The sequence below is a fragment of the Podarcis liolepis genome (assembly GCF_965112155.1).
Source record: "Podarcis liolepis genome assembly, chromosome: 3".
In the NCBI taxonomy this organism is placed as follows: domain Eukaryota; kingdom Metazoa; phylum Chordata; class Lepidosauria; order Squamata; family Lacertidae; genus Podarcis; species Podarcis liolepis.
Window position 1 is genome coordinate 51,035,258 of NC_139557.1, and position 144,179 is coordinate 51,179,436.

Sequence of the window (144,179 nt, forward strand, 5' to 3'; positions counted from 1 at the left end):
AATAGTGTGCCAACGATACTGTACTAGATGGATCAATGGTCTGCGGCAACTAAGGCAAATTCTTATCTTCTGAGAAAAGGCCTGAAGTACCAACTCAGCCAAGAGAAGCAGAGGCTCTTCCAGTTGCATTGCTACTCAATTTGCAGCACCTCCTTTTAATTGTAACAGCCCAGAGATTATAGCTAACAAGACTGGTTAAAAATAGATGTTAAAAGGAAAGAGGTGTGAGTGTATTGCACTGTGCGAAACAACGCAACTGCGTACTGATTCAAAGCAGTGCTGCATAAAAGCCAGACCTTTAAAAGAACTGACACACAACCTGAAATTACTCCGCATTTGTAATATAGTTATTTTATTGGAGAGGCATTGGCAATAATCCCAACACTCGTCGTGGCTGTAAAGAAAATACGAGTTGACAGTCTATACTGGAACAGTACTTACATTTAATTACGAGAGCGTTGGGTATGTTTACAAGGAGAAAAACCACATTAAAACCTTTTCACCACCAACACCTTTGACTTTTAAGAATTCACGTTAACAGCGTCATCTGCAATCTGCCTAATTATCCAAACATGCTATTTAAAAGGTATGACTGGAACTAAAATGAAGAGCCAAGAGTAAACACTGAACAGAAGCAGAAGAGAGACAGAGTTCATGGGAAGCTGGGCGTGGCAGTTCTTAAATGTAAGTACTACACCAAGTGCTCCTGTATAGTTTTAAAAGGTTGTTCAAGCCCTTGATTTAACTGAGACAGTAACGGCCTATTCTATCCATTCAAGATTTAGGCATCTTGCTATAAAGGCAAACATGTCAGATGCTTCCTCTATAACTTTGGCGGTGGGCTTCCCAGCCCCGTGGCCAGCCTTGGTGTCCACGTGAATTAGTAGTGGGTTGGTCTGCTTGGGGCTTCGGCCTACGACATATTGTAGAGTTGCAATAAACTTCAGGGAGTGAAGAGGCACCACACGGTCATCATGATCGGCTGTTAGAAGTAAGGTGGCAGGATACTGAACTCCTTCTCCTTCCGGAATCTTGATATTGTGGAGTGGAGAATACCTGTTAGAGGGACACATATTTGTTGGAGATTTGATAAAATGCTGCCAATTGGCAGGAAAGTGGGAAAAGAATAAGGAATCCTAGGGGCTGGGAACATGACTGACTTATTCAAGACATTTCTACACCGCCTAATTATTTGCATTTGTAAGTGGTGTAAAACATAAAAACAAACCACAAAAAAATGAGACAATAGGACAATTATCACAAAACTGAATGCTATCTTAAAATGAGGAGGGAAGGAAGGGGAGCAATGGATCCTCTGCTCGCGACTGCAGCGGGATCCCACCATCGTCGTCTGTAGGCATTCACTCCGTAAGACGCACAGACGTTTCCCCTTACTTTTTAGGAGGCAAAAAATGTGTCTTATGGAGCGAAAAATACGGTAAGTCTTAAGCACCTGCATAAAGTTGAGCAAGGAGGATGGTGACTAATCTCAGCTGGGGAGGTTTTCCACTGGCCTGGGCCCATCACACTATATGAACGACTTCTAGATTGAGCTGTGCGCATCTGAGCCATGGGGGACCACCAGCAGAGATTTCCCCAAAGATCTCAGTGATTTGGCCAAGATATAATGGCTAAGGCAGCCCTTAAGATATCCTGGAGCCATGTTGTTAGGCTCCTTGTAAATTAATGCAAGAACCTTGAACCTGGCCTTGGTGACGCATGGGCAGCTAGTGCAAATGTTTAAGCACCCAAGTTATGTGCTGGTGCTCTGAGAATTAGTTCTTGTTGAGGAATGGGATGTCTGGATCTAGAAAAGGAAGGTACATGTGGCCTACTGACATAAACTCATTCCAATCCAAGAGTTGGCAGGAAAGGCTGAAAGGAAAGGGGCTCCTTAAATTTTATGGTAGTTTCCGCCTCCTCCCTTTTGTGTGTGTATATGGCTGAGAACAAGAGGAGGATGTAAGAGTACACAGGGCAGTTAACTTGGGGGTTAAAGTGGCAAATTTTATTCCAGGGATTGCTAGGAAACGACACTGGAAATAAAAACTGCCATTATTGTAGGGCCCTATGGCAAGACCACATTTCAAAAACTGTTCCGTTCTGATCACCACATCTCAAAAGGGGAAACTGCTTATGATCACCAGCTGTTCAGAACACTTTGTTGGCTTTCATAGCTGATTAAAGGTTGTAGCCGTAAAACACACCCCCATGGTAAAACTAAGTGGAGTTAAAATGTTAGCTGCATTTCTAACATATTGGGAATACCTTTCATATTTATTTTGAAGTAATTTCTGCTGATCATACAGAGTTTATCTCCAGGTCAATGTACTCAGAATTGCAAGCTAAGCTGTCTGCATGTGAGAAATTTACTGAACTCAAGAGATAACGTATAAATGAATGCATCCTGGATTTATGATGTCACTTAATGATGTGATTTTCAATTATTGAGAGAATATAAGGGGCGGGTGGGAAACAAGCAGCTTCTATATTATTGTTATTCAAGAAGGCGGTGGTGAATATAAACTAGGAAAAAGAAAACAAAACTTTACTTACTTGTATAGCCAGGCAAACTGTTCTTTATAATCAGAGCAGCCAAAGTCTGTTGTCCAAGCATGACCAATGGTGAATTTGTGGAATTTTAACATGTCCATCACTCCTACTTGAGCAATAACACAGCCAAATAGATCAGGACGCTGATTGGCACAAGCAGCTGGAGAGTGGAGGAAAACACACCCAACCCAAATTGAATCTAATGTTTAAAGCAGCTAGCAGTGCTAATATCTACAAGTAGCAGTTATAAAGATAGCAATCAGAGGATGTCAACATTTGAAACATGTATGGGCAAAGCTGCATAGGAACAGATCAGTTTGTTGATTTAGCACTAAGGCAGAAGTTTATTAGGGGGGAAAGAGGATGAGATGCAGGAACACCTGCTTCCATTCTGTGGGGAAGTGGAATCCATGAAGCTGGCTTTATGACAAAAACAAATCTGCATCTTTTAGAACGGGGCCACTGCTGAACTTAAAGGAAGGAAGGGCAATTTCATGCAGACAAGGAGCAACTGGGGGATGGTGCAAACTCTTCCTCCATCTGTTCCAAGGATGGGGACCCTGTGGCCTTCCAGATGTTGTCAAACTTCATGTGTTTGGCCATCCAGTTGTTACCCTATTAACTTTAGTGGCAAAGTTCTGTGGAGTCGGTCCAAAGCAGTGCCGATAATCAGTGCTGCCTTTTGTGTGCTGAGCTCAACAAGTGAAGCATTGACACTGAACAGCCATTTGAAAAGCCTATTATTAAATAGAGTTTGTCCTTGTGTTTCCCAAGGACTTGAAGAGGAAGAACTTGAAACAGAAACAAAAGATTAAGGAAACGCAGCATTTTTAGAGCAGCAAGTCTAGTGAGAAGAGAGGGGTTACGGGCCTTCCAAGATTTCAGACATTTTCAATGGCTGGTAAATTAACTGGAACCATATGCTCAGGTTCTGGGGAACTGATATGCCCAAATATTGGAGAGTGTCAGAGCAGATCTAAATACCCACAAGCTATTTTGCAGGCCAAGAATTCATGAAGTAAACATGCCAGTACACAGACTCTGCTTTACTGAAATTAAAACAAAAACCTGAGACAGTCCCAGATTGGTTAATTTTCTCAAAATGGGATGGAATGCCGGGGTGGTCAGGAAGAAAAACACACTTGTGTGAGCAGTGGGTTTCCTATGGGCATCTGGGTGGCCACTGTGAAAACAAGCTGCTGGACTAGATGGGCCATTGACCCGATCCAACAGGATCTTCTTATGAATCAGTCCCTAGTTATACACAGCTCCAGGGAAGCATTCATGCCTTATATCACAAAGAATATTATACACTTTAACAGTATGGATGTCTCAGGTGGAAGGGGAACAGATTTCTTGGTACCATCAACATGGTTTTGGGAAGGAGACGGACTTGGCAAAAGATGACTGTTTTGAGATAAGGCTCTTGTATCAAGAGATTTTTCACACTAATTTTGGAACTGTTTTCTAAATGAAGCCCTAAAAATTCTGCCGTAGGCTTAAAAATGGTGAGGTTGTGTGGATTTGGGGTATATGCTACAGTCACATTTCAAATGTAATTCCATGACTATGCAGTTAGACCCATAAGAAATAAAGAAAAACTGAGAATGGAACTCAAAACTGTAATGCTTAAACCCAATTAGTGCCTGTTGTGTGTGTGTGCTGCTCTAGCAAAGATCCACTTGTTGTTGTGGTGTTTTTTCAAGAACACAGTGTTCCACTGTGCATGAAAAGGGGAACAGGTGATAATCTACCACTGCCGTATCAAGGCTTTGGTCCTAGATAAACATAAGGACAAAATACTTCAAAATAGGAGAGTGTGGGCTGAAACAGAGTTAGTGGCAACTAGTGATGCAAAAATCAGCTCTGACTAGCTATTTTTTGATATGAATTTGCTCTTTCCTTCCCTAACTAAAATAAGTGTTTTGTATGAAGCCAGTTCTACCCTACAGGAAGAAAAAGACAGATGCCTCAGTGCAGTAATTATGTGTGCAGCTCATAAAGGCAGATGTTTTCTTAAATGGCTAATTGGTATTCTGCAAGCTTAGACAATATTTGGGTATTGCACTAATTACTCCAGTTTGTTAACAAATGGTGCAATGTCCAACTTGTGTGGGGAGGGAAACGTCCTTCCAGAGCTTATCCTCTGAGTTCTCCATTTACTTGACATTAAATTCACTTAGCTTTGTCATTTAAAAAAAAAGGAAAAGGAAGCAGACAGCCTCTTACCCACTAAGAGACCCCCATTTGAACCTCCATTGATAGTCAGTTTCTTTGGAGAAGTATACCCCTCTTTGATAAGATACTCAGCTGCACACTGAAAGTCATCAAAGCAGTTTTGCTTATTGGCCAGGATACCACCTAAATGGAAACAAAGAAAACAAGCTAGTTAACCCTTTGAAAACACACAGATACGCACTATTGATATTGCCGATTCAGAACATGTACTCTAGGGTGTATGTACACACAAGAAGAACTGCTTGGATTGAATTTTTCAGTTCCACAAGTATTTTAATAATGTATGCAGTTGAGGAACACAAAAAACATAATGAATATCATGTGCAACAGAGACTTCAGAAAATGGTCTTGCCAGTACCTTTAATGCTTTCAGAAGGCTTGAATAATACATACCTATGCTAAAGACTTGGGAGGGGGGGGAGAAGGAAGGAAAGCACAGACCAGGTAATGTTCCTAATAACTGATCGCTGTAGACTGCAGACAAAACGGTCACGTGCATTTCTGACTGAGGTTTGTCTTAATGGGAAATCGACAGCATCCAGCTCGTTTATGGTATTTTAAGCTTATGGGCTTATAAAATTAATAGTTCCAAAAAAGAGGTAAATGAGCGCTTTTCTTAAAAACAACAAATCTTTCATTCATGTGGTAATCAGGGCTAGAGAAATATATCTTCCTTTTGAGATCTAGCATTTATCTACCGCAGATCAACACAGAACTTGAGGTGCACAGCTAAAGGTATCAAAACAAAGAAAAGCACAACACTATCACAGACACAATTGTATAGGAATGAAGAGATGTTTAAGAGCTAGTGTGCTTTTTTTTGCCATGCAGCAAGATTTGTTTTCTTGCCTACCCTCCTGCCTTTCCTTGTTCCAAATCTAGCAAACATTTTATTCCCTCCTTTCCATTCAATAGATTTTTTTTTATTAACTTGAAAAAAAACCTAAGAGTACATAAGCCTGCGGAAAGTTCTCATAATGGTAATTTATTATAATATCCTAACATAGTCAGTAAATTTTCTGGATCATAGCCACAAAAACAATTACTGTGGCTCGATCAAGGAAAATTTCTACAATTTATAGTGGTTAATATAAGTTAGGGTTGCCATATTTCAAAAAGTGAAAATCTGGACACAAAGGTTGTTTTTTTTTAAGGAAATTCAGACAGGGGTTGCCATACCTCTGGAGTTTCCTTGACATTCCAGGTGAAACTCAGGCCACAGTGCCAAGCTCCATGAATATCAGTAATAGCTGCCCATGACACTTAAGAAACAACAGACTTCAACCTAATGCCAACACACAGTCTTGTGTGCAAAAGGAACAGAAAAACCAGAGCCCTCCCACATAAAGGTTAACTTAATTAAGAACTCGTTAAAGGTCTACAGCTAATTTCCTGTTATTGAAGGGCACTTTGTTTTGGGGCAGTAATACAGCGTTTTCTCTTTCTGAAAACCCCAATTACTGGGAAACACTCCAGACTACAGAAGTAATTAAAATAATAATGAGGAACAAAACTGATGCAGTAATGGAGAAAATTATTTTGTAAATTAAGAAATATGGACATTTTCAAATAAATCTGTGATGGTGTTCCGGAGTCAAATTAAGGTAATAAAACGAAAACAAAACCAGACCTCTGCAATGGTTTAGCATGGAGACATGCAAACAATTGACCTGTGGAAACACAATCACAGTGCAACCCTTTACATGACTACACTCAGAAGCGAGTTCTGCTGAGAGTTGTATGTGTCCAGGATTGCAGACTGTTATTGAATAAAGCACTTTACGTATGTTCTTGCACCAAGGAACTCTTACCTTTGTGCCAGGTCTCTCCATATTCACCACCTCCTCTGATATTAGCCACAGCTAGAATGCCACCCAGGTGTCTTACAAAAATGAGTCTTGATACACTGCAAAGACAATTAATTGGTAAATATTTTCAGTGCTTGGTCTATGATGCTCAAAATGTAGCTGGAGGAGGAATATGTTTCCATTCATAGAATCAAAGAAATGGAAGGGACTCTGGGAGTCAACTAGATCAACTACCTGCGATACAGGAATCTCAACAAGATCATGCATGGTAGATGGCCATCCAACCTCTGTTTAAGAACCTCCAGGGAAGGAGAGCTCACCATCTCTCATGGAAGGAAAGAAAAATGAGAGATGTAGGAACATAGGAAGCTGCCTTATTCTACAGGTCCATCTAGCTCAAAATTGTCCACAGTGACTGGCAACAGCTCTCCAGCATTTTAGACCAGGTTCTCTCCTAAATCCTACCTTGGAGATGCTGGGGATTGAACCTGGGGCTTCCTGCATGCAAAGGCAGGTGATCTGCCACTGAGCAGCAATGCCTCCATTTAGACAAGCAGCTGGATTAGAACCAAGCCACTTCCTGTTCTTCCTACAGCATATTCTACGACGTCAGTGGCTCTGATGTATGGCCCAGGGTGCCAGAGATTTTTGCAGTTGTGAGGAAGGAAGACACAATACCTCCCATGGGCCCTTGGACACTATCCAAGGGGTCACAGGAATGCAGTCTTAAATGCTATTCAGTCCGGCTAGTTTTCCAAAAAAGACACGCCAGGTTAATTAAAAAAGCCAAAAGATGAGTGATATTTAGGGAACAGAACCTCTAATGCCATTTTAATACTCAGGATACTGCCTGCCAGTTAATAATCCCTTTTTGGCAGGAGGTATTTAGATGTTTTAGCTCGACTCTAGGAAACTGATCTCAGTTTCTTCTTTTTCACCCAACTAATGTTTGGATAGTTTCCTGCAACTTGGGCACAGTCAGTCCAACAGGAAGCTTGGCAGCACAAGATGTGTTTCTTTTTGGTGGTTATGAACACCATACAAGCCAATTGGGGGCAGCGGTAGAGGGTGGGAGGAAGCCCTGTGACACTAGCAGAAGTCCTTGCATAAGCTTCTGCTGATGTAGCTGGTTAGATGAATCTGGTCCAGAGTCTTTTTTTTTAAAAAAAAAGTGTGCATATTACTGTATATGTATGTTTATGTATTCCTGGCAACCTAGCAGTTCGAAAGCACGTCAAAGTGCAAGTAGATAAATAGGTACCGCTCTGGTGGGAAGGTGGGAAGGTAAACGGCATTTCCGTGCGTTGCTTTGGTTCACCAGAAGCAGCTTAGTCATGCTGGCCACATGACCCAGAAGCTGTACGCCGGCTTCCTCGGCCAATAAAGCGAGATGAGCGCCGCAACCCCAGAGTCGGCCACGACTGGACCTAATGGTCCGGGGTCCCTTTACCTTTCCCTTTATGTATATGTATGGCCCTCAAAACAAAGGCTAGGGTGCCTTTTTGATGTTCTTGTTTTCCATTGGCCAGCAGCTCTACTTCCACACTGGCTTCCAGCCCTTAGACCAGTTACGGGGAACGTTTGTTCGTCCAGATGTTGCTGAGATACAACTCCCATCAGCTCCAAGTGAGCATGGTCAAAGGCCAAGCTTCCCAGACTGCATTCTGGTCAAACACACCACCTCCATTTGCCAGCATTCTACATCTACACTGAGCCAACCTGGTAGCACTAAGACTGAAAGGTACAGGTGAGCTGCTAGTTAATGCTTCATGTGCCCAAAGTGACTATGATCTTTGACTTTACAAACGTGGCTGCAAATAGTCTGCGACACAGTGATGCACACGAGAGACACTTACACACATGCTGCACACACTGCTTGTTATGTGTACTAAGATCACTGTGTGCACCAAGATGATTTTTGATTCTAAAGCTGAGCTCAGTGATAAAATGGGAAAGGTTTGAACCTTATATATTATGGAAGTGTTTTTGTTTTTGTTTTTTTAAAGTCCATTTAAGCAGGCATTTTTGGTTCTCTGCTTCTGGACTTATGACTCATTCATTTGGGCTTTATTGTCAGGTCACATCTGCAAGGTACATAGCTGAGTGACTGGCTGCTGAATAAAAGACATGACAGCAAAATATGGAGAAAGCCCTTGAGATGTTGAGAGGATAGTTTTCCCCTGGTCACCTGTTCTTGGAATCTTGCAAAGAGCGTGTTTTTATTTCAAGTGTTCTCTTCCATGGTATTGAGTACCTATGAGCCATCTGCTAGAAAACAGCCCCTTCTTCAAAGGCTGACCTCTTTTTCTAGCTGCTAAGTGAACACAAGGATCTGGTGGGGGAACACTCAAGGCCTGAAAACTTGAACTTTTGCATTAAAAAAATGTCCAAATTCTTTACAAAGGGAACTTCATATCTGAACTTAGAATAAAACAAGTTAACTATAATAAGGCTTAAAAAAAAGAATCAGAATTGTGTACAAACGCTGAAAATAGCAAAGCTTTAGGAGTAAATGGAAGTGAAATAAAGGGAAGAGAAGGGTAAGAATAACTGGCAAGTAGTAGTTGTGCATAGACGTAACAATGGCTCTTAATTCAAGTCAGCAGAGCAAGAGATTGTCTTTGCTAAACATCATTGACTGAGGGCATGGATCTTAAGGCATGGAAGGATTCAATAATTTCAACTTAATGTCACCCCCATGGGAGATGTGTAAGAACCTATTTGTGACATTTACAGCACTGTTCTGCTGGCCTCCTGGAAATTTAAGTGAAGCTTTTCTCCATTTATTTATTTTTATTTTCGAAATGTATACTTGATCTATGGCTCAAAGCAGTTCTCAGGGCAGTGTAGAGGTACTACTTAGGGCACAGCAGGGTTGACACCCTCTGCGTTTGTCAGATTATCTCTCCTAAACACACAAAGATCATCTATGTGAGAAAAGGAGTGTGACTTGTAGTTTGGTCATGACTTTCAAGCTAGCACAGAAACTCTGCCAGATGAAAAATAAGAACTATAGGCATGTTAAAGGAGACAACAAAAGGTGGTCAACAAAAATCTGAAAGCAGAAAAGAGCCAGTAAGAGGTGACAAAGCAGGTTGCTTAATTAGCAAATGATCACTCATGTTTTGGGAACTCCCTTGACCTGGGTATTTCCACTGGGTTTAAGTTTCAGTATCAGTATCCATTAGCTGCAAATTCAGGCTATATAACACACTGCACAACTTCTTAATATAAAATTACTGGCACTATTACTATTCTGACAAATATTCATAAACACCCCATCTCTGCTTACCTGTAGCTTGGTGTGATTGATATGTTGAAGCCACCATAACCATAAAGGAAAGCAGGATGAGACCCATCTAATTTGATTCCTTTTTTGTGGACAACAAACATTGGAATCTTAGTACCATCTTTGCTGGGGTAGAAAACCTGGGACAGAGAAAAATATATATGTGTATCACTGGTACAGTCAGTCTGCTTGGATGGCAATCATTCTAATTTATAAAGGAAAAGTATGGGAAATAGAAATAAATAACATTTTTATTGTTAGGAAGAGCACAAGAATTATAACACAAGACAAGCACTGCTAAATCAGACCACTGAGTCAAGTATTCTGTCCAACCAGATGCCCTCAGCAATTTTTAAGTCACCCATTGGGGAAAAACACTGCTGTAAGCCACTTTGGACACTGTTCAAAAAAGTAGATATAAATCAATTAAATGAATGAATGGAGCAGAGTGGGGGATGATAGTTTTCAGATTATATTCCAAAAGCTTGCTTGGACAAGTGTTTCTCTGAAATCCAAAACAAATGAGAACAAGGGCGGCAGGCTTCACTAGAGAACTGAGGCTCCCACTGTAAAGAGCCTGTTCCTAGTTTATGATAGTATTAGTTTATAGCAGGGGTGGGGAACCTATGACCAGATATTATTGGATAGCAACTTCCATCATTCTATACCATTGGTTGTGCTGGTTGGGAGTGATAGCAGTTGGAGTCCAATGACATTTGGGGGGCGGGCACAGATTCCGCTCCCCTGCTTTACAGGGAACTGATACCTAGACTAGAGGCTTCCCTGCTTATATTAATGAGCAATAGGATCACACATAGGAAGAAGTACTTCCTAAACCAGCACCTTGAATTGCTAACTAAAATTTCCCAGCAATTAAGGAACAGAATGCAATATTCTTCTTCTTTTTTTAATGCTTTATATAAACACACACAGACAGCTTTGCTGAAATAAGCCACGCAGAAAACTAGGGGAGAGCTATTTTTGTAGCTAGCAGACAACTTCAAGAGGAATACGATCCCTCTCTCCCACATGATATTTAGTGAGTATATTTATCACTGTGCCCACGGTTGGTAAAATCAAACACCACTACAGTGTCTTAAATTAGCTCCTGCTCAATCACAGCTACACCGGGGGGGGGGGTGCTTTCAAAAGATTGGAGTGGGGGCGGAGAATGCAAAGGGGGGGACGGCGGGAAGTGGAACAAGGTTTCCAAAGCATCTATTATTTAGTTACACTGCATGCAACAGGTGACGACAAATTCTTCCAGCCCTGAAAGCAGCCTGCTTTAACATGTCTTTCACAAGAATAAACACTTCCATAAATCAGTATCAAAGGCTTGCACAGAGTAACAGCCTCCATGCATGCCTGTGATAGGAGCTATTAAATAAAACTGAGCCAGGGTTGGCTGCAGTACCAGAAAGTGGACATGGAGAAAGAGGAGGAATAAATCAACCGGTAGCCTCTAAGCAAAGCATTTTTTCACAATCATGTAATTCTTCACACAGTACAACTTGGCTGGCTCTGAAACGGGATTAGGCAAAATTACGGAGGAGAAGGCTACTAGCCATGATAACTATCATCTGCCTCCACAGTCAGAGACAGTGATGCTTCAGAGGACCAGTTGCTGGAAGCCTCAGGAGGGGAGACTGGTGCTTAAATCCTGCTTGTGGGTTTTCTACAGGCACCTGGGTGGCCACTGTGAGAACAGGATGCTGGACTAGATGGGCCATTGGCCTGATCCAGCAGGCTCTTCTTAGATCCTTAAAACCACCTTCCATGGCAAAAAATAGCAGCTCTGTCCCCTATTAAGGATGCATCTTGTCTCCATTCAATATGGGATAATCTTAGTTTCCTTGCACTGATCTGAATATGATAGCACCAGGGGAAAAGGGGTGTGAATTCAGTTCAAGTCAATGCTTTATACCTATCCTGTAGAACTCAGGTATATTGGATACCCATTTGACCAACTGATCACAACGGACCCCCAAGGACTGTTTTACTGCTTTATCCCAATGAAAGAACAGCTGACCTAATGTTGCCAGCCTTGGTGCCAAACCTGCAGGTAAATAAAGGCTTCTGTCAAGGGAGGCATATACCTAGATATGGTCAGAAAAGCTGTTACAGAAAATAGCAGAAGAATTATAAATAATCAAGGAAGACTCCAGGTAAGTTTCTTTCACCAGCCACCCAAAGGGACATGAAGCAGCAGTGTCATGCTGGTAAAAGAAAAGTGCCAGGAGTCTTTTCTTTTTCTTTTTTAGCCCTTGTTAGTGAGCCTTGCAGTCGAGTAGCAAATGGTTGCTGGACAGAAACTCCCCAGGTGGCAGGAGAGAGGGGAAAAAGAGGTGCGGAAGAAAATATATTTTTCAAAAAAAATAATCTGACAGAAATCCTGCAGCGAAGGCATAGAATAAAGGTTTTTTTCATTGTTGCTTAACCAAGTAAGGAAAATAGTTTAATTCCCTCCACACAAATATCAAATGTCAAAAAGGTTTGATGCAAAGTGGGTTAATCAAAAGCTTTTGAAGGCAGTCCTTTTATTGCACTTCTATTCTTTTTGAGTTTTTGCAGAGCACACTGAAGATCAGTGAGCATTCCTTATACTTTTTGAAAAGGTGTCTCATTGAATGCATTACTAGGAAACCTGAGAAATTAAAGTCAGATCCCTTTCATTAAAGTAGCCCTTAATGCCAGAGCACAACGTGATGCAGGCAATTATTGAAACAACAGTCGATAGCAAAGGGGAAAGTGTCAAAGGAGAACGATATAACTGACACACACAGAAGTCTTTGCAATATAAATAATGGATGTTGTTTAAACTGTGGCTTGGAATCTTGATCCCCTTCTTCCTCCCCACCCCAGTATCTTCTCACCTCTGACACTGAGTGCTCTTAACAGTTTCCCAGTTGGAAGCTACAACAATTGAATGAATGTGCTAATACCTTTTAGCATCTTCTCTGTATCACAAGAGACCAACCAGCCCAGTAGTGTCAACCTTGGCTGCCAGTGACACTCCAAAGCCTCTTATGCAGAGATAATTCCTACCCTTCCTGCCCGAAACATTTTACCTTATACTGTATAGTTTCCATTCTTAGCTGTGGATCAGATATAAGCAAGTCAACTTGCCAAAAAGGATACAGTGAAGGTGCAAGCCAGATGTCAATAGGCAGGGGGTTTCCAAGTGTGCTGTCACACTAAAAGATCTACAGCGGTACCTTGGGTTAAGAACTTAATTTGTTCTGGAGGGCCGTTCTTAACCTGAAACTGTTCTTAACCTGAGGTACCACTTTAGCTAATGGAACCTCTTGCTGCTGCCGCCGCACCACTGGCACGCGATTTCTGTTCTCATCCTGAAGCAAAGTTCTTAACCCGAGGTACTATTTCTGGGTTAGTGGAGTCTGTAACCTGAAGCATCTGTAACCTGAGGTACCACTGTATTTCATACAAGCACGGAGCAAGTTAGTATGGGGCATCTGCAGCAGTGCCAGTTCCTCAGGTCTAAGTGGTTGAGTGGGCATGCATGGGGTAAAGATGTGATCACAAGCAAACTGGTCCCAAGGTGTTAAGGGCTTTATATACCAGTAGTAACACCTTGAACTTGGCCCAGGAGCAGACTGGCAACCAATGCAGGTATCTGAGCAGGGGTGTTAAATGCTGACAGGGTTTCACTCCTGTTAACAATCATGCTGCAGCATTGTGTACTAACAGAAACTTCCAGATCAAGCACATCCAGTTGTGGTTTCAGCTCTCCAGGATCTTCTCCTTTAATTAGTTATGCTTAAAAAAAAAAGTCTCTTTAAATCACTCTTTGTTTCAAGAACCATCACAATCTTTTTCTTGAAAAAGTGATTTTGTTGTTAGCCTATTTATTAGATTGTATAGTAGCTGCTGCCAAGAAGAACATCAGTCTATGACAATGGAGGCCACCTATGGCTTATGATCATTAATCTTAGGAGTGGGAAAGGGAAATAGGAGTTGTGTTGAGATTAATAACGACTTTTTTCTGCAGTCACCCTACTTTGTAAGTTTCATGAGAGATGCTTCAAGGACAAAGGAGTAACAATTAGTCTGAGAAAGGTGACTGACTTTGAATAACTCATAGGCACATTTCTCACAGCTCAAGTTAGTAAATTCCCCAGGTGAAACTGAAAGCAAACATCCCTATAATAAAATTGCCCAGTGCTTTATACTAAAAACAACGTCAGGCTGTAAGAAATGACAGGACAACAATAAAAAGGACAACTTCCACCCTAGATCAAAGCTAATTCTACAGCAAAGTTACAAAACTCACCCCATTTCATTTAATTTTTCATGCTGAGAGTAGAAACACTGGATGGTATCAAAAAAAGCTGTCCCATTTACAAAAGTACTTCTGCTGGTGCCATAGAACCTCCCCTCCTTCTCTCCATTTATCGCCAAATAAGCTCTGGATGGTTGTGGGGGAAGCCCAGAACAACTGTGGGGGGAGGAAGTTCCATTGTGTAAATGGAAATCCTTGTAGGAACAGGACGATTTCACAGGATACAAACCACTGGCAACACCATGAAATCTCTACACATTTTAAACATGTAGCTACAACTGAATGGGAGATCATCACAGTTACATGTAAGAGGTGTTTTTGCAAAGAAATAACCTTTGAGTCCTGTAAGGTTTTATTTTATACGCTATGCATTCTACCATCTATATGAAGTCATTGGGTTATGTCATTCTGGGATCTGAAGCGAGGTCATCAGTATGCAGATGACATCCAGCTCTTATTTCTCCTTGTCATCAGTGTCAGGCAAAGCTGTGGTTTTTGCTGAATCAATGCCTGGATTTGGTTAGAGGCTGGATGAGCCAATAAACTTAAGCTGAATCCTGACAAGATGGAGGAGGTGCCCTGCTTAGTTCCAGAAAGCACTAAACACAGCCTTCCCCAACCTGAGGTTTTGGACTACAATTCCCATCAGCCTAAGAGAGAAGGCAGGTGGTACTCAAGATTCCTTAATTACAACATGGCGTCATTATTGTTTTACATTTTTTGTGAACCATGTAGAGAACATAGTTGTCTATAGATGCCTACCCATAAATTGAAGGCATTCTTAAGACATTCAATAAACTGTTTATGCACAGTACGATATAAGCATAAATAGAACTCTTTCAAGTGCAGGATTATATTAACTATGCAGGGAACTGACATCTATAAACACTTTGTAAGCAGCTGGGACAAATGATTGGAACTTGAGTTGCTCTGCTAAACAAAGACTGTTACTTTCCAATTAAGATCTAATTTCAAAACCCAAAAAGCTTTTAATTTACTTTAACAGGCATAAATAACCCTTCTGAGCATATCACCTTTCTTTATTAAAGAAGTACTGTTACGCTAGATTCTAACGCTAATTTAATACTACTTGTTGGACTGGCATAACACTACTGAACTCAGTTCAGAGAAGCCAATCTATAATTTATCTTCTCTTAAAGAAAGATCTCTAATGGGATTTGCAACGTAATACATTACTTCTCCCATCCAGAATGGAACCACACACCTTAACCCCAACCAAGACAAAGACCTTTCTGTTGACCAAATTATAATTGAGGACCCCATTTCTGCGCTGCTCAGAGGTGTAGCTGTCCCAAGATGGCTCTTTCTGTCCCTCAAACTAGGGAAGAAGGTTATCTTTCCCTGGCTCCACATTTCCTAAAACTACTTTTGGATGGATTTTGATAATGTGTGTTACTTTAAATGTGGTATCCAAATTGTGAAAACCAATTCAAAAGAAACCCCTACAGTATATCACTCAGACACACCATACTGTCGAGGTGAAACTTTTTCCTCTAAAATTGAGAACCAAGATGATATTCTAGCTACATTTACACCGATATGTTTTTGGCACTGGTTTCAGAACAGTCTGGATTCACCCTCCTTCAATTCACATGGACTAAAGTGAACTCACAATGATGCGCTCAAGTTTTCAACTACTGAATTCTAATTCTAATTCCAAGTACAAACTACTAATCATGTTCATAATACTCAATAACATTATAATTCTAGCATCGTTTTTTCAAGAGTTCTTTTCTGGCTCAGATTTTAATCCATGCTCACTCTACCCATCTCATTCCTGAATGCTGTCATGTCAGAATCCCAGGTACCTGGGAGCCTCACATACAATTTCCAGGGTTCCTTTGAAGGCTTATTGTCCTTAGGATGCAGTTAATCCTTTGGATCTGGCTTGCAGGGGAAGTGGAGGAGGAAGGGAGTCTAATTCTGAAATGAGGTGTATACACCCTCAGAGCGGATCCTCAGAGTAAGCAACAAGGCTTTCATTCCAGTTTATATAAAAAGACATCATAGGGCAGGAATTGGCAATATACTCCAAAACATCTGGAGGGTATCACAACTCCCATTAGCCTCAGCGGGCATAGTCAATTGTCAGGGATTATGGGAGTTGTAGACCAAAATATATGGAGAGCACCACATGAGTTATCCTATGCCTAGAGCAATATTCCTAATTACCCAGATGCCCATCAGCAAGTGTTTTGTTCTGCCACTTTTATGAAACATTTTGAACTGTCAAACAAAATAAATTGAGATCCACTTGCTAATGTAAGAGGAAGTAATTCTTCTCTATCTTGGAATATGTGAAATAATGTGTTGATTGTTAACTCACAAAGGCAAGATCAATCTGTATTCCTAGATCAATGTTTGTGTTAGCTGCAAAACTACAATTAAAAAGGATGAAAGTTTTACCCATGCTCCATTTCAGAAATGATACTGGAGGGGGAAGAAAGGACAAATAGACTTTATCCTTCCCATGAGTAAAGATGAACTCAATTACTTACAGTAAAAGTCAAAATACATCTTTATTCAGAGTACTTTAAAGACTGGAAAAGCTTTCATTTAAATTGCCTGCGTAGTAAGCAATTTGTAGAGCAATAGGATCAATGGGTATGGATTGAAGCAGATCTTCTTTCAGGACGGTCTTTTAACAAGCGGCATCTGAAGGTTTGGAATGAAGCCTCAGATTGCAACGTCCTCATCCATCAGTCAATATCTCCACTACTCACTGGAAACAAGTGGGAAATTGGAAATACTACCCAAACTATCACAACATATTGCATGCAGGTATGCAGCCCAACATTACCTGTTCACAAAAGTGCTCTGACATCTCATCTGCAATGCAGGATAAGCAGATTCATACTTTTAAAGCAGCACAGAAGAGTGACGTTTGGTGGGTACAACTCCTTATGCAACAATAAGAGAAGCTGCACATGCTGATATTACCTGTATCCTCCATTTTATCTGGGCACCCCAGGCCTCAAGATGTTTGAAAAGAAAACCACGTTCAACAACAATTCATGAAGAGACCAGTCCTTCCTTACTTTCAATTTGGGCTGCAAGCCTCCAGGGGTTTTTACTGGTATTTGTTTTAAAACAATGGTCTTATTTGTACATAAGGGCAAGGAATGGTCCAAAACAAACCCACACGTTGCTGCTCAACTGCATCCCTCTCTTCTCCCTGTTCTGCACTGGGAAGAAGCAAACCAGTCATCTTCTTTTGCATTATGTGCAGACGAGTGTTTATGCTTTGATATTCTCCAAACAAACCATGAATGAAAGCCAAAGTGTATTGTTTGCTTTATTGCTTGTGGTTTGAAGGAAACAAACCGCAAATGCCATTTGCCAAACCAGCACTCTGGTTCCTTTCCTACTGGCCTGGCAGTTGGCGCAGGGAGGAGAGGGGCGGGCACCAAGGAACAGCATGCATCAGTAAACTGTATGCTTAAGAGTAAACCATCCATTTATGACTTACCATGCTTTATGGCTTATTGCTATGTGTGAACCAGTTCCCTAGCGCAGACTTGGAAGTCGTAGCACTGCTTGAAGAAATATGAATAGGAAAACTATGTTCACAGGTCTTGTCTATGATCACAGGTCTTCCCCAGAAAAAGAAACAGGCAACGGAAAGAAAAGAGTAGGCTAAGAAGCACATAGATGCCAGAATTGGGGAAGAAGAGGGGGGAAAAACAACCAACCTATAAATTTTCTTCTAGAAAAAACTTATTTCTTGTTCCTGTGCTAGCTAGCAAAACACTCAGCACACACTAAGAGGCAAAGGCTTCTGTATTTTTCACCAAGGCCAACAAGAGAAGATAACATGTTTAGGGAAGCTTTTAATGTTTGATGTATTACAGTATTTTAATATTTTTTTGGAAGCCGCCCAGAGTGGCTGGGGAAGCCCAGCCAGATGGGCGGGGTATAAATAATAAATTATTATTTATTATTTATTATTTGTTATTATTATCATTATCATCATCATCATCATCATCCCAACTGTTCCCAAATGGATGGAAGTAGCACTACGCTGAAAGTAGTCTTTTTTTTTTTTGCTGAAAAGCATGCCTTCCTCTAGTGACTTGCATTATTTTAGATTGCCCTCAGTTTCACTTGCCCCCCTCAGTGATGTCATCACATAGCTAAATCTAATAGGCCGCACAGCATTATTAGAGCGCATAATCTCCAATGGATAGGATCATCCATAGGACTAATTAAGGCTGATTGGAGCAGCAGTAACAGCTGGGGGGAAAATTCTCTGAAGAAGTAGCTGAACTGGAGATACGATAGGCCAAACAGGATTGAGAGGAGGGAAAGAGGTGAATTTTGGCAGAGAAAAATGTTTCACATCATAACATTTAATTTCTACTTGAACACTAGCGTATTTGGCAGAGCTCCAGAGAGCAGGCCTGAGCATACAGGGCGGCATCCTAAACCTGCATTCATAATAACTATTACTAGAATTTGAGACATATCTCAATGGTAGAGCAGCTGCTTTGCATGCAGAAGGTGAAGGTTCAAACACTAGCATTCTCCAGGCAGGGTGGGGAAGAACCATGTCTGAAATCTTTGTGAGCCACTTGCAGTCAATGTAGACAACGTAGGAGACACATCAGTATAAGGCAGCTTCTTATGTAAAACCAGACCACTTGTTTGAGGGGACAACCAGTAAGTTGAAACACCAACAAAAAGCATAATAATAATAATAATAATAATAATAATAATAATAATAATAATAATAATAATTTTATTATTTGTATTCATGCCCCAGCCACTCTGGGCAGCTCCCAACAGAATATTCACTTCCTAAAGAACAGAGCAAGGCACAGCTCTTCTGAAATACGAATATTTTCAGTCATCTTAAGGGTGATGCTCATTAGCAAGATTGCAGAGCCACTGAACATTTTGAATCCCAGTGGACCACTTATTTGGAAAGATACTAGGAAAAAGAACCTTCAATATATTCTCCCATAAAAATTGTGATCTGAATCTCTTATTATCCCCCCATAAGGGCAATCAGGAACTTGGTTAGTACATTTTTTTAATGGAAAAAAGACTTTCATTTAAAAAAAGTTTGCACATTTAATACTCACAAAGTGTCACACCAGTAAGGATAGCATGATCCAAGAATGGTGTGGGAAGACAATTGTGAAGAAATTTCTCTTACAAACTGCCAATTAAATTCAGTTCTGACTCATCCTCAACCTTGTCGAGATTACCACATCTGTATCTAATACAGGCAATTCTGTGTAAGGGGCAAAGATTATTTTAATCTCGTTTCTACTCCTGAATAAACAAATATTCCAGTCTACATTGTTAAATGTAGTAAGAAAGGAGCTATACTAAATTCACTATACAACCCAGACCTTTCAGAGGGTTTTCCACAGACATCTGGTTTACCACTGTGAGAACAGAACGCTAGATCAGATGGGCCTTTGGTCTGATCTAGCAGGTCTCTGATATTCTTATATTTTCACAATATGACCCTTAATCTATGCTATTCCTTAGAATACACTGTTATCCTTAACCAGTCATGCAACTTTCCTTTAAATAGACGTTCACAACTGCCCAGACAATTCCTGGAGCCTGTCATTTTGTATCTGTTTAACTGGCATTAAGAGCAATTGAACTAGTCTCAACCACACTGTTTCAGCACCTGTAATCTTGGCCTGCCAAAATAAATGTACTGAATTCGGAACTGGAACAGCTGGAGGTGTAATCTATGATGAAATATCACTCTAGGGCTCATCACAAGGGCTGAAAATGCATAGCTTTTACCTAAAGAAACATATGAATGATTTACAATACCAAACAGGAAAGCTCAATTAAACAGAACTGTGCGAACTTGTCTCTGTCCCTACATAAACTTAAGGAGGAAAACAGTGTTAATAATGGGGAGTAGGGGACCAGTATTCAAAGGCCTGGCTGGCTTGTCTCTTTAAGCCACATTTAAGCTTAACTACTGTTAAAAGGAGAACATGGTTTGGCTTAGCATTACAGCTGAACTCAAACTGTCCCGTCCCCCCACAACTGGCAATGCATGCAAAATCTTCTGCAAAACACTTTGCAGGATCCAACGATCAGAACAGCCCCTTGCAAAGAGAGGCCAAAACATCAACTAACTCGGATCTTGCAAAGTGATTTGTAAGGGGCATTACAAGACCCAAATGTCAGTTCATTGTCGGTGCTTTGAATGCTGGTTGGATTTGTGACATAAAGTGATTGACAGGTGGATGGACACACCCAACAGTCAAATCTGGTTTACTGGGGATGCTCCACTGTTTATATCTAGCTCCCCATCCCTGCCACAGCAGGTAAAGCCAAACAGTTGTCTCAGTTGCTTTCTTCTACACAGATGAAAGAACAAAAACATCAACAACAAACCAACCACCCAGCCACAAAATCCAATCATATTTGAGAATAATTTGTTCAAATTATACATTTGTGTTTAATCTACTCTCAGTCCTTTATGGAACAGTGATGCCAGTTCTGTACACTCATACACATATTCAAAGATTTTCTGAGCGTTCACATAACAGACATCAACATAAAACAGAATCACAGTACATCTTTTAATCTTCACTAATATATGCCATGCTAGCAATGATGGGATTAATTGTGCTTATCAGAAATACTATGTCTCAATAATACTGTGTGTTCTAGCAACATGAGTATATTGTTAGTCCTATTAGAGATACCTAGTTTAATGTACTGAAAACAGCCTAGCCATAAAAATGTTGACATTGCACATCAGTGATGACTTTAAAGCTTCAGTCAAAAAGACAGAACTATTGGTTCCTTTTTAAAAACAAATCTCAAAGAACTGATGTTGAATTCTTCAAACGTTTGCATGGTTTTAACACTGGAACTTGAGGCAAGTACAGAAATGATTTTAGATTCTACAAACATTTTCCACCTAAAATTCCCATTAGCTTTTCCTCCCACTGAAACACTTTAATTACACGGGTATTTGAATTCAATTACTGTCATCTCACTGAATGTAGGAACACTGTATACTTATTAAGGTTACACACCCATGTCCTTTTTACAAAAACACAAGATGGGTCACAAAAGTGCATGTACACAGTACGCTTGCATTAAGGAACAATGGTGGCACCTTTGATAATCTCTCTTGCCCATCTGTCTGCAGTGGAATCATAAGATGGGTGGCTGCAGTCTGTCCGTCCCTGACCTAGTCCAGCACCCCATTCTCACAGTACCCAACCAGGTGCTTCCAGACAAGCTCACAAATAGACATGGAGGCAACGCCCTCTCCCCACTGTCTCCTTTCTCCCCTCCAGCAAGGAGCAGTCAATGGCGTGTGGCATCATGAAGGTTCTTTTCAGCCATCATGGCTGAGAGCCACTGACAAGTGGAACTTGCATGAAAATGTTGCTATGGATTCTCATTCTAACATAATTTCACCTATGCAAGGATTCAGCCAGTAAGCCTTCTCCTAAGAGCTGAAGAAGGAACTGTGGGGCGCAGAGAAAGATGGGCAGCCTAATTTCCCTGGGTGGGCAATTGACTCCAATTGGGGAGGGGGATAGTGAGAATTTCAGGTGGAGGGCAACAGAAGGATGTTAATAACCGAAAAAAGAGGGGATGGTACCCATACTGTTATGTTAGCGCAATGACTTTTCAGCTACACCATGTAACTTCCTGACCTCCTTCTCTCCCTGCAGGCCTTATGTCTCTGCCCCATCTACTCCAGAGAGTTGGGGAAGCTCCTAGAGCAGATTTAGGGGTGTCACAGGAAGAGTGAGGAAGTTACACTGCACAGCTTAAAAGCTGCTGCAGCAGCCTAACTGTTCAGTTGGATACTGCCCTGTGTCAGGAAGGGAACAGAAGGAAGGAGCTGTCCAAGCTGCTGGGGAAGGTGGAAACGGAAAGTAGACTCAGGGTCCCTCTGGCACTGGCACTGTTGAAATTCCAAGTAAATGCTTCAAATTCAGTACTTGTTCTCAAGGAGTCTCAGCAGATTCCCTTTTAAGTCACTATAATTGGCTAGGGACACTTGAGATTAAACTCTTAGGATAGTAAAGCATGACTCATAGCAAACACCAGCTACTGTTCTTAACACCACAGAATCACAAAGTATGGACTTTAGGGTGTCTGCCCAGGTGGCACATTCATTTTCACAGGGTACTGTCACCATCAGCATGAGATCAAAATGTCCTGTCAATTAATGGGCTCCATCCTGTAACTACACTTGTAAGGGTGCAAAATCGACCAAAAGGTAAATTCAAATCAATTGTAACCAACAGCAACTCTTGCCAGCCTTTTACAGCAGTTGATTAGAATCTGTAAGAAAGGATCACTGCTCTTTACTCACCTGCACTGTTTGGTAAGCTGAAGGATCAAATCCTTTCACTGTGACCTCTCGGAAAACTCTTGGCTCCAGTTCTTCTTTGGTCAGATCACAGTGGTAGATAATACCTGAAAATGTGATTCAAGTTGGTCACTTACTGATTCAGTGCCTCTTCAATGAACAGAATTCACAAGAGTCTGCAGCTATTATTGGTATACCAATGAACAGGCTGTATAAGCAACCAAGCATCACCTACAATACTCACGTGTGTGTGTTTGCGCGCGCGCGCGCGCGCACACACACACACACACACACACACACACGAAGCTTTGAAAATACAAATGAATAATAATTTATCAAGGCTCAACTTTTTAGCTGATGCAAAGTCTTTCCCTGTGGATCTAGTTGATGAATTCTGCTAGAATTCTTGCATTTCAAAAAGTAGCTCAAATTTTCCTTTCTTTCTTTATAATTAAATGGTAGTTGAAACACTCGTCTCCCCTCTAGAAAGCCCCAAGGCGTTTTGGCTTTTGCATAAGAGGCACTTAGGAATCAACACTTTGTATCCTCACCATCAAGTAATATCACCTTTAATCTTCCTTGGCCTCATATAACGAAAGGCTTTGAAATGGGATATGTTTTTAATGACATACCCTGCAAAAAGTGAGTAGAGCACACCTTTGAAATTTCCTGATATGCCATTAAATGCACACTCAATTGTGACCTTTCATCTTGCTGTAGAATTCTCAGGTGACTTATCTTTCCTTGCTCAGCCCTCCAAACTAAGTCAACGTTTTCCTATTTCCTACAACATAGTGAAGCATTAGCTATGGTTTAATGTGGCCTGTGAACACAGCTGGTACCTACTCTTTGTGTTTAATTGCCCGAACAGTGATATGTCACATAGTGAATAAGCTGCCTTTTTATTTTTATTTTGTTCTTAACACAAAACTGGGCAGAGTGTATTGTGCTACAAGTATGACAGAATTGCTCATCAAAATAGTATCTGACACACAGTCTTTCAGCTCCGATTCAGCAGGCTTTTCAATTGCCAAAGTTTAACAGTAAGTTCAAAGGGATCCAGCAAAGACACAGATTGTTAGGGATCAAAAATGTCTTGCTATATTTTTGCATACTTGGGGGGGGATTATCCTGGGCTCCTATTCTTCCTTTTTTAGTAATTACTAAACTTCCTGTACATGGACATTTCTCCTTGAAATAAATTCCATTTGCTTACAAGGCTCTCACAGTCGAATGTACTTAATACTTGTCTATATAAAGCGAATTTTACATGAAGAAAGAATGATAAAAAATACTCTTTTAAAGTCAGGCCAATTTTGTAATTGCTTTCCTTATTAATGGCCCTTCCTTAAATCACAAACAAATGAAGAGTAAACTAACCATTTCAACAAGAGCGTTCTACCATTTACAATGGTTAGAGTGTTGGACTGTAGTTTGGGAGAACAGGGTTTGAATCCCCACTCAGCCATGAAGCTCACTGGGTGGCTTTGGGCCAGTCACCATCTCTTAGTCTAAGCTACCGTACAGTATTGTTGTGAGGATGAAATGGGGAGGAAGAGAACCATGTACACTACCTTGAGATCCTTGGAATATAAAGGTGGTAAATAAAAATAAATAAACGAATTGAGATTCATAACCCACATTTCCTGAGGGGCCTGAGGAGGGCATCCCTACAAGCAATAAACCAACCACCCCAGACCTACTTCATCTAGCTTCTCCAGTCTGTAGCTCTGCAAACTGTCCTGGAAACAGGATGGATGGGTGGGTGGCATTAAAAAATACTTCCATTCTCATACAACTGATTTCCCCTTAGCAGAGCTGAGGTCAACAGCAGAGGTTTTTGGCACAGACACAAGTGATGGGCATTCCTGCTTAGAACATGTTGCCTCACTCTGCTTTTGTCCTCTTTTTTTATTGTATGCTGGGCTTGCATTTAGTCATCTGCCCAGTTGAGGAGGGAAGGGTCACAGACAGTGGGAAACAAGAGAACAACTAACTTAGGACATTACTAGGTGCAGCATACTCAATGGCTGTTTCAGTTTCCATCTTGGAGAGGAAAGAATGGGAGTGCTGATAGTTGGGAGGGATAGACAGCCAACAATGAATTATTATGTGAAATCAGTTGTGTTGTTAGAGTCCTAGATCACCTCCCCCTGCACCTTTCTCCCTTTAACATCACAATATAACATACTTTTTACTTTCTTTATAGGGTGTGCTGCAAGGTATGATCCCAGGGTAGACCCCAACCACTTTCTCCCAAGGGAATGTGGCCCTAGACCCTGAAATGGGCACCCACCTTTGTCTAAAAGACCATAATTAAGGAAAACTGGCTTTCAACTAATATCTTGTTGCTAATACAGTTCTTTTCTTGCAGTTACATTTCTCACTGCTGCAGTGATTTTCACACAGCCTCATTTGTGTGTTGATGCATTTTGATTTTACAATGCTTCCTTAACTCTGAGGATTTTGCTAGCTTCTGTCTGGCTTTCTGGGGGGGAGGGAGGGCTGAGTATCAAGGGGTGATAAGGAACAAGAGCTCTTCACAGTTAACAAGAGCTGCTGGTGGTCAGTATCTTGCAAGACACCAGGCTGGAACCAGAATGTCAGAGTTCCGGCTCTGCAAACGTTCAAGGCAGTTTACTAACTTAAAATAAAAATGTTCAAGAATACAACATTGGCAGCACAAGCCATCATTCTATAAAACAACAGAAGACACCGTAACGCTTCTGCAAGTGTTGAAACACACAGCTGCAAGAAGTGCAAAGCAGAAACTGAGTGCAAGAAAGATAATGATGCTATTAAATGTTGCTGGCACAACTGCACTCAGCTAAGAGCAGCTTCCTGACTTCTTTCCTCTCTTTTCCTTCCCACCCCCTATCTGAAGGAGACCAGAAAGGAACCACAACTTGAGGCTATCAACAGGAAACAAATTTGTTGTCCAACCAATTCAGGAGAATGAAGAAGAATGCAATTTTCAAGCTTGTCTGCTCAGATCCCCTTGGCACAAGAACTAATCTGTAAATTAGTGTTAAAAGAACAAAGTCCATGCACTGATCCTACTACTGGGCTTTGAAAACACAAAGTAAGCTTTCTTGCTAAAAAGCCATGGTCCTTTAAAAACTATGCTGATAAAGCCACATGAGAACAGACTGCATGCTGGACTAGATGGGTCACTGGGGCTTTTCTTATGTCAACATCTTCCAGCTTATTAATGTGGCCACTGCCATGATTGTTTACAAAAGCCTAGTGCAAGGTATTATGGCTACTTATGAAGTGAATACTGGAGAAACAGCCCCTTTATCCATTTATGTAGCATCTTTTGTGTAGGCAGTAGTTTCACAATAACTGCCCTCAGAGCCATTTGGAGACAGCCGCTTACTTCTTTACAAATGGACAACCATTTATATAGTGAGCAGCATGGTGTTGTATCTGAAATGTACTCCTTCAAGCTGCTCGTCTGAATGGTGGGAAACTGCATGTTTAAATTGTTCTATGTGCACACACGAAGGTCTCCCTGCATATAGAAAGTATAACAGCGGGAGGAAATATTGAACCCTTCTCCATGGCATGCTATGTGCAGAGAGGCTTGCTATTTTTTTAGCTGAGGAGCCATTTGAACTTGGAATATCCCACCCACAGGAAGAAACAGTATTGTCTAAAAATCAAAACCTCATCTTATTATTTGACTGACTTTATAAACAAGCCATACCACTCTGTCCAATGACCACATCACTTACTTACATCAAAATACCTCCTTCTTCACAAAATGTAAATAAGCAGGTTTTAGAATAGGTTAAGTTCCCTCACTACCTTTTGCTTTTCTCTATATTGAAAACTAATATGGTAAACTAATTACAGGATTTAAAAAGAAGCATTAATTAATCACCATGAATAAAGCTTTTCAGAAAGCTATGAAAAATAAAGATTGCACAAGGCACTAATTGGCAAACTATTTATGAAGATGGTAACTGGTCCCCAATAAACACCGAGCACAAATCATTGGTGGTTTAGACTTTATAGACAGTCATCCTTGATGCAACACTCAAGAGGCACACGAACTGTTTCCATTGTCATCATTCTATTGTCAAACTTGTTATTTTACAAAAGCCAGATTTCTATATGGTCGAATAAGAATCTTACAGTTGAATATGGGATTGATTTAATCTGCACAATAGATTGAATGAGAGCACTATTTAAGTACAGGTCCTTTCAATATATCATTCAGTCTTAGTAAAAAGCAGGGTTATTTGCCACACAGACATGATTCAATTCTGCAAGATCTTTGGGTATTGCAAACACTCCATGCTCTGTATGTACACAGTGACAACCTGCTGCCATGCTCCACCAAGCATGTGAAACAAGTTGTTCCAAAATAAGAGACTTGTGAAATATGTGCTTGCAAAAAGAATTTCCCTAGACTTGACTAACATTTGTGTATGGGAAGTGTCATGTGTGAAGCTGCCCAGAACATAATGCAAAGGCAAAACAGACTTACCAGGTGATAAGAAGGAAGTAAACTGATAAAATATTTCACTGTCTTTCTTTTGGCCACTATATCCCACAATGCTGCCAACGTCCAGCGGGAGTGTCTTGAGATGAGCTCCAGTTGTAAGGTCATGAAGCTGCAGGACGTTCTTCACATCATGGAGGTAACACAAGACTAGGAAGTTGGATCTGACACAAGCTGCCCATTCTGCCCACAGGAAGGGAAAGAGTCCATTTCAGAATAAGCAGTAAACATCACCATAACAGAACACAGCTAAAGTCACTTTGTTTAAAAATGCACAACAGTTATATAGATTTCCTTATCTCTTAAATCCAAGGGCCAAACACTTTAAACCTCATGCACAAGATCATTTGTTTTAATCTGATTACAGGCATGGAGGACCCAACTGAGCAGCATCACAATGCAGGGGGAGGGGTTTAGCCCCCCCCCACAAAAAACCCCTGCACATTTCTGATGCTTAGGTCACACCCACACCTTACATTTAAAACGCTCTGATGCTTCCGTCCAAAGAATCCTGGGGACGGTGGGAATTGTTGTTAAGGGTGCTGGGAACTGTAGCTCTGTTAGGGGTGAACTATAGTTCCCAGAATTCTTCTGGGGCAAGCTATGATAGTTGTAGTAGTATAAATGTGCTTTAATGTAAGGCCTGGCTGTGACTTTAGAGCAAAGGTTCCAGCAGGCGCCAAAGCTTTGTAGCCACACTGGGGAGGGGCTGTAGCTGAGGAAGGAAGGAATAAACTTCCCTTCCTTGCGCATCATGATCCTGATAACTGTGGGGGTGGGGGGGCATGCCTGTATTTAAGAAGAAAAAGAGAAAGCTGTCTACTGTGCATTAAGTGTAGCATGTAGCTTGGCCCTAAGCAAAAACACAAGTTCAATTAGATTCTGAAAGCTTTCCAGACCCGTAAATGTAGTTGTTTTACGTACTGTAAGCAAGAACATGAAATGTTGGCTTGTAAGCAAGCATATGGCAGACTGTCTGTATGTATTCTACATTGTTATTAATGAAACTTTCAGATAACCCATCTGGGTCTGGCAAAGTTAATAATTTGTGGGAATACTCAGCATGTAGAAAGAGCCTACATCTGTTCTCTCATAAAACAACTGAAGCAAAGATGCACTGTGATCTGCATTACTGATATCACAGAGGGATTACATAATACATACCTAGCACTCTTGGTGCTTACTCATGGCAGAGAGTGAAGGAGTGCAAGGTAAGCCAAAATATTTTCCCCACAACCCTCAACCACAGTTGGCCTCTTACATCAATAGGGATTTGCACTAACCAGGGTTCACTCTTAAAGAGGATTTATTGACATTAAGCAATATTAATGTCAGTGCACTTCACATGGCTAACCATGGCTATGGATAGTGAGGGCACCACATCTCTCAGACAGGAAGCACACACTGTCATGGCCCAAATCTGATCCCTTCAGGATTTGGTAGCATTAATTCTCCAGCGAACCTTAACAACTTTAATTCTTTTAAAATTTATATACTATCCACTCAACATCAAGACTCTGTAGGCAGCTAAATCAGATTATTAATTTAAGAATGTTAGATTGAAGGGAGACAGACAGAGACCACTGAAAAACATAACCACATCTTATTTACTCAAAGACTGCTACTGCTGAAGCAAGTTATCCCATTTTCTTGTCAACCAATTCCATAAATAACTTATCATACAAAACATTTTGCAGTAATTTCTGGCTTAGTTCAACTAGCATTCTTTGCCCACCAGACCAACCAAAAGAAAAAGAAAAAAGAATTACAAAACAAAAACACAGGCTGTTTTATAATGACAAAATGGGGGAAAGGAAATAATTGCTTCTTTTTATAGTAAGCTCTAAACACAGGACATCACTGCAACGGCTGTGCCCATATCTCTCCTTACTTACAGCAGGAGAACCTGCCTAAAGGCAATTTTATTTATCGCAGGGAGACAGACAAATAACTAAGTTGACTTGGCACAGGATGCAGTACAAGAACAAGGGGTTGTCTGAATTCAGGGACTCCTCATTTTCAGAGAGTTCCAGTTTCATGGGCATGGAAATCCTGAATGGCAAGTGGAAGGATACAGATACACCTGCCAAAAATATGTGCTTTAATCTCTAGCCACAAATTGTATTGATAAAAGCGACTCGCAAATAAAAATTATGCTGCAGAACAAGAAAACACTGCCTATTCAGGCAGAGCCTTCTCTAACAGCTTCTGTTAGTATTAATGTGTTTAGATAAAAAAGCAAGGTTGAAAAATATCTGAAAATAATGCCAATCATCTTAAAAAAAAAAAAGCTCTCTAAAAGGAACAAATATTCTGACCTTCATGAATTTTAGATATCCTGGAGCTGCCTTTCAAAATCTATGGTTCCCCCTGCTTCTCAATTCACAGAATTGCATTCTAAATTTATCTCAACTCTGTGTGAAACCTCTCCTTATAACCCAACTCTTGTTTTGTGCTTTGGGGTAGGAAAAAAATAACAACGTGTCAGCTGAAAGAGAAAACTGGCATATCTTTTTGCCGTTTCTACACTTTCATCAATAAGAGCAGTTTTTGCCTAAACATTATGCTGTTCAGCAGCAGCAGCTACTACAAAGCATAACAACAGTGTATTGTTATCTAAGCAACACTATTTGGGGGGGGGGAAGGAGGATTGGGAAGGTAATACTTCTGCGTTGATGCTGATGGCAGCCCAGCCTACATCACTGGAGATGATGATGCAAAGCTAGATTTCTCAAGTAGTAGTTAAAGGAATCAAGACCACTACAAGACTGACAGTATACCTGCCCCATTGGAACATGGCAATGTACACTTAATAGAAAACTCTCACCAAGGGCTAGTTCACAGAAGGCGTATCCTTTACATGCAAACACTTCCCCAAATCCTCAGGTATGAGGACAGTATCTTGTGTCAGCCATCCTGTAGTCAGCAGAACTCCCCACAATGAAAAAAGCTGGAGAAGTGCCCTCCATGATCAGGGCAAAGACTATATGGATCAGTGGCAAAGCATTTGGCTTACATGAAGTAAGTCCCAATTCCTGGCACTCCTAGCTTAAATGTTCAGAGAGCAGGAGATGGGAAAGACCTCTCCTGGAGATCATGGAGAGACAGAGTGGACAATACTGGGACAGATGGGAGAAATGGCCTGACCTGGCTTACAGCCACTTTCTATGAACTGATGTTGCTGGCTGGAGCTGCAACTTTCCAGTTCACATGCAGTGTGTGCCCACATGAGCATACCAAAGACTGATCCAGTAGGGAGCAAAACATCTTAGTGTGAATCAGTCTTAAAACCCATTTTTAGCAAAGACCAAAACTTCATTCCTAAACATACTAAGGAGTAAGTCCCAACAATGGATACGGTGGATTTGTCTGAGCTACACAGCTACAACTACTAATGGCATCAGACATCAGTTCCACTGTTTTAAATAGGATTTGGCCACTATTAACTTTGGCTTGGTTAGGGGCCTAGGTCTGCCATCAGTTGGCTCTGTTTCTGAGTACACATGTTTAGGATTGGATTGCAGATTGGAAGGCCTTCCATTCGTATGTACTTTGCATTTATTTTGCCTGAGATGTGGGAAAGGTTTCACAAAATAAAACACCCAAGGCACTTCCAAATAGTGGCACAGGAGTAGTTTTCATGTTTCTTAACAACAACAACAACAACAACAACAATAACAATAATTTTTTTATATCCTGCCCATCTGGCTGGGTTTCCCCAGCTACTCTGGACGGCTTCCAACAGAATATTAAAATACAATAACCTATTAAACATCAAAAGCTTCCCTAAACAGGGCTGCCTTCAGTTGTCTCCTAAAAGTGCTAAACCAGAAAAAAGAAGCCTTAGTTTGTGTGCTTAAATAAACATAGAAAAGGGCTAAAGAAGAATGTTTACAACCATTGTGCTATCTAGAATTTGAGAGCAGTGGTGTCAAGTGCTGATTAAGCCACGGCAATGAATCACTTCATGCTAAGTAACCATTTAACCTTTGAATTCTTACACATCTTGTTTTTGCAGAAGGCACTTCATTAATATGTCATCTTTATCAGGTAAAATCAAAAATTAACTTGACTGCAAAGCCTTCAGAGTGATAAATTATTAACTGCCTTCTGATATAATTATTTCTTTCCAAGGCAAATCTGGGAAGAGACTAAAGCAATGTGACACAACGGCAGCTTGGCCTGTTAGCATCAGGACAAGTTGCTCTTTAGGAATAAAGCGCTCTCACACAATTTGAGTATTATAATTTCTGCAGCTCTGGTATACAGGAATCTAGCAATTGGGTGGGAGAAGATTTCCCCCCACAGTGCCTAAAAGAGTATTAGCTGGTTGTGCGGTGCTGTAAGGACACCTTCCCAACACCAGCATTGCTGCTGCTTACCTGAATGGGATTATGAAGGCACAAAGGACTGGCTCTCTTGGTGCACCCAGATCACTTCAGCCTCACCACTGCCCCATCTTTGCACCATCCAGATAAGCCATACTCTGAGCACACTGATTTCCATGGGCCTACCCTAAGTATTACTTAGTCAGATACAAATTAAAACAACTATTCTGTTGTTGCTACTTGTTTGTGGTTCATATGCCATGGTTGTAGAACTGCTGTTAAAAGACAACCTGCAATCCCGCCTCACAACATTTCTTAAACTTTAGAGACTGTGGGTGCAAGTCCTTCTGAGTTATTACAAAATTTAGTGCGTGGCCTCTCTTTCTCCTTTGTAACTTAATATTCTTACCCAGAACATCTCTTCCATGTTCAGGAACCAGCACTTTCCACTTGGATTCCTCAGGGTCACTAAAATCAATGTTAATTAGTCGATAATTTGGAGCATGACGGTTTGTCTTGAAGGTGAACACAGTTCCCTCATTGGTGACATATTCATATTCTGCATCGAAGTTGTCTATCAGTTTCACCCAGTGCAGAAGACCTACATTAAGAGAAAAAGGAAAGCACTTACAACTGTAAAACCAAGTATACGGGATGAGGATATTTAATAGCAATGGGATGCATTCAACTAACTTTAACTCAGAGTAGGGCAATAAGTTAATGACCATGAGTAACTTGGTTGACTACCACTCAGTGTTCTTCTGATCCTACAAGATTCTTTTTTCTGCAAGCATCATAGCTTGTTGGGTCTAAAGAAAGGAGGACTTGCATTATGGATGTCCTGTTCATTCTAATATTTAACCACACATTCAATCACACATCCAGACCTGATGTCTTGCAAAATCCTCAGTCGTCATCATCATCTATCCCCACCTTTCCTCACAAGAGTCCAGGGCAATTGAAAAAGTAACAAAGTAAAATGTTATTTTGACAGCAACAGGACGATACGGAAAACCTTACAAGGATTAGAATTATGTTATAGAAATTAATTATGTTAATGCTCTTTTGCTCCAGAAACAATAATTGTGTTCCTTTTCAGAAGCATATGTGTCCATAATCTGTATGGCACAGAAATGTCAAGTATAACTCAACATCTCCTTGCTCTCCTTTGCAACTTAATAAAAAGGAACATACTAATTAGTCCTGACACATGCAAATATGCAGAAGTAATAATTAATCTTATTCTGTCTATCAGCATTTCTGAAATCTTATCATACTGTGCATGACAGCAAAGAGCTTTGTTGCCTAACGCTGCTTGGAGTGGAGAGAGCCGCATTCAGACAATCTGTCAAACCATGTTGACACGAGTAGCAACTAGCCTTGGGCTTGTGTGCTACCTTCTACTTGTCCCCAAACAGGAGAGATCAGAAGCTTCTGTTTCCACTTAGTGGCAAACCACTGTCTGCTGTTGCCTCTGAATACAGCAGACTATAGCTGGTTCAGATCTTAACTCGCCTGCAAGCCATGTTCTCAAACCAAAATCAAGTGCACTGCTGTAGACTCAAAGGAGGTTGGAAAAGAGTTAAGTCAACCACTGCTCACTGAAGGATCGGCAGTAGAGGTTAAGTCCCCTCCAGGGACCAAATATTTTATTCATCAGAGAACTTGGCCAAAGTTGCTGCCCTACTTTTGTAAACCAAGGATTGGCCTGTGAAACAGAGGCGGCACTTTTTGAATAGCTGTACACCCCCACCATCACCCGTCCACACGCATGCCTCACACAACTGTTAAGATAGTTCTCAGATGAAAAGGTTCTCAAAATCAAAAGCTATATAAGGAATTTTCAATTGCCCCAACGTACCCCATGCAGGACAGCTTCGCTTTCTCCCTCTGCAGGCCTTTCACAGCCATGCCACTGCTAAGCAAAAGGAGTAACAGGAAGCTGGAGGGTGAGGAGAGAGAGAGAGCACACGGGGCACAGCTTCTCAGAAAAGTTAACCAGATTGCTTTGCCTGATAGCAGAAATTGTTAACACAAAAAGTTGCCAAGGTACTGTATCTCCCTACAGAAGACAGAAAACAAAGAGGCTGCTGTGTTGAAAAGAATTCCTGCAGCAGAATCTCTCACTGGAAGGAATGCAAGTGTGTGTGTGTGTGTGTGTGTGTGTGTGTGATGGGTCACACATCATGCAGAGTGAGAAGGTGTTTGAAAAGATGCTGCAGATTGTCTAGCAGCCCGTACTCTGGCACTGAGCTACTGCCAGAAGCCTGCAATGAAAGGCAGATAACACAGAGGATGAATGAAGAAAGCTGAACAGAACACACTGCAGAGAGGAGAGTGGGAAAGATTTACACCTCTTCTTCTCAGGCCAGTAAGAAAGAGAACATGCTGTTAAAAACAAGTTCAGCACCATCGGATGCTTCCTTATTCTGAGTCAGACACAGGGTACAGGGCACTTCGCTTGGCATCAGCTCTTCAAGGGCAGATGTTACTTGATTCTCCTTAGCCCATGACCCCAGAGACTGAACCTGGGCTGCTGTGCTTGTGAAACAGCTTTGCTCTACACTGAGCTGCAGCCTTCTGAAGCAGACAAAAAAACAACAATAACCCAGATGGCAGCAGCCATTACAGAAGTATCGTGGTGGAGATGCACTTTTGTTTCAGGTCCAGGGCATCCCATGAAAGGCACGGATTTTGACTTCCCATATTTCAAGATGCAGAGTTAAACTTCACTCTCTTACAATTCAGGGTTAAGAAATTTGACTGATGGTTGTTCCTCCTTTGGCTGGGCATTTTAACATCCAGGATACGACGGCTGTTTGGGGGTGGGGGGTTACAACTAAATTTCACGCTGCTTTAGCAGACAGTGAGTTAAAAGGTAATAGCGCACAGCCTAATCTCAGGAGTCAAATCCATTTTCTACCAGAGACAGAATGAGTCAACTTCACAGATCCCAGGCACATCAAGGATCAGTGAACAGACAAGACACAGCTGCCTCCTCTACGGTAGAACTAATAAAATGTCACACTTGCCTGGAGCCTTTCATGGTGGACACCCTTCCCTTCCCTTCCAACAATTTAAAAGGCAAAAGAGCCAAGACAGCTTTGCAAAGCAGGCAAGGCATGGCAGACACAAAGACTCCCAGTCTGAAAGCTGCTGCCAGTCAGTGTAGACAATACTGACTTAGATGGGCCAAAGGCCTGACTTGCTATAAGGCAGCGTCCTAACTCATAGCAATAAATTATATATTAAAAAATCTTCATAAGGGAAATGGGCTGCACAGAATATAGGATGTTTTCAGCAGAGTATAAAGACTATGGAGACTCATACCCTTGCACTCAACAATGCTGTTAAGTCAAGGGTCTATGGGTATAATTAACTCACTCAGTGGTAACCATCTGGTGATATATTTGCATGTTCCAATGGTTAAATATATAAAAACCTAATACCTAATCACAGAGTATATTTTAGATGCTTATTAATCCAGTTTAGAGAATGCCCAAACACTTTGCTAATTGATCTATGTTTAAAAGATCAGCATTGTTTCAGAGGCTATCAAATGAAAGCATCGTAACCAAGACATTAAACTGATTAGATTCCCATCTCTATATTCCTACTTTTCAACATCTGCTTCCTTTTAATTTGAATCTAGTTCACATAAGACTTCTATCAATCAATCAATCAATCAATCAATCAATCAATCATTTATTGTATTTGACTAAAAGCCATTACAAATCCAGTTACAAAACCAGCACTGGAATATAAGAGTTATATGGGTTAAGCAAAGGGAAAATCACATCTCTGTTGGTTCTTTGTGTGAAAAAATAATTACTGTGGGCTTTTTAGAATTTGAGATCATCAGTATGCAGAAAGATCTACTCACAACAGTGAAATTACTCAAGCTACATATACACTGTGCAGTACTGACTTTTCTATAAAGTTGGGCGAAATTGGCTAAAATATTAAAAAACCCAAAGAAATTAACAGTAATTACAAGGAATCTTTTTACTTTTGCCCTTTATTTCAATGTGAATCAGAAATGCTATTGCCAATACTTGCTACTACTCTAGGGTTTTTTTTTGGTACTGCCAATGCTCAGCGATATTACAATTCATGACACTAAGAAAACAACAGGCATTTCTGTTGGGTCAGGGTCGTGTTGGGCTAATTCAGCCATCATGCCAATCCATGATTAATTATGCTTTACTTTGGTTTGGCGTGATGCCCGAATTGACAAACCACAGTGTGTGATAAGCTGAAAAAGAAAAGGGGGCAAGGAACTGTAGTGTAATGTGGGTTTGCAAACTATGGCTTGGCTAATCATGGCTTGGTATGTCTGAATTAACAAACAACAGCTATGCCTATTGTTTTGGTAGAGTTAGTACAGTTTTCACTTTAATGTACAGTGTAAGCACCAGCATTCTCTGGGATGCAGCACCTTCTTCCATGTGGCTTAGTAGGAGAATGCTAGAATAGATGCTGAACATTCATCTTGACTCTCACCCAAAGTCCAGTGGTGCCGACTTCGACTTCATCTTTTCTGGCCACATAAAATGCCAGAAACGTTTGACTGGAAGTCAACTTAAAAGCTAACAGTCTGAAGTACTTTAGGGCAGACAGAAATTATCGGAGGAAGAGAGGGGAATTAGCCCTGTTGTATATCGGGGGGTTGTGTGGAGACAGTCTCTTCCTTTAAATTCCTGGGAGTTTACCTTAGTGAAGACCTCACTTGGAAAAACAATGTAACTCAGGTGGTTAGGAAGGCCAAACAGAGACTCCATTTTCTCAGGGTCTTGTGAAAGAACAATGTTAAACAACAATTGATTTACCTCCTTCTACCGGTCCACAATAGAAAGTGTCCTCTTACAGAGGATGGTCAACATAGCACATGATATCATGGGCTGTCCCCTGAGCCCACTAGATGACATCACAAGGGATCGTTGCCTTAGGACAGCGAGAAAAATTCTCAGGGATGATTCACACCCTGGCCAGCACCTCTTTAATGTTCTACCCTCGGGCAGGAGATACAGAAGTATAATCAGTCGTGCCAACAGGCTAAAAAAACAGTTTCTATCTGTGGGCTGTTAGGCTGCTAAATGGAAAATAATATAGTGCAACTGACTTTTGGGGTTGGTGACTTGTGCGACAAGCACACAGAGTGCAATGAGATTGAGTGTTTTTTTGGGGGGGAGGCTTGGTTAATTTCATTGTACACAGGTTGTACATTGACAATAAAGGTATTATTATTATTATTATTATTATTATTATTATTATCCTTACCCCCCAGCAGGTTGTTGGGCTTCAGCCTCTAGCTCTCATGGCTAATGGTTAAGGATGATGGGAGTCCAACATCATCCAGAAGACTTCAGCTTCCTTTAGAGCTATTCCAAATTTTACAGATAAACAAAGGAAACAGAAGTACAAGCTGCACTCACACCAGTCTTCCACATTTTAAATGCAGAACCAGAGTGTCAGACTAGGACCTGGAAGACCAGGGTTCAAATTCCCACTCCATCATGAAACTCACTGGATGATTTTGGGCGACTCTCAGTGTAACCCACTTCACAGGGTTGCTGTGAGGATAAATGGGGGACAGAAAGAGAACTATGAAGCTGCCTTGAGCTCCTTGGAGAAAAGGCAGAATCTAAATTTAGTATGAAAATGAATGGATTTGTAGAAGAAGAAGAAGAAGAAGAGGAGTTTGGATTTGATATCCTGCCTTTCACTCCCCTTCACGAGTCTCAAAGCGGCTAACATTCTCCTTTCCCTTCCTCCCCCACAACAAACACTCTGTGAGGTGAGTGGGGCTGGGAGACTTCAGAGAAGTGTGACTGGCCCAAGGTCACCCAGCAGCTGCATGTGGAGGAGCGGAGACGCGAACCCGGTTCCCCAGATTACGAGACTACCGCTCTTAACCACTACACCACACTGGCTCTCAACACACTTTGTCAGTCTCACTCTTAAGTACAGAAGCCAACTGTGGTCCTTGATATCAATCTGAGCAGTCATTAAAGAAAAGAAAGCAAAGTTGAAGTTACTCATTGCTTACAGTTGTGCTCAGACACACACATACAAACTTTCGGCAATCGTGAAAATGTATAAAGGGATTTGCTCTAAAGAAAGGATGAGTAAAGGTGATGAATTAAACTTATGAGAGGTACAGATTTTTTAATTAGCTATCATGTGCACAGCATGACAGAAATAAAGCTTATTTTAGAATTGGGTTTTAAATCCCCATTGGGGGAAAAGGGACAGATTGTGGAAATGACTTGGATAATATTCCACATCCTTCTCCCACGTATTTTTTCTCATGCAGTTCTATCTAAGGTTAGAAATGTTCTTATGATAAAATCTAATTATGATACAAAAAGATGCAAGTATACAGTAGAGGCTCAATGGTTTTTTGTTTTAGTTTTAGTCTTACACTGAACAAGTTATCTATGTTTTCAAGCCTACACTGAAAGTATGCTCTGAATCAAGTTCACTGGTTAAAGTCTCCCCACTGATTCTATCTATCTGTATAATATATGATGGGCTGTCCCCTGAGCCCTCTAGATGACACCACAAGGGATCGTTGCCTTAGGAGAGCGAGAAATATATGGACTAGATGACTGTTGGGGTCCCTTCCAACTCTTCAATTCTATGACTCAGGTTGTAGTAGGGAGTTATTTAATCACATAAGTTGATGGAACTTCAGATCGTGGGGAGGGGAAGTAGTCTACAGTGGCAGCCATAAATGCAATTTTGAAAATACATGCATAGACAAATTCAGAACGCTTCTTCTGCAGCAAGCAAATAATATGATGAAAGCAAGGGGGGAAAGAGAAAAATCTACAAGTCCCAAGACCAGTTTATTGCTTCACAAATGCAAGCATTCTAAGAGAAGGGGTAAATTCTGTAGCAGGGGTGGGGAATTCAAATGTTGCTGGCTTACAGCTCCAGTCATCCCTGACTATTGGCCATGCTGTCTTACAGGTCTATACGGGGGGGGGGGGGGAGGTATTTCAAGTAACTTGGTCCCAAGCTGTTCAGGGCTGTAAATGTTATTGCTGAGACCGTGAGCATGGTCTGCTGGCCAACTGTACTGACTATCAGTTGCTCAGCACAGGTGTAATACACGTGCATCCAGAACTCAGCTACCTGACTTGGGCCCAACCTTCAGTGCAGACCGAGCCACACAGGGTGGAATATGTACCAAGCTACCCCTTCGTATGCTTGAATAATCCTAAAACGACAGAAGGAAAATCTGTAGCAATCCAGAATGTGACTGTTAAAGACAAGTCCCATATACAGCCTAAGGAAAGAATGTGTGGTTTCTCTGTTTAACAAATACTGGCTGGAGAACAGGGCAGCTCAAGCAGCCACTAGGAACATATCCATGTTTTTATATTGGAAGACACAAGATTTGCCCACCCTGGAAGAATGGCAGATGCAACTGATAGACTATATGGAATTGGCAGAAATGACTGGCAGAATCCGAGACCTGGGAGAAGAGATAGTGGAAGAGGACTGGAAGAAATTCAAAGATTATTTGCAAAAGTATTGTAAATTGTATGAATGTTAGAATGATGCAGGATATAAAGATAATATGGCATTAGTGACATAGTTGAAAGGAGTATGTAAAAACTGGTTTACAAGAACAAAGGTGAAATTTGAACAAGATTATGTCAAGCTCAATTAACTGAAAACAAAAGGAAAAATTGGAGACATAATAGATGAAATGTATAAGATAAACTAAGATTTGAAAGAAGGTGAAGTATTGCTGAATAAGATTTTGTAAATGGGAACACAGAAAAGGGAGATGTGAGGGAGTCAGGAAAGAGGGTTATGGAAATAATACTTAAGAAATTGAATCATTTTTTATGTCCTTTTTATGATTTTTTTGTCTTTTTTGTATGTCTTCTTTGTCTTTTTTGGGTTTTTTATTGATTGTGATGGTGTTTTTCTTTTTTGGTTGTGAATGTGAAGTTTGTTTTATTGTCTAAACTTTTAATAAATATTTTATTTTAAAAAAGGAACATATCCGTGTTTTTATTCTTCGTACAAGATTTGTAACTTACTGTTATACGTAAACTTGCAATGTATTTGGAAATAAGCCATTTTACTTTGACACGAAGAAAGCAGCCTCTTACCAGTTATCCCATTTGATTCCTTCTGTAGATTACAGTACCACAGCCTATTAACTGGATCACATCCTTCTCGTATGGACAGCAAAGCGTACTGCCCATCATCAGATACCTAAAATTTATCACAATGAATGAAACATAAATATTGACGTACACCAAACCAAAAAGTTACTAACAATTTACAAACCAAAAGCAAAACAGGTGTGTCAAATTATAAAGTTACAAACATATGTAGGACTACTGATATGCTTTGTAGAGATGTGTTTGGAGCCTGTGATCTTCCAGACGCTACTAACATGGCCAATTGTAAGGGGTGATGGGAACTCAAGTCTGTCAACATCTAGAGGGCCACAAATTCGCCTAGTCCTTCAAATCCGTTCTATGTCTCAGACACATACAAAATGTGAAGCAAATGTCAAATTCAGTGTTTCGACTCAACAGTGCATTCTGAAAAGCAGCAACCCAGTGTATTTTGATAGAAGCACAAACCACCTGGAATTAAAGCCAAACTAATTTTAAATCCCTCTCATCTATGAAGCCCTTATATTATGGAAAGTCATGCCAAGCTGATGATGTTGTGCTAAATGCAAAGTGACAACAGACAGTGTCAAAAATTATACTGGCAGATCTTTATTAAATATACTCACTCCACAGAAAGCATCCTAAATTAATTATATCAACACTTAAATACAAATTTTTAGATGATCAGCAGGTGCAAAAATTTTAAAGCCATGTCCTAATTCTTCCCCTTCCCCTCCCTCTGCTGTTGTTGGTAGTGTTTGTTGTTATTGCTGCGTGTGTGGCTTTGATATATCTATATATCTATATATATTTTGTATTACACATATATATTTGTAGGGGGAAGCGCAGGAGTCGAAACATGCTCTGCATGCAGAAGGTCCCAAGGACAATTCCTGGCATCTTTCTTTGCTTTGTTCAATTGACTGGATTTTTTTTTATAAAAAAACACACACAACCAAATACCCTTTATTTGGTTCTTAATTTGTGTTTTAATGTTGTTACATTATTCTGAGTTTTTAGCTGTAGAGATGCGTGAACCACCATGGGATCTCCTTGATGAACGGCAGTTTAGAAACCATATAAATAAAAACACACTTCAGTTCTATTAATGCCAGTGGTTAGAATCCACTGCACAATTTCGAAAGCAAACTTACTATGAACCCAGCGCAGACTGCTAGGGTTCCCAACTGGTGGGATACCATCCCAAACTGCCATGGGGGAAAGTGACTCAGTGATCGACTTCCCTGTTTAGGGAAGTTGTTAATGTTTGGAGTTTTATTCTGTTTTTAATGTTCTGTTGAAAGCCGCCCAGAGTGGCTAATGAAACCCAGCCAGATGGGCGGGGTATTATAATTATTATTATTGCATCCAGGGTGGAATTCAACTTGGTGCTAGGCAGATAGCTCCGTCTGTCCTCTCCAGACTCCCTCAGAACCAATTTGAGGTGGGTGCGAGGGGAGAGGAGATGGGTCCCAAGTCCCACTGCACCAAAAGTTCTTACACAAGCTATTGCTGGTGGGGCTTGTTAGTTGAATCCTGTCCCAAAGAAGGTTTATATCTTTTTTTAAAAAATAAAATTTCTAATTGCTTTTTTTTGGGGGGGGGGGAATTACACATATAAAACAAAACCATTTCCAGCATTAAAATACAGAGTTCTTTCAAACCCTTAGACCTCTTCCCTCCATGGGTTCCATCTTTCAAAGAAGCTTTATATCAAGACACACATTGGTCCATACACCTTAGTATCACCTCCACTGAATAAAAGCTGCTCTTTCCCATCCTTACCTGAAGATGCCTGGAACCTTTTGAAGGTGAAGGAAGTGATCAACCATTGCACCTTCCCTGTCTAGTACCCAACATTTTGAGTTAATGTCAATATACTACAAACTTGAGAATCTTTACTGCCTTCACTCCATCAAAGCAAAAGCAATCTTTGAAACTTTATTTTGCATGATGGCAAACAAGAGCCTCTGACAGCAGCAATTTTGAGCATATCTAATGAGCTTCTCAACATTCCCCGCTGGACTGGTGAATAGTTGATAATAGTTTGCTTAATGCGATTCCCAGAACACATTCTTAATCTAATTTCCCAACACACATTACGGGTAGGGTGCCAATTAAGTCTGTCTTCATTGCTACAGCTGTCTTTACATCAGTGCATTTCAAAACTCAAAGGAATTCAAGAGTATTAAGGCAAAACATTATTGACAGCTGCATTCAAAAACTACACCATCAGATATTTTACTGGAGAAAAATAAAGACAAATATATGTCCGTATGTGTGTGTGTGTGTGTGTGAGAGAGAGAGAGAGAGAGAGAGAGAAAGAAAGAGAGAGGGCGCAATGTGAGACAGAATAGCCTCTTTCCTGCTTCACCTGCCAGCTGCTGGCCCAGCAATGTGCTTTTTTGTCTCTGTGGTGCTGGATGGCCACCCCTGTCAATTTGCATTTCATGCTATGCTGAAGCAGTATTCTGTCCACAGGTTTCAGAGTCACTCAGGTCCCAAATTAAATGTAGTTTGATTCAGGGGAAGGATTAAATTAAATATCCTATCAATTTCAGCAGAAGAACTGAAATTATACTGTTTTCTCCATCCCTTTGGTTTTTATAGTATTTTTTTTTGTGCCAATCTGGGTCTTTTTTCTGAAACACAAAATTAGTATTTTTTTTTGGGGGGGTCCCTTTTGTTTTTAGAATTCATAACCACTGTTTCTTGGAATGAAATTCCCTGATATAATACAACACTCCCTTGTCTTCTGGTCTGTTTTTTAACCAGTGCTCTTGAGAAAGAGAAACCAATCAATTAAAAACCTTTCTTTTTTGCAAGAGCCTGTAGCTGCTTATACGCAGAACTGATTGAATCCATATGCCCAAAACCTGTGTGCACTTTCTAACCAATGTACCTTATTAATTACTTCCTTGCGGGTGTACACAGCCACCGCCACCACTCTTGCCAACTCCTGTATTTGTAATAATCTTAATTTATCAAATCCATTAAACCAAGAATGGGAAGCTACGGCCCTCCAGATGTTGATGGGCCACAACTCCCATCGTTCCTGACCACTGGCCATGCTAGTCAGCTGGGGATGATGGGAGTCTGAGTCCAACAACATATGGAGGGCACCAAACACTTCAACCATGCATTAAACTCAGTAGCAATGCTGGTTCCTACTCAAACGCTATCATGTTTTCCAAGAGGAAAGCAGTAATTAGCACATAATGCAGTCAAATGAAGCAGGTGTATAGTATTGGGTGCTACACTCTCCATAAAGCATAACTGGGAAGATCACGTTCCTTTATAAAATAGCCGTTCCAATTATGCTAGGCAGGAAGCCCTGTGGCCACATTTCTAAGATAGATCCTGGGATTCAGAACTACCAAGAAGTCATGTTCTTTAACCTGCGAGCTGTTTCCTACCATAAAATATGTCAGAGCACGGTTGCCTGCTCAGTAATTATCACAGGGATTCCCCTAAATTTTTGGTCCCAGGGGCAGGCACAGTTAGAAATCTAAAAAAACTGCCATGGGCACCATGAAATACAAAATGATCTTCAGAGAATAAAAACTAGTGATTCTCATAATCCCTGCCCCAAAGGTCAGACATACCTCCAAACACAAGACAGATAAAAAGGCCCTTGCAAATAAACACATTTAAATAATAATAGTGGGCCCTTGGTAATCTCCCTTCCTCCAGCCTGTTGCCTGTTTTCAGTCTCCAGGACTCAGGATGTTTGTGAAGATTCCAGTGCTTCACAGCAGTTCGTGCCAGACTTCAACTGCTGCAAATCCCACAGAACATTACAATCGAGATACTGCAGCAGTTCTTGTTCTGATTACTGGTATTTGTTTTGAGCAAAAGCACAAAGGTGATCCTTCAGGTCAGCTCATCTAGGTTGTGCAGCAGGTAAGTGCCTCTAGCTGAAAGTGAAAGCAGTTTTGCAACAGAAACCTTTAAAATGCTTCTGAAGCAAAACACACCACCTATACTGCTGTTGTGTTCACCGGTTATTTTTGAAGGGAGTGCGGAATGCAATATCTATCTATCTATCTATCTATCTATCTATCTATCTATCATCTATCTATCTATCTATCTATCTATCTATCTATCTATCTCCTAATTTGATACTTTTGATGGCATTTCTTCTATTACCCCAAGCATGGGAACTTGGTTCTAACAACGTGTGCAGCACAGGTCCATTTAAAATCATCACTGCTTTCCCCACTTAACTCAGATAACACACACATGGCTTCAAATCATTATTCTATAGTGCCCTCTTCTGGGAACTGCCACAAATTTGCTCCCTCTGCTTCCATTCTAAATTCTGGATATAGCGTATAGGGGGAAAACAGGGCCATGACATTTCTGGTTTTAGTTAGAATTGATGCAAATACAGACACAGAACATTTGCTTTGGAACAGGGACGGAGGATGAGGCTTTGGGGGGGGGGTGCCTTGGATGGCTGCCAATGGAATGAAATTTAGTCCCTTCTCTGAAATGTAAAAGCACCATGCTGAAGGAAGAAGTGTGAGAGTTTGGCCTGGTTTCTTTATTTCATTTACCTATCGCATTAACACCCTACCTTTCATCCAAGGAGCTTAATGAGGTGTACACTGCTCTCTTTCCTCTCCCTCCCTTGCACCCTCACAACAAGGATAAGATATAGCGACTGGCCCAGCGTCACCCAGTGAGTGTCACAGCCAAGTGAACCTTGACGCAGGATTCACTGAATGAGACATGGCAGTGGAAGCCCTGCACCAGGACTTCTGCTTGTACAACAGGGCTTCCCCCCCTCCACACACACCCCAAAATTGGCTCTGTGGTTGTCAGGAGAACCCCCAGAACAGTACACAGGGAGAGGAGACAGGGATCATTCCCCATGGCAAGCGGACATGCTTGGGCTGAAGGAACAATCAGAAGGGCACGACACTGAATTCCTCCTTATGTCTCCCCAGCACTAATCTGACCGACTAAACACTAGGCAACCCTGTCTTAGACATGACATCTAAGGTTTGTCATACTTGGTAGGCCCATTGAGACTGATGGATATTAGGGGTGTATTCAAAGTAGTGGTGAGTAACACATACGGTGGTACCTTGGTTCTCGAACTTAATCCATTCCGGAAGTCCGTTCGACTCACGAAACCATTCAAAAAGCAAGGTGTGGCTTCCTATTGGCTGCAGGAGCTTCCTGCACTCAACCAGAAGCCGCGGAAGCCGTGTTGGACATCTGGCTTCCAAAAAATGTTCGCAAACTGGAACACTCACTTCTGGGTTTGTGGCGTTCAGGAGTTGATTTGTTTGGAACCAAGCCGTTCGACTACCAAGGTACCACTGTACCAGTGCAAATATTTCCACTTGTGCAGTGGGATCTCTCCCCCCCCCATTCCTCCCTTCACATTCAACCTAAATCTGTTCCAGGGATTCCCCCATCCTCCAGGGCAGATTTAGGGAGGTTGTAGGGTGTACACAGGGGGAAATCCTGTTGGACAAATAAAAATCCTTCTGCTGATGAGGCATGTTGGATACTGCCAAGTAACTTAATTCCATTAGGTGGAATTCAATGTAGCACTAAGGATCAGCACAGGTATTTCTGCTTGTCCCCTGCATGCTCTTCTGGGAGCAGGGATCTCCCAACTCTCAAACTATATCTGGGGGAGCTATGGGGTAACATGGGGGGGGGGGAGGGAAGTCCTGTTGCACTAGCTGGAGGCCTTGTTCTGGCTTCCACTAGCAAAATAGAATGGTTGAATCCAGCCCATTGATTTCACTTCGCCTACTCCAAGTATGAATTAGTTGGATTATCAGCTTTAAGAGAAGAAATGCTAATTTTAATGAGGAAACAAGGGGATGGCTTTTGTTAACTCTTTTGGTAACTCCTTCCTAAGCCACCTCTCTTAATTTCTAAACGCTTGGAAGACAAAACTGTCTCCTTTCACGTTGGCTCAATATTGTTTGTTACTCAACCTGCATATTGTTCAAAATGATAAATAAATACAAGAAACCAAGAAGCAACTTTTAACAACATTTACATAGGATTGGATGGGCTAAATGTTTCTAAAGGTATAAAACTCGACCCCACTACAATAAAAGGAATATATTAGATATTTAAAGGTAGCAAAATCATATAGGTTTGTGCATCCTGTGGGCTTTTAAAAACTATTTTCACAAGGTCATTTGCCAGAAACTGGCAGCAGTAAGAGGGGGGGGGGGAAAGTAATAAAATATTGTAAACAGCAGGCAAAGCTGGTAAATGCTTTTAATTAACAACAGATGCTGGGTGTAAGAAGCCTCCTGCAGATATGTAATCAAAAGTTATTAATTTCCTCAGACAAACAAGCACCTTGAGAAGTTTATGAGCTTCTGTCACTAAAGATTTATGGCCTTGTTTTATATAGCAAAATGAGGCATACTCCCTAAGTTTGATGGTGAAATGTGTTTTGTACGTCAAAACACTATCATACTACACTAACACTACAATCTCCTGAATTCATTGAGACTTACTTATGAGTAAGCACATGCAGGATCACATTGTCAGGCCATGAACCTAAGCATACTTGTTTGAAATCCAACCAACAGAGAGGATTCATGCAGAAATATGTTTTTGCACAAATCACTCACCTGCATGCAGAAGGGACTGCTGCAGCACATGGACAGAAACACCCATATCAAAAACAATCCAAATTCTGGACACATTGCCGGTTCCAATCAAGAGACCCAAAAGCACAAAAGTTGATTTCACTCTCATGAAATTAACTGCATTAGGAAGACCATAGGTTCCCCATCCCTGCCATAGAGGGCCTGTTATGGTACGGTGGATTGAAGGTGGACTTGGATTAAGGAGACCTTGATGTGGCAAATGTGTTTGTGGTGTATACATCACAGTTATCACTAGGTTTCCCACAGCAAATATATGGAAGTGTGTACAACTTACAGAAATACAGTGGAACATCTGTTTTCGAACGTAATCCGTTCCCAAAGACCATTCGAGTTACGAAACATTCAAAAACTCAAAAGAAAGCCTCAAAACGGAAAAACTGATACGGAAAACTCAAAACGGAAGCTGCCTCGGAAGTTCGACTTCCAAGGTGTGCACAAAAACGGAAGCATTTACTTCCGGGTTTACGGCTTTCGAGTTTTGAAACGTTTGTCAACTGAGATGATCGAAAACTGAGGTTCCACTGTAATAAGTTTATAAGCATTATCTGACAGTAACAAATTTAAAAAACATGTTTTAAAATTCTACAAATGTTAATTCCACCATATTTTTAAAGCTGAAAATGTGTGTGTCCAGTGCATAGCAAACATAGTTTTCTTTTTAATATTGTTTTCATTGTGGTCAATGCCCTTTCAAGTTTTTTTAAAAAGTGGTACTACAATAGCATCACATCAAAGGAACAATGGCTGAGAACAGAAATTATTTTGTTAAGTTGGAGAAAAATGGAAGGGGTGTGTGTAGGAGGGCTCTTACTGAAAACTGATCACCACAAAAATTCATTGTAGAAGAAGTCAAAATGAGTTCTCACCAATATACCAAGTCACCATTTTCACATATTTAAAATAATGTGTTATATATTGGTCCTAGGTAGTGCAATAGAGGTAAAAAGAGGCAGCGAGAAACCTTATTTAACAACAAAGGATTGGGCCTATAATCAACTTTTCACTTTTATTATCTACTGAGTTTCAAAGAAGGTGAGATGCACCATACCTCAGCTCCACCCATCCATTTTGGCTCATGAGGAAATTCAGCACATAAAACATCCTTTGATTGGTCAGTTCCCAGGACATGATAGTACAACTTCTGGTGCAAGTTTGTCGACGTCTCAGTGCCTGGGGCAATCAACATATTTAATTACAGGAATGTAAGTTGTGACTTGTTATTAGTTCTAACAACCTGAAAGTTTCAAAACCTTAACATATTAGAAGCTTCTTATCTGACAAGGTAGCAGAACCAGATTTAATAACTCATATGTTTTCTGGAAATACTAGTCCTTACGACCAAGAAGCTAGATAATATCTACAAGGGTAATTTTTATTCCTATTATTCCATGCATTTTTCTTTGCATTATTTTTCTTTATATAAATATAACACATTTGGAATAATATGTTCTTTACATAATTTGAGATACGTTACTAAAGTTACTGTATTTTTATTTTTGGTCTGTGTAAAATGTTATGCTTAGCTTCCAGCAATATGTAATATTCCCTGTCAAGGAAGTGAGATGTTACTTTGGCTTGAAACTTGACAGCATTTTGTGGACAGGCAGAATAAGAAGTCCCATGAGCCAAAGAAACTAAGCAACTGAGAGATACTGGCTCTAACCAACCTGTCCCATTAGAATTAGCAAACTGGGGTCTCCTGCTGCTTTTGGACTACAACTCCCATCACCCCTAGCTAGCAGTACCAGTGACGAGGGATTATGGGAATCTAAGTGCAAAAACAGTTGGAGACTCAAGTTTGGGAAACCCTGACCCAAAATACCCACAAGAAGGAAGCAGAGCTAGTAATGAGATAAAGGATTCTAAAGTTAATAAAGGCTATAAAGGCCTGAGGATGAAACGGGTGATTGTATGCCACTCACCATCACTTTTCCCATCTTGCTTTGGGTAGCAGTTGTAGAACATGCCTTTGCCATCATGGGTCCAAGCCATACAACTGAATTTTACCATCTCCAGTGTGTCTGCCAGTTCTTCAGTACCATCCACTTTCATAAATTTAATTGTTACCCAATCTGACCCACTGGAACTCAAGCCATATGCAAAATATTCGCCATCTTCACTGAATGCATAACCTGGTGATTAAGAACACGCTGTGTATTAGTTTACGTTAGTTACAAACTTTACTTTCATAGTTTATGCTTCTAACACTTGCCTTCACCATATAGGCAGCAGCTCAAAGCATGTTTTACGTTTTCCACAATTTAATATTTTCACACGTAGATGTGTATAACTCAAAACAGAGAAATTTTATGTTGGCTTCCAAAATGATGCATTTTTGAAAAATCTGCTACACTGACCTCGCAGAGCCACAGTGCCATCATCAGACAGTTTATTTGGGTCCAAAAATACTTTGGCATCAGCATCCAAGGAATCTTGCACATATAATACTCGTTGATTCTGAAGTCCAGAATTATAAAAGTGAAAATACCTAGAATAAATGATATAATTATTTGGGGGGGGGGGTTATTTTCAACTATAGTATGAGACTGAATACAGAATTATGCAGGCTAAGACTTTCAAGAGGAGTGGCAGATTTATATAACAGAGGAAAGCAGCTTCTTCCTGATGGAAAAATGCCTCATTTCAGTAATTTAGCACACAATTTCACCCATCAGGTTGCATTAAGTCAACATCAGATTCAATTAGCAACTCACAAGTTACGTTAAATAGTTCATTATAACAGTTAAGAGCTTTTGACATTACCGCAGTATGTAATGAGACAAATCATTAAGATTTCTCAGCCATGCACTTACTTTAAAAAATGGAACAAAAATCCTCTTCTTCATCTGAATGTCATACTGCAGCAGTTTGGCATTTCCATGCATAAGAGAAGCCCCTTAGGGAAGTAAGTCTAAGGCCCTGAACACATAATACCAATGACATGGTTGCCACAAAAACAAACCACAGGCATACCTTTCTGTATAGGAAACTGTTTGTATGAAGTGTCACCCACATGGTAAACCAAGTTTAATCATGCCAGTAAACCAGGAATGGGGAGCAGGTGGACTACAATTCCCACCATGCGGTGTGACCAACCATCAGTGATGACAGAAGCTCTAGTCCAACAAAAGCAATGCGGCCACAAGTTTCCCAATCCCTGTAGTAAGTCTAAACTTCTCACTTTTGTAGAGATTTTGCTAGCTTAGCTATAACAACCCAAAATATATGCAGACTGCATTATCGCCCTATACACAGGCAACCATTCAAGTTCAACTAAAAGAAAAAGGTTCCGAACTGCCACTTGTAAACAACTTTTATGAAATATTCTTCAATGCTGCTGAACCAGTTTAAGCATAAGCCATCATCTGGCTTAGCATTAATGTAAACAAGCAAATGTGTGGGTTTCTGGAGAGGATATCACAACTGCTGTGTTCCTTTCCCGATTCCTCCTGCTGCCACGCTACCCAGGGCTAAACCATGGTTTGCCTTGGCATGTCATCTGAACCCTAGTTAGTGCTTTGTTCTGCCCAAAGGTTTCTCTGAAGTAGTGTAGCACCGTAGGACAGATGGTGAGAGACAAACAATGGGCAAGAGCCTATGGACAACAGTGCAGCCTTTAAGAGCTCATGACCTAGTTGGGCTCCAATTCTGGCTCTAAGCAGCGGATCACAAGATAGCCACATCTGCCAGGAAAAGGAGCTTGACAACTTTGTGGAGTTGGGAGATGAACTATCCTCGCCAGATGGATTTTTCTTCTTCTTGTGTATTGAAGGGGAGAAAATGACCTCCACACTTTGATGTGATGAAGGACTAGTGAACGGAGTAATCTTAAATAGATATTTTAGCGTACTGGTTTTTTGTCCTTTTCTGCTTCAGACCTTTAATTCTAAGCCAGGCCTTTAGTTACTGCCAGGGATATTCTAAGCCAGGAGTAGCCAACAAGGTGTTGTTCTGATGATAAAGAACTACAACTCTCAATATCACCAACAACTGGGAAAGCAGGCTTGGACAATCCATCATCATCTGAAGGGAACCATGCCTCCTCTAGGCCTTTTCCTGAATTTTCGGCTTTCATTAAAACACACACACACACAGCAAAAAAACAAAAAACCCTTTTCTGACTCTATATTAAGGAAAATGGAGAAGCAGTAAGCAATTGCTCAGTAAGTATTAGTAAACCTTCTCTCACTTCCAGTATTCTAGTAAATGTAAGCAAAGGCAAGAATAGGGCTGAAAAGTCACAGAAACAGACATGTCCTCTTTCACTGCTTGACAAAATAAAAGGTAGGATTTCTGTATTTTCCTAAATTATTACAGCAGTTGGTCATGAGTTTATTTTATTTTTTTGGCAGGCTGGCTGTTGATTTTCCTGGCTCAAGATTTAATTAGTAGAAACTTTCTCTCTCTCTCTCTCTCTGTGTGTGTGTGTGTTTGACCTGAGAATCACTTGGTGTGAACGCTTAGCACATAATTTATGATACCCCCACTACAAAATGTCTGGCTATAAACCATCCTGCAATAATCCAAAGGTGCACACAGTCCTTTACATACCTTTTCCCTTTCTTGAAATGACAACTATACTTGGGGTAGTCATAGAGTTCTGTCATTTGCTCTTTAAATAGTCCCCGGACAGCACACTGCTCAAGAAAGGGTACTGTTATCTTATTTTGTGCCTCGACAAAAGCCTGAAAGAGAAGAAACAAAACATAATGAAATAAAACAAGGGCTTTATAAAGCAACAGTTTGACCTAGATCAGGGATGGGGAGCTGATGAACTGGCAGATGTTGTTGGACTCTCAACTACCTGACCAGATAGAGGCGGAATAGCCCATGATCACAGGTTGGGAGTACAACATCTGGAGGGTCACAGGTCCCCCCCCCCCCGGTCTAGAGAGTGCAATGATTTGGATGCAACTTCATAACAGTCTTAGAGTAGAACTGAGCATACCACAGACATTATTTCAGGAATGCTGCTGCTCGTTTCATTAAGTGGCAATGGCACATAATAACATAATAACTAAAGTGGCTTTCTAATATTCAAAACATGATAGCAATCTGTCCAGTCCACCTATTACTGACTTTTAATTTCAGCATCCTGCATTAAAAGGGGGAGGGTGACTTTTGAGATGGATTCTTCCTGAGAGAGAAGTCTACAGTCTGCCAACTTGCTTTGCAGGTCATCAAAGGATTCTCTCAAGCAGCTTTCGGATGAAACCACTTCATACATTCAAACACAGAAAGAGGTAACTATTTTACCACTTGGTCACCACACCCTGGTTGAACAAGTCAAAAAAGCAGGTCATCACAGGTATGAGTCCTGATGAGCTTTATGGGTCTCTTTGATCTAAATGCAAACTCTCTCATTTGGTGTATAAACCAAATTGACAAGATGTTTCAGCCACCACTGAAGCGATATATGAACAGTAAAGTGAAGCACTTTAGTTCCAAGATTAACGCGAAGGCAGATTACTGCTGCTTGAATGGTATAAATGGATGGCTTAATAAATGAGCCAACATAACTGATGGTGAAAAAGTTGCAAGAATCTCTATAGCAAGGCTGGGCTTTTGTGCAGGCTAATCCCGTGTATGCCAACAGGATAGAAAGGCCATTCCAATGAAAATTTACTCAGAAGTAAGTTCTGCTGAATGTAATAAGGCTTAGTCCCAAGTGAGTGAATGCTGGTTTGCATCAATACAAGCAGATTCTAGTTTGCGGAATGCTCTCCCCAGGGAGATTCACCTGGCACCTTCATTACATTATCTTTAGATGTATTGTTTTGTTTGCTATTATGTTACATATTTTTGTGTTTTTATATTGTAAACCATCCTATGATCCTCGGATGAAGGGTTGTACTGTATTGAAATTTAATAATAAATAATTAGCTATAAATTTAGCAAAGAGAAACAGAGAATAAAAGGACCAGAAGGGGACATAATCTATTAGCTCTGATAAAACAAATGGGTACTTTCTGCAAACTACTCCATAGCATTAAACAAAATCAATTTATTTTAACAGCTCACCAGAGAGAACAGTATTACTGTTCCAGTTCAAGGCCTCAAATAAAGTCATAAAGGTAAATTTCAAACAATTTTCTGCAATAATGAGACACAAAACGCATGCGAACCTGTGAACTGAAAATGATGAACAGCCAAATGTTTGATACTTTTAATACAAGCAATGGGTTCAGTTTAAGCAGGTTGCACACCAAGAGTTCAAGGTTCACAGAAATATTTTGATTCAAGGTGATTAGCAGCCCCTCTCGCAAATGCACTCTACCTATCCTTGACACTAATCAAAACATACTTGAGCCTGGTTGAGACATAATGGGGCCAACCTCTTAAGAGCTTGGGTATGAAGACTTAGGCTTCTCCCCTGTCCAGTGTGACATTCCCAGCATTATCCATTGTTTAGTATTGTGTTTGTATGGTTAATCCTAACAAGCTTTCTCCTTAAAGGTTTGCTGTTCAAACCCAGATTATGAGAACAGTATTGGTTCATGCTGGTGCAGATGCAATACTAAATCACAGCTAAGGCTGTATAGAAAGGGAAAGAGAATTTGCACTGGAGAGGTGACAATGGTAAGGTGGGGGGTAATGTCCACAAGCTCATACCCAAATATCTTAACTGTTGCTAAATGATTAAAACTACTACATCTGCACTGCTTTGTAAGTATCCTGTCTATGGCTTGTACTTATATATTATATACTTATACTTATATAAAATATACCTTAGTATATTTTAAATATCATTTACTTGTGAAGATCATGCACATGCCAACTTTGTCACTTACTCATGTAAACTTCCTTTCTGTTTTCCAACGCATGCACAAAATTTGACCCATTTGACCCAGGCAGCTCCCACCTTCCATAAACCGACATGGATCCTGAGCAAGGTCCTTTCTTTAAGAAGTTTGTAAAGTCACCGCATGCAGAAGCCTCTAGGGGGCATACAACTGCTCAGCTCAAGCCACTGCATCTTCCAAGCCAAAAATCTCACCCTTCAGCCATGCCCACAAGTGATCATAAAAGAAACATCAAGCCCAATTCTACGTAACTGTGTCATAGCTTATACAGATCAATATGTAACATGATGTTACTGGATGTAACAGCAAGCCAGAAAGTATGCTTTGTTTTAACCACAGCACCCACAAAGAAACTTAGATTTCAGATTATTGCCTACACTGACTGGGAGTGGCTCTCCAGGGTTTCAGATAAATCTTTTCCAGTTCTACCTGGAGATACCAGGGATTGGACCTAGGACCTTTGCTCTCTCAATGACATTCGATCCTCCCCTAGTATTTTTAAATGGAGATGTAGTGAATAGAACCTGGTGCCTTCTGCAAGCAAAGCATGTGCTCCATCACTGAGACTTTCAGTCCTGTCCCATCTTTTTAGCCAGAGCTCCAAGGCCCCAAACCCGAGACCACTGCATCCAAAGCTTGTGCTCTGACCATGAGCTGTGAGACATACAGTCTAGGGAAGCTACCCCACTGTAAATACTAGGGGTCCTGAACCAGGGACTTGGGTCATTCAAACATTTCTACCCTGCACAACTAACAAAAAACACTACAGTGGTACCTCGGGTTAAGAACTTGATTCGTTCTGGAGGTCCGTTCTTAACCTGAAACTGTTCTTAACCTGAGGTACCACTTTAGCTAAGGGGGCCTCCCGCTGCCGCCGCACTGCCACTGCACGATATCTGTTCTCATCCTGAAGCAAAGTTCTTAACCCGAGGTACTATTTCTGGGTTAGTGGAGTCTGTAACCTGAAGCATCTGTAACCCGAGGTACCACTGTACTCCAATCACAGCAATTGCCTGTGGACCAGTAAGACTTCCTACAAACACAAACCTTTCTGGTGTAAGATGATCATTAGCAGAAAACTAGTTTTTGCCTGAACTGATGTTTTACCTGAGACTAGTATCACATTTGAACAGTACCGCATTTTTCACTCTGTAAGACATACTTCCCCCCTTTAAAAAGTAAGGGGAAATGTGTGTGCATCTTATGGAGTGAATGCAGGCTTCGCGGGCTATCCCAGAAGCCAGAACAGGGAGAGGGAGCGCTGCGCAGCGCTTCCTCTAGCTGTTCTAGCTTCTGGCTTAGCCGCACAAAGCCTAAGCAGGGTGGCGGGGAGCCTTCATCCCGCTGCCCTGCGGAGGCTTCGTGCAGCTATCCCTGGCTTTTGCGGGAGGTGGGGGAAGGGACAGAGCATGCGGCTCCTTCCCCCACCTCCCAGAAAAGCCCTCAAGAGCCTCCTGAGGAGTGCTACCTCTTCGCTCAGGAGGTTTCCTATTTCTTGTTTTCCTCCCCAAAAAACTAGGTGTGTCTTATGCTCGGGTGCATCTTATAGAGCGAAAAATACGGTACTTTGCACCTCTACACTGCAAAGGCATTTGCCCCAAGATGTCCAGAATTATAAGAAAGGCTTACCTTTGTTTGCTCACTATCAGGATCTTCAAGCCAGCTGTATGGATCACATATTTTACAGCCATGATAGTCGTCCACCTGATTTTAAAATATACAGAGAGATTTGTTTTCTAAAAGAATGCTTTACAATCACTTTATGAGTGACATTAAATAAGTTGTTACAGCTTAATACACTGCTGAAAGCTGGAGTATGCAACAGGCATCTAATTTCATCAAGCTGCCCTGACAGCAGAATAATAGCCTCTTCCAAACAAATTAAGTTAATCGAGCATAACTAATCCAGAGAATTTATGTGCCGATGTAGTTTGTGGACCTTCTGTTTCTATTAATAAAGAGAGAACTCTCAGCCACGGATTATAACTTGGAATGGGAAAAAGATGGGAAATGGAGATCAATACTATTAACGGCTTCTAAAAACACAACAGCAGTTTGGAACAGAAACCAAAGATAGGACTTCTGCAATCGCTATACTGAAGCCACAGGTGTCTCTCTGGATGTACTGTATTTTCACTCCCTAACTAGTTGCCTATTGTGCTCTCAACACAGTAGACATGGTCAGGGATTTCAAATTCCAGAAATAAGTCACACTTGCTGGAACAGGACATCTGGGTGCATCTGCAAGGGAAAATGCTTGTGCTCTTGGTTTGGTGCTACAGCACTAAACAGCAAGCGCTAGAAGGATTCAAGTGTCATAGCAGTCTGAAAGGACATTAGGCAGGGATGGGGACTCCAAATATTGCTGGACCAAAACTCTCATCATCCTCATGGGAGTTGTAGTTGGGCAATATCTGGAGAGCAAGTGGTTAACCACTCATGTTTTAGGTGAAGATGTCAGCACCTGAACTTGGGAGAACGTCCTTCATGCAAAGCCTATACATGTGGCTCTCCAGATTGGACTCCCAACTTCCATCATCTTAAAAGCTAGTACTTCAGTGAGGGAAGATATATCTAGCTGTAAATTTAAACACAGAGAGCCTAAAGAAATGAGCAACATTCTGCTAACAGGTTATAAAAGACTGCAGTACGGCTGGAAGTTCTTTTGTTGCTAGTGAAATTCTACTACGTAAAACTCTGGGAGGGACTTCTGAACAATATCAGCAATTTTATTTACAAAAGGCATTTGGAATGTTTGTTACCAGCACAGGGCAGAGCAAGATTGACCCTTCTCTGCCTAATGAAATATTTGATTAAAAGTATTATTTTCTGTAGCCTATTAGCCTGAGAATGTTATAATTGGAACAGAGTCACAGATTTTAAGAAATGGGGAGTACAATTAAATCTATCATTTAAAGGCTGGTCAAATTCTTTGGTTATTTTATCATTTTTGCTTTCCTTCATAAAATGCACTACTTTTTCCATATCATGGAAAAATAAAGCTGTTAACAGGTATTGTTTCAGTTACAGATAGGTAGCTGTGTTGGTCTGCCATAGTCAAAATAAAAAAATTCCTTCCAGTAGCACCTTAAAGACCAACTAAGTTAGTTCTTGGTATGAGCTTTCGTGTGCATGCACACTTCTTCAGATACACTGAAACAGAAGTTGCCAGATTCTTCTATATAGTGAGAAGGTGGGGAGGGGTATTACTTAGAAGGGCGGTGGGAATGGGTGATTGGCAGATAGCTGAGATGAGCCTGTTGACGACTCTTAACGACTGCAATAGGTCTTACAGGAAAAGGCAAGGGGTGAGAAGGTGAAAAATGGCTTAGTCGTGTATAATGAGATAAGAATCCAATGTCTTTGTTCAGACCAGGTCTCTCCATGGTTTTAAGTTTGGTAATGAGTTGCAATTCAGCAGCTTCTCTTTCCAGTCTGTTTCTGAAATTCCTTTGTAGTAAAACAGCTACTTTGAGATCTTGTATAGAATGTCCTGGGAGATTGAAGTGTTCTCCTACTGGTTTCTCTGTTTTGTGAATCACTGGTTTCTGGTTTCTCACAAAAATCACAAAACAGAGAATCACAAAACAGAGAAACCAGTAGGAGAACACTTCAATCTCCCAGGACATTCTATACAAGATCTCAAAGTAGCTGTTTTACTACAAAGGAATTTCAGAAATAGACTGGAAAGAGAAGCTGCTGAATTGCAACTCATTACCAAACTTAAAACCATGGAGAGACCTGGTCTGAACAAAGACATTGGATTTGGTCTGAACAAAGACATTGGATTCTGAACAATCAGAATTGTTCAGAACAATTCTGAACAAAGACATTGGATTCTGAACAAAGACATTGGATTCTTATCTCATTATACATGACTAAGCCATTTTTCACCCCTTGCCTTTTCCTGTAAGACCTATTGCAGTCGTTAAGAGTTGTCAACAGGCTCATCTCAGCTATCTGCCAATCACCCATTCCCACCACCCTTCTGAGTAATACCCCTCCCCACCTTCTCACTATATAGAAGGATCTGGCAACTTCTGTTTCAGTGTATCTGAAGAAGTGTGCATGCACACGAAAGCTCATGCCAAGAACTAACTTAGTTGGTCTTTAAGGTGCTACTGGAAGGAATTTTTTTATTTCAGGTATTGTTTGTCAACCTTCCAGTTAAGATTTCCAACACAAAACTACAAGAACATGGTAAGCTGGGAGCGGAAGCTCCCAAATTAATAGAACTTGTGCTACAAAGAATTAAGAGGTAGTTTCTCTAGACCAGGGAGGAGAATCTTTGGTCTGTAAGATCCAACTCCCATGGTCAGGAATGACAGGACTTGTAACAAAATATTCATCTTGAGGGTCACAGCTTCCAACACCTGCTCTAAATCAGGGCTCACCCACACTTCTGCTTGTGCCATGCCTAGAAAGCATGTGTCTGAGGAGTTTCCTGATTGCCCCACGCTTTCTATGCACGAATTGGTTTTCCCCTTGCCCTGCTCCTTTCCAAGGGAAAACCTGATCAAAAACCTGAACTGCCATTTACTTTGATTGAGCGCTGAAGTGTGGTTTTCACCAGTTGAGGTGGCGGGGCGGGGGGAGCAGCAGGACAAGAGGAAGTGTGGGTTAAGTCCTTTCTCTTCTGCTGCAAGGAAACACCATCGGTTTCTTTTAGAGATTTATATACCGCTTGATTTTCAGAATTCCCAAGCAGCACTATCCATACACCAGCCCCAGCTGCACAACCATCCCTTCCACCTCTAAAGTTCTATACAGTGGTACCCCGCAAGACGAATGCCTCGCAAGACGGAAAACCCGCAAGACGAAAGGGTTTTCTGTTTTGGAGGCGCTTCGCAAGACGAATTTCCCTATGGGCTTGCTTCGCAAGACGAAAGCCCATAGGGAAATCTCCGGGGACCTGTTTTAAATTGCTGGCGGTCGGGAGCAAAGACTTTCGCCCACAGCCGGCCTTCAGAAGAGGTCCTGGACCTCTTCTGAAGGCCGGCGGGGGGCAAAAGTCTTTGCTTCCCCCCCCCCGCCTGCCTTCCCGGGACAGCGGAGACTTCTCCGCTGCCCCGGGCGATCTTAAAATGCTGGCGGGCGGGAGCGAAGCGTTCGCTGCCGACCCCCAGCATTTTAAAATCTCCCCGGGACAGCGGAGGCTTCGCTCCCGCCCGCCAGCATTTTAAAATCGCCCCGGGACAGCAGGGGCTTTTAAAATGCTGGCGGTCGGCAGCAAAGCCCTCCTGTCCCTGGAGCTTGCGGGGCGGGAGGTGGGAAGAAGGGCTTTTCTTCCCACCGCCAGCCTTCAGAACAGCCTTCTGAAGGCTGGCAGTGGGATGAAAAGCCCTTGTCCCCCCCCCCCCCAGCCTTCAGAAGATGTCGGGGGACAGATTGTCCCCGGACCTGGTCTGAAGGCGGTTTCCCTAGGAACGCATTAATTGATTTTCAATGCATTCCTATGGGAAACCGTGCTTCGCAAGACGAAAAACTCGCAAGAAGAAAAAACTTGCGGAACGAATTAATTTCGTCTTGCGAGGCACCACTGTAATTTTATTATTCTAACCCAGCCCATTGTGCACCCCCAGTGGAGAGCCACTGTGCTGCACAAAGCTATTTACAGGGCATATACAGGCAAGCCAATCTGGTTACTGGCCAATCTGATTTGAGGAAATTATGTCTTCCTGCTTGAGCAACAGGTGCTTGTTTTTGGGGCTCGTAGATTGTGCAAGACAAAAATATGTGCCAACATTAAACTTCTGCAGCTCACACTGTGTCGTTGGGTGCCAAAAGTGGCCCCCGATCCTCTTCAGGCGTGCCCACATCTGCCGAAATAACCCCCGGCGGCCGTCCCCAGCAATCCCCACACCCTCAAGTAGTGGAGAGAGGCAGGAGATAAACGACACCGGTGGTTTGAGACCAAACCGGCCAGGTTGGAAAGACTGGTGTGTGGATGGGTGTGCAAAGGACACGGCCCTGCATCACACCTGCACCCATCCCTTCAAACACCTCTATTTCCGCATCAGGCTTGACGGGGAAAGCCCGCAGGGTGTGATAGATGCGGGAAGCCTTTCCATACCGGGTCGCCGGTGGCCGAGGAGGAAGCGAGGAGGCAGGAAGCCACCGGGTCCCGGGAGCTGCCCCAGAGACGGGAGCTGCCCGGGACTCCTGGGGGTCAGGTGTTGGGGGGCTCCGGGGGCGGGAGATGGGGGTCAGGGAGCTACTCACGGATGTCTCTTCGCGGTACACCTCGGGGTACTGGAAAAGCTGCATGCTGCTGCTGGCGGCGGCGGCGGGTTGCGGGGAAAGGCAGGCGCCGTGGCGGAGCGGGCGGGCGGCAATGGGGCGGCGTGCAGGAAGAGGAGGGGCCCGGTGGGGTGAGGCGCCGCTCGGCTTCCCCTTCAGCCGAAGACAGGCGGGCTGGAGCTTCGCCGCCGCCGCCGCAGCCGCGAAAGGGCCCTCCCACTCGCCGGCGAGGAGCTGCCACCTCCGGCAAGAGGCAAGAGAGGCGAGCGGAGCAGGCAAAGGAGGCCGCGCGGCTCCCCCTGCAGTAAAGCGCCAGCATGGCCGATGCCGTCCATGCATTCGAGGCTGGTCTTTCTCCCAAGGCATCCTGGGAACTGTAGTTTAGTCCCTCAGAGAGCGGCCGACGCACCTGAACCCAGTGCAGCAGCAGCTCCCAGGATTCTTGACGGGGTCGGGGTGGGAATGTGGTTTAAATGTACGGTGTTTATGCAACCACGCCACCCCTCCCCTGAAAACTCAGAAGGGTTCAAAAGCCATGCTCGGTATTCTGGTCAGTCTGATAAAATGTCTCGCCCTACTACGTTTTTCATAGAACGAGGGAGGGGACTCCGAATGTCATCTAGTCCAACCCCCTGCAATGCAGGAATACAAAGAGACTGCATATATATATATACTCCCCCATCACTTTCAGATAGAGATAAATTAGCCTTGTTCACGTGAAACAATAAACCATGAGTTTGTGAAATAGAAATCTCTTGCTTCTTTATGATACGGTCGTAGAGTTGGAAGGGACCCAAGGGTCATCTAGTCCAACCCCCGGCTGCAATGCAGGAATCTCAGCTAAAGCATCCATGACAGATGGTCACCCAACCTCAGCTTAAAAACCTCCAAGGATGGAGAGTCCATCACCTTCCGTGGGAGACTGCCCCCCTGTCTTTAACAGCTCTTACTGTCAGAAAATTCTTCCTGGTGTTTAGTCGGAATCTCCTTTCTTGTAACTTGAAGTCATTGGTTTAGGTCCTCCCCACTGAAGCAGGAGAAAACAAGCTTTCTCCATCCTCTATGTGACAGCCCATTTGATATTTGAAGGTGGTTATCATATCCTGTCACTCTCCTCTTTTCTATGCTGCTACCCAGATCCTTCAACCACTCCTCACAAGTCTAGGTTTCCTGTCCCTTGAGCATCTTGGTCACCCTCCTCTGCACACACTTCAGCTTGTCATTATCCATCTTAAACTGTGGTGCCCAGAACAGGACACAGTATTCCAGGTGTGGTCTGACCAAGGCAGAATAAAGTCGTACTATTACTTTGCTTGACCTAGACACTATATTTCAGTTGTTGCAGCCTAGGATAGCATTAGCTCTTTTATTTTATTTTAACTGCTGCATCACACTGTTGACTCATGTTAAGCTTGTGGCCCACCAAGTCCCCTAGATCCCTTTCACATGTACTGGCAAGCCTGGTGTTCCCCATCTTATATTGATGCAACTGGTTCTTCCTGCCTAAGTGCAGAACCTTACATGTATCCCTATTGAAATTCATTTTGTTAGTTTCAACCCAGTTCTCCAACCTGTTAAGGTCATCTTGAATCCTGATTCTGTCTTCTGCGGCATCAGCTCTCCCTGCCAGTACAGTGGCATCAACAAATTTGTTAAGCATCCCCTCAATTCCTTCATCTAAGTGGTTTATAAAGATTTTAAACAACAACAAGTCCAGAACAGAACCCTGTGGCATCCCACTTGTCACTTTTTTCCAGTGACAAGTGGGGTGACGAGGAACCATTAGTGAATTTAGGGATTTTCTGAATTTGCCATAAAGTAAACACCTTTGAGGGACGCGGGTGGCGCTGTGGGTTAAACCACAGAACCTAGGACTTGCAGATCAGAAGGTCGGCAGTTCGAATCCCCGCAATGGGGTGAGCTCCCGTTGCTCGGTCCCTGCTCCTGCCAACCTAGCAGTTCGAAAGCACCCCTAAGTGCAAGTAGATAAATAGGTACCGCTCCAGCAGGAAGGTAAACAGCGTTTCCATGCGCTGCTCTGGTTCGCCAGAAGCGGCTTAGTCATGCTGGCCACATGCTGTACGCCGGCTCCCTCGGCCAATAAAGCGAGATGAGCACCGCAACCCCAGAGTCGGCCACAGCTGGACCTAATGGTCAGGGGTCCCTTTACCTTTACCTTACTGATAATTTTATCAGTTTATATTCATTGCTCCACATGCATTCAGGTGGAGCTCTAAAGATCTGTCACTCCATCTTCAACTTTCATTCAATCATTTTGATATATCAGTAACTAGAAACTCTTAAAGAATTTTCCTTCCATTTTAATCTAATTTATCATTCTATTTTAAAAAGTTATATATTAGTATGGAACCTGTGCTTCTGAAATGTATCAGAAGGTGGCAGCAAAACTACACTGTTTCTGTTTCACTGACAGCAGTCGAAACATCTTAATTGTGCTCAGGTTGCCCTGACGAATACTTTACATTAGTATTTAAAATATTTAGAACATTTTGATAAGAACAGCCAGCTTGATGGCTGTGTGCCTACAGATGTTCCCCTCCCAGTAATTAACCTTGCTTAAGTGGTTTCTATTTAATTGATTTTAACTGGTTTATGTTTATTCTTGCTTGACATCTTGCATACATAGACATAATTTTCAGTGTATGAAATAATTAACTCTTTCCAGAGCATTTGCTCCTTTGTACCAAAATCTCTTGTGGTAAGCAATAGGTTTTGAAAACAGCAGATTTATTATGTTCATTGTGGGTGTGAGTGTACACATGTTTGTGCATCTGTGCTTCTCTGCCTGTGTATATGCAATCTAAACAACATCTTAAGCAGAGCTGCCTTCAGGTAGCCTCTGGACCATAGCACAATGCAGGCAGTTCAAGCTATCCTCCACTCTCCAGGGAGGGAACCCTGTGGTCCTTCTTCCAGATCTTGATGGGCTCTACCTACCATCAGCCCCAGTCAGCATAGCCAGTAGGGATGATGGGAGCTTGTAGTCCAACAATGTTGGCTTTATTTAATTGCACTGAGGTGGGGGCTGACAATATACAGTGCTATTGTGTCAGTTTCTTGACCACCGTTTCCTATGTACTGTATGCTCAGCTCAGGAGGGGTTATAGTCCAACAAAACAGAGAGAGACTTTAAATCATTTGTCAAAAGTGCTGGTTTTCACCTTCTCAGTAGCACAAACTATTTATGTCCAAGGAGCTTGAGGTGATATATATCAGTGGTGTCCAAACTTTTTGCAAAGAGGGCCAGATTTGATGAAGTGAGGGCTGTGGGGGCCAACCAATGTTGTTGACCTTTTTTTAGGATTGAAGTTGTTTTGCCCTGGGAAATAAACTGCCACAGGGGCCGGATTAAACTGACCACCAAAACGGACTTTGGACATGCCTGATGTATATGGTTTGCCCATCCCCACCCCATTTATCCACAGAATGACAGGTTAGTCTGAGAGATAGTGACTTGCTCAAGGACTTCCAGGAAGCTTCATGACTGAAAGAGGATTTGAACTCCCCTCTCCCCGGTCTTAGACTATATACGCCATCTTCATTGATTCTGAGTGGTCTAGGTGGTGGTAGGGTGAAGGTCATAGTCCTAAATGTGCTGAGAACAGAGACTTCTCAGAAAGGTGGCATTCCACAAGAGTGATTTTTAAAAGAATTGAAAAGATTAGTAACATTGTAAACATTATATTAGATGTTAAAGTCATAATATATTAGGATTTTCATTGTGTAGCATTGGTTCATCCTACCCATGCCTCTGATTCCATCTTGAGGTCAGTGCTAGGAAGTTTCATCCAGTTTGCCCTGGCCTATTTCAGCCTATTTATGCCATCAACAATATATGGAAAACACCAGGTTGGGGAAAGCCTAGACTATTTGAAGGTCTGAGGCCTCTCATAGTACACTGGCAAGTACTCATTTCCCCCCTGTGTGGGGGATGGTTGTGAACAGTAAAATAGCTGGTGAAAGGGTTAAGCAGTCCTTTTTCTCAGTTACCTAATTCCCTTGCTCAAAAATGATAGCCTCTTGAGCAGGGGTCAGCAAACTTTTTCAGCAGGGGGCTGGTCCACTGTCCCTTAGACCTTGTCAGGGGACGGACTATATTTTTTGGGGGGGAAATGAACAAATTCCTATGCCCCACAAATAACCCAGAGATGCATTTTAAATAAAAGCATACATTCCACTCATGTAAAAACAACAGGCAGGCCCCACAAATAACCCAGAGATACATTTTAAATAAAAGGACACATTCTACTCATGTACAGTAAAAATATGCTGTTTCCCGGACTGTCCACAGGCTGGATTTAGAAGGCGATTGGGCCGGATCTGACCCCCGGGCCTTAGTTTGCCAACTCCTGCTCTTGAGGATTCTTCTGACTTACAAAGAGTGCAAATGTGTGTTACATCTCATTGACCACTTATTCTTTCCCTTCCTTTCCCTTCTGGAACAATTATTTTTTATCCATTTATATACTCCTGCTCATGATTTGTTCCTTCAGAACTAATAAGATTGCAGCTGTGTGTGTATGCAGGACAAAAACATGTTAATGATCATGTCTGTTGACTGACTTTATTTTTGCCTTTATTGTTGTGAATTGTACAATATTTGCTGAAGTACAATATTTACTGAAGTGCAATACGGGTTGTTAACATATCAGATGAACTTGCAAAAGACTGCAGCTCATTTAAAGATAAATGCTATCTAAACCTTGTGAGGAATAAACCGATTGTGTCAAGAAATGGACCTTTCTCCTCAGATAATGTATGAGATTTGTGTAAAGTATGCAGCTGTTGAATGGTCTTGCAAAAGACATAAGTAAGACAAACAAGAGTGAACAGGTTTTCTTTCACCTTCAATGTAAGGTAAGTGTCTGGTACTAGTAATTATCAACAGAGCTGTTAAAATGAATTGCTTAGAGAAGTGGTATATAAAGGTAAACTGTTAAAGAGTAATTAAACTTTGCCAAGGTATGTGATTTTTTTAATGTGTGTCAAAAGCTATGTTTAATTTAAAAATAGCAAAAAGTTTTCTCCCATTAGAAGTGCCACTAGCGCACATTAATTCACATTGAGTTTTCCAAGAGTGTTTAAAAGGGTTGTAACAGCCTGCTCCTCTCAAGACAGAAGGCAGATCCAAACAGTACATTTAAAGCACATCCAACACACATTTAAAGCAGATGACTTCCCCTATCCAGGGAACTGTAGTTTGTTAAGGGTGCTGGGAATTGTAGATTGGGGGGCTACAGTTCCCAGGATTCTTTGGTGGAAGTCATGTGCTTTAAATGTATGGTGTGGAACTCCCCAGAAACTCCCAGATGTTCAGAGTTTACTAGTCTTGTCTCCTCATTCTGAATGGAGGGCTGAGCCTTCATCCCACACACTTATGCCATAATTGATGTTCCCTACAAAAGCTCACACCTGCAGCTCCAGGTAAGGAAGGGCTCACCTTGTCTGTCTGCATATTGCCAGATTAACAGTTTTAAAGGTGTAAAACATGATATTAATAAAAAACATGAATATTAATATTCATGTTTAGATGCATATTATTTCCATTAATAATCCCGGAAACAAATGTAGCTTCCAAAAATAATTGCTGCTCAACACCACTCTGATGGGTCACTTTTATTCCTGTTTTGGAGGTGGGGAACTGAGATTAAGGTTGCTTTCTTTAATGGGGCATCCATATGAAACTGTCATCCGAGCCTGCTCATTCACTGAGGTCATCTGTGACCTTGTTCTGGGTGAACTGATCTTTGGAAGCTGAGTGGGTAGCTACTAGAAATATGGACTTCTCTGTGTTGGCATCCTGTGATATGAAACCACTTGTTTTTTTCTCTTGAGTTTTTGTAGAGGAACAGTATACTCTCTGATCTGCCACTTTGCTGGTAGCGGTTCTGGTACTGCCTTGTAGCTATGTCCTAGCAAAGCAGCTTCTGCCAACCTGTTGCCTTCCAGATGTTTAGAATTGCTGCACTGGCTGGGGCTGATCCAAAACAACTGGAGGGCACCAAGTTGATGAAGGCTGTGGCGGAGAGTATTGACACTGGAGTATCCATGCTAGAAAGGAGAATAGGGCTAAAAGGACAAGCCATGATTTCTTTAGAATCACATTCTTGTTCTCCAACCTTGAGCACATTACCCAACCCATGTTATAAAACACTTGCATATGCAGAAAAGGTTTTTCTGGGAGGAAAATGTGACTTTTCCCTATCTTCCTATCATGAGTTCACATGTGTTATGCAAGTTTTTTGGATGGTGTGTGTGTGTGGGGGGGGCGGGGAATCTGTTGAAACCAAGGGTATTTGACCCTGACCACAGACTTCTTATCCTTTTGCAAACAACACAAGCATTCCAATTGACACTAAGTGCTCTCCCGATATCTGATGTGAAACCTTCCAACCTACTTCCACATAGTAAACATTCAGACACAGGAGGAAGCCATTTCCCTGGTAGCAGTTTTTCTTACATTTGCTTAGTATTAAGCTGTTCATATATTAGAGATGGGATCTTTAAGAAGCCACACCCATAGTGAAGGACTGGTGCTGCTTACTTATTCTATTAATTCTTACATGGGGCTGGTGTGATCTTCCAAGGGACTGCTCTGATTTATATCTGCTTAGCTTCAAAAATGCTGCAGAATCAGGTGCTCTTGGAGAATGGGAAGTCAGAATTTGTATTTGTGAAACATGCTGGCTCTAGAAAACAATTAGAATTGTAAAGTTGGAAGGGACCCCAAGGGTCATCTAATCCAATCCCCTGTTAATTCGTTGCCTCAAAACATAGAGCTTTTAAGACTTCCTCCCCACTCCCATTGTTTCAGGATTGTTATTTGTTTTGTTTCTCTCAACAAAACTAGGAAGTAAATCACAATTATTAACATTTTACAGTTGGAGACATGAAGCTGGGATAGATTTGCTTGAAGTCAGCAAAGAGCTGGGTCACTTGTGGACCAATCTGAACCTAGTATAGACCTAGTTTACCAGACGTCCCTGTTTCCCAAGGGTAATCAGTCCCCATACAAAATCTATTGAAGTTAAAAAGTGTTCTTGGATTCATTGGAAAAAATCTGGTAACCTTAGTATAGAACAGGAGTCAGCAAATTTTTTCAGCAGGGGACTGGTCCACTGTGCCTCAGACCTTGTGGGGTGCCGGACTATATTTTTTTGGGGGAAATTGAACAAATTCCTATGCCCCACAAATAACCCAGAGATGCATTTTAAATAAAAGGACACATTCTACTCGTGTAAAAACACGCTGATTCCCAGACTGTCTGCGGACCAGACTGAGAAGGCGATTGGGCCAGATCTGGCCCCTGGGCCTTAGTTTGCCTACCCATGGTATAGTCAGACTAGGTGTTAAAAGCCTCTTCTCTGTGTCTGTGATTGGGAAAGTCTTATTTCTGCCATGGCCAATGTGGTGCCCTCCAGTTGTGGTGGACTACACACTCCCAGGACTGCACCTGGCCACGTTGGCTGACTTTGTCTCACATAATGCCTTGTCTTATACAATACCCTAAATCTCCACAGATATGTTTTGTGTCAGCAACACACACGCTTGTCTAGTGGTGGTGAAAGAATGAGCCCAAATATGATTACTTTTGTATAAAAGAGAAAAGGAATTTTATGGTTCAGCTCAAGAAAACCATCTGCTAGGAGAAATAGTTTGACTAAGATTTCCTCTGAGATTATATGTGAAATTTATTATGTGTTTTAATCTTTCATGGCATGAATGCAACAGTTTAGTTCTTTTGTAAAGCAGTGATGCAGTTGCAGTTCCAAATCTTTCATCCGTACGATCAGTTATAGCAAGAGCAACCTGCCTTTTCATTCATTGTATGGCTGCCCTGTCTCCCAGGCATGGAGAGTTTCCCCTTTGTGTCCTTTGTTGGATCCCTTTGGAAACATTCAAAACAAACAACTTCCTTTCTCTTCCCGTAGACAGAACAAGGAATATTAATGGCTATCTACCTGTGATAAGCTCTGTGCAGGTCTCATTTTACATGACTTGAAAGACTCATCGGTATAGCCAAGCCCAATTAACCTGTCTTGCTCTCACAAAACAGAGTTACCAATAGGCTATACCTTATCACATAGCTCAGGGAAACAGTTCCGGCACAGCAGACTGATCAAAGGATATTTTCAAACACAAAATCCCCCAAACAAACAGAGCACACACTTGCATGTAGCGTCCTGGTGTCTATTTTGGATTTTTCTCTAGGCAGAATTCTAAAAGTAACAGGGATATTCACTGGCAACAATCTATCACATTACATGAGAGAAAATAATACCCCGGCAACAAATTTCACTTCTCCTTTATCCTTTTTCTTTGTGCTGCTGGTGGTTTGCTTCCAGAGTATATAGAATTAAGAACATGAAACATTTATCTAGCTTTAAAGTGTATGAATCACTCAAGGTGATATTCAGCATTCAAATATTTCTTAAATATTCTTAAAGTGCAAGTAGATAAATAGGTACTGCTCCAGAAGGAAGGTAAACGGTGTTTCCGTGTGCTGCTCTGGTTCACCAGAAGCGGCTTAGTCATGCTGGCCACATGACCTGGAAGCTGTACGCCGGCTCCCTTAGCCAATAAAGCGAGATGAGCGCCGCAACCCCAGAGTTGGCCACAACTGGACCTAATGGTCAGGGGTCCCTTTACCATTAAACTGAACTTGGTTGAAGATCCTGTATTCAACAGCTTGGAGCAATGGGGAAACACTAGGCGCCCAATATTAAGTGACCAAGCATTAGTCCAATGGCAGCCTCGGGTGTTGCTGTTTGACAGAGCCTTGTTATCATCCAGTGAGGGAAGCCAGCCAAGAAAGAATTAACTAGCATACAACATGCAACCTCTAATGATGGCAACCTGGCCATGTTGACCGGGTCAGGTGTAGATAGGTATATTTATCGAGGGCAGGACAATCCCCAGGGGTCAATCATCCCCTTTGTCCATTATGCAGCCTTTTAAACCAGAATACCATATGTCAATTTAATAAAGTTGATTCTGTGTCACTGGTATACACAGTGAAATAGTCCATGTGTAAAGGATTTTAGTTTTCTCCTTTTTTCAGAAGTGCTTCACAATAAGAGAAATTGGAAGGTACCATGTTTTCACTATCAGTACCTGAAGGATGAGCTGAATTCAAATATAAAAATAAATAATTTTTTGTTCTAATTTAAGCAGTATCTTTTCTTTCGCCTCTTCCATAGACCTAATCAGAGATGGTCCTAACCAGCCTCTCACTATAAGGTTTATGACAATGTGAAATGATCTGAAACCATAAAAATTAAGCAAGAAAAAATGTAATTTTATATCATTTTCAAAATACTTCCTTAGGTTTACATACTTTCCTCTGCAGAGCTGCGTAATCGTAGAATGATTCACTTAAGCTGTCAAAACATAACTGTCTGCGCACATTTTTCTCCCACAAGCCACAAAGAGTCACATTGCTCCAACTATTTTTGAAAGCTGAGGACCCACAAAGTTCAGAGTTTTCACCATTTCTGCTTGCCTAAATGTCCAGACTGAGACCTTACAGAAACTGGTGGGGAGATGCAGGTTAGGCTTCTAATAATGCACCCAAACACATGATTTCACAGGCCGTTCCCCCACATTGTGACCACATGCTCACACACTGTGACTAATTTGCAAAATTCTCTTACAGCCAATAATTGTGACTATTATACACCAAGTCCCCTTCTGAAAATAGACCAAATAAGTGAGAGTTAATACTGTATGTGTGTGAATAACATGCAGAAATGTCCCAAGATATATTGATATCTGATATGGAAAATAGAGATGCCCCCATGAATATATGGAAATATATATTCCCATGGAAATATGGGAAACAAAATAATGGATACTGTGCCTTCATTTAATGGCGCCCCTGGAGAATTAGAATGGATATTTTAGAAATATATTATCTACATGTTCAGAGTCATTTTAAAATATCAGTTTTTAGTCTAGCTTCATCATCATTTTATTTTTCTTACCCTTTGCCAGAAGGTTGCAGGATGAATATAAAAACAACATGCGATTAAAACAATGAACAGCAACTCTCATCTATAACCCCAAAACAATCATTCCATTAGGAGAAAGTTTTAACTGGAGGTTGACTTAAAAACTGGATATTTGGCAGCTCTCTTTTAGAAATAAAGCACAGTGTGTCTGGGATTTATTATCTTTCTGTACCATCTCTCTGCTTAATCTCATCTAGTTGACAGTTATACATCTAACATTAAAAGTGGCCCACTTTCTCTTTTGGGCTCTGATCTGGAAATGGTTAAACCATCGCATTTGGAATTAACTCAGTGGAAATTAATGGCTCTTAATTCTTTTACTAGCAACCCTTGGCAGTTGCATCCTTTTTATAAAGTGTCCAAAATGTTAACTATATTATCTAAATAGTCCTTCCATCATCCCTATCGTGGTAGCAGTAATATCATGATATGTGTGGTGCTTTCAAAGGGAGGTTGAACATTTCAGGTTTAGCTAGCTGCTGTGTTTAATAATTATACAATACGCTAGCTGCTTTTATCTTGCCCAAGGTAAGCCAATGCAACTTACAATCAAGTATTTAGACTATGGAAAGTGCTGTGGGCCATTCTATGACTCTAACCATATCTGAAGCATTACAGCCTCAACACCCAATTCCAGAACACAACAGACTACAGATCATATCAGAAATATGGCACAACATCAGAACATGCACTTCTAAATTCCAGGCTTGGACAAGCTCCATGTAGTTTAGGCCATTTGATGAAATCACCTGGAGGTGCTTGCTTTGCAGTCAAATAGCACGCTTACTTTGTTGCTGCTCTTCTATGATTCATTCATTTGTTCAAATTTGTTTATTTATGGGAGGAACATGTAGCTATCCTGCAGATGAGGATTTTCTCGGCATGCAGATAAAGTGATTGAGGAACCTCTACCTCTCGAATATCTGTTTGCCACACAGGTGTTAAAAGCCTAGGAACTCTTGCCAGGAAAAAAAAGCTGGGAACCTTTCCCAAACTTCATATATGGGGTTTTTCACACACTATTCCCCCCCCCCTTCCCCCGGAATCATCTGGAGGCAGTCTTCCCTCTTCCACTGAACAACAACAAAAAAGACATCTCTTTCAGGCTGCTGTATTTTGTTTTACCATTATTCTGATGAACAGACCCTTTGAAAATTAATGGGTTTTGTAACTTTAATATGTGGTGAATAGGCTGCAAGTCTTACTGATCTTCTAGTGTGATTTTTTTTAAGTTGTTTTATTTAGTCCTTTTTATTGTTGCATTTTATCTGGTATCTGTTTTCTGTATATTGTCTCTCTCTTTTTGGTTTGTTTAATTCTCAAAGCTTTATTTGTTTTTGCACATTTTGGCCAGTAGGAATAATGTAGCATTGGTTAAAATCGCATTTCACTTAAGGTAAGTCAAGTGAGTTATGTCGTTGTCGACAAAGCATAGTTTTCCAAGTACTGCTTTTCCAAGTGGATATGGCCTCTGTGTATGTGTGTCTTCTTCTTAAGGGAAGATGGCAGCCAGCAGTGCTCCACCAGCTGTCACTGCAGCTGTGGTAGCAGCGGACAGCCCAGCAGCACCGACTGCCTGAAGCACGGCAACAGCGCTCCCAGCTGCTACTCCTCCACCATTGGTGATGGCCGCTGTGGACATCATTTTTGTAGCCAGAGAGCCAGCTGCAATTCCAGCTCCAGTGAAACCCGCTGCTCCCAGTGCTGCTGGAACAGCAATCGTGGCCACTGCCAAGCCAGCTACACCTCCCAAAACTGTAGTTACTGGAACACCCACCATATTGGCTTTAAGAGACTGACTCCTCGAGGTCCTTGCAGATCTGCAGCTACCTCCACCACGTTCTCTATCATATATTGTCATATTTGGAAAAAAACAGATTAGAGAGCAGTGGGCAGCCAGACAGGGAGACATTTGCAGTTGGGGGAGAGCTCTCTTAATCTTATCTTCTGATCTGTTTTTTGCCATTTCGCAGTCAGACAGTTCTAAAGGATGGCACTCTGCTTTCTGGGCAGAAGTGAAAAATCGAGGTTCCTGCTTAGACCTCAGTTAAAATGGAGGCTCCACTAGGGAACCCCAGTCCATACTCTCTCCCATAGGACAATGTTGCTGCCCATATACTGGGTGAGTCCTTTAAAAGAGGCCCCGTGTACTCTGTGTACACATGTTCCACGGGGCCTCTTTTAAAAGACTCACCCTCTAAAAACAGTAAAGGCTAGTCCATTAGGGTAAATAGAGCACAGGTCCACCAAGCTCAGCTTGCCATCAGCCAGCCCACAACCTCTTGCCCATCTTCTTTGAACCAGTCCAGGGGATGGCACCATCTACCACCTTCTCCTTACTTATCTTCAGTGTCGTAATTATGGAACTCAGCAAGCAGGAGGAGGACAAAGCTAGAACTACTTGGTCATTGGCTCTGGCTCCACCTACTGGCTTGGGTTCCACCTGCTGTTGGAATCCTTGGCTCTCGCACCACCTACTGTTGGCCTTCATAATCAGAGGCAGGAATCAGTGCTGCATAGAACCTCACCACTTCCGTCAAGGTGGAGTGATGGATTTAGGCTGACCAGGTGGGTGGAGGAGAGGGAAGTGGTCCTGCACCTTCAGTTTAAATGTGGGGAGCTAGTAGCTCTCCAAATGTTGTTAGACTCCACATTCCAACAGCTCCAGCCAGCATGGCCACAGGCTCACCACCCCTAGAAGAGGATATTTCTACAAGTGGAGCTTGTCATGCAAGCAACACTTGCTAAAATGGCCTTTTCTACACAACTATCAAGCACAGAGGAGCCCTGTCCTCATTTGCATCTGGCCACCCCTAGGTGGAGGTGTCCAACATGGTGCCATTTTCCCACATCCTACTTCAGCCCCTATTGTGACGTATTTAGCAGCATGCCCCAGATACAATTTGGGAATCACTAGCCTATGGAAGAGGGAGCCAACTCTGCCATTGTTTAAGATTGACAGCTGAGGTAACCCGAGTCTCCCGAAAGGTCAGTGGCCAGCCCCACAGCCTCTTCTGTGCCTATCAGTGCCATCTCTTAAAACAACAGTTGCTTCCAGAAACCCTTCATCTCTTTTGCTCTTTGGGCCTGTCTTTCCTCCTCCTCCCAGTCCCCAGTCTCGTTCTCCATTCCGTCACTGGCGCACATCCTTCAACATCATTCTCTCCCCTTTCTCTATGTTTTTCCTGTTGTCGTTGGAAAGACCTTTGTTGTGATAGCCCTTCCTCCTTCCCCCACCCCTGCAAGGAAAAAGAATCTTACTCAAAGGCCAACCCTGTTTTAAAAGGAAATCTGTCATTAAAATGCTCCTTCAGAACAAAATAGAGGGCCCTTTTCAATGTCTAACAATGCAACTGTGAATTAAGTCCCCACTTTGTAAGTGTAGTTTTAGGATTGCATCCTGATGAAGTAAGCCAGGAAAAGCTGCCAGAGGATCACCTAAACTTTTTTATTGCATTTATATCTCACCCACCCTGCAAGGAGCTCAAGATAACATGCATGTTTCTTTCCCCATTGCCCCATTTTATTCTCACAACAACCTTGTGAGGTGATTCCTGCTGAGAAATCTACAGTTGCCCAGTGGACTCCATGGCTATTTGGAGATTTGAACATCCATTATGCCACACTGATTATCAGCTGCACTAGAACAGTTGTCTCCATCCTTTTAAGAGCCACCTTGCACCCCAACATTTAACTGGGCAACCTGATTCTTCATTTTGTATACCATATGTTTGCCTGGTGGCAGTGCTGCTCTTGCAACCCATCTTGGATCAGGCCATGACCTGCAGTGGTTTCTGACTCACCACTTGAAAACCACGTGTACCCAGTGCCGGATTTATGTATAAGCTGAGTAGGCTGAAGCCTAGGGCCTTTAAATCTAGGGGGCCTTGCCAGCCCTCACGCTCCCCAGCAGGCAAACTCCCCTCTTCCAAAATTGCAAACCCAAGACTTCATGTGAGGGCAGGGCAACTTGGGCCTCTAAATCTAAGGGGCCTTGCCAGTCTGCCATCTCCCCAGTGCAGCAGTCTCCCCTCTCCCAAAACTGCAAACCCAAGACTTGTGGGTCACCAGATGTTGTTGAACTACAACTCCCATCACCCCTAGCTAGCAAGGCCAGAGCTCAGGGATGATGGGAGTGGTAGTCCAACAACATCTGGAGACCCACAGGTTGAGAACCGCTGACTTATGCAGAGGTTAAGGCCCAGACCTTATTTTAAGAATAACATTACAACTTCATTTTCCTAAGAAATAGTGCCTATTCCACAAAATGTTTACAAGGTTCAGCTACTGCAAAAGTTTTTCAGTGTTAATTTTATGCATTTTTAAAAATCACCATGGTATTTAACAATAACATCTTATGTCATTTAGAGGAGAAATTGTGAATTACAGAATTTTAAATACCTGTTATCATCCTTGGCTTCACTCAATTTTGTTTATAACACTCTTCCATTTTCTTCTAGTTGTGAGGGTGGGGGGGGGGCTCACAAGTGGAGTAGCCTAGGGCCTCTCTTCATCTAAATCTGGCCCTGCATGTACCAGAAGATGTAAATATAATGCCTTGGAAACCAACCCTCACTTTGTGAATTTCCTGAGCAATCTATTTACAACTAGCTTCCTTGAAACTTGGAAGTATTCTCTGTAACAAAGGCTTCCATATTAGGCTGCCAAGACAGCTATTAAAATAGAATATTGCTATTCTTTTTTTGAGCACTTGTGACCTTTCCAATGTTTTTGTTTCCTACTGCTCAAAGTGAATGTTTTACAATGTTGCTATAAAAGTTTTTTCTTCTTCTGTGGCTGGATATGGTTGATTCCCCTGCCCCCAGAGAACAGATGATCATGTGAAAAGGCGTCATTGCTTGTGGTAAGCACAATTCTCCAACTATATCTCCTGTTCACGAGAGGTTCAGACAGCCTGAAAGTCAGATGAAACAAATGAGTGAGTACATCACAGGAAACATTCATTTATCATGTGCATATCCTGCCTTTCCTCCAAGGAGCTCAAAGCAGTGTAAATGAAATGCGTCTCTCCGCCGCCCCACTTTACCCTTCAGACAACCTGTGAGATCGGCTTGGCTGAGAGTGAGAGGCTGGCTCCGGGTCAGCCAGAGGTTAACAGTTGAGTAGGGTTTTGGACCTTGATCTCCCTAGTCCCCATCTGACATTCTAACTACTGTACCACACTGATTTACCACATGCCACCTTAAAACATGGGACATGGGTGGCACTGTGGGTTAAGCCACAGAGCCTAGGACAATCAGAAGGTCGGCAGTTTGAATCCCTACGATGGGGATTACAAAACAGCCACGAGCCACATCTCCTTGTGCATATGGGGCTTGTTCCTTGTTGAGCAAGGAAGTGTGCTTGCTTTGAGAGTGCGGATCACCTTTTGAGTTGGTCAGATCGAGACAGCACCATTTGCCACCGAAAGGAGGCAATCAGCACTCTCAGAGTTGACAGCACCAGTTATTTACTTAGCAGGTGCTTGTATGGATTTCTATCAAGCATGGGTCATGCTTTTGTGTGACCTATTTTATGTTCACAGGCGACAGCGGTGAACAGTTCACAAACCCACAGATCTTTGCTGAGTGGGACAAAATGTTTTGTTAAGAAAAACTAAAAATCATGATAAATGTTTTAGGGGGGGAAATGTAAAAAATATCCCAAATATACCTAAACGTATGCACATGCCCATAGTATGAGCCAAGGTTGAAAGTTTTGTGTGTGCTTTTTAAAAAAGAAAGCATATTTAATTATAGGCAGTTTAGAAACTGTTATCAGCAAATAGAATCAAAATATCTACCTTGTCACAGCTTGTCCTTGGTTCTAACATGGCAACAAGTTGCTAAACAGTGATTTTTTTTAAAAAAAAATGAATGAATAAAATAATTATAATGAGATCAATCCTAATTGTTAGCGGTGGTGGTTTTAAATAAGAATCTGGGAAATCTCATTGGTGTGAATTTGATTCAGCAGGAGCAGATTTGCTTGCATGTTTCTTTTGACACATACTCTGGATTTTGGAAACTTCAAAGGGGAAGAGAAGACCTGCAGTTCATTGCTAGTAGTACATATGTAAAGATTCCAGGTTCAACCCCTAGTACCTCCAAGTCAGACTGCCAAGGCTCCTGCCTGAAATTCTGGACCGATGGTCTGGCTCCGCATACTGCAAGCTCCTACAGGGATGCGGGTAGCACTGTGGTCTAAACCACTGAGCCTCTTGGGCTTGCAGATCAGAAGGTTGGCGGTTTGAATCCCAGCGACGGGGTGAGCTCCCATTGCTCTGTCCCAGCTCCTGCCAACCTAGCAGTTCGAAAGCACACCAGTGCAAGTAGATAAATAGGTACCGCTGCAGCTGGAAGGTAAGAGGCATTTCCGTGCACTCTGGTTTCCGTCATTGTGTTCCGTTGCACCAGAAGCCATGCTGGCCACATGACCTGGAAAGCTGTCTGTGGACAAACGCTGGCTCCCTTGGCCTGAAAGTGAGATGAGCGCCACAACACCATAGTCGCCTTTGACTGGACTTAACTGTCCAGGGGTCCTTTATCTGTTTTTACTGCAAGCTCCTGTATTCATGGTTGGATATAAGGACAATGCCCTTTTACCGTGCCAGTTGGCCATACAGCTAATACACCATTTATGGGCAGAGGCAAATTCGGATGTGCAGAGTTTTTCCAAGAAGGAAAGTAAAGCAACTGCCACCCCAAACACTTCTTTGTAATTGTAACTTGTCAGACTAGCTGCATTTCCATCATTTATTCCACCAGAGGCTCCTGATATTGTAAGCAATGGATTAAATATAAACATTTTAAGGTCCTCACACCTCAGTTATCTTCCCAAACTGTAGGAGTGATGGGTTATTTATCACTTAGTGGCAGATTTTTGCTCCCATCTGTATTGGTAAGCAAGAGCAGAGGCCCTGACTATGCCCTGTCTTATAAAAAAGAAAAACTGGTAGTGCTTTAGTGTTAAATTGCATCAGCCTGTGTGCCACTGTTTAGACTGGTCTGTGCTTTTAAGGCATAATGCAAGGGGAGTCTGTCCACTCATCAACCTGCCCACTAATGTGAATGTTCCTGGGCACCTAAAACAAATATGTGGCCGAACTTCCTTAACTTGCTAGCCAGTGATTTCTGCCAAAAATATTGTTTACTATTTTGATGGTGCAAAGGCAAAGCTGTCACATGGCCCCAGAAGTTCCACTGCAGCCTGTCATCTGATTGAGGCTGTTTATATGCCATGCCCCAGGGAAGTGAAGCAGAAAGAATGCTGTGACATTTCTCAACAGGAAGCATTTATCTTTGCTTCATCTGTACTTAATTGACTTGCAAACCACTCAGGACACTATCAGTGCTAAATGAACAGCTCTTAAGTAAGCAGTTACATTTTACACAAGTGTCTCTAAGGTACGTTTAGTTTTGCTCCTTGTTAAGTGGTACAGAAATAGCTCTTCAGCTTGCACACTCCAACCTGGATATGCACACACCTTTGTGTCTGATAGTTCCAAAATGAGCAAGAAGGCTTGCTCGGAACTCTCACTATTACATGTCAGGAACACAGAATAAAACCTGCACTCAGAAATGCCTAGTGGTATGGTCCATTTCTTGTTTCATTGGGGCATAATTCTTCTCCTCCTTCTACTACTACAGTATGATGAAAATGGTTTGGATTGATTCAATCACCCTCTCCCCTCCCATGAAATTTGCATTGTCCACAGTGTGTGTTTCACCATATATTTTGCTCCATACAGTTTCATTTTTGGAACTGTCACTATCAATCTCAAAAGAGTGCAGGCACCATGGCCAACAATGGTGCCATCATGCCACCTTCACCTCTATTTAGGGTACACAGAGGCGTAGCAAGGGGGTGCGGTAGGGGCGGGCCACCCCAGGTGTCACCACTGAGGGGGGGGGGGGGTTGACAAAATGGCAGGTGGCACTCACAGCGGGGCCTGCAGTGTGCCTGAGCATAGCTGTCAACTTTTCCCTTTTCTTGCGAGGAATCCTATTCAGAATAAGGGAATTTCCCTTAAAAAAAGGAAAAAGTTGACAGCTATGCGCCTGAGCCACGCGTCTCTCCTGGGAGTGACGCGGTGGCTCGAGCGCCTGCAGGCTCCATGCTGCCCCAAATGGTCTGCCCGCTGCCTTCTCCTCAGCTGTAGGGAGGCTGAGAGGGAGGAGGGAGGCAGACTCTGGAGGACCTGCAGAGCATCCTGGCCCTGCCCCTGGACACATGCCACCCCAGGTGCCCGATTGTCTTGCCCCTCCACTGAGGGTACCTCCAGGTTTGCAGGAGGGAGTCAGGTGCATACTGGAACTATAGGTCTGTGCATTTGAAATGGATTAAAGTACTACCTTATATAAAAAAAAGTGTGCAACAAGTCCACTTTTAAAAAAGACTTTTGGAGGTTTAGAAAGTGAAGGAAGATGCCTTGAAAACTGTGACAACAAACAATTAATGGGAAGACATGTAAACATCCCACAAGCAAGTCAGGATGAATGTTCATTGCCATATGACTACGCTGTAAACAAATCGAACTAAATGTTCATTAAAGACCAGGCATAGTCTCATCACCATGTGAGCTTTGGGCATGTAGATCAAGGTGGATGCTGTATGAATATCTCACCTGAAGGAGCTCAGCATTGCAATCCTATAGCTACTTAACTGAGAGAAAGTCCCTTTGAGACTGACTTCTAAGTAGACATGGATGGAATTGCACCATTAAAAACCTCCCTACTTCCAGCCTTTGTGTGTCTATGAGCACACACACACACACACACACACACACACACACACACACACCTCCTTTTAGGCAAGGCTTGTTTGTTTTGGCATACTCTGGTCCTTTAGTGTTAATACGGATTTTCAATCCCTCCTCCAGCCCTATCTTGCATTTCTTCCTATGTTGCATACAGTAGCTATGTCACACTGGTCACACCAGATCACAAATTATTTTATGTTTGAGAAAGAAACACTTGGCATTTGCTAAGGTGTTGAATGAAGGAGAGAACTAATGCTGTATCCTGTTAACCTCAAATAACTCTTACATGTGATTCCCATGCCTAGAGACACAATTAAACTGTATAAACTTTTTTTAAAAAACACCCACACCATAATTAGCTTTCTCTCCATATTTTTGGATTATTATTTTCTTCAGAGCACATTTGGATGGGGGACAGGGGATGGGAACTGCACATATTACAGACTGGCAAGTTGCCTATCATGGATCTCCAGATACAATAATGATTTGTAGGAATGATTCCACAGCTGGGAAACCATGACTTTGGAACTAGCTGTGAGCATAGCTCATGTTTCTCGCAGGCTTGGTGATTGCAGTGACAAATCCAGGACTCTCTCAGTATGAAAACTTGAAACAATTACAATAAACACATTTATGTGGCACAAAACCCTGATATAGTAGTAGTACAAAGTAACGTAAATGCACAGAAAGAAATATTTCAATCACATCCAAACCATACATTCTGAGCACTATTATACCACTGTAAGGTTCATGGGATATTCTAAAAACCCTCAACACTCTTAACTACCATTCCCATGATTCTTTGGGGGGGGGAAGGGAAGCCCTGACTTTAAGTGGCATAATAGTGCTTTAAATGTATGGTGCGCAATGCCACCAAACATGATGCATCTTTATAAGAAGACACAAAGCTTCCTGAGGTAATGCATTGTTCCCCAAATATTCTGGTAAGAAAACACTTGCTAGCGAAGTACAATCTAAGTAAAGGAGATGTTTCCTGATTATGGGAAGGAAGAATCCTTCTGTGTTGCTGGTTGTTTTCCATTCCACAAGGTCACAAACATGTCATCAGTAAAGCTTCTGCTGAGGCATTTTTAAAGCTGTCTAAACATTTTAATTAGCCATACCAGATTGAGCAAAACTGCTGTGCTAACAAGTTTTTCCCCCCTTTTGTTTTTAAAATAAAATAGAAAGTGCCCTGCGTTGCAGCACAAGGAAGTACCTAATTAAAATCTAGCTTAATTAAATCTTGGGGAGGTTAATTTAGGTAGATTGTCAGAAAGTGCAGGTATCCTCCAAGCAGCTGTTATTGCTCATGTGTCAATGCTCGCTTGTTAACATTCCATTGGAATTAATTATGTGTTTGGGGCCACGTCTCTCAGTACAGTCTAAAGACAGGGAAGCGTTCTCATGGGTAATGTGTGAAAACGTGTCTTTTAAAATAATTAAAACGCATAACTAGCTCGTAAACAGATTGCTTAAATGCAAGGCGATCCTGATTACCAGATGCTGGAGACAGACATCAGATTAAGATGATGGCTCCCATCTCAATATGTTTGGCCTGTAAGCTTCCCAGATGCATATGGGTATCGGATCCTTAAGACAGCATGCTGGAACAGATGGAGTTTCGGTGTGGTCCAGAATGTTGTCATTATTAAGAACTTCTTAGGACTGATCTACACCATCCATTTAAAGCACATTCAATGCACATCTAAAGCTTGTGGGTTCCCCCAAAGAATACTGGGAACTGTAGTTTTTCTAAGGTTACACATATAAGGAAATCCATGCACAAGAGGGAAGAAAAAGGAGGAAAGGTGCACCTGACCTTAAAATCCAGTTTCAGTTGTAGGACTGGACCAAGTTTGATTGTGTGTGTTTCATTAGTTATTTCCTGCCCCCTTTCTTTTTACTTTTAACCAACTGTCTAAATAAATTATTCTCTGCCTCATTTTATTTTTTATTTTTTGGTTTTGTGCATTCCTCAAACCCTACAATCTCACTGAAGAAGAATGTGAACTTTTTCTTTTTCTTCTTTTTTAAAGAAGCTCTTCAAGTTTTGAGTCAAACTTTCACATCTGTGCCATTCAAGTGGGTTTGAAATTAGGCCAAACCGTTAGACCCACGTCTTGTTTCGGTCCTTGACAAACAGCTTGTGCTGCTTTTGGGCCTGATGTTCAGGAGCATGAGCTGGTTCGTGCCTCTTTCATAAGGGAAGCGGTAGAAGATAGCTGTGCATCGCTAGGCTTGCAAAAACAAAGCTTGCTCAAACGGCATCTTCCTCCCCACATCCATTTTAGAAGCACCACTGTCTCTCACTTCAGCCCATAGTAAACAAAAGACAGTAGCAAACTAGGCCTCTAGCTCATGTGCTCAGAAGTGCTGGGGTGGAACTGGCAGAGCTGATGGTCCCCTGCTGGCATGGCCAGGATGCTGGCTTTCCTGTTATAGCTTCAGGGGTTGATGAGGCATGTGGCCCTCACCTGTCCTGAGCCTACTCCAGCTTAGGAATCACACACCTCCTCCCCAAGCTAGCCAGCCCCACCTGGGCTGTGGGTCCTTGCCTGCCTTCCCTCAAAACTGACAGCTGTTAGTTCTGGAATCCTGAGGTTGGGGGTGGTACGTCCCATTTTGCCACCTGAGGCAAAACAGGAAGTGCCACCCTGCTCTGCCACACCACCGCCACCCGTGGGACACTCACCACCACTGCGCCACCTGCCATTGGCACTGCAGTTGTACCACCAGCTGTGTCCCCTCTGCCGCTTGTGGAGAAGCAGTGCTGGCCTTGGCGCCGATTCCCTGAAAGTGCTTGCAAGATCTTACTCAAATCTCATGAGATCTTTTGCTCTCCTTGACGTCTTGCAAGACTTTAATGAGATTTCACAAGGTCTTGCAGGAAATCAGCAGGAAATCAGCACCTATCCTGGCACTACTTCTTTGGCAGAGGTGGGGGCGTGGCAGGAGGTGCCCATGAGGGTACCGCGAGGGTACTCGAGGACGTCTGTTGCCTGAGGCAGCTACTTCTTGTCATGACATGGGTGGGCTGGCCTTGCCTGAGGTCATTGTGGGCATGCCTACTGGTATCTGTTTACCTGTAGGCACACACCTTTAATTATTTTTTTAAAAAATAAATACAAGTTTCTCAATCTGCCAGATTTGCACAAAACAGCAGGTGTGTGTGTGTGTGTGTGTGTTGCTCCAAACCATTCTGAAGGAAATCAGCCCGGTGTGCTCACTGGAAGGTCAGATCGTGAAGCTGAGACTCCAATATTTTGGCCGCCTTATGAGAAAAGAAGACTCCCTGGAAAAGACCCTTATGTTGGGAAAGATGGAGGGCACAAGGAGAAGGGGACGACAGAGGATGAGATGGTTGGATAGTGTTCTCGAAGCTACCAGCATGTTTAGGTGGTTATCCCATACAGATTTCCTGTCAGTTCCTTTGCCACTTTCACCCATTAAAAGCTATAAACTTTGAAAGAGGGTGATCAGAACAAAAGTGCAATGTCATGTAAGTGAATATACAATTGCAAATCAAGGAACCATGATTTCGACATAGTTTTCTTCCTTTTTAAAAATGCAAAGAACAGTAAGTTATGTAATAATACAATACTGGATTTTGCTTTCTTTTTGTTTCAATAATCAGTCTAGAAGCAATTGTGAGACTATCTACTAATACACACTTGGGTGTCAATGGGACTTACTTCTGAGGAGACCTAAGATTGTGCTGTTAAGAGGCACACAGATATACAGCTATAGATACATGGAAAAAATTAGACATAATATGGAAGTATTTTATTGCTTTTTATTTATCGCTGTTGCTGCCAGCCATGATTGTTTAGTGACAATGCTGGTTGAAGAGTCAAATGGAATAATAAGGAGGTATGTTACATGTTCTAAGAGAATCAAAGTATTGTGCAAAGGATCCTGATTACTGGATCATCATAGTTAAAGTGTTTACTGACACTCTATGCACTTGGCTATTAGGCATACATCAAACATGCCCTGACTGATTTAACTGCATCCATCAGTCTAGCCAATGAGCACTGGAAAAATCACATTTCCTAAGAAACCCTGTTATGAGGTGTTGAAAAGGTTTTGGCCTCCATCCAAGTTTGTATTTCTTAAGAATGGTCCCTGGTAATAATAAAACCCCTCAGTTCTCCACTATCAGATTTCATAAATGCACATTTCAAATATATACACATATATGTAAGTATATATATTTTTACTTTGTAATTATTAGTCTATTTTTAACTGGAATATTATTCACAAGAACCTTTTACATATTTATTAATATGGATCACTTCCTTCCTTAAATGGTGTCTGATGAATGACAGCACAAAAGACTTCCAATTTAAAATTCCACCAGAATTTTTTTCAAAAAAAAAAAAAAAAACCAGTGAAATCTCACGTATTTGTATTGATCTCGCAGGACCCAAGTTTCTATCAGACTGCAATTCAGTGCACATTTACCTGGCAGTAAGACCCTTGAAGCTCAATGGCACTTACCTCTGAGTAGACATATATAGGATTGCAGTGTTGGATTATTAAGGCTGGCTTGCTGAATTACTGACAGCACAATTCCATTCATTTCACTACCTTGGAAGTAAGTCCAATGGCATTTGCTCCCTCCTTCGTGTGCTTAGCATAATTACAGTTGTATATTTAGCTGTTGTACATTTTGTCTTTCCTTGATCGATGGAAAGGCAGGATATAAATGTTTTAAATAAAGAACAAATAAAAGACTGAAAAGGATTTGGCACTGCAGTTTGTTTGGCTCCTTTTCAATCCAGTTAGTTGACTCTGAGCCATGTAGCAAAGATTCCAAGAACATTGTTTAGGAAAGCTCTGCAATTCTTTTCTTTTTTTAAACTCCCAACAGAAAAGTTGGGAGGTCACATTTCGGTGAGCTGAGCCTCAGCAGTGTAAGCATGTTGCCCTCAAAGTGAGCTAGTTAGCCAATCTAGGCATAAGAACTACCACGCTATGTGATTTTTGCTGAAATCTGTAGGCTTTTGGTTTAAAAGCAATGCAGTCATTTTGCAAAACTCCAGCAGCTTAGATGAAAACTGTAAGCTGTGGGCCAACACAGAATTTCATCTGAGACACTAAGGAAGAGAGTGCTATGGAGCATGTACAAAGAGTCCTTGTCGCATTGCCAATATCCTTTACAATCACCTGTAGATTGAAGGATGGAAAGGCTGCCAGCTCTGTCACAGGGAACTTTGGGTTCTAGTGCCATTCATTTTAGGGAGGTACCTGCCTTATAGATATGAATGGCCTTAAACCCATTTAACTCTACTAAATTTTGACCATGTGAACACTTGGTTATATAGAAAGTGTCTTGTCTTCAGGCTGCATTACAATAGGCCTCGGGCAGGAAATAGGCCTTGGGTGGACAGATGAACATATCACATTAGAATATGATTTCTGCATTCACCTTATCAGTACAACCTTTAAATTATCAAGTTTTGTATTACAAGCCAAGAGGTTACTTTGTAATAGTTATAAAGCAGCCTTGAAGTTGCTCATTCTCTTTGACAGGAGTAAGAATCCCCCCCCCCCCAAGCAGAAAAGGGCCTGGCTTTCCTAATCAATTGTGTATACATAGGATGGTGCAGGTGCTGAAATGCCAGGTGTATAGGTGTCCACAATTATCTGTGATTTTGCATACCGGAGCTTGTACACTTTTGCTTCCATTGGAAGTTGCAGCATGCCATTAGCGCAAACCAGGTTTTTTTGGCAGTTGCAAAATGTTCTGTATCCTCTCATGTCCCGTCCCCCCCTTTGGGTATGCTTATGCCTGTTCCAGTTTTCTGTATTGCACCATCATCTTCACTTTAAAGAGTAGCTGTGCATTTTAAAGTATGGAATTTATCTTTAAGATGTAGTAAATTGTGAAGTCCCGCGAAGAGTTGTGGGCCAAAGGAGAGGCGGTGGGGACTGTTTCTTTAACAAACTCCAGTTCCCTGTGCTGTCTAGCAGGTGTCCATTTATGTGCTCAAGCTGAGCAGTTAATGGCTCAATTTTCTGCATAACTACAGGCAGATTTTCCAGATCTTCTTATGTTGTCACGTCTCTCAGTCAACACATTAGTAATCGTTAAGAAAGTGGTGCCAGTGATTTACTCATCGCAGTGATGAAATGCATTCAGTGTAATCTTACGTACCATATTAATAAGGGCTATAATCCTGCACATGGCTAAGGCTGCAATACTTTACCCACTTGCCTGGAATAAGCCATGTTGAACTCAGTGGACCTCACTTCTGAGTAAGACACATATATGATTGCTCTGTAAATCCTATTTAAGTCAAGGGCCCCAGTTCAGCAAACAATAGCTCTTGCTTCCTGTGCAAGTCTGTAAGTTCTACTATACAGTGGAACCTCGGTTGTCGAACACAATCCATTCCAGAAGACCATTCGACTTCTGAAATGTTCGACAACCGAGGCGCAATTGCCGGTTGGCAAATTCCTTTTTAAAAATGGAGAAATGCACCCCAGAAGCCGTTCAACTTCCGAGGCGTGTTCTAAAATGGAAGAATTCACCTCTGGGTTGTCAGCATTCAGGTTACAAATTGTTCGGCTTCCGAAGCATTCAACAACCGAGGTTCCACTGTAGCTACTTATCATAAAGATCTTCAGTGGAGGGCCTCCAGAAGTTATGTCTGCCAATATGAAGTGAGGCAAAGCTACCAAAGACAGGGCCTTCTCAGTGGTGGCACACCAGTTATAGAAAATTGAGCTTTACCTAGCACCTACTTAATTGTCATACGGTGCCAGGCAAAGACATTTGTTTTTCTGTGCAAATTTAATGCTACTGACTGCTTTATACTGCTTTTGTAACACTGTATCTTTTACCTTGTGTGTGTTTTTAAAAAACTATTTACATTTTAATTGGTTTTTTGTGAACTTAGGCTCTGGTTCTAGGGTATTGGCCAAAGGTGCATGAAACCAGCACCTTGGTGAAGCTGAGCAGTCTGGTCAGTGCCTGGATGAGACACCTCCTGGGAATGTCATCGTTTGTATATTTGGCTTGTAAGTCACTTACGCAAAGGTCTTCACATGATGTGCAATATACAGAAAGAGAAATACATTATACCGACACATTAATACATAAAACGCATGTAATTCATACAAAATATGTGAAATGCACAAACCATAATAATAATAATAATAATAATAATAATAATAATAATAATAATAATAATATTTTATTTGTACCCTGCCCTCCCCAGTCGGAGCTGGGCTCAGAGTGGCTGACCAGCTGCTGGAAGCTCTAGTAGCAAACCTTCCTGCTCTGGAGGGTAGGACTTGCAGGAGATGGGGAGGAAAGAGAGAGGAAATGAAGCAACAGGCAGCCTTTCATGTGAGGCCGCTGTCCTGTCAGGTAATAGCTCTCCTGACAACTGATTTGGACTGGAGCCACAGTGTGGAAAGAGAGGATAGGATTGCCCCTGCTTCTATGCTTGGGGTCTCCAATGTGGTGCACCAAGCCCCCACTTACACTACTCCTATGTTGTGAAATGGGGGGGGGGAGTTTTTTGGGGGAGACCTGTTTGATTGGGATATAGCCTGTCTGGGGGTGATGGTGTGTGTGGTGTGTGTGTGTGTGTGTACGTGTACCTGTGGTCAGTGCTATTTTTCTAGAAAAAGATGTGCTGGAAATCACAACAAACACCTCCCTTGTTCTCTTAGAATGACAATGGTGCCCTCTTGAGAGGTGCCGGAACAGAGTTTCTATAGGTTCCAGCTGGGAAAATGCCCTGCCTGTGGTGATGTTTTGCTGGGTGCTGTCTCTCTCCATGCCCCCCTACCTCCATTTTGTTTCCATCAGCCCAAGGGAAAGGCTGCAGTCTGCCTTTTCCCACAACCAGCTGCTGAAGGCACATTTATGGTATTTCTATTTTTACAATTAAAACCGTTTTGTGTTTTCCACAGAAATGCATTCACTCAAAAGAGCAGTACAGTGGTACCTTGGGTTAAGAACTTAATTAGTTCCGGAGGTCCGTTCTTAACCTGAAACTGTTCTTAACCTGAGGTACCACTTTAGCTAATGGGGACTCCCGCTGCTGCCACACCGCCGGAGCACGATTTCTGTTCTCATCCTGAAGCAACTTTCTTAACCCGAGGTACTATTTCTGGGTTAGCGGAGTCTGTAACCTGAAGCGTCTGTAACCCAAGGTACCACTGTATTAGAAATAAAAAGTTTGCCTTGCAGGTCTTGAACCAATGGCTTCAAGTTACAAGAAAGGAGATTCTGACTAAAGATCAGGAAGAATTTTCTGACATTAAGAGCTGTTCAACAGTAGAACAGACTCCTTTGGGAAGTTGTGGACTTTTCTTCATTTGAGGTTTTAAGCAGAGGTTGTTTGGCCATCTGTCACGGATGCTTCAGTTGAGATTCCTGCATTGCAGGTGGTCTGGATCAGTCCATAAGGGCATTGCAGTCCTGAGCATTAAAAACAACAACAAAAAACCACTCTAGGAATATGGTTGAATGGTGGCAAACACACATAATTCAATGGGATTTTCTCCCAGGTAAATGTGTATAGGATTGCAGTCTTAATCTCACTGAAATTAATGAAACCGATTAGGAGGATTCAACAGGACTTGGTTCTGAGTAGACAAAGTTAGGATTGCACTATTAGTTGTGGTTTACAGCCTAAATTATTTTCCTAAATCTCATTTCCATTTTTAGCAGCAAGAAGTTCATTTTGCACTTTGATTTCATATAAATGTACATTCCACTTGACAGGATGGACTAAAAGCTGCATAACAAGCAAAATAGATGAAATTTGTTTTTCTTTATTTCATTTTTCTGTATTACTCGTTGCTTAGTTAAAGGGTAACCCAAAAGTCTAAACCTATTTTATTAATTCAGTCCTATTTCCCTAGGACTGTAGTTCTATAATTGTAACACTAGTAGGAGCTCCATCCAAAGGGAAGAAAACACAGCTAGTTTCAGAACCAGATGGTTTTGAAAGTCAGCAAAATCGCTGGCAACTCTGATACAGGCTGAAAGGAATTGTCTTTCTCAACTCCATAGCAGTGCACTGTTGTTCTGTCAAATGATTCACTATACCATCTCAGAAATAAATTCGCTTGTCTGCAAATCTTACGGACTGAAGATACTTAGGTGTAAACGAAGAACTCATATTGTTTAGGAGAAGTGTTAATATAACTGTCCTTGCTTTAGAGCTAGGGAAACCAAGGCACAAATTAATTAAATGCAGGGAATTATAGTCAAAAATCAGGGATGGGAAACCTGTGCCTCTGGATGTTGTTGGACTACAACTCGCATCAGCCCCAGCCAGTGTGATTAATGGCCAGGGATAGTGGGAGGTGTAGTGCAACAAGGTAAGGCATGCAACAAATTTCTTATTCCTGCCCTAAACAAAATAAGGAATGGGGCTTCTTAAATGGCTTCTTTTAAAGAGCTTCTATGTAAGGCAAAATTCACCCATTGAAATTCAACTATTGAAATGTATCCAGTCACTCTAATACTGTAAAGAGAGAAGCTTCACCATATTGTGCAAGTGGTTTTCAAAATAATATTTACACAAAAAGAAATATAAGTGGCATTTTTCAACGTTATGGTTAACAAAATCCAAACTCAGCAGTCCAGTTGTGAATAGTACATTGCAGGCAAGATATGACTAAATTGAGAGATTTAGCCAGACCCCTCAAAGTTTTTTACAAAGATTTATCTGACGAGGTCCAGCTATCCCCACAAAATACTCCGTTTTTAAAAATGTACATGTGCCAAAGCTAAGACTTTCAGTTGGAGACTTTGTGTTTTTTTGAAATATAGCCCAGGGAAGCGTTCCCTCTCACAGTAATAACAGGAAAATGTATATTTGGTGGTTTTTTTTAATGGTATTGTTCATTATTTTTAGGAACAGCAGGTGACTGATTTCCACTGGATAAAATATGAGCACACTTAGGTTCTGTTTTCGTCACATGCCAGCTTTGTTCCGATTTGGTTACCATTCCCTGCATTCCTGAGTTCCTCTGGTAAATCAGATACACAATGTCTTTTTTTTATTATTGCTCCAGGCAGAGAGTCCGATAAAATACAATGGGACACAAGAGTTGGCCGGACTGCAATGTGCAGGTGTTGGGAGCATTGTAATCATCCAAACCAGATGCTCAGGAGATTATGCACCTGCTTCCTCTTCTTTTGGAGCTCTGGAGAATATGGCTCAATACTGACTCCAGCTCTGCCTTGACTGGGTAAAAGAGATGTATCTAAGGCAGGTTTGGCAAATGGTCATATAAGTAAACACCTCAGACAGAAACAGACTCCACCGAAAACATAGGTTCTTGCAAAGGGGAGCTTTTGGCAGAGGTGGGTAACTACCTCCCCAGATATTAGCCACTTGCTTTGGAGCGCTCACATTAAAGGCTTCAGTCTTATATACACTGTGGTACAACTCCTAACGCAGTTCAGCAGGAGTCAAAGAGGTAAGTGAATGTGCTAGCTAAGAGAGTGGCGCCCAATAGCCTAAGAAGATCCCTCTGTCCTGTCCAGCAGTCTATTTCCCACAGTAGCCACCCAGGTGCTTCTGGGAAGCCCTGCAAGCAGGACATCAGCCTAATGGCTGTTCTTCCTAGCAAGGGGTGCTCATAGGCAGGCTGCCTCTGATCCTGGACGTCATACCACAGCCTGTAACCGTTGACAGCCTTATCCTCCGATAGTTCATTTAATCCTGTTTTATAGCCATCAAACCTGGTGACCACCACCACGTCTTGTGGAAGCGGATTTCTCCACACCATTAAACCTCCACCATGCCCGCCCTGCGTTCTGCCTTTTAAAGAAATGTAAAAAGCCCCACAGGTTGCCCTTTTCTATCTCTTTTCCAGCTCTGCTTTTTGACCTGTACTCAGTACTGAAAGTGTGGTCGCACCATCAATCTGTATAGAATAGATGAATACAGTTCCCAGGATTCTTTGCGAGGCAGAGGGTGCTTTAAACACTTGGTGTGCAGGGCAGACCCAAGCCATACATTTAAAGCACACTCAATGCACATTTAAAGTACCCTTTACAGTCCCTATAATTTTTGGGAGGAGAGGACTCTGCTTTAAATGTATGCTTTGTATGCAGCCTGAAACATTCAAGTCTATTTGTCTGCTGTTGATGCCTCGATTGGAGTTTATTGTCTAATTAGGCTAACTGGGGCAGAGTGGGGTTGGGGATGATTAAAATAAATGATAAACAATGCATCTTTTATTTGATATTATTTGGACTGGTTTCACTTATCTGCAGAGATTTTTTTTTTAATGCTCCTTAATTTGTCCATGAAGTTCTGTATCTAATCATTAGTTGAGCAACCAATAATCTTCCTCCATCCCCTCCGCCTCCTTTTACGACCAACTTTAATCTTTGGACTCAGTGAAAAACATGCTTCCCCTATCATAACTAGTTTAACAAAAAAAAAAATCCCTTTCAAGTTTAGATTACTCAGATACAATGGCTTTCCTGCAGCTTCATGCTGGAGAAAGGAATTTACGTTAGGGGGAAAGAGAGAGAGAAAGAAAGAAAGAGAGATTTATGATAGCATTGTATTTCCATTTGAATATGGAGAGTTAATAACATGCATATGTTTTTTTATTATTATTTTAAGATTTAAGCTATGCCATCGGCAAAAGGAAACCTGGAAATGGTGGGACTGGCAAGACTCAATGAATAACTTAATCTGGATTTCATTCACAAACAGCAGCTCACACACAGGGAAAGGGCTGGTGTGTTTGGCCAAATCGGAACTGGAGTAAGTGCCAGGATTTCCTGATTTGTTTACATTGCTCAAAACCCTTTCTTTCCCCCCTGGAGTAGGACAGAATTAGACTTCCTTTTCCACTTTTGGCCCTATCCAAACTATTCTTGCCTGACATTCAGTTCTTTCCCCTATATTCTCCTTTGTTCCATTCTCAGCTGGCTTCTTGCGTCTCTTGGAAAAGAAATCAGAAAGGCAGTGAAAGATGCTTATCTATGACAACAATAACAAGGTGGCCGGTGTTGTTGTTATTGTTTTTTAAAAATGATAGTAACACAATGCCCAGGGCCTTTTCTCATATAGACCTTTGGATTCACCCCTTTTAAAACAAATCTTCCAGAATGGCAGTCTCGTCAGTGCTTCATCCTTGAGGCAAGCATGTTACAGTATAGCAAGAGGAGAAACCAGCAGATGAAGCTCATTCGTCTAAGTCTTGTTGATGAAACCTGTCACTGAGTTAATAGGAAATCAGAGGGCAGAGATCATAGAAGGAAAACACTTTTTCATCAACCGGCAGAACTCTTTAAGCACCTGAAGGTTTTACCCCCCCCCCTCCATTCATAGTTTACTTTTACTTGCTCTGCTGTATGTTGTGCGTTGCTTCAGATCGCCATGTGCTGAGGGAAAACAGGTTTTGCAAATCCACATGTACTCGTGTAGCCTTTTGACCAAATCCCTCCAGAAGAAAACCACCAGAACTTGGATCAAGGCCATTGCTTTTCTTATAGCTTGGGAGAGCAAAGAAACCATTGGTGGCTACTACTGTGCATATACGAAATTAGTAGCGGAGAATTCCATTGGAAAGCTGTGTTTTAAAAAACAACAGGAGGGGATATAGAAAACCACAACAAGGACTTACTTGCAAGCATGGCTATGTTTCCTTTTCTCCCTTGACATGCCCTTCTTCCGCTGCATATACACATTTAGGATTTGTTTGCAGCTGTGTTGCAACAGTAGGCTCATTCGACCTGTCTTTGAGGCTCCTCAGTTGTGCATTATCTCTCCTGGGTAGGAATGGGCAAATTTCTCAGTTTTGATTTCTCTCAGTTTCCCATTTTTCCACTCTGAAATCCAGTTCTCCACATTTCTGCAGCAATTATTATTATTATTATTATTATTATTATTATTATTATTATTATTTGTTTTTAAAAATCCTCCTGAAGATTCACCAGCATCTTAATGCAAATTTTACCCAAAAATACAAATTTTTTTGTATGCAGTTTTGACTAATGTGCACATTTTTATGACAGGTTTTCCCTAATGCGATGCATTTTTGTACACTATTTTCATGCCTATATGCATTTTTATGAGCACTTTCCATAAATATATACACTATTTCATACACTTTCTTTGGAGAATTGCATATCAAAATTTGGAGAAGCGTGGATTTAAAAGGAGACCTGTACTTTGTTTCATGTATTTGTTTGTGAATGATGATTAGGTAAGTTTTCATTAAATCCAAATCAAATTTCTTCTTCATCTTTACTCCTGAGGTAAAATTGCCTACAACTCCAGCACATTCTTACCTTGATACCTCTCTGGAAATGTATACAAAACTGTATCAATAGATATAAAAAGAGGCCTGCATCACCTTGAAGCAGAGGTGGGCTGAAGATATTGTTATAGATTTAGGGTAAACTGTGGAAATTAATAATTCTAGAGCTTTGGCTATTTGTGATATGAAAGGAGAATGCAAGATGCAAAGGAATTCCTGAGCTGGTTTATGCAAACCAGCCTGGCTGGCTTAGTGAAGAGCAAACCTTACATGCCAAAAGGTGTTGATGGGCCATTGAGGAGAGGAATCTTTTAGCCTGGGGAGTGAGCTGTTACCAAGGTGATGGGGGGTGTTTGAGGGGACAGGGAAAGGATTTTTCTGGGAAGAAAAAGGGGAGAAAGGCTGGGATCCATCTTTTGCACTGTTGCCTCTGGAAATGTGTATGCTGCAAGGTCTGGATTCCCTCCATGAAGACTGAAGGTGTAAATAGGTGAATAAACATGGTGACCTACTAGGAATACAAGTGATAATGTGGTGTCTCAAGTAACCTGATCCCAAGTTGTATAGGGCACCAGAACCTTGAACTTGGTTCAGTAGTAGATTGGGAGCCAGTGTAAATCCCACAGGCAAAGTGTTATAGGCTGGAATTCAGTCAGATTTGCTTCTGAATAAACATGGTTAGGATTGTGCCATAAGAGAATATTGTGCTTCCATTAGCAGGACTATAAAACTGCATTGCTGACCTTTTGTTCCACAACATCTCCTGTGCTTGGTCCACAAGGCCATATAAAATGTTTTAGGGCATCATTCAACTGAATAAGCCTCCCTTGCCTATAGAAGAGGTCATCCACAATTTAATGCTTTCTAGAAGCTTCCACATACTAGTTCCAGGCTCTCTGAGGGTAGAATCCCACAGTTTTGTTATTATGTCTTAAAAAGGCAATTATATATTTTCTATTACAGTTTACCTGATAACTGCTGGTAGCATTCCCCCACTAACCATCAATGCTGTTCCCAAGACTCTGAAGGGGGGGGGGGATTTTTCGTGTGTCGTGCTTGTGTCTTAAGTAAACGATGATTCATTCCATGGGTCAGCCAGAGTTTGGTTCCTACTCACAAAACAAAAGTAGGAGAGTTATTTTAAACAAAACTTCTGCTTTCTCGCATTAAGAATAGCCAGTGCAGAATGAAATCACAAACCTGACTATGAGAGAGTCATTGTCATCATTATGTATCATTTGGAATGATTCTTTACTTACGGGATTTGAGGGTTCAATCTGGCATGAATTTTTACTTCCCTCTCAGGTCCAAATGAGCATTTCTTTTTAAATGTCCACCCTTCTATCGCTGCATTAAGAGTTTCAATATATCGTTCAATTACATTTGCTTTATACTTACAAATACAATAGTAGAGAGAAAGAGGGGAAACACATTATTTAGAAATGGCTGATGCACTCAGTTGCTAGTTAATGGGGTCCTCATAACAGAGGGTCCTGGTTGCGCTCGGGCCCCGGGGTTCACCCCCTATAGGGTTAAAATGGGGGGGAGTAAGAGGAAGTCCTGGCCATTCCCCTGGGATCGCACCAGGCTGTTTTAGCCAATAGCCAGAGGGTGACGTGATCCCAGGGGCTTTAAAACAGGCAGCGTGACACAAGCAGGGGCACTTGCTTCGTGCTGCTGAGCACCCGCCCACCCTCCCTAGTTTTAGGTAGAGTCGCTTGGCCTTGCTTTGGTTTGGGTCGCCTGTTTTGGAACAGGGGCCTGGTAGGATTTTTTTCCATTTGTCAGATTGGCTTTAGCCATTTGGTTTTTGCCTACCCTTAGCAAATTGTCACAACTTGTAAGGTGGCGGTTAGGCATTGGCTCAGTTGGATTGTGGGGAGGGGAGGTGCGGCCATCACCTGCCCCTCTAGGAACTGGGTATTCCGTTAAATGAATCTGAGGGTCCCAGATCTCGTCAGAAGTTTGCTTGAGGGGCTAGGGCCATGCCAGGACCACAGGAACCCTGGGGTGAGCTTCGGTTGGTCCTCATCAACCATGCTCCCTCGTTTGGTTAACCCCATTGTGCGGTGGAGTCAGTTATAGTGGGGAGTCAATACCTAAGCCAATACCGCTCACGTGATTGTATTTCAATAAAGTTGTGGCCAAAATTTGCCCCAAAACTTAAAGTAATATAAGTGTCCGTGTGTAGTTATTTTCGGGGGTGGGTCTTGGGGCCTCAAGGTGCAAATGTTGCATCTGGAATTCAATATTTTACACACCTAATTTGTCACAAAAAAACAGACAATGGGAATAATGCTGGCGAAGCTTGCATCATACCTTGGGTTTTAGTCTTTTTTTTAATGCTGGGATCTGAGGATTATGGCTCATCTGTGGAGGAGGGACTGCGCCACCTGCCCTCCCCCTGTGGACACCTATGCCTAAATAGGCCTTTGATTATTTTTTGTTTCATGCTGCTTGAGGTGAAAATATGAAATCACAATCGTGCTGAGTTGTGATTCTGGTAAAATGTACTTCCAGACTACAATGAGAAAGCAAGCACATAAATAGCAAGCGTGATAAAGGCACCTCCATACCAACCCCTATCATTGGGGGGAGGTATAATTATGCATATTAATTATATTATTTGTCCAACTGGTTAATTGATTTGTGTTTCTTTTTTCTCAGAATGGATAGCTAATAATGAAATCCTAGGCACATTTACTCAGAAGTAACCCCAGTGAGTTTAATGGAATTTGCTTCCATGTAAGTGTGTATAAGACTTGCAGTCTAAGGTTTTAAACATATATTTAGTTTAAATTTATCTAGTTACCTGGTTTAAAAGTCAACAGGAGAAATGGAGGCATCTCCACCCCACCCCCACAAAAAAGCACAACAGAACACCCTAATTCCTGCATATCAAAATTATGAGCTACATTAGCAATTAATTTCATATATGCTGTCTGATTTTCTACAGCTACAGATATGTACAGGGGAGGGGAAACTGCATGATAGAACAATAAATAATTTTTAAAATAAGCCAAACTCACAGGATATGTGACTCACAATGAGTTGTACATTATATGCTGAATGTTACAAAGAGCATTATTAATTTCTTTCCAGTAGCCAGTGGGGCATTAGGAAAATTCCATTTTGGATATTTTGTTTTCCTTTTAAGAACTGTGACAAAACACTTGTTAAAAAAATTAAAAAATGCCAGGGTTTCTCTCCTTCACACATTCAGCTAGGATGTGGCTAATTGAGAAATGTGCTATATCTTGTTTTCATTGCAGTTGGTTCTAATAGAAATTAAAAATGATGGTTCAGATCAGTATATACATTCATGACCTGGTACATGAGGAAATAGGAAATAAACATGGGAGGTGGGGAGAGACTTACCTCTTTTCTAAATGATTTGGTGTTTCTGGTGATAAGATTATGGTTCCTTTAAAGCTACATGAAGAAACCAGATGTGTCTTTAAAACCGAGGGGAAGATGCGAGGACCCATCTCCACAATGCGGAGCAAAAAATGAAAGAAATCACTTAAACATTCTCGTTTTAATAAAGTTCCTTGTTCAGCGCGAGAATAATAGCCCTTTATGGAATTCTGACCCATTGTTATCTGATAGGATGCAGGAGGAGTGCTGGAAAAGGTTGCAGATGAAACATAAAAAACTACTCTCTACACACTTGGGACGATGAAAGTTTTCATGGCACCTCTGAACAAGTGGGGGCTGTGAAACATTTTCTACGTGCTTGGCTGTCTTCAACACAGGTAATTGTAATTCTGCCCCCTTCCCCCCACTGCCTTGCTTTCATTCTCACCATAGTCTCTTAGGTAACCAGGTCCCAAACCATATAGGGCTTTACAGGTAATAACTTACACCTGGAAAACCACCTGGAAAACAACAGGCAGCAAGAGAATAGATACAGTGTGTGGCTGTAATGAGCTCCTTGGGCGACATTCCACACAAATAGGTTCAATCCCATTCTGCTTCAGTTGGTGCCAATAGCAGAGGCCCTTCTGCAGCTTCCTGGAGGGAGAGGGCAGTTCTTATTAGGGTTGCACCATGGTCAGGAAAGGGGTTAAGGTCCCTCCCTGCGCACTCAGGTGGCCATGTGAGAGAGAGGGCAGGGGCTCCTGAAGCTTCGATGGTTGAGCAGACGAGGAGGTTGAGTGGCAAGACACCCCTAAAACAATGCCAGAGCAGGAATAGCGCCAAAGATGGGGTGGCAGAGCAGGGGTGGCACTGTGCTCACTGAGATGGGGGGGCAAGGTGTCAGCAAGGTCAGGGGAGCTCTAAGTTTGCAGAGAAGGTGACTCTTCAGGTGACACACCTGCAGGGCAGCCACTGCCAACTTGAGCAGATGTTGGAACCACTGTCCTGTCCCCATTTCAGTGAGCATCAGCACAACCACTGCTCCTCAACCTCACCATGCGCCACTGCTGTGCAGGAACACTGCCTTCTTCTTCAGCTGGCCACCCTTATACACACCATGATCCTGATTCCTCCCTGCTGTTGCTACTTTACAAACAAACAAAAACAGATGCATGGAATGTATAGCTCCTTGGGCCCTATGCTGTCTCAATGTGTAGCATAGAATCATAGAGTGGTAAAGTTGGAAGGGACGCCGAGCGTCATTTAGTCCGACCTCCTAAAACACAGGAATCTCAACTAAAGCATCCACAATAGATGGCCTTCCAATCTCTGCTTCGAAACCTCCAGTGGAGAGCCCACAACCTTCACTGTTGAACTGCTCTTACTGCCAGAAAGTTATTCTTGGTGTTTCATCAGAATCTCCTTTCTTGTAACTTGAAGCCATTTATTCGAGTCCTACCCTCCAGAGAAAACAAGCTTGCTCCATCTTCCATGTGACAGCCCAATAGATATTTGAAGATGGTTATCGTATCTCCCCCCTTCATGGATCACTGCCTTGCCGTGGCGAAGGGGCTTGAAGAACTCAGAGAAGCTATGAACTATGCCAAGCAGGGCACCCAAGATGAACAGGTCATAGTGGAGAGTTTTGACCAAACGTGATCCACCTGGAGGAGGAACCGGCAAGCCACTCCAGTATCCCTGCCAAGAAAACTCCATGGACAAAGACAACAGGCATATAAAAGTTATGACGCTGGAAGATGAGCCCCTCAGGTCGGAAGGCGTCCAACATGCTACTGGGGAAGAGCGGAGGACAAGTACAAGTAGATCCAGAGCTGATGAAGCGGCTGGGCCAAAGCCGAAAGGACGCTCAGTTGCGGATATGCCTGGAAGCGAAAGGAAAGTCCAATGCTGTAAAGAAAAATATTGCATAGGAACCTGGAATGTAAGAACCATGAACCTGGGTAAGTTGGATGTGGTCAAAAATGAGATGGCAAGAATAAATATTGACATCCTGGGCATCAGTGAACTAAAATGGACGGGAATGGGTGAATTCAGTTCGGATGACCATCATATCTACTACTGTGGGCAAGAAACCCGCAAAAGAAATGGAGTGGCCCTCATAGTCAACAAGAGAGTGGCGAAAGCTATACTGGGATGCAATCTCAAAAATGATAGAATGATCTTGATACGAATCCAAGGCAGACCTTTTAACATAACAGTAATCCAAGTTTATGCACCAACTACTGGTGCTGAAGAAACTGAAATTGACCAATTCTATGAAGACTTACAACACCTTATTGAAGTGACACCAAAGAAGGATGTTCTTCTCATTATAGGGGATTGGAATGCTAAAGTAGGGAATCAAGAGATAAAAGGAACAACTGGCAAGTTTGGCCTTGGAGAGCAAAACGAAGCAGGGCAAAGGCTAATAAAGTTCTGTCAAGAGAACAAGCTGGTCATCACAAACACGCTTTTCCAACAACACAAGAGACGACTCTACACGTGGACATCACCAGATGGGCAGCATCGAAATCAGATTGATTATATTCTCTGCAGCCAAAGATGGAGAAGCTCTATACAGTCAGCAAAAACAAGACCTGGAGCTGACTGTGGCTCAGATCATCAGCTTCTTATAGCAAAATTCAAGCTTAAACTGAAGAAAGTAGGAAAAACCACTGGGCCGGTAAGATACAATCTAAACCAAATCCCTTATGAATACACAGTGGAAGTGAGGAACAGGTTTAAGGATTTAGATTTGCTGGACAGAGTGCCTGAAGAACTGTGGATGGAGGCTCGCAACATTATACAGGAGGCAGCAACGAAAACCATCCCAATGAAAAGGAAATGCAAGAAAGCAAAGTGGCTATCCAATGAGGCCTTACAAATAGCGGGGGAGAGAAGGCAAGCAAAATGCGAGGGAGATAGAGAAAGATACAGGAAATTGAATGCAGATTTCCAAAAAATAGCAAGGAGAGACAAGAAGGCCTTCTTAAACAAGCAATGCAAAGAAATAGAGGAAAACAACAGAATGGGAAGAACCAGAGATCTGTTCAAGAAAATTGGAGATATGAAAGGAACATTTCCTTCAAAGATTACCATAATAAAGGACAAAAGTGGTAAGGACCTAACAGAAGCAGAAGACATCAAGAAGAGGTGGCAAGAATACACTGAGGAATTATACCAGAAAGATATGGATGTCTCGTACACCCCAGGTAGTGTGGTTGCTGACCTTGAGCCAGACATCCTGGAGAGTGAAGTCAAATGGGCCTTAGAAAGCACTGCAAATAACAAGGCCAGTGGAAGTGATGGTATTCCAGCTGAACTATTTAAAATTTTAAAAGATGATGCTGTTAAGGTGCTACACTCAATATGCCAGCAAGTTTGGAAAACTCAGCAGTGGCCAGAGGATTGGAGAAGATCAGTCTACATCCCAATCCCAAAGAAGGGCAGTGCCAAAGAATGCTCCAACTACCGCACAATTTCACTCATTTCACACGCTAGCAAGGTTATGCTTAAAATTCTACAAGGAAGGCTCAAGCAGTATGTGGACCGAGAACTCCCAGAAGTGCAAGCTGGATTTAGAAGAGGAACCAGAGACCAAATTGCAAACATGCGCTGGATTATGGAGAAAGCTAGAGAGTTCCAGAAAGACATCTACTTCTGCTTCATTGACTATGCAAAAGCCTTTGACTGTGTCGACCACAGCAAACTATGGCAAGTTCTTAAAGGAATGGGAGTGCCTGATCACCTCATCTGTCTCCTGAGAAATTTCTATGTGGGTCAAGAAGCTACAGTTAGAACTGGATATGGAACAACTGATTGGTTCAAAATTGGGAAAGGAGTACGACAAGGCTGTATTTTGTCTCCCTGTTTATTTAACTTATATGCAGAATTCATCATGTGAAAGGCTGGGCTGGATGAATCCCAAGCCGGAATTAAGATTGCTGGAAGAAATATCAACAACCTCAGATATGCAGATGCAGATGATGGCAGAAAGTGAGGAGGAATTAAAGAACCTTTTATTGAGGGTGAAAGAGGAGAGCGCAAAATATGGTCTGAAGCTCAACATCAAAAAAACCAAGATCATGGCCACTGGGCCCATCACCTCCTGGCAAATAGAAGGGGAAGAAATGGAGGCAGTGAGAGATTTTACTTTCTTGGGCTCCATGATCACTGCAGATGGTGACAGCAGCCATGAAATTAAGAGATGCCTGCTTCTTGGGAGGAAAGCAATGACAAACCTAGACGGCATCTTAAAAAGCAAAGACATCACCTTGCTAACAAAGGTCTGTATAGTTAAAGCTATGGTTTTCCCAGTAGTGATGTATGGAAGTGAGAGCTGGACCATAAAGAAGGCTGATCGCCGAAGAATTGATGCTTTTGAATTATGGTGCTGGAGGAGACTCTTGAGAGTCCCAGGGACTGCAAGAAGATCCAACCTATCCATTCTGAAGGAAATCAGCCCGGAGTGCTCACTGGAAGGACAGATCGTGAAGCTGAGGCTCCAATACTTTGGCCACCTCATGAGAAGAGAAGACTCCCTGGATTGTCAAGGATGTACAACCTGCTGTTGAAATGGAATACTCAGGATGAAACGGTGAAATCTGTTATGATTAAATGGGCACAAGATGTTGGACATAATATAATGATGGCTGACTGGGAACAGTTATGGACCACAGGTATGAAGTTTACGGCATGTAATGCCTTAAGAGAGAATATTATGAAAATGGTATACAGGTGGTACATGACCCCAGTCAAGCTTGCAAAAATCTATCATTTGCCCGATAACAAATGTTGGAAATGTAAAGAAACTGAAGGTACATTCTTTCACCTTTGGTGGACGTGCCCAAGGATTAAGGCTTTCTGGGAGATGATCTATAATGAATTGAAAAAAGTATTTAAATATACCTTTTTGAAGAAACCAGAGGCCTTTCTCCTGGGCATAGTCGGCCAATTGGTGCCAAAGAAGGATAGAACTTTTTTTATGTATGCTACAACAGCAGCAAGAATACTCATTGCAAAGTATTGGAAGACACAAGATCTACCCACTCTGGAAGAATGGCAGATGGAGGTGATTGACTATATGGAACTGGCGGAAATGACTGGCAGAATCCGAGACCAGGGAGAAGAGTCGGTGGAAGAAGATTGGAAGAAATTTAAAGACTATTTACAGAAATATTGTAAAATTAATGAATGTTAGAATGATGTTGGATAGAAACTAAGTGGTTTTTAGCTGCAACAGTGCTCTGGTCCATGGGGTCACGAAGAGTCGGACACGACTAAACGTCTAAACACCAACAACAATCGTATCTCCAGGATGTGGTCTAAACCACTGAGCCTAGGGCTTGCCGATCAGAAGGTTGGCGGTTCGAATCCCCGCGATGGGGTGAGCTACCGTTGCTTGGTCCCTGTTCCTGCCAACCTAGCAGTTTGAAAGCACGAAGTACAAGTAGATTAATAGGTACCACTCCGGCGGGAAGGTAAATGGCTGTGATGGCCTGGGATTCCGATTCGGAGGATGAAACAGAGGAATCCCAGCCTGCACAAGAGTCCCCGCCTCCAGGGCCGGCTGAACTGGGGCAAGGCCTAGATGCTGAAGAACCTGCACCTGTGGCAGTGCATCAGGAGCTGGCCCCAGGTGAATCCCTTCTGGCCCCAGAGAGGCTTGACGACTCAGTGACCACAGGTGAGCCTTCTCCAGGGCCCAGTAACCCTTCGGCCTCTCCTGATCTGCAGAGGCTTAGGGCAGAGAGGCGAAGGGAACTGGTTGCCCCCAGGAGGAGTGCTCGCCTTAAGGCCAGAGGAGGCGGGGCTCCTGGGGGCCGGGACCGCCCCTGGCCTTAGAAGAGGATAAAAGCCCAGTCAGCCCGGCCCCAGGTTGCGGGAGCAACGTCGTTGTTGGCTTCGGACCTTCCTGTGTTCCTGATCCCTGCTCGGCCTCCTGTTCCTGACTATCTGGTACTCCTGTTCCCTGCTCGGCTTCCTGTTCCTGACTATCCGGTACTCCTGTTCCCTGCTCGGCCTCCTGTTCCCGACCATCCGGTGTTCCTGTTCCCTGCACAGCCTCCTGTTCCAGCGTACCTGTTCCCCGCCCGGCTCACTGCCTCGGACCTCGCCCCTCTTCGTGTGGACTCTGCTACGCCCAAGGTACCTTACCCCCGGGACCAGCACAGTTTGCTCCCGCCCCACCCGCACTCCCCCTTCGTAGGGGTGCGTTCGGGAAGAGCCAGAGGCCATGGCTGAACAGGCGGCTACACTGGTGGCTTTGGCCCAGGAGAACCAGGCCTTGACTCACACCGTGCAGCAGCTCAGCGACGCGGTTGTGGCACTTCAGCAACGCTTGGAAGCCCTACCGGCTCCTGGGGCCGACGCCCCGGCTCCGGGCAAGTACCCAGTGGCTTTGCCTGAGAAATTTGATGGAGCCCCGGCCAGCTTTCCCATGTTCCTGGCCCAGGCCAAGCTGTATATTCAGGGGCGAGCCCGGAACTTTCCTGACGACCGCACCAAGGTGCACTTTTTGATTAGTTTGTTAAAGGACCAGGCGGCCAAGTGGGCGTTGCCGCTACTCAGGCAAGACTCCCCCTTGCTGGCAGACTATACGGGGTTTTGCAATCGTTTGGAGGCCGCGTTCGGCAACCCCCAAAAAGAGAGTCAAGCCAACCGGGCGATTCGGCGTTTGAAACAGGGCAAGTCCACGGTGGCCACGTATACCACGGAGTTTCGGCTGTTGGCACAGGACTTGACCTGGAATGACTCGGCACTGCGGGACCAGTATCTCGAAGGGCTTTCAGACGAGGTACTGGACCAGTTGGCCACAATGGAACGCCCCACCACACTGGACACTCTCATTCAACGGAGTCTACAAATAGACGACCGGTTGGAGGATCGTCGTCAGGCCCGGGGTCGCCGACACTCCCAGTTCACGGCACCAGCTTTTTCCGGCAGCCCCACGGTCACAACTGATTTAACGGAGGAGCCTATGCAGCTCGGGGCAGTGCGGCCACGCCTTTCCCCCGCAGAGAAGGCGCGGCGTCGGGAGGGAAATCTCTGTCTTTACTGTGGCGGAAGTGGACACTTCGCTCGGTCCTGCCCTGAGAAACGCCAGCCGCAGGGAAACCGCCAACCCCAGTAGCTGATGGCCCTAGCTACCGGGGGTCCCAAACCGTACAGAATGGGCCCGCACCAATGGACTTGCAACATCTTATGGTTTCGGTACGTTTATACCCTCCAGGGGGGCCCTGGATCCTCACCCATGCTTTGGTAGATTCAGGGGCAACCCGCTCCTATATGGACGCTGCTTTTGCCACCCATCATCAGGTGCCACTTCGGAACAAGCCAGTACCGATCCAGGTGGAAGCGATTGACGGACGACTTCTGCGTTCAGGTGCTGTTACTCAGGAGACCCAGCTCCTGGTCCTGTGTCTCCAGCAGCACCGGGAGTTGCGAACTTTGGACATTGCTTCTATGCCCCGCTTCCCCCTGGTGCTCGGGATGGACTGGCTGGAAGCCCACAACGTTCAGATTGACTGGGTCAAACGGACCGTGCACTTCCCAGACCCATGTTCCCATGCTCAATCCGGAACGCTGGCGGCCGCGCCCTCAGAGGAGGCAGCACCCACGCTCCCAGCCGTGTACCAGGACTACCAGGACGTGTTCGAGGAACGGGGGGCAGACCAGCTGCCGCCGCATCGGCCTTTTGACTGCGGCATAGACCTCCAACCCGGAGCGCCTTTACCAGTGAGTCGCTTATATTCCCTAACAGAGCCAGAGCGCGAGGCTTTGCAGGACTTCTTGCGCAAGAACCTGGAGCGTGGGTTCATTAGGCCTTCCACCTCGCCTACCGCGGCACCAGTGCTTTTCGTTAAGAAGAAATGTGGGGAACTCCGCCCTTGCCATGATTACCGAGCCCTGAACAAAATTACCGTCCCAGACCGGTACCCCTTACCCCTTATCTCGGAGCTGCTGGAGCGGGTGCAAGGGGCACAGGTGTTCACCAAGCTGGACCTCCGAGGGGCCTACAACTTGATTCGGATCCGAGCCGGGGATGAGTGGAAGACAGCGTTTGGGACCCGGTACGGGCAGTTCGAATATTTGGTTATGCCTTTCGGTTTGTGCAACGCGCCTGCTGTGTTCCAACGCTACATCAACCACGTGTTTCAGGACTTGTTAGACAAGTACGTGGTGGTGTATTTGGATGACATACTGATTTACTCCCGTGACCCGGCTCACCATGAGGGACATGTCCGGACCGTGCTGCAGCGCTTGCGTGAGCACCGTTTGTACGCAAAGCTCAGCAAGTGCGAGTTCCATCAGCGGACTGTGGACTTCCTTGGTCACCGGCTCTCTCCAGATGGGGTGCAAATGGACCCGGGGAAGGTGACAGCGGTTCGAGAATGGGCAGCACCCCGGAACCGCAAGGACCTACAGCGTTTCCTGGGGTTCGCCAATTACTACCGGACCTTCATCGCTGATTATGCTCATCGCACCACCCCGTTGACCCGGCTACTGCGCCCAAAGACGCCGTTTTCCTGGGACAAGGAGGCCGAGGAGGCGTTTCAGGGGTTGAAGGCCTGTTTCCAGAGGGCACCAATCTTACAACATCCTGACCCCTCTCGACCTTTTGTGGTGGAGACCGACGCCTCCAGTACGGCTCTCGGTGCCGTCTTGTCTCAACAGATTGGGCCTGAAGCGCCACTCTTACCCTGTGCCTTCTATTCCCGCCAGCTCCTACCAGCAGAGCGTAACTATACTGTGTGGGAGCGGGAACTACTGGCCATCAAGGTAGCCTTTGAGGTCTGGCGCCACCATCTTGAGGGGGCACGACATCCGGTGGAGGTGAGAACCGACCACCGGAACCTGGAGTACCTCCAGACCACCCGCAAGCTGAACCAAAGACAGATCCGGTGGGCGTTGTTCTTTTCCCGGTTCCAGTTCCGGATCCGCTACATCCCTAGCTCTCAGAATCAGAAGGCGGATGCCCTGTCCCGGAAACCTGAAGACAACGCAGACACGGTACAGCAAGCAGAACCCACCACGATCCTACCTCCGGCTGCATTCCTGGCCACCCAGGAGGCGCAGCCACTGCAGGTTCAGGTGCGGGAACAGCAGCGGGTCGACGCTTGGGCTCAGGATCGGCTCCGGGAGCTGGCTGAAGGGTCCAGCCCACAGTATCCGGGACTGGTCCTGCATCAGGGCCTTCTGCTGCATCACGGTCGTCTGTACATCCCGCCAGGGCCACTACGGCTGGAGGTTCTCCGGATGGCCCATGATGCCCCAGCAGCGGGGCACTTTGGACGGTATCGGACCACCCATCTGGTCAGTCGAGAGTTTTGGTGGCCCCGCCTGAAGGCTGACGTGGCTCGCTACGTTGCTGGTTGTGATGTCTGCCGGCGCGCCAAGGGACCTACCGGGCGACCCCCCGGCCTACTTCAGCCATTGCCAGTTCCACCGCGTCCTTGGCACACGGTTTCATTGGACTTTATAGTGGACTTACCCTCGTCTCGTGGCTGTACCTGCCTTCTGGTTTTCTCCGACCATTTCACCAAGATGGTGCACTGCGCTCCCTGTCCATCTGTACCCACAGCCAAGGAAACTGCGCAGCTGTACCTTCAGCATGTCTTCCGCTTGCATGGCCTACCTGAGCGTGTGGTGTCCGACCGGGGCGTTCAGTTCACATCCCGGTTCTGGCGAGCATTACACCAGACCCTCGGGACAGAGGTCTGCCTCTCGTCAGCCTACCACCCACAGACCGATGGCCAGACGGAACGGGCGAACGCAGTGCTGGAGCAGTACCTCCGGTGTTACTGCAGCTACCAGCAGGATGACTGGGTCGACCACCTGGCATTGGCAGAGTTCGCCTATAACAACGCGGTGAATGCGTCCACCCAGCAGACCCCGTTCCAGGCCAGTTATGGTTATCATCCACGACTGTTTCCAGAGGTGCTGCCGGCGTCCGCGGTCCCGGCGGTGACGGAGTGGCTTCAAGAGCTCCAGTCCCAGCAACAGCTTTTGGTGGAGCAACTGCACCAGGCCAAGGAAGCGTACAAAGCCCAGGCCGACCGCCACCGCCAGATGGGGCCGGAACTTCGCGTCGGTGACCTGGTTTGGCTCTCCACTCGCCACCTCCACCCCTCTCGACCTTCGCGGAAGTTGGACGCCCGCTTCACCGGCCCGTTCCCTATCGTAGACCAAGTCTCTCCTGTGGCATTTCGTCTCCGGTTACCCGCAACCCTGAAGGTTCACCCGGTCTTCCACAGGTCCCTTTTGAGTCCGGTGGCCCCACCCGACGAGTTCCACCCGAACCGTCCCCGACCGCAGCCAGTGTTGGTTCGGGGAGAGCCTGAGTACGAGGTGGAACGCATCCTGGACTCCCGATACCGCAGGGGAAAGCTGCAGTATCTCATTGACTGGAAGGGGTACGGACCGGAGGACCGTTCCTGGGAACCAGCGGCCAACGTCCACGCACCTGCCTGCCTCCAAGAGTTCCATGCGACGTACCCCGGCAAGCCGGGTCCGGACCCTCAGTTGAGGGGGGGGCCTGGGAGGGGGGATGGTGTGATGGCCTGGGATTCCGATTCGGAGGATGAAACAGAGGAATCCCAGCCTGCACAAGAGTCCCCGCCTCCAGGGCCGGCTGAACTGGGGCAAGGCCTAGATGCTGAAGAACCTGCACCTGTGGCAGTGCATCAGGAGCTGGCCCCAGGTGAATCCCTTCTGGCCCCAGAGAGGCTTGACGACTCAGTGACCACAGGTGAGCCTTCTCCAGGGCCCAGTAACCCTTCGGCCTCTCCTGATCTGCAGAGGCTTAGGGCAGAGAGGCGAAGGGAACTGGTTGCCCCCAGGAGGAGTGCTCGCCTTAAGGCCAGAGGAGGCGGGGCTCCTGGGGGCCGGGACCGCCCCTGGCCTTAGAAGAGGATAAAAGCCCAGTCAGCCCGGCCCCAGGTTGCGGGAGCAACGTCGTTGTTGGCTTCGGACCTTCCTGTGTTCCTGATCCCTGCTCGGCCTCCTGTTCCTGACTATCTGGTACTCCTGTTCCCTGCTCGGCTTCCTGTTCCTGACTATCCGGTACTCCTGTTCCCTGCTCGGCCTCCTGTTCCCGACCATCCGGTGTTCCTGTTCCCTGCACAGCCTCCTGTTCCAGCGTACCTGTTCCCCGCCCAGCTCACTGCCTCGGACCTCGCCCCTCTTCGTGTGGACTCTGCTACGCCCAAGGTACCTTACCCCCGGGACCAGCACAATGGCGTTTCCATGCACTGCTCTGGTTCGCCAGAAGTGGCTTAGTCATGCTGGCCACATGACCCAGAAGCTGTACACCCTCAGACTATAAAGCGAGATGAGTGCCGCAACCCTAGAGTCGTCCGTGACTGGACCTAACAGTCAGGGGTCCCTTTATTGTATCTCCTCTCTGCGATTAACACATGTGAAATATGCTTTTTTAAAACAACGGCAACAACAACAACTTCTGGTCCAGAGTAGCTGGTCCATATAAGTAAGAACCTTTATTGTCTGAGCTGCAGTGTTGTCATGGCAAGATTTAAAACATTGTTTTCTTTATGGGGAAGGGGAGTTAAAGGAATATTGACGATATTGTGAGAAGACAACATGGTTGAACAGGAGGAGAAGCTGGATCATTTCTTGGGGGAAGAGTTGGTTGGAAGAACAACCATCAGATAGAGTTTTTCTACAACATGCACAATACGGCTCGTCAGGGCTGGCCCAACTATGAGACAAGGTGAGGCAGTTGTCTCAGGTGGCAGGATCCACTGGGGCAGCAGATTCAGCCTCCAAAGAATGCATCACCTGCTTCTGCTGTTGCGGTGGCTGCAGCATGCTCCTTGGAAGCTAGGTCTGCTGTCATCTCAGCAGCCCCCCCCCCACCTATGTTGCCTCTACATCAGCTTCTTGGTGAATAGAAGGGTGGTCTCCTTTCACCCTTGTGCTTTACTCACACCTTCTTCCCTAGTCAGGGAAAGTGCCATCTTGTGGTTTGGCTCAGGTGCCAAAATGTCTTGGGCCAGCCCTAGGATTTGCGATATGAAACACACAATGCCTATCTTCAGATGCTATCACTGGCATGTTGGTTTATCTGAGTTAGTGTTTTCATTATGATGCTTTCCATTTTAATTCTAGGAACAAGAGAGAAAAAACATGATCTTGTTTAAAGCTAAATCAGAATTCTAACTTGCCATTGGACTGTTTGGAGAGGAGCTATTGCTTCTGGGAGATCACCCAAGTGGGAAATGGCACTTCCTTCCTGACAGGATACTCTCACTACTGCTCCCCTTGTCATATGGAAGGTAGCAGTTTGTGGAAAGCTGGAATGAGAGCTTGAACAGAGCTGTGATGGTGCAGGGTTGAGGATGGTCCTGTGCTGCAACGCTCCCTTCCCTTCTCTACAGATAAGTGGGGCCAAGGGAGAGGCAAATATAATTATTTGCAAGACTGAGCTAAGTATTTGTATACAGATGAGATGTTTGGCCATTATGTCTGCACTTTGCAGCAGGGGAGACAGGCTGCTTTCTGTTTTATATAGTCTCTGCAAATATTTGTAAACAGGCACATTTGAGTAAAAATAATAGTTGCCGTTAAGAAAAGAGCCACACACTTTGGTAAACTTCTTTTACTTTCCCCTAATTAATAGGCTGACAAAGCTGCAGAGATGAATTAAAGGCCTGTTTCAAGTACCAGTGAAAGAATCTGAGGCCCAGATCCTATTAAAGCTACTAGTCACCAACAACACAATCGAACCATCAGCCCTACTGAGTTCAGTGGCACTTGCTCCCTGGTATGTGTACTTAGGATGGCAAGCTAAGTCCCATTTAAAGCAATTGGTGCTAACTTAATTGCACCAGTCATTTGTGACAGAGGCAGGGGGAAAGGAAGTAATCTGCATCCTGGTTGTGGGCCAGGTGGAAAGGTTGAAACCTCTGTGGGCACCTCAGTATTAAGGCTGGAATGAAAATGTGTTGGTGCTCTGCATTCCCATGTCCCCATGATGGCAACAAATTGGATCAGGAAAGCTGAGGTCCCACCACTAAAGGCTCAGTGGGCTGGATCAGGCCCACGGACCACCTCTTTGACATCCCCGCTGTAAATATTTATTTCAGCAGGGCTATCATATGGTTCTATTTTTCCCTGGGGAGAATAGAGATATGGAATGAATAGTATGAGGAAACTGATCCACTAGCTCTACCATTTGCAGAAGCTCATGTGTAAGACTTTTCTGTAGCTGGACTTCAACTCCCTCCATCTCTGACCAAGAGCCCTTCTGCCTGGGGCTGCAGAGCGATGGAATGTGGCAGCATCCAGAGGGCCAAATACTCCCCGTCTCTGCTGCATGGCAACCTGCAATCAATTGTGGCACTCTGCTGAAATACGTTGCTTGCAAGAGTCCCCCCAGAGTCCTACTACTAATGCATTTCCTACCTCTAATCATGAGTCTGTTGATCCATACAAAGAAAATAAACCAGTGTTGGTTTCATTCTTAATTTTTGTAATCAGAAATACATATCATTCTTATTTTGTTTGTATTCACCCTCAAAACACAGGGAGCATCTTTTGAAATTAGCTTGCCTTGGCTTTGAGGTTCTATTGGGTTGGCATAATTTTATTTGTATTCAGGTCTTTTTACATGTTTAGTGTATGAAATTAGTTGAAAATGACCCTGTTCCATTCCACCAACTCCAGACATGTTTAGGTCAATAGGAAGACATCCACAACAAAGCAAGGCATCAGAAAGGGGAAATGCTCTGCGGTCTGTCCATATTTGGAGTTCCAGCTGTTATTTACAACATCATGTGTGCTTTCCCCTCCTGCTCACTCAGCTGGCTCTCATCCAAGCCCATTGTCATTTTTGCACACATGCATCCTGTCACATGACTATTCCTTGCTCTTGACAAGTAAACAGGTAGGAATGCACCCTTTCAAGTGAAAAGAATACGTTCACTTCCAAAGAAGACACAGGAAATTATGTGGGCTGACGAGCTAAATCGGCTTAAATGACAGGATATACAGTAAACTGTATTACACGGCATTTGTGCAGTAGTCACTAGTAAGCGTCAACATAAGCATGTCCTGTCTGGTGTTTCTGACACTTTTTCTCAGGCAGTCTTAGTCAGATAAAGTTGTTCTTTGTGGGCCTGGAGTCTTGAAAGGGTGAAGGAGTTCATTCACACACATCTATATATTCAGATTATGTCTTATTCAGAAAGCATATCAACACCCACTAGCCACAGGGTCCATGTTCCTGGGAATCACAGGTGGGCAGAATGTTGTGCTCAGTTCCTGCAGACACCTGGTTGGCCACTGTATGAACAGGATGCTGGACTAAATGGGCCATTGTCCTGACCCAGCATGCTCTTCTGATGTCCTTATGGAATCTCTGACTCTTCAGATGTTGTTGAACTACAACTCCTTTCATAGCCAATGGGCAGAGATGGCGGGAGGGGTGGTTCAGCAATATCTGGAGGGGCACAGCACTCTCTTCCTTGGTATACACAAAATATCATAAAATGAAGTCCTTCCCAACAAAGCCAAGTGTGAGGGCATCTTGAATCATTACACCTATAGTCTTTAGGAAGGCAGTGGTAACTGACGTTTGCTCCCCCAGAAAAATAAGCACTATAAACCCACACACTTCAGGGCAAAATAATATTTATGCCAGGGAATATAGCACATAAAAAAATCATACGAGTGTTGGGGGAAGGATGGTGTTGAAGAAAAACTGCAGGTCCCTGAGCTGTTGTGGCTGTGAGTCAATTTCATGTTTTGGAGCTTGTCCAGTTCTTTCCCATGTCATGAGGTGGTTAGAAGAGTGTTGGGCTCCATCCTATAGGCTAATAGCAGCTTAGTATTCCACATGTGGATACTTATGTAGCCCAAATGGAACCATCCACATACAGGAGGAAGGTATCAGCAGGCTCAAGGAAGCACAAAGATTTGCAGAAGTAAAAAACCAACAAAACTAAACCCCTATGTTTGGGGTAAAAGGTAAAGGGACCCCTGACCATTAGGTCCAGTCGTAACTGACTCTGGGGTTGTGGGGCTCATCTCGCTTTATTGGCTGAGGGAGCCGGCGTACAGCTTCCGGGTCATGTGGCCAGCATGACTAAGGGGCTTCTGGAGAACCAGAGCAGCGCACGGAAATGCCGTTTACCTTCCCACCGGAGCGGTACCTATTTATCTACTTGCACTTTGACATGCTTTCAAACTGCTAGGTTGGCAGGAGCAGGGACTGAGCAACGGGAGCTCACCCCATCGCGGGGATTCAAACCGCCAACCTTCTGATCGGCAAGTCCTAGGTTCTGTGGTTTAACCCACAGTGCCACCCGCACCCCTTGTTTGGGGAGTGGGACACAAAAACAAGGAGGTCAATGGCCACAAATGTTTGACTGTTGGGGGGATGAAGCAAAGCCAGGAGTTGATAGGGAATGAAATGGAGTATCCTGGTTGGAATCCTGATCAGGTGCTGCCCCGTGCTGCAACATTTTGTTACAGCCTCTACTTTTAGAGATCTATAAATCTGCCTGGAAGACAAAGGATTTGCTTGCATACCAATGGCTTTTCACGCATCCTCCTTGCAGAACTTAAGAAGCAGCTTGGCAATTAGGTGGTGGGGCTGTTAAAGCAACATCAGAGGCAATACTCAGGCATGCTCATGCAAGGCCTGGTTTTCAATATCTGTGGCTTTATAACCAATTAATCCGCCCCATCACATTTTGTCTGCATTCATCCCCCGCTCCGAAATATTTTTAAAAGAATAGCTATCTTAAAGTCTTGGACTGGGTTGTGTTTGTGTGTGTGTGTTTTAATGACCATGAGAGGAGAAGTGACATGTTTCCATCAAATTTGCAATGTCTATGAGGAAGCTGCAGCTGTTTCCTATGAGTAAGTATGGACTTTCCACCCATGTTCCTTTCAGATCTCAACACAGCAACTCGTCGTAAGTCTTGCAAAATTTCACATATGTTTCTAGAACTGGGTGACAGCACAGTTCTGAGTTTCATGCTTTAGGAAGGCTGTTTATTCTCAGAAGCACCCTTTTATTTAGCTTGCAAAAATTACCAATTCTTAATTTGGAGAACAGTCATGCTGGGTTTAAAGCACAGAGCGGCAGTGAATCATTTGTTTCTTTTATGGGGATTAAGCACATTGCTGCACAAAGTTACATAATTTTATGAAAGGGGGTGAAGAGAAAGAGTGACCAAACAACGAGCAAAAGTTCCCTGAAGTCTGCAATGTCCCTTCCTATAGAAAGTACTTGAAGGAACGAATTGAGAGTTGTGTAAAGTCAATGGGAAATGTGCAAAGAACATTCAGTTCTCACACAGTAAACCCACAGGGAACATTGTAATCTTCATAAGTAAGGCACTCCTAAACAAGCGCACTTAGATGACTAGCCGTTGGAAATTCACTTCCAACTTCCTCTGTGTGTCACTAGTGTTTTGGTTGGAGTGGTGGGACAGGGGGGCATCAAACAGCTGTCCTAGACATTACAATGAATTTTAGAGGGCAAACGAACAAAAAAGATGTATTGTGGCATTTTCCCACGAGATATTATCCCACGACAATAAAGTAAGGGTATGCTTATATAGGCACTTCTCCTGAATATCTTCTATAGGTTTGTCCCGTAAGTAGATGATCTAGATCACACCACATCCCATGATGTGCCATTGTTTCGTACTCCAGTTCCATATTTTAAAAGATATGTCTTCCTGCAATTGGTCTGCACAAGACTAGTGTGGTTCTTCTTTCCAGCTGTTGTCCTGTTCCATATCAGAAGACAGATAGATATATTTGTGGATTTGTGCACCAGATTTGCACATTTAAAATGTACACATCTAACTCAATACAGTTATTCCGGCACCAGTGAAATCAATATGTAAACTGAATCACGGCTATCCATTGAAAATTTCACTTCTCCAGATTTCACATTACAGTTCTCCAAGCCAAGTAAGGTGTACATATATACTAGGGCGAAGTGTGCATATAAATATATATAATAGTGAAAATAACATACAAAAAGATATTATATTAGGCAATATTCCATACAAAAGTATGTACAGTAGAATTTTGCACTAAAATGCTGATGAATATTCATGAGAATTTTAAAAATGCTAACTGGTGTGGAAATGTGAAGAACTGGATTTAAGAATGGAAAAGGGGGGAAAGGTGAAATGGATGTATTTGCCCATCCCTGGACATGCCCCATTTTGCTTCACGGAAATGCTATGTCTAGTGTTTGTGCAGGTTGGCCATTTCCACTCCTTTTCAATAGAAGCTGACCCAGAAAAACGTTTGTGCTTATCTCCCTTATCTTTAGGAGCTGCTTTTCTTTATCAGTGCAACATGTACAGTAGTTGATGCAGAGATCACCTTTTTCTTTTGCTCTTAATCAGCACCTTTGGGGTAAGTGACAGACATAGTGCAGCCAGAAACAAAATAAAATGGCAGGAAATGTAATTAGGAACTCAGGACACTATGGTGCCACTACATTTCTGTGGTATGATAAATGGTGGACAACGGAGACTATTAAAATCAGTTCTCACCCCACATTTCTAAACATTTCGGGTGTACTCATGTCTGGCTTAAAATCATTAGAAGGCAGCTTCTTCCCACAGCATCTGGTTGCTTCTTAAATCCTCTGGATGCCCTGATGGCTCTCGTCACTATGTCTGAAATGTGGTTAGACTATTGCAGGTCTGTCTGAGTTGAGTTGCTGGGCTGACTCCAACTTTCTCTTGACTCATAAAATCCATAAACTGCTCTTTTAGGAACATTGTGTTTCCTATATCTATAGATTCAAGGAAGGGGAATGAAGCTTATGTTTACATTTAGAAAGTCCTCTTAATCTTCCTAGACATCTTACTTGCTCATGGACAGTGAAATCCAAGCTCTTTTTTTGTGATTAAGAAAATAACCAGGCCTCATTCCACCTCGCTTACCCCTTTAGGAACGAAAAGCACAGAAATTCAGTTAGTAAGATAAAAATATTTGTCAAGGTGAAATTGCTTCAGTTGTCAGGTGAATACTTGATTAGATGGGAGGGTGAAGACGGAATAATACCCATGCAATGGTAACCACACAAAAAACCTACCACACACAGCAAGCCAGCAGTCCTGTGTGCAGGAAATGGCTTTGTCTGAACATGTTTTGTAATCTGTTGCCATCCTCAGTCAGACAGAGTGTGCAGCCCTACAGTGATGCCCCTAACTAGGGGTGGGTAGATCAGTCTATTATTTCTAGTCTGTTGTGTTTCCATATTAATCCGCAACTTAAAAATCTTCGTGGAAATTCATATTTAAATCCTATGTACTTTTCAGTTTATATTGGAATAAAATGTGCATTTCTAAATGTGCTTTCTATCAAAGTAAGTTGCTCTAAACATATTAACAGCAACATTTGGTCCTAAAATGCCTATTTTTATGCGAAGCTTTTGAGCTGAGAACTGCATCATAAAATGCACAGATGTGTGAAATCTGAACAAAAACTAATGTCTTCACTTTAATCCAGGAGGTGCAGATCATGTCGGTTCATGTTGGAATTTCCACAGGTCTAATTCCTTCAGCATCCATATTCCAGGCATTCATTCATTCATTCATTCATTCAGTATATACCCCACCTTTCCTGCAAGGAGCTCAAGTTTGTATACATAGCTGCCCTCCATTCCATTTTATCCACTCAACAACTCCTGTGAAGTAGGTTAGGCTGAGAGGCAGTGACTGGTCCTAGGCCAGCCAGTGAGCTTCATGGCCAAGAGGAATTAGAGCCCTCACCTGACACTCTAACCACCACACCACAGCAGTTGTAGCCAACATGGTGCCCTTGTTGTGGACTGCAACTCCCATCATCACCATATTGTCCCAGTGTTGTATGGGGCGGTGGGAATTGCAACCCACAATGTCTGGAGTGTCCCATGCTCCCTCCCTCTGCTCTACAGTTTCTTTTGGTGCTCTCAGTATGGTTCTGAGTTATTCTAGAATTTTTATTTTAGCTTCTGACATTTGGATGTGTCAGTAGGGTCCCTCCAAACTGTCAGCTGGAAGCCACTGTGAGTACCTTAGTTATTCTCTCTTCACTGTTATAGTTTCTCCATTATTGGAGTATGTGGTTCTTTTTGTATTGATTTAATTTTCAGTCACTTTTTAACAAAGAGTCTCTAAATGACTTATAACATTAAAATTCATACAAATACAGATCATGTAAATAAAGCATTTAAAATTTATAACAACACACTAAAAACTGGAATTAAAGTCTTTTTCTTTGCAAAGATATGCAGTGGTCATATGCACACAACACTTTTTAAAAATATGCTTTTCATTAGTTTTCTTACTTAACAAACACACTCAAGAAATTAACAAAAATAACAAAATAATAACAACAGAAAAAACATCCATCCACCCATGATGACACCAAACTGGGAGGGGTGGCTAACACCCCAGAGGACAGGATCACACTTCAAAACGACCTTGACAGATTAGAGAACTGGGCAAAAACAAACAAGATGAATTTTAACAGGGAGAAATGTAAAGTATTGCACTTGGGCAAAAAAAAATGAGAGCCACAAATACAAGATGGGTGACACCTGGCTTGAGAGCAGTACATGTGAAAAGGATCTAGGAGTCTTGGTTGACCACAAACTTGACATGAGCCAACAGTGTGACGCGGCAGCTAAAAAAGCCAATGCAATTCTGGGCTGCATCAATAGGAGTATAGCATCTAGATCAAGGGAAGTAATAGTGCCACTGTATTCTGCTCTGGTCAGACCTCACCTGGAGTACTGTGTCCAGTTCTGGGCACCACAATTCAAGAAGGACACTGACAAACTGGAACGTGTCCAGAGGAGGGCAACCAAAATGGTCAAAGGCCTGGAAACGATGCCTTATGAGGAACGGCTAAGGGAGCTGGGCATGTTTAGCCTGGAGAAGAGGAGGTTAAGGGGTGATATGATAGCCATGTTCAAATATATAAAAGGATGTCACATAGAGGAGGGAGAAAGGTTGTTTCCAGAGAAGCGGACACGGAGCAATGGATCCAAACTACAAGAAAGAAGATTCCACCTAAACATTAGGAAGAACTTCCTGACAGTAAGAGCTGTTCGACAGTGGAATTTGCTGCCAAGGAGTGTGGTGGAGTCTCCTTTTTTGGAGGTCTTTAAGCAGAGGCTTGACAACCATATGTCAGGAGTGCTCTGATGGTGTTTCCTGCTTGGCAGGGGGTTGGACTCGATGGCCCTTGTGGTCTCTTCCAACTCTATGATTCTATGATTCTAAATCCCTAAGTTCTTACAAAAGAACTTATGCCACCATGTTCTTAATTCCCAATTCCTTATCTTCCTCAGTTGACTTCCATCTTCCTCAAAGTGGATCTGTCTTATCTATTTGTTAAACTGCTTCTTTAACATTTCACCATTTCTTCAGTTATCTGAATACTATACTTATAATTCATATTGTAATTCTGAAAATTAATCAAACCATGTCCAAGTTTTAACTTGAGGGCAATGTTTTTTTAAAATATTCTTTATATATTTCCCACTTCTTTTTGAACTTTTGGTTTGGCTGTCTCCTAATTGTCTCCATCATTTTTGCCAGTCCGAGATATTCAAATAATTTATCCTGCCATTCCTCTTTTGTTGGTACTAATTCTACTTTCCAATTTCTGGCAATTAATATTCTTGCTTATGTTGTAGGATATAAGAATATTCTTTTCCCCCCCCTTTTGGAATGTCTGAGTCTAAAATGCCCAAAAGGAAGGCTTCTGGTTTCTTTATGAAGGTTCACTTAAACATTTTTTTCAATTCCTCATATATAATATCCCAAAATTCTTAATTTTTTTTGCAACCCCACCACATATGAAAGAGTGTCCCTTCTGCCTGTTTATGCAAGTATTAGATCTCATTTTATACATCTTGGATAGTTTGCTGGGAGTTATATACCACCTATAGAGCATCTTCAAGAGATTTTCCGTTAGTGTATAACATAAATTTCCATTCTTTATTCCATAATCTTTCCCATGCCAATAGTTCATCTTTCACCTCCCATTCTAAAAGAAGCCTGTACCTTCCAGATATTACTCTTTTCTTATTTTGCATTAATTCTTTGTCTACTTTTGATTCTTCCATTGCAGAACCTTTTTCTTGTCGATCTTAAACACCTTGTTTAATTAATAATATTGTAGCCAGCCCATTAGGTGATGTTTTATTTCTTTGAATTTTTTCACTTTCAATTTATTATCTTCTTCTTCTAATAGGTCTTTATACGTGGCCCAATTTGTTTCCATATTTTTTTCTTTTCACTGCTATGGCCTCCAAAGGGGATAGTCACCAGGGAGTTTTTGGTTCCAATAGATCTTTATATTTTTCCCATACCTTATATAGTGGCGTCCTTATAACATGATTCAGGAAACCTCTGTAAATTTTAACTTTCTCATAAGTGCACACAACACTTTGACTGGCCTTTTAGTCTATATGAAATTTGAGGGAATTTTGGTGGTCACATGTGAATGATGAAAAGCCCACATGAATTTTATGAATGTCCAAAATACATACTGTACAGATTTTCCCACTGTTGATTACTAAGACAACATTCATCAGCTGCATCTCTTGAGTGTTTTGACATTTACAAAATCTGGCTGAAACTTGCAAGTTTCCATTTTCGATTGTTCAGATAAATCTGCTAAATCTATGTGGAGATAAAGGAAAAGGGAATATTGTCTGATCTCATTTTACTGTGGCACATACACCACATAGCAAAATCTATAGCCACATGGAAGCAGATGAGATCAGTACGAAGCAAATAGTTTGAAGATTCTAGACATGATTTTATAGTAAACCACTTGAAAGGCAAGAAAAACTAGTAATTTTTTTCTTCCTTTAATAGGTGAGCATCTATAAAGTATGATTGACCCTACAATCATTTATTTCTATCACTGAGGATTATAATTAAATAGTAGAACCAGAGTTATTGCCCATGTCATCCCTATCCACAGGGCAGCCAATTTTTACAGTGTTTCATATACTTTATGAATTTTCTGTAAGTTGTTTTGAGTTTACAAAGAAAAGCAGGGCAATTTTTTTTAAAGTGATTGAGTAAACAAATACAGTGGTGCCTCGCAAGACGAAATTAATTCGTTCCGCAAGTCTCTTCGTCTTGCGAGTTTTTCGTCTTGCGATGCACGGTTTCCCATAGGAATGCATTGAAAATCAATTAATGCGTTCCTAGGGAAACCGCCTTCAGACCAGGTCCGGGGACAGTCTGTCCCCGGACCTCTTCTGAAGGCTGGGGGGGGGACAAGGGCTTTTCTTCCCACCCCCAGCATTTTAAAAAACCCGGGACAGCGGAGGACTTCTCCGCTGTCCGGGCGATCTTAAAATGCTGGCGGGCGGCATTTTAAAATCGCCCCGGGACAGCGGAGGACTTCTCCGCTGTCCGGGGCGATTTAAAAGCCCCTGGGAAGGCAGGCAGGGGGGACAAAGACTTTCGCCCCCCGCCCACCTTCAGAAGGTGTTCCCTCCCCCCCCACCCGGCTTCGGAGCACTGTTCCGAAGCCGGGTGGCGGCGGGAGGTGTTCCCTCCCCCCCGCCCGGCTTCGGAGCACCGTTCCGAAGCCCGGCGGCGGGTGGAGGTGTTCCCGCCCCACCGCCCAGCTTCGGAGGAGGTCCGAGGACAGTGGGGAAGACGCGCTGCGCTTCCCCGCTGTCCCTGAGATTTCCCTATGGGCTGACGTCTTGCGAAGCAAGCCCATAGGGAAATTCGTTTTACGAAGCGCCTCCAAAACGGAAAACCCTTTCGTCTAGCGGGTTTTCCGTCTTGCGAGGCGTTCGTCTTGCGGGGTACCACTGTAAGCAAACAAGCTGTACCTAGAAGTTAAAAAGAATTAGCAGAGTAACTGCAACTTATCTTTAATGTAAGCTACTGGTGAATGGATGGATCTAATCCATACCAAAGTAACTGTTCTAGGTAAAGTTAATTTGCACTTGAGGAAAAATTCAGGAATATAACCAGTATATTGCAGCGGAAAGCAAGATGCTTGCTTAAGGTTTGTATGTGTACAAACCGTGATTCTACTTTTTAAAAAAGGGGGGGCGGGGGCAAGTTTTTGTTTTTTTAAAAAAACAAATCTCTAGTCAGATGCTGGATTGATGCAAGCTTAGTACCACATTCATCACAAATGCAGTTGGGCTCATGGACGGTGAATGTGGTGTCTGCTCAGTCACAAAGGTTGTATCTCTCAACCTGACCTACCAGACAGGGTTGTTGTAAAGATAGGAGGAGGAGGAGAGAGAGAGAGAGAACCATGTGTGATTCACTGAGCTGCTTAGAGGAGAAGTGGACTATAAGCATCTTCTAATAACGTAACCATTGCAGATTTCCTTAACTTCTCAGTAGGTCTTATGAAGTGTTTGGATTGGGGTTGTTTTTTTGGCAGATGCTTCACATAAGGAACCTGTCAAATATTAACAGAGAGCAACACAGCGATGGAGGAAAAACAGACTTATGGCATTATAACCCCCAAGACATGCTGTAAATCCCAGTTTAAAATCTGTGAGCATTGCAGCATGCATGCACAGGCCCTTCTTAAAGGCAGCATTAGATACTAATGGCTCAAACTCAGATAACCCAAAGGCGGGGAGGGGGGTCATCTTCTCACTCTGTACAGCATTTTTTTGGTCTCTTAATCACGTAGCTGGGTGTGGAATGAGGGTGAAAGGAGATAACACCTTCCATTTTACCTGAACTTTCAGGGAAATAGACAAACCTGCTACATCTCTACCAGCAAAAAAATTGACATGTTTTTGGTAATAATATGTAGTATTAACATTGTTAGCACTGAATCAACTATACCAGAGCATTTTGTTTCCCTACCTTCCTTCCATTTCTGGAAGAAGAAGAAAACACCCTCATTCCTTATTTTTCCCTTTCAGAGCAAAACAGGAGACCTGACCTAGACTTCTGTTCAGGAAAGGCCCAAACACATCCTACCTATCCATCTGTATTGTGGTTGTACAGTGGTACCTCAGGTTAAGAACTTAATTCATTCCAGAGGTCCGTTCTTAACCTGAAACTGTTCTTAACCTGAGGTACCACTTTAGCTAATGGGGCCTCCTGCTGCTGCCACGCGATTTCTGTTCTCATCCTGAGGTAAAGTTCTTAACCTGAGCTAATATTTCTGGGTTAGTGGAATCTGTAACCTGAAGCGTCTGTAACCCGAGGTACCCCACCCCCCGCCCCGCCCCAGACAGGCAGCAAAACCTGGCAGCTTTTCAATTAGTTATTATTAAAGGTCTTTATAATTCACCCTTTAGTTAACCTGAAGGTACCATGGCAGAAAATTAATACATATTAAAATCAAATTATACTCTATAAGAACTAAAACAAAGTAAGAAAAAACAGCATTAATCACAATAACATCAGAACAATACAGAATAAATTTTAAAAGAGGCAGCAGCAACAAAGCCAAAATCATCAAAATTTATTGCTGCCTCACCACTGGCAGAGGAAGAGGAGTGTGGTGGGAGCACACCGGCCCCCGGCAGCGCGATCCCAGTGGTGTGCCATTGTGGCTGCCCCCCCGCCTGCGCTGGGTGCCACACCCCCGCAGGCAGCACACCCTGCCCCCAGGATATGTGCCATGCCACGCCTGCTCTCCGCCCCCCAGTGCCAGAGCATGAAGCTCCACCACTGTGCCTCACTCTTTCTCAAAGGTCTGGACAAAGAGGTTATTGAAAAAAGAGGTCATTGAAAAGGTCATTGAAAAGGCAACATTACTGAACTTCTGTGAGTGCTATTCTGCTGCATTCAGTTTAACATGCCACAAGCTCTGAAGGCCTTCCCAGAATCCACAAGGAAGGCACATCCTGTCATCATTGCATTGAAGGCCTTTGCCCATTAGCAAAAACTAGCTGTGAATCATCGTATTGTAGAGTTGGAAGGGACCATAAGAGTCAACTAGTCGAATTCTCTGCAGCGCAGGCATCTTTTGCCCAACATGGGGTTTGAACCCACAGCCCAAATATTAAGAGTCTCATGCTCTACCAAAAGAGCTACCTGCAATTCATGGGCCTAATTTGTCTTTTAATTTCAGTGGTCTACTCTGTAGTACTAGCACTCAGAAACAACCCACAGTGCCCATATTAAACCACTGAAAGGGCAAGTCATGGTTCACTTCAGTTCTGTGCTTCTTCAATGCGGTCATATCTACCTAAAGAGTTCCACAAATTAAATTGACTTTCTCATCCATTAGGCACTGCAAGTTTTTGCTGCCTGGAGCAGTTTCAAGACTGTAGAGGTTATTCTACCAAGTATGGTGAGCCACATTTGAAGTATCTGGGACAGAGGTGAAGATAGCTATACAAATAGAATATAAAATTAATTACTGCTTCTAAAGGGCAAACAGTACTTTACTGATAGCGCTGGCTGCTTAAAGGTTTTTCTGATGTTTGCCAAGGAGCTGTTGTTGCCCTGAGCTGGAATTCCATGCTTTCAAATGACATCACCAGAGTAGGAAGAAGTGCATCAGAAGCCACACCTGCTACATTAATCCCTGCCATTCATGTCTGCTTGGTTGCCTGGGAACCCTTGGCAGGATCTGCTCTGTAGGAAGGATTCCAGGAGCGGGGAGAGAGGCAGGTAAACAAGACCTCAGGGCCTGCTCCAGCTTGACTGCCTCCCTCCCCTCCACACTGGGTCATGTGCCACCAGCTGCCTTCTTCTCAGAAGACATCATGGTAGCTGAAAGGCTGACACCTTCCCTGCAGATCATTGTTCCTGCTCTAGCAGAACCATCCCATGCTGCCCACTACCACATAACAGCTGCCCTGTGGGAAGGATTCTGGGTGCTTTATATATATTGATATTGTTCTTATTGCTGATTTTTACCTATGCTGATGCTCTTAAATGGTTAATTTTTATAAGTTACATATGTAAATATCTAAATTTCAGGTATGTTGTAAGTTGCTTGGAGACCTTTTGTGTAACAAGCAACTGACAAGTTCAAACAACAATATTATTATTTGTGAGAGATAGATGATAGATAGATAGATAGATAGATAGATAGATAGATAGATGGGCAGATAGATAGATAGATAGATGATAGATAGATGACAGATATAAATAAAAATATCATATTACATGATTGATAAGCTGCCTCAGAAATATTTGTATCCTGAAAAAGCTGGATATAACTAATTATGTGTATACATGTGTGTGTACGAAATCTGTGGATAAAGTAGCAGTGATTTAATTGAAGCTAAAAGTTGTCTTTCTTACAGAAAAGACACAAAGGGAAAACTAACTGTCTGTCTGTCTTTCTGTGTATCTGTGACATTACATTCTTGACATACAGACACTTCTTTTTCAAAACTAAGCAGGGAATCATGGGAAGACTTTCACTGTTGCTACCATTTTATGAAAACTTTCATAGTAGGCATTCTTCTCTCAGGGTGACGACTGCAAGTGAGAGTCAGCTGAAACCCCCCCTGGGAAATGACACAAAGGTCAGGAACGGCCTCCTTTCAGTCATCTCTGTGTTTGCAAATGTGGCTCAGCTCTTTCCCAAGGGGACAATCCTTTCTGCTAGACAGCAGCAGAATGAGTCAAGGTGCTGTGGCTGAGGGCTGGCGCTGTCACCCAGAATCCAGACAAACTTTCAAAGAAACCACAGCACTCAGGTTTATTTGCCCTTTCCTTCTTCATCAAGCTGCAGCTATGCGAATGTGTATGGATTTCACCCACAAAACAAATAAACCCAATGAAACACCTGAAGATGGTTTACTTTCTGAAGGAGCCCTGGAAGCATAATTCAGAAGGCGGGAAATGGGAAGTGGGGGTGGGCAGCTGATGGGAAAGAGGGGGATCCTGTGTGGCAATAATTCAAAGAGAAGAACAGGAAAGGACATCCCATTCTTACTGTAAGTGATCTAATTCAATTACTGTAAGGTCCTCAGCATTCCAAGGCTACCTCAGACCGATCTTACAAGCTTCCCTTACGTGATTACTGAAAGCATCACCAAATAATTAGGATTCTTTCAGTATGTTCCAGTTCTGTCTCAGGAAGCAGATATACAGATGGAGGCAAGTTAGAGGAAGCAATGAATCGCCCAGTCCAGCCGGTTAGATTTAGGGTCAAACTACGCATGATGCTAAATGAGTTTTTAAACTTGCCATCCATGTTTTTAAAAGTGCAGATAGCAACCGCTGAGCTGAGGAGATTATTATCAGGATAGCAACCTCTCCTCTCTCTCTCTCTTCACGAAAAACACTCTTTGAAACTATTGTTTGGGACAAAATCCCCCATTGGCACCATCAAAGGGTTAAACTTCGCTGCTTAATTACACACATATCCCAGCTGCTGCTATTTGCATTTTTAAAATAATGCTCAGCAAATGCAAAGGTACATTTATAGTCATTTCAAGTTTGTCCTGAAGTTAATGCTGAGGAGCAGCTTATGTTACAGAACTCAAGTCAGGGGTGGAAGATATGAATGGGACCCTTTTTTGCAATGCAAATTAGAAGAATGGGGGCCTCAATCCAGGTTGAGTCTGTGATAAGACCCCCTACCTTTATGTTTGCATCTGGATGAAATTCAGGAGCAATGTGCTGGTGATTTGGGGGGGAGGGCAGAGTTCTGCACTCAAGAGCAAAAGTTAAGGTCATGTGTAGTTGGTCCCTAGATTATTGCCTGAGGCAACGTCTCCCTGGGTTTCCCTTGGATGTCGGAACTCTTTCAGTTGCGAAAATAACAAAGCCATATTAGCAATAAAATGTAACCAAATTCCAAAACAAAACAATTCTATTGTAACTACAATATTTTGGTGGTAGTGAAGACCATGTTGAGTTTTGCTTGATAAATACCGTATTGGCCCAATTGTAAGCCACACTCCCCCCCCCCCCGAATTCTGATCTGGAAAAGTTAAAGTATGGCTTATAATCGCGACCTTATGATATGCTGCTGAAACAGTTGCGGGACAACAGGACACTGCCCGCCCGCGACTCCCAAGCTTTGCCGACGGCATTCCCCCCTTCCCCCTTCATTTTGACAGCTTGGGGGAGGCTTGGGAGCTGCAGGCAGGCTGCACGCCGTTTTCCTGTGCTCCTGGGCTGCTTTCTGAGGGGGGAGCCACGCTGATTTGCTGATGGCATTCCCTCCTCCCCCCTTCATTTTGACAGCAGAATGTCTCTTCTTGCCCAGCTGGCCCCCACCCCCACTGTTAGGGAACGGGGGGTGCCAGTCCAGCATGGGGGGACATCCAGTGGCAGGTGGCGGGTGCCTGGGTTGGCCGCCGCCTCCACTGCTGCCCTACGCAAACCTCCCCCCAGCTGTGCCATGTAGGGCTGGCGCTTTGGAGGAGTGTTGGGGCCTCTTCAGCAGCCCCCCATCATTTCCCAGTGCGCCATCTGGGTCCTGTAGGGCCGCAATTCTTTGCTCCGACCATGTGGTCGCCGCCAATTTTAAGGGAGCATCTTATATTTGGGTATTGTCTGTTTTCTCCCCCCCCCCCCTGAATTTTAAAGGTGCGGCTTATATTCAGGTGTGGCTTATATTCGGGCCAATAGGGTAGTATCAAAGCAATATGAAGAACAGAACCTACTACCTCAATATTTTTAAAGCAGGGATTTCCTGTGGTTAGCTGTAGGAAGGGCACCACACACTCCTGTGGCCATTTGTTTGTCAGGTTAAACCAATGGCATGTGGCCCCTGAAAGGCTGCCCATGAGGAAATGTGGGCCACAGTCTGGAAAAGTTCCCTCATCCTTGATCTAATATGAATTTCAATGAAGTGGGTGAATTAAAATTAACAGTAAACAAGAGCTGGGAAAGAGCTGGGCCCCATAACTATTTCAAATACTTTTTAAAATCAGAAAGTCAGACAGAGCTATGTCTGGATTCTTAACTGGATTTGGTCTTTTTCCCCCCACAGTGTTGTCTGATGGCTTTTCAGAAGAGCTTATACAGATTAACTTTCCCAGAGTTTCGTCAGAAATGTGCAAGAGTCAAGATAGTTATGTATCTACGGCAAGAGGCAACAACAACAACAAAAAGGGTTTGCTCTGAAACCTGCCTAAAAAGCCCTGGCATGGCTCCAGAGTATAAGCTTATTCTGTGACAAAAATTAGATGGGAAGGATTTCCAACCAATTGTTATGTCCGTTTATGAGGCCAACACAAATCTGCCAAACAGCTCATTATAACTCTTCCAATGTTAAAAGAAGAGACTTGCAACAGCACTCTCACAAATGTGGAAAGTGGCCCTCTGAGAAACTCTGATGCTCTATAACTCCTGCAAGTGGAGCTCAGAAGTTTCGTTTCCAGTAAGGTAATGTTGCTCATGTCTCTGCTCAAGACTGAGTGTGTGGAGGAGAACACAGTACAGTGGTACCTCAGGTTACAGACGCTTCAGGCTACAGACTCCGCTAACTGAGAAATAGTACCTCGGGTTAAGAACTTTGCTTCAGGATGAGAACAGAAATCGCATAGCGGTAGCGCGGCGGCAGCGGGAGGCCCCCTTAGCTAAAGTGATACCTCAGATTAAGAACAGTTTCAGGTTAAGAACGGACCTCCAGAACGAATTAAGTTCTTAACCAGAGGTACCACTGTATTGGATCCACTGAACTTTGTTTCCAGCGAAATCAGTGGGACTAGTTAGTAATGACTTGAGTCCTGCTGATTTCATTGGAAACAAAGTTCAACTTGTCTAGTATGGCTCCAACTCACAGAAATTACTTAATTTATTTTCATCCTACCTTTCTTCCATAGGGCTCAAGGCAGCATTCATTTCCCTGCCCCCCTCATGTTATCCCTGCAACAAGCTTGAGAAGTAGGTAAGTAGCTCTAGGTCAGGGAACCTGATGGCTGAATGGAGATCTGGATCTCCTTGACTCCAGCCCAACACTCTATTCTGTACTCACTGGTGGAGGAAGAGGAGTGCGGGGGGAGCGCACCACCTCCGGCAGCGCAATCCCGGTGGGGTGCCATCACGGCTGCCGCCTCGCCAGTGCTTGGCGCCATGCCCCTGCAGGCAGCATGCCACGCCCCCAGGACACGTGCCAGCCCCGCCCCTGCCTGCTCTCCACCCCCCCGGTGCCAGAGCATGAAGCTCCGCCACTGTCTGTACTGTACACTGAGTCTGAAATGCCTGCCATTCACTCATTCATTCATTCATTCATTCATTCATTCATTCATAACAACTGGATTGCTAGGAGCTTTGGGCAGAACCAAGCTACAGTAAAGCACTTTTAACTCCCATTGCTTTCATTGTGGGAAGAGCTAAATTTGCCCTGCTGGAATCAACACGAGTTTGAAGTGCTTATAGTGACTCATTTGCTCTCAGTGGGTGCACTGAATGAAACGGATTTTGATTCAAGGAATATTTTTTAGTTGTTCAAATCTGTAATCCTGGGCTGGGTAACCTGTGGCCCTAGGGGTACTGGAGAAATTTGATTCAGTTTGTATTCAAAGCTGAACTCTTCTAATTTGCACTTTCTGAAACAAGATGTGAATTGAAACTTAGCCATCCTTCAAAATTTTACACTATTGTAATGCAGTTCTCCAGCCAAGTACTGAAATGCATATATTGGGAGTAAAACATGCATAACACATTCAGTAGTGAAAGTAACATACAAACATGCATTACATCAGGAGAAATTGTTTTGCAAAAATGTGTATTTTGATGTTGTTGTTGTTATTTAAATTTATGTACCATCTTACATCTAAAGATCATGAGGCAGTTCAGTTTACAGTACAAAAACAGAAACATACATACATACCATAATCACACACACACACACACACACACACACACACACACACACGTTTAAAAGGCCAAAGGTCTGGGAGAAAAGAAATGTTTTTACCTGGTTTCTAAAGATACGAAAAAAAGGCCTGGGGTGAGCCTCTCTGGAGAGAGCATTCCAAAAGTGGGGAGCCACCACAGAAAAGGCCCATTCTCGGATTGCCACAAAATATACACAAAAATGTGTATACAGTGGTACCTCGGGTTAAGTAACTAATTTGTTCCGGAGGTCCGTTCTTAACCTGAAACTGTTCTTAACCTGAAGCACCACTTTAGCTAATGGGGTCTCCTGCTGCCACCACGCGATTTCTGTTCTCATCCTGAAGCAAAATTCTTAACCTGAGGTACTGTTTCTGGATTAGCAGAGTTTGTAACCTGAAGCATCTGTAACCTGAAGCGTATGTAACCCGAGGTACCACTGTATTAGCATCTGGGGCTGCTGATATAGTCTTCATATGCCTTGGCAACACCCCTAAGTGCCTCTTAGGACCATTTCTCATACTCACTAAGCTCCCCCTCTGTACTAGTATAGGTCTTCCAATTGCTTCTGGGCTACTAAGAAGGGGTTGCTGCTGGTAAACAAACTGATTTAGGTACTTAGGTTTCATAGTTTAGTTGGTCACATTGTGAGGCCTGGGAGAGGGATAAGGAAGGTCTCCCTAATCACTATAAGATGGGTCCCAAGATTTGGGGCCATGTCTTGTCATGCACCTTGGAATGGGCAGGGTTTGGTTCGCACAAGTTGACTTTAAGTTACGGTTCCTACTTTTCTCATATCCCTTGCAGACATAGTTTAAATAACATGTGGCCCCAGTTCAACCCATTCCCGAGTTGTAGAGATTGTCATGAGACTGATTGTCATCTGATACACATCCCCTCATGATGACTGACTCACATATTAGGGGGTCTGAAAGTGAAACATACTTTCTTATTAGTCATGAATCTCCCCCTCCCGCCCCAGCCACATGGCAAGTTTTTGCTCCCTGGGAATTATTTTATCACTATGCTAAACGTTCCACATTTCTCTCTCTCTCAAATTAATTAATTTTGAAAATCCTACCTATCCTTGGAAAGAACCCTTTATTGCAGAGAAAAGATCCTGAAACAATGGAGGGAGAGTACAGGTGTGGTAGTTTAAGGCCCTTATAAGAAGGCCCATAAGACCCAAATACTGGCTAGATCACCTCGCCTCACATTAATCTACCCATCCACTGAGATTGCCATCTGAGACATTTATTTGGGTGGATCCGAAGTGGAGAGAAAGCCTTTGCCATTGTGGCTCCTCGTCTTTGGAATTTCCTGTTCAGGAAGACCTGCCTCACACCCTCATTGTACCCTCCACCAGACTCGAGGTTTTTAGTACTGCTAATGGTAACATTTTTTTAAGTTAGAGTTGTTTTTATTTTTCATGTTTATTTAAGTAGATTGTTGTCATTTTAGCTTGTTGTGTTGGTTTATATCCTTTTATATTTTATTTTATTTTATTTTATTTATTTTATTTTATTTTATTTTCTATTGTTTTTAGATTGCTGCTTTCTTAGCTTTCCTGAAAACACAGATTTACGTTGAAGGTGCAGGTTATAAGTTGTGTAAATAAAAATTCAGTGACCCAGCCAAGAAATAATAAGGTTGGTTGGTCACATCATGGTTGCTTACTGGGAGGCTGGAGGAAGGAGTCGTGAAACAGCAGCAAGGTCGGTGCAGTCTGGCAGAGTCAATCAGGTAGTTCCACTGGTGTGTTTGCACCGCACCAACTTCCCTGACACTTTGTACCTCCTCGTCTATTGCAGAAACACAACCAGTTGGAGTTGAGGGGAGCAGTGGCATTTCACACACCTCAAGGAGTGAGTGCACAACCTTAATAGAATGTGAGGGTTGTGTGCTTCATGAGGAGATTTGGCTGTGTATAAGTCAGATTTGCAGGATTATTTGCCCTTTTTCTGAAGGTGAGAAAAGCCTTCATGTGTACAAGTCCTCAAGTCACATGCCTGCCTCACCCTCATCTATTAAGTTATATTCAGGACTTTTTTTCAGCTGGAACTTGTCTGAACTCAGTTTTGGCACCTCTCAGGTGGGTGCCATTGCCATTCTAAGAGAACAAGGGAGGTGTTCATGGTGAGTTCTGGCACCTCTTTTTCTAGAAAAATAGCACTGGTTATATGTATGCGATAGGTGAGAGCCACAGGCACATGGCTATACCTCCACCATGTGAGAAGGATCACTGTTCAGTAAGTGTAGGAAGCAGAACTGAGTAATGGCGTGTTGAGGAACTCAACAACAATAAGAGATTTGACTTTAAGAGATTTATTAAATACTGACAGGATCAAAGTGGAAGGAAGAGGCAGCTAAGACTCCAAGATATGACTGAGAACTGTTGGCATAGCAACAAGTCACATGGGTAACAGACTCAAATTATTTACTGACTGCAGTGAAAAGTCTGAAAGGGATGAGTCATGCATGTACAACTGAGGGGGTAAAGTCTCCACGCAGAGACTTTACCACTACCTTTTCATGTGAGGAGCCATTTGTCTGAAACCTCTGTGTGAAAATCACCAAAGTTACCACATCAGAGAAAAGCCTTCAAAACTAGCGTAGCATAGGAGAACTTTTGCAATTTTCATGTGGGGCTAATTTCAGACAATTGGCTTTCTGCATGAAACTGGAGTGGTGACACAGCAGGACACAGCCAACTCAGAGATGTGCTGGTGGTGTTCCCCGAAGAGCACTAAATGCAGCATCCCAATAAACAAATAAGCAAAAAGACATTAACTGGGAGGTGGGAGCAGAATGAGGAAAGGCAGCGCCTCCTTCCCATGGATGTATTGTGTTGTGCTGAGACCCATACCAGAAAAGTATTGATGAGCTGAAAGTCATATTGACTTGAAAAGAGATTTTGCTGGTTCAGGCCCTCCAGTCACATCACAGGTTGGGCCCCTCACTCATTCACTTTCTGTGTCTGAAAATTACCTGGTAAAAGTGGTAATTTTGGTTGGAAGTCAGGCCCTGTCTACTTGTGCACAGCTGAATGCAAGCCCTTTCTGCTGCCACTGTTGGCAATGCTGGAAACACTTGAGAATGTTTTATTCAGGAATTGAGATCATTGGGTTCAGAATGGTGAGTCTTAAAGGTTTTATTACTATATAGTTTTTTCTGATAGGTAATAAGTGGAGCTGAGCATTCCCAACCCTTAAACTGCCGTGCTGGAGAGGTTTAGGTATCAGTGAAGGTGTTTGCTTGCCTGGGTCTGCTGATGGGAGGTCTCTGTACAGATCTCCACTGTATTCACTGAGGATGCAGGTCAGTAGAAGCTACCACCAGCAGTACTTTCCCTGGCAATAGCCACTGTCAACCCACAAAATGGGAAATTTATGGGATGGCATGGAACTTTACAGACCACAGATCTTCGGAATCCAAAGCTGGTCCAGCTATTAGTGATAGGCCAGATCTAGGTCTCTCTGCTTCGACAACCAGGAGCAGTGAAAAACAGCTGTTTCACTTTGCTGCCCCTTCCACCCAGGCTGACGTGAGGGACCAGGCCTGGGGTGTGGCACTGGCTCCGTTGCTCCATTCAGCCTTGCTTACTCCTGACTAGGAGTAAGGATTGCTACCTTTGATCCAAATCTTAACCATTGAAACCAAGGATGAGGAACTTCAGGACCTGGAGCCTTTCAGGCTGCTCTGTCTAGCATTTGGGACTATCCCAGGGCCACACAAAATTTGTGCCCCAGTATGGTGACAGCACAGGGATTTGCAAGGTACGCAATGGTCAAGCCTGCAAGCATGGGCGATCTGTTAAGCTGCTTGGTCTTTAGGTAGGTAGCAAGTTGATCACACCAAGGGGTGTGTCCAAAATCTGAAGCTTTATAGGGCCTGATGGAACTATTTTCGCCCCAATTTGTTGTACTAACTCCTAGTCTGCTGCGCTGATGGAGCCTAAGGGTAGCTGTGTCTCATTGCCCTGATTTGAGCCGTCTGCCACACTGTGTATCTTAAGTTTCTTGACCTCAATAGATTTCTCTCATTAATTTGATTTGCGTTTATGTACAAAAATAAAGAGAGGGAGAGAGAAAGGCACATCTCTTATTGTGTTTATCTCGCCTGTCCTCTTTCTGTGTACATGGCTTCATATATGAATTAAATTTTCCAAAGTGGGAGCAATGAGTTATTCAGGCTATCTATAAATATAACGGCATAGCTCAGTATAAATGTGCTTTAATTTAAACATACTTAAGCCACCAAGGGGATTTCAGGATTAGTCTAATTGGACCTACAGAGCTCCTGCCTTGATGGATGTGATGGGATGCATTTGTATAATTGGCTTGGTACAGCTCTAAGGCGCCCGGGTGGGAAGTGAAAGCAAAGTGCAGAAATGGCTAATGCCAACTCTGCCAGTGGCAGAAAATATTCTGGGCTGCTTCAAAGAACCCAACATTTCAGGTCCATTCAGAGTGAAAACTCGGAAATGTATGTGCTGACATTAACTCCGAAACAGAACTCATTGTGGCACCATCTATCTCGGTGAAATCTGAGATGTACAGTAGTTAATGTTAATAGCCAGGTGCTGATCTTCTCTGCTGATAAGGGAAGTCATGGATGATATACAGTGCAAATGTATACAGTGCAAAGCCTTCCTCTCTTCTATAGTGTTTGGTATAATGTGGGGTGTGTGTGTGTGTTGTGCCCATGTTGCTGTGTTAAGCAAATGTACAGCAGAAAAACAATGTTCTGTCTCCTAAACTGACTTACTAGTCTAAATAAATAGATGTTTATAAATCACTAGGAAGTCCCCATTTCAACTCTCCCTTCAGCCTGGAGCTCAATAGGCAGATTTGAGCAACCCACTCACTCTTTCAGCCTCAACTCCTGATACGCAATGTGAGAATAATGAAACCTTACGTTGTCAGTTTCATTGAGCTAGCATATGTGAAATGCTTTGAATGCTGCGCAGGACAATATAAATGGTAAGTATTGGTATCCTGTTTTAGCCCCCTCCAAAGGTCTTATCAAAATCATAGTCAAAAGCCATGAGGCCCAAATGACACTACACAAGCCGCTTGTGGCTTACAATTTGTTCAGGTGTGGCTTAAGAAAGTGGGAAGGAGGAAGAGAGGGAGGGAGGCAGGGATATACAGCATCAGGGCCTGCTCCAGTTGCATTGTCCCCTCCTCACCACAAGGGCAACTCAGGGCAGACTTTGGTAATATGGCTCCAGGAGCAAGGGCAAATTTTAGCGCCCTCACACAAAATATTTTTTTTCCTTTTTAAAAGTATGCGTCCCCTCAGCTCAGCGCCCTGTGCAGGAGTCCTGCCAGCAGTGGCTGCAAGGCAAGGCAGCACTTCTTTCCTGTTTCACCTCAGGCAGCAAAACAGGACATGCCACTCATTTCAGGGAGTGAAATGAATCCATTTTAGTTCTCTCTCACATCCCACCCCCATCAGCTTTAAAAGCGCCACACACACAAACCTGGACCAGTTAGTCTGTAATTTGACATGTTTCTTATCTACAGGAATCTCCCTTATGTATGCTGCTTTCATACAAATTGACACACACACACACACACACACACACACAAAACAGGGTAGATTATGAAACCTTCCCACCCCCACAACCTTAAAACTGTGAAGGCTGCTCTTACAGGACACGTACTAGAGCTAACCCTTCAGAAATTTGGCAGGATTAATCTTCTCAGAAAGAGATAAACCTGCAAATTTCATCCAATTCTGCCATTGTTTTAAAGGTTGCAGATGGCTCCTTTTTAAAAAAGTAAGCATTCCATCCGTGCAAGGATCTATGTTTCCACAAGGGGACTTTTCTCCCTCTCTCTTCCCCCTTTTCATCTGTTCTGGGGTTTCCCCAAACCCTCCACAGCAGATCTGAAGCATGCACAGGGGGAAGAGGGAGGTGAAAATCTCATTGAATGACCAGAAAACCTTGCGCTGGTAGGATGATATGCTTAGCACTACATTGGATACAAGCTTTTATAATTAGCTCTGGCAAGATATGCAACCAAGTGTCTTGCCATAACTACAGTTTCTATCTGAGAGGAAGACTGAGGAAGAATATAATAGCCTTATATCCAAATTAATGTGTCAGACAAACAGAGAGCACCCCTTAACTTAAAACATGGTAAAACACATTTTACTGCTTATTCACTCAGTATACTTTGGGATGTAAAAATGTCATCCAGCGGATTTATTGCTCCTCTTGGGTTTGCACGCTTTCTGTGGGAAATCTCCTTGTTCCAATAAACCAGGATGATAGGAAGCATTTTATTAGGGTTTACTTTAAAAAATCCCACAAGCACAGAGAAGCCAAGACAGCTATTCAGTGTGCAGATGGTAATATAGACAGAGCATAAAACAGAGAAATTGGTTAAAACTGCAAATATAACGATCTCCTTCACCTCACTAGTCTTAATGCAAGGCCTGTACATTACCTCTGTCACTTGGGGGAAAGGGGGAAATGGCCTCCACGTAATAGCTGTTCAGCATTGCTCCCGCAGTTGGGTAGTACTACTTCACATCTGTGTGTGGTTTTTCCTTTTGGGTTTCATAGTACCTCAGGAGGTACCTGCTTCAGCTTCTCCATTGATGCTCAACTTATGTTCATGGTGGAAAAAAGCTGTGTTTGTTTCAATGTGACTTGGGCTGTACAGATTGTAAGAATGCATGAAATCAGATGCACCAGTGTCTTCAGTCTTCAAGGTTTGGGATGGGGGTAAATTGTTGATTGAAGAGGATTCACACACTTTATGAAAATAGTCAATTTAATTGTTTACGTTTGTATCACAACCTTCCTTAAAGGACCCTCACCAATCCTTTGAGACAGGTTTGGCTGAGAGAGATAATGTGTCAGGTTCCAAGTCATCAGTGAGCTTCATTGCTGGCTGGAGAATTGAATCCTGGCATTCTGCAGGCCCAGCCCTACAATTAGACAGAGTGAGGCAACCATCTCAGATAGCATATGCTGGGAGACAGTTGTGGCAGCAGTCCATCCATTCTTTCTGACCCCTGAGCCATTCTCTCCTTTTAAGGGGGCAGAACTGTGTGTCCCATGAGGTCTATTCTTCTTAACCCTCTTAACTAGTGGTAGTATTTATACATTGGGCCCATGGTATACCTGTAATTACATGAGTAATTCTATTAAACATCTGCAAAATGCAGAAAAGGAGTCAATGTATCAATTTACAAATTGGATAAAATCCTTATATAACACTGGGCAACAATTTTTTACTTTTTGAATGTTGTCTAGATTTCTACAACTGATTTAGGGTATTTTTGCACTGCTGAATCAGGAAATGGCATCCGTTTCTCTCCATCAGGTCAGGTTTTCTGTAAACTGAATGGTGGGTATTGATAAAGGTAAGTACACATAAATTGCATGTTGCTTCACCATTTTTCAAACTTCAGGGCTTGAACTTCTGTTTCTTGGAACTCCTGGAATGCTCAGCAGCACGGAGGTCTCTCTTCAGAGTCCAACAGTAGTCAGCCATCATGACTGCGTCCCAGCAACCCTGATACCTGGTCTCCATCTCTTTCATGTCCTGATGGAATCTCTCCCCCTGCTCGTCACTCATTGAACCCAGGTTCTCAGGAAACCGGTCCATATGTGAAAATAGGTAGTGCATCTTGACGCTCATGTTGCAGCCCAGGTTTCTGAAAGCAGTCAGCATGTTGTTGACAAGTTCTGCGTAGTTTCTGGTCTTATTGTTGCCAAGAAAGTTCTTCACTACCAGAACAAATGCCTTCCACGCTTCCAGTTCCACTTCGTTCATTGAGTTTCCGAACTCTGGATCTCTGATGAGCTGACGGATCTGAGGACCGTCAAAGATGCCAGCTTTCAACTTCTCCATGGTCAATCCTGAAAAAGCCTGGCACAAGTAAATGAAGCAGTCACCATTCTTGTCCAGAGCCTTGGTGAACTGCTTGATTAAGCCGAGCTTGATGTGCAGCAGTGGGAAGAGTATTCTGTCTCTGTCCACCAGAGGGTCATTGATGACGTTCCTTTCTTTGCAAGGCACCAATTCCTCCCGCACAGGCCAGTCCTTCTTCATGTAATGCTGAGCACGGTCCCTACTATCCCACATGCACAGAAAACATGGGTACTTGGTGATGTCAGACTGTTGTCCCAACAAAAAGTTCACCATCTTCAAGTCAACACAAATAAACCACTTATGCTGATCATAACCAATTTTCTCCAGCACATACTTCACCGCTTCATAGTTCTCCTTCAGTGTACTCGAGTGAGCCAGGGGAATAGAGGCAAACTGGTTGCCGTTGTGTAGCAGAACACATTTCAGTGATTGCTTGCTGCTGTCAATGAACAGTCTCCAATCTTTGGGTTCGTACTGTGGCACTCCAAGCTTGAGCAGAAGCTGCGCAATATCTGCACAGTACACCAAGTCCTTCTCTTCCGAGAAAAAACGGAGGTACTCTTGATGCCTGTTGCACAAGAAGCTGATGCAAGCACTGTCAGAGAGGACGTTTTTTTCCTTCAATCTGGATGCCAACAGTTCGGCAGAGTCCTTTGACAAGCTGAGGTCACGAACTAGATCATTCAACTCCTTTTGGGAAAATGGATGTGGAGCATCATCTTCAAGAACCACTTCTTCTTCATGTCCTTCAACACTGGAGGCATCTTCGTCACTAATGTCAGGAAGTTCTCCAAAGATAGGCACTGGAATTTCATCACAATGAGCTACAGGACGACGTGCTGATTGAAGATCAGGATACTTCGTGGGGCGGCTGCCCCATTAACTTAGTTTTGATTCCCCAACTTTATGCTTTGCTGGACCAATTTATGGAAGATTTCGAGGTTTTATGACTTCAAACTGATCCCTTTTCGACATAATCACCCAGAACTATTGGACCTGAATACTTCTTGTCATTAAAATGATCATTTCCAATCAAAACAATTATTTGACAAGGCATTTTACCCCCACCAACTTCTAAAATGCTCCACACAAGTGTACATGTGAACAAAAACGTAAAAAAGACATGTGGCCATAGCTCAAAAACTTGGCCTGATTGAGCAAAACCAATGTGATTTTTGGATTCAGCGCATCAGATTCATCCTAAATCAGCTGAAAAAAACGCAGACAACAAATTTGTTGTTGACCAGTGTAATAATACTTCCCCATATGGCTGCAGTACTCCAGAAAGAGGAATTCCCCACAGAGCTAAATAAACCCCATTCCCTCCTTCTCTTCCTCAGCACATGTGCATTCTGTGCGTCAGAAAAGGACTCTGCAAGGTTTTGCTTTGCTTTGAAATTCCACTTGTTTTTATTATAGGATTCATTCATTTATTAAAATCACATTTCTTTCATTCATTTAGATCACATTATAGTGCTTCTTTCTTTCTTTCTTTCTTTCTTTCTTTCTTTCTTTCTTTCTTTCTTTTCTTCTTGAGTCCTGTGGTCACAGCAGCAGAGCTTTTCTTGGTTAGTGCCTCCTAATGGCCACCATTTCCCCCCAAGAACATTGTGTCATTCTGGGGAAAATGGCAGACATGACAAAAACTTTGCATACTCCAGGTGGAAGCCACCATTTTGTGTGTGTGGTGGCTGCAATTACACCACCCCAAACGGCTGGGAATTATGCAACAATTGGGACATTCTGGGAAAAGAAAATGCTTGCTGCCAGAAGTTAACTGCCAAAAGGTGCTTTGCTACTGCAAAAGGTTAAACTATCCCGAATGAATGAGGTAACAGGGTAATGGAAACAATTCATTACTCTTTGCATTTCATAAGGAAGGAAAGTTAACCCAAAGAAACCTCATCCAGTTCAAAAAATCTGTTATGAAACAAATGCCGATTCCTAAACCAGAGTAGTCCATGAAATGGGAGATTGATACATTCCCCCCCCCCCCCATTCTGCCTCAGCCCTCCATTCCAGAGCTTGATCGGAATGGGAGGTCTGGATGGGATAGGGGAAGTAGGCACAGATCTCCCATTCCCTGAAGCAGCTGGTTGACCAGCCTGCACACATGTTCAACTATGTATGTATATCAGGAATTGGGAACCTCTGGCCTGTGGGCCAAATGTGGCCCTTCAGACCTCTCAATCTGGGCCCCAGGACTCTCCCCCAGGCCACACATCCTGCTGAGAGGCACCTCTTACCAGACCTACTTTGCCCTCTCCTTGGTTGTTCTTGGCTGTATCTTGAACTCTGATAATACTTCTTGTTTGCCTGGACAGGTTGTGTGATTGTGAATAAACTAGCCTGCTGCTCATTGATTGTTCTGCTCACTTTTGCCTCTGGCTCCACCCAGTACTGGCAAGTGGCCTCTGGAAGGTTGCCCAGAAGACAATGTAGCCCTCAGGCCCAGAAAATGGTTCCTTGCTGCTGGTGTTTACAAAGGAGAGAAGGGGGGGGCAGGATCCTGCTCATTCCTGTTGGGACCTCTCTCCACACAGGAAAGCCATGGAATACAAGAGAAAGCACAGGATCAGATTTTCATGGCATTTTGACCCCACTTCATATCCAAGACACACCCATGCTGTTCTGTGCCTATTTATGAACAATTATGTTCATAATCAGGTGAAGTGGAGTCTATTCCACAGAAGTTTGCTTTATGAGAAATATGTTCGTCTTTAAGATGCTGTAAGAGTCTCTGTAGCGTTTGTGCAGCAGACTTAGAGAACTACCCCTCTGGAATTTGCCTGAGCGATGTATGACCAATCTTCCAGGTTATATGTCTTGGCTTTCCCTCAAAACTCAAACGCTTCTGCCAGATATCTGCAGCCAATTGGATTGGGAAAGTACACAGTACATGGCTGTTTCCGGTTTACACACAGCCTCGGAGTCAGTGCGTACTTTCAATGTCTGACTGGCTTCCTGGCTTTGAGAGTCCCTTGGTTGAAACTTCAAGGAGCAAGAGGAAACACTTCTCTAAAGTCCCACAAACTGGATGGCATATCCAAGGACTATTTAAACCATCTTATCTGAATCCTGCTCTCTCTGATCCTGGAATGGCACCTCTACCTGTGCTTCTCATATGCCAAAAAGCTCTGGCTCTGTTTATCTAAGGGGCATCTATTACACAGAACAGCGTGTCTTCTAGATGCAAAAGGAAAGTCTCTATTAAATACTGGGATGGGATATGCTGTACACCAGCCTTTCCCGACCTGGTGTTCTGCAGATGTTTTGGACTACAACTCCTAACAGCCCCAGCCAGCACGGACAATGTTCGCAGATGATGAAAGCTGTAGTCTAAAACATCTGGTAGGCACCTGGTTGGGGAAGCCTGACACACACTCATGTTGGACGGATGTAGCCCTATATTCCAAAATAGACATTCTGTTTATTTACACCATGCTGGATTTTACACCTACGTTTCCTACTGGAAGGTGAGCAATATATACAAATGTACATGCATCTCTGATTATAAGAATACATGCTGATTAGCCAAGGTTTCCCAGATAAAGGAGTTTTAAAGACTTGTATTAATGCATATATACCATACACGGTGTTGAGGGAAAAGGGAGTAAAAGATGCAACTGTTCTCTAGATGTGCACAGATGTTGTGATCAATAGAAGTCTTATTTACATTTTATTATGATAGTGAAATTTGACATTGCTCCTTATATCTAATCCGACCCTCTTGGGCTGCTGAGTGCAGGTCTTTGACCTCTTCCTTGTAACAGCCCTTCAGGTATTTGAAGGGTGCTATCAAACTCCCCCCAATCTGGCTTTGTTTTCTCCAGGTTAAACATGCCCAGTTCCTTCATATGACATGTTTTTCATGCTGTTGACCATTTTTGTTGCCTTTCTCAAAACCTGTTTCAATTAGTCTATATCCTTCTTTGGAGCCTCGGATGACTTTATATTTATTTTGGATTGGATTGGCAATGGTGTTATTATTTCTGAAACTAGTGGAGGATATTTGACACTCTTCCTTTCCCTGGACTTTTGTTTTTAAGGGAAGTGCATTCCTGAAATGGGCACAGGCAGCATTACTAAAGGGAAAATCAACTCTGCGTCACCTCACCACATCTCAGCATGTGAATCTTATTTAAGTAACTATTTTTTTATTTAAAAAATCCCCTATGATTTTAACTTCCCCCGATGGATGGGCTGTATTCTTCTGACTAGGTCTGACTAGGATATGCTTTCAGAGATCTGATTATCTCTGTCACACACATACTGCTTACTTGGGCATCTCCTGGAATTTGAGCAGCAAAACTGTAGAGAATTTTGTCAAGAAGGACTGTCATTTTCGCAGTTGCTCATAAACAATAATGTTCATGATGCAGATTAACAGATCTGCCTAGCTGCTAGGCTAAGTGGTTTGGTTGAAATGTGAGATAACAATAATTCTCTAGTACAATAATTTCACCTGCTATTTCCTGGGTGCCAATAGATTTCCCCCCCCCTTGATCTCCCTTTGTTTTCACATGGCCTAGTATGTGACCAGGTGACAAGTGACAAAAGTCTCCTGCAATGGAACTGCATTATAATACAGGTGAGTGAATGAATGAATCTTTATTTGCATCAGCCATTGGCCGTAGCAACAAAACAGCAATGCAATATACAAAGAACAGAAATAAAAAGTCGATTATATAAAACACACTTTAGGGTCCTAAATCAGCAGTCAAATAGTGGACCTTATTCTGATAACCTTTGCTGTCATCTGCTACTCTTGATCTGCCAAGAGAAAGGACACTGTGGCAGTGGTTGGGTGACCCAGAATGGACAATAAGAGAGGGGCGATAATCTCATTCTTCAAGTCTTTTATAAGGAGTGCAAGCCAAAAGGGCATGCACCACTGATTCGGTACTGCCATCTCCACAGGGACATAAGTGCTTTTCGTGTGGAATCTGTTGGAATCGTCCCTCAAGTACAGCTGAGGGCAATACATTCAATCTTGCGAGGGTAAAAGCATGTCTATATTTTTGGATTGCTAGGTTATGCAGATAGGGTGCCAGGGAGTCGAAATGGGAAGGTGGAAAATAGTCATACCATGGGCAAAATTTCCTTATTGAGGCTAAGTTGTTCTGACACTCAATATCATTTAGGCGCTGACAAATTAGACTGTTTGCTTTACTAAAACCCAAGATGAATAGCTGTTGTGGTGATAAACCACAAGAGTGAAGTTTTTGATAGACAATTTTAGACCAGGCACTCTTGCGACAATCTTGCATCACTAAGGATATTAGGCCAGGGGGATTTGAGTTTAGGCAAAGCCAAAAGTTAAGTGTCTTACGCCAGATCCATAATTCTGCCAAGGAAAGATTAGCCTCTAGGTGCAATGATGCGTTTGGGACACAGGGTGGTACAGAAAAAAATTGCATTAAGAACTTTGATTGGACAGCTTCCGTAGATCCAAGGTAAGTGCCTGTCCAAATTTGAGCCCCATATAACAACTGTGCTAGGGGTTTAGCTTGGAACACTTGCAGGACTGAGGGTATATGTCTGGACACATGCTCCATCTGTTTCCTACACCTGCATTATAATACAGGTGTAGGAAACAGATGGAGCATGTGTCTAGTACAGGGGTCTGCAACCTTTAAGACAAAAAGAGCCACTTGGACCCGTTTCCAAAGAAAAAAAACCTAGGAGCCGCAAAACCATTGCGACATTTAAAACAAATATATCTCCAGAGCCTTGATCTGACAGCGGGCGGGAAGGTGACGTCGGGATGGTGCATGACTAACGCACGCACCGCCCCCATGCGACGTCACAGCCATTACAGCGCCCGCCACAGTGGGGAGTGTCGGGGCGCACAATGCGCCTCCTCCCCTCGCTAGTATCCGCCCCGGAGTCGCGGCAAAGGTGTAAAAGAGCCACATGCGGCTCCGGAGTCGCGGGTTGCAGACCCCTGGTCTAGTAAATCCATTAAACATGCAGAATTAAATTTCCAGGTTTCTGGATATACTATAAATATACAGCAAAGACCATGGTGTGCCCTTCAGGCTCTTAATCAAACCCTTTGAAACACCCCCACTGCCTTTATTAAGCAAAACAAGATGGAGGGATCCTGCTTGGTCCCCATTCACAGCCTTGAAGCTGCAACAAGTTCTCCATGCCTAGACTATGACAATGATATCATTGCAGGTCTTTCAAGTATAAGGAGCCCAGCCCAGAGCTAATATAGAGTTGGGATGACTGATTTTTAAAAGTAACATTTTGAAATCATTTTTGGTGTGGACCTGTCTTTCCTTACTTAAAGTTTACACACGCAAATAGAGGACACACACATACGCAATGCTGCAAGAGGCTGAATTCCACCTAGCATCTGTACAACACCTGCAACACTATAGGCACTATGGCTAAATAAATGAGTAGTAATAATAGGAAGTAAAGGAGGAGGAGCAACTCCAAATTTGATGGGACCCTCAGCAAAGTGATCTCTGAAGGGCACATTCTTATAATGATGGAACGATTCAGGCTTACCCAACTATGACAGCAGCTGGGAGCTACCACTTTAATTTCCCACAATGCCCTGGAGTGTTTAACATGGGGGTGTTGGGAAAATTAAAATAGGGGCTCACAGACCCAGCTTCCTGATGTGGAGGACCTGGGACATGTGTCCTGCGGGGGCCCAGGAAACAACCCTAGAATGGCAGGTGTTGGTGACCAGCAGGAAGAGGAGAAAGAGCTTCTATTTTCAGCTTTGCTATCAGATTTCAGTGATATTTATAGAAATTACATGAAAGGATGAAAGAGAGCATATTAACCTAGAAGGCAACTATTTTTATTGTAAAGGGAAAGGGACCCCTGAGCATTAGGCCCAGTCGTGACCGGCTCTGGGGTTGCGGTGCTCATCTCGCTTTATTGGCCGAGGGTGCCGGCGTACAGCTTCCGGGTCATGTGGCCAGCATGACTAAGCCGCTTCTGGTGAACCAGAGCAGCGCACAGAAACACCGTTTACCTTCCCGCCGGAGCTGTACCTATTTATCTACTTGCACTTTGACATGCTTTCGAACTGCTAGGTTGGCAGGAGTAGGGACCGAGAAACAGGAGCTCACCCCATTGCGGGGATTCGAACCACCGACCTTCTGATTGGCAAGTCCTAGGCTCTGTGGTTTAAATCACAGTGCCACCCGCATCCCTATTTTTCTTGTATGAAGCATAATTAGCTAGAACCAGTAACATGCGCTTTCAGCCAATGATTGCAGGTAATTCTATCCTAGGCAAAACAGTCAGACTTGCATGTCGCGACCCCAAGACCACCCCCTCGTTGATGAATAAGACACAAGGACACAGATATTAGGTTAATGTTATTGGGCTAATTTAGGCCACAACTTTATTGGTTACAGAATGTGAGCTGTATTGGCTTAGGCACTGGAATTGACCCGACTATATCTGACTCCTGTCCATCATGCAGGGAGTCCGGTAAGGGTCAACCACTGGTAGGGGGAGCCCCATCGATGCAAACCAACTCGAGTTCCCCCTGGGTTCCCAACAGGGTGGTGGCATGGCCCTAGCCCAGCCCCAGACTTAGGACAAGATCCACACCCCCGGATTCCTTTAATGGAATACCACAGCTGTGGTGATGGCCACAGCTCCCGCCACAAGAGCCCAAGGCTCGCTGCCAAATACCCTCACACCTGCAACCAATCCTTCATGCCCTCTGCAATATTGGCCAACCAGACATCGTTCCCCCAATCGGAAATATGTACGCCATAATCTCGAAATAGGGTCATCTTGCTGTAAACAATGGTGGGGTGCGCAATCACCCAACCATGCACCATGAGCATCTTCTGTGCCACCACACGATTCAAGCCGGGGATAATCAGTTGCAGATGGACACTATCTGGTTGAGATCAGGTAAGTCTCTGGCTCAGGTTCCTTTCTGAACTACTAGTATTTGGTTTGGGAATGAACCCTGAGGATGATGGATGTGGACTGTATGGTGGATCTGTTGGGCAAATTCCATGGGACACAGTGGTCTGGTCCACATAGCCATAGCCATCACTTGATGGCAAGTAACAACTTGTACATTTGTATATGTCATTATATGCTGCAAATGCAGTTAAAGACAACAGCTGTAAATGCTGTTAAAGACAACAATTAGAACTTTCCTATTATGTCACATATTGCAAACACATTCCTTTTAAATTTGAAATTTAAACCAGGTTAAATGGTTTAAGATCTCACACTGTGATGCAGGTCATCATGTCAAGGGTAGAGAAATCACATGAGAAGCAAGTACACGAGCATGGATGAGACCAAGCCTACAGCTGAAGCTGCAGTGATCAAGTGTGTCAGTTCATCCAAAGTTTAACCATCTATTGCTGATCAGAATGAATAGCAGTAGCCCATAGTGATGCCGTTTCACAGTTACCTCAGGGTGCCTTTTAGCTTCATTCGAGGCAAATGTGACTTTGCCACGGTGTCATTTTTTATTAAGATAACTGTCTTTATACCTCCATGCACATTGTGCTAAATCATTCCCTGCTGTTTCATCAGACTCCATCAGATTACTCAACACTGTATAAAAGATATTAGTCACTGCTGCCATCAGACTTTCTGTGGGATAACCTCTGTTCTCTACGTCATAATCCCCATTTTATAGAATGATCTGGAAGCTTGTTTTTGCTTGAAGAGCCCTGAACAACCCCTTCCTCACTGTTCAACAGTGTAAAAAAATCTAGTATTTCACCACCTCAAGGTTATGCATTCCAGACAAAAAAGTAATCCGTATTTACAGGAAACTGAATAGTTTAATGTTCCCCACTTTGATGCGAAAAGGTTACTCAAAAGAAAAGTTTAGTGTTTCTTTCTAAGATGCTGCTCATGTCTTCACTGGATGCCACTGGATGTCAAACTTAGTTGATATCTGTCGTCAGTTTCTAGGGTTCAACCCTCTGGCTCCAACCCTCTTATTTCATCTCTATGGAAGGTCTTCTTCCCGCTTCTAACAGGAAGTAATGAAGCTATTTGTTCCTAAGTGGGTAGGGAAAAGACTCCAAAACTGTTTTTTCTGAACCTTCAGGGGGAAATTACGGTATCTTGAGTTCTACCATCTTTTTTTTTTTTTTAAGAACTTCAGTACCTTTTGAGTTAACCCAAGGGATGCTTTGGGACGCTTACCAATTTCACCTGTGGGGTGCCTCAGGGTTCTGTCCTCTCCCCCACGCTTTTCAACATCTACATGCAGCCGCTGGGAGAAATCATCAGGGGGTTTGGGCTGGGTGTTCATCAGTATGCGGATGGTACCCAGCTCTACCTCTCTTTCAAATCAGAACCAGTGAAGGTCCTGTGTGAGTGTCTGGAGGTGTTTGGAGGATGGATGGCAGCTAACAGATTCAGACTGAATCCTGACAAGACAGAAGTACTGCTTTTGGGGGACAGGAGGCGGGCCGGTGTAGAGGACTCCCTGGTCCGGAATGGGGTAATTGTGCCCTTGAAGGAGCAGGTCGCAGCCTGGGAGTCATTTTTGACTCACAGCTGTCCATGGAGGCACAGGTCAAATCCGTGTCCAGGGCAGCTGTTTACCAGCTCCATCTGGTACGCAGGCTGAGACCCTACCTGCGCACGGACTGTCTCGCCAGAGTCGTGCATGCTCTAGTTATCTCCCACTTGGACTACTGCAATGCACTCTATGTGGGGCTACCTTTGAAGGTGACCCGGAAACTACAACTTCAGTAATCCAGAATGCAGCAGCTAGACTGGTGACTGGGAGTGGCCGCTGAGACCACATAACACCGGTCTTGAAAGACCTACATTGGCTCCCAGTACATTTCTGGGCACAATTCAAAGTGTTGGTGCTGACCTTTAAAGCCCTAAACAGCCACAGTCCAGTATACCTGAAGGAGCGTCTCCACCCCCGTCGTTCTGCCCGGACACTGAGGTCCAGTGCCGAGGGTCTTCTGGCGGTTCCCTCACTTCGAGAAGCCAAGTTACAGGGAATGAGGCAGAGGGCCTTCTCTGTAGTGGCATCCGCCTTGTGGGATGCCCTCCCACTAGATGTCAAAGAGAAAAACAACTACCAGACTTTTAGAAGACATCTGAAAGCAGCCCTGTTTAGGGAAGCTTTTAATGTTTAATAGACTATTGTGTTTTAATATTTTGTTGGAAGCTTCCCAGAGTGGCTGGGAAAACCCAGCCAGATGGGTGGGGTATAAATAATAAATAGATATTATTATTATTATTATTATTATTATTATTATTATTATTATTATTATTATTCCTGCTCCCCTCCCAATATTTCTCAGCTTCTCTCCTCTAAGCTGTGACCTCCTGTAAACCCCTGTTGCAAATCTATACTGTCTCCCTCTTCTCTGGCCCAATCTCTGACTCTTGCTCAGAAGATAGAAAATCCTTGAAATGAGTGCTCATGTGCCATTTGAGTAAGTGTGGCTTCAGGTTTTGTTGATTATATGTGTATACCAGTAGTGGGAGGTGGGGAGCACCATGGCAAACCACAGTTGTGCCTTTAAGGCTGGCTCCTTGTTTGAAACCAATCAAAGAACCACCAGCAATTTCCAGAAGCCCTGGTAAGCCCTTCACAATGGGTTTTGAGAATTGTAGTTTTCTTGGGCAGGAGCCAGGAGGAGAATTAATGGTAGACTGTGGAGCTGAGAACAACAACTCCAACAATGCAGGGCAGCCACCAGGACCCCATTTGCTTGCCCAGGCAACTTTGAAGGTGCTGGCCGTGGTTTGAAGAAGCTGCTGGAGGCTGGAGACCATGAGGGAGTAAGGCAGTGGGGAACAGGAGTCAGATAGCAAGCTCTCCTCTTTTCCTTCCCTCTCTGGGAGCCCTATTGTCTGTTCCAAAGAGGAAAGAGTAGAGACAATTTGCAAAGAAAGAT

General features: G+C 43.2%; 1 protein-coding gene across 1 annotated transcript; it reads right to left on the reverse strand.

Moving 5' to 3' along the window:
• Nucleotides 1-325: 325 nt before the first annotated feature.
• Nucleotides 326-59,569, reverse strand: PREP (prolyl endopeptidase). Its single transcript, XM_083497659.1, has 15 exons — nucleotides 59,199-59,569; nucleotides 54,606-54,680; nucleotides 50,725-50,858; nucleotides 48,531-48,661; nucleotides 48,096-48,305; nucleotides 47,222-47,343; nucleotides 39,503-39,608; nucleotides 31,780-31,971; nucleotides 27,028-27,225; nucleotides 22,536-22,639; nucleotides 9,892-10,028; nucleotides 6,603-6,697; nucleotides 4,783-4,914; nucleotides 2,557-2,713; nucleotides 326-1,056 (listed from the first exon to the last, which is right to left on the reverse strand). Exons 1-15 carry the CDS (start codon nucleotides 59,553-59,555, stop codon nucleotides 762-764), a joined length of 2,445 nt encoding a protein of 814 aa, XP_083353785.1. The 5' UTR covers nucleotides 59,556-59,569; the 3' UTR covers nucleotides 326-761.
• Nucleotides 59,570-144,179: the final 84,610 nt, after the last annotated feature.

What these genes read in the sequence shown, in the direction of transcription:
- PREP (XM_083497659.1), bottom strand. Translation starts at nt 59,555, where the DNA reads ATGCATGGACGGCATCGGCCATGCTGGCGCTTTACTGCAGGGGGAGCC. An exon ending in ACATGGAAGAGATGTTCTGG is followed by an intron (nt 27,226 to 31,779) that starts GTAAGAATATTA and finishes TCCTGTGGGCAG; the next exon opens with AATGGGCAGCTTGTGTCAGA. An exon ending in TGGAGAGACCTGGCACAAAG is followed by an intron (nt 4,915 to 6,602) that starts GTAAGAGTTCCT and finishes GTTTCCATTTAG; the next exon opens with GTGGTATCCTGGCCAATAAG.